The sequence below is a fragment of the Phyllobates terribilis genome, unplaced genomic scaffold (assembly GCF_046119375.1).
Source record: "Phyllobates terribilis strain yellow unplaced genomic scaffold, ASM4611937v1 Scaffold_6__1_contigs__length_29720123, whole genome shotgun sequence".
NCBI classification, from domain to species: domain Eukaryota; kingdom Metazoa; phylum Chordata; class Amphibia; order Anura; family Dendrobatidae; genus Phyllobates; species Phyllobates terribilis.
This window is the reverse complement of record NW_027362766.1, coordinates 9,129,205-9,251,100: the sequence shown is the minus strand read 5'-3', so window position 1 is coordinate 9,251,100 and position 121,896 is coordinate 9,129,205. Positions and strand designations below refer to the sequence as shown.

General features: G+C 53.0%; 1 protein-coding gene across 4 annotated transcripts; it reads right to left on the bottom strand.

Annotated features, from left to right (window-relative positions):
• Positions 1-1,760: 1,760 nt before the first annotated feature.
• CGN (cingulin) lies at positions 1,761-77,490 on the bottom strand. 4 transcript variants are annotated; one of them, XM_073637343.1, is made up of 22 exons: positions 77,405-77,490; positions 19,434-20,560; positions 19,270-19,352; positions 19,123-19,192; positions 18,904-18,999; positions 18,645-18,787; positions 18,088-18,226; positions 17,601-17,813; positions 17,199-17,347; positions 10,710-10,851; positions 10,409-10,621; positions 10,082-10,294; positions 9,774-9,980; positions 9,405-9,662; positions 9,156-9,326; positions 8,920-9,081; positions 7,286-7,375; positions 3,910-3,993; positions 3,409-3,527; positions 3,149-3,257; positions 2,888-3,051; positions 1,761-2,659 (listed from the first exon to the last, which is right to left on the bottom strand). In XM_073637343.1, exons 2-22 carry the CDS (start codon positions 20,547-20,549, stop codon positions 2,530-2,532), a joined length of 4,071 nt encoding a protein of 1,356 aa, XP_073493444.1. In that variant the 5' UTR covers positions 20,550-20,560; positions 77,405-77,490; the 3' UTR covers positions 1,761-2,529. The 4 variants fall into 4 exon arrangements, with proteins under 4 accessions (XP_073493444.1, XP_073493445.1, XP_073493447.1 ...); XM_073637344.1 differs by lacking the exon at positions 77,405-77,490 and adding an exon at positions 27,839-27,964; XM_073637346.1 differs by lacking the exon at positions 77,405-77,490 and adding an exon at positions 25,185-25,326.
• Between the last annotated feature and the right edge of the window lie 44,406 nt (positions 77,491-121,896).

The window sequence follows — 121,896 nt, the reverse complement described above, 5'->3', positions numbered from 1 at the left end:
ATCTCTGGTGATGGATAGGTGGCATTCTCAGTGATGTCACCGCTGATCTCTGGTGATGGATAGGAGGCATTCTCAGTGATGTCACCTCTGATCTCTGGTGATGGATAGGAAGCATTCTCAGTGATGTCACCGCTGATGTCTAGTAAACGTTGTGTTCCCAGTCACGTCTGTTCCAGTCGGTCTTTTCTTTAATATGTGATGCCTGTCGTTTTAGTGATGGAGACTACAGTGTAAAATTGCGGTAAAGAAGCACTAGCAATTCAAAACCGAAACAGAACCACCAAGTGTCTGGGCAACCACAACCCGAGAATTCCCTTACAGAAAGCATGTACTGGTTAGTAACATCTCTCCTTGCATGTCACCAGCCATTTATAAACTTCCAGTTAGATTTGATAGTTTTTATGGCATTTATCATACAGTATAAAGTCTAAATTTACACAACTTCTTTTGTTTCCTGATTTTACACAAATACATTTATAATCATTTGTTTTTGTCACATTATACTATTTTTTAAGGTGATGTAACCCAACAAAAAGCACTTGTGGCCTTCTGGTGCCTTACATCTCCACTCTTGCCATTGCCTTGACAATGATGGAAATGTACATGAAGGGCAATACTGAGCAGTAGCCGCCCCTGTCAGGGTTGATTCATCTGTAGGGAATAAAGAAAAATCTCCATTCATGGCCTGTAAGAGACTGGACTGAAGGACACAACGTTATATATAATATTTTATATACAGTGGTGTGAAAAAGTGTTTGTCCCCGTTCTGATATCTTATTCATTTGCATCTTTGTCACACTTAAATGTTTCAGATACTCAAAACAAATTTAAAAAGACTGGGCAAAAATGTCAGCACGGCAGAGGTCCAAGCCGAAAACCACTGCTGAACAAAAGGCTCGTCTCAGTTTTGCCAGAAAAAAATCTTGATTGCCAAAACCTTTAGGAGAATATTCAGTGGACCGACTAGACAAAAAGTTGAACTTTTTGGAAGGTGTATGTCCCATTACATCTGGCGTAGAAGTAACACAGCATTTCAGAAAAGGATCATCATACCAACAGTAAAACATGGTGGTGGTAGTGTGATGGTCTGGGGCTTTTTTGCTGCTTCAGGACCTGGAAGACTTGCTGTGGTAAATGGAACCATGAATTCATGCGGTCTACCAAAAAATCCTGAATGAGAATGTCCGGTCATTTGTTCGTGACCTCAAGCTGAAGTGCAATGATCCAACACACCAGCAAGTCCACCTCTGAATGGCTTAAGAAAAACAAAATTAAGACTTTAGAGTGGCCTAGTCAAAGTCCTAACCTTAATCCGATTGAGATGCTGTGGCATGACCTTAAAAAGACGGTTCATGCTCGGAAACTCTCCAAGGTGGCTGAATTACAACAATTTTGTGAAGATGAGTGGCCAAAATTCCTCCAGAGAAAGACTCATTGCCAGCTATCACAAACGCTTGATTACAGTTGTTGCTGCTAAGGGACCAACCAGTTATTAGGTTTAGGGGGTAATCACTTTTTCACACAGGGCCCTGTAGGTTTGGATTTCTTTTTCCCTTATTAATAAAGACCTTCCTTTAAAAACTGCATTTTGTTTTTACTTGTGTTATTTTTTTGTCTAATATTTAAAGTTTGTTTTGTGATCTGAAACATTTAAGTGACAAACTTGCAAAAGAATAAGAAATTAGGAAGGGGGCAAAGACTTTTTCACACCACTGTATAATCTCTACAGGCTCTCTGTGAATATCATCTGGCAATCAACGTGTAGAAAATCTGCAGTCCTTTATTTCATGGTGAATTATACACAAAACAACCCTCTGACGTTAAAATCATATCCGAGTATATAAATCATTACTGTGTAGAGAAGGAAGAAGCCGGTCTTCTCAGGAACACCATGCATTCAGAGGGAACAAGACGCCCAAGAGGAGCAAAACATGCAACCCCCCACCTCCGCGCCTGGCGATATACATGTATCTCATTGATATGTCCTTGCTTCATAGATCTATATTCTATGGGAATGTGCTTACCCCATACATTGATTTTTGCCCTCTGCTGTATAACAACATGGAGTCATCCCACACGCTCCAGTACAAAATTACAAACGTGCAACACATGTGGCTCGGATAGGAAAATATAAGTACAGACAGTAGATGAGGCTCCTCTGGTCTCTACTCAATCAATAGCGCAGTGGTATTGAGGCACTCATTGGACATAGCATCTAGCACCTTAAAAGGGTCCCTACTGAGGCACAAATGGTCATATATAGGGCCAAACGCAGCTGGACGGGCTCTACAGCTGTAGAGTGCGGTTAGATAATTAGTTCCATAGACTCAGGGCTCTGGCTGCAGTGGACATACTGCCCGGAAAGGCACACTGGGCTACATTCTCCGCGGCCGTGTACAGCACAATGACAATCTGTCTGAGGTGCAGCATCACACATCAGTAGCGACCAATCTCCTTCTCCAGGAATCCACAAGGCAGCACAGCGGTTGGGGTCCCATTTAGCAGTCGAGCTGGTCTTCTGGCACATGGTTAGCACGAACTGGTCTGGAGGTTACTCTCCGTGAGAAGCGAGGCTATGGAGCTGGGATCATATGATCTATCAAAGTCCCCATCAGAGCTGAGGTCATCGTCATCTGCGGCAGGATGGACTGGCTTACGCCTGTGAAAAGTCACAGAAGTGAACATGAAACCATGATCTCTACCAGCATCTCCAACATCTACAGTTTCCACTGGCCTCGTACGTGGGGCACTAATGACCTTGGATCAGGAGGTTTCCCACTTTTTTTGGAAAATGAAACACTTGTATTTACTCAACTGAAAGACCCCAGAAACTACTTAACTACTTTTATTGAAGTGGCAGAGAAGCTGGGATGTGTATGGCTCTTACCGGGACTCCTTCTCCATGGATTTTAGGCGACTCTGGAGTTGCTCGTTAATCTCATGCTGTTCTTCCAGCTCGCGTTGAGCTTTCTTCTTCAACCCCTCCAGACGCTCTATCTCCTCCTCGGCCTCATCCACCTGTCTCTTCAGAGCCTTCACCCTCAAGTTGAGCTGAGAAGACGAAATAGAAGAAGAGAATACTTACTACTCAGTTGTTGTGAGTGAGATGATAATGTAATGGATTGTTTAGTATGGATATGTATCCTGCCTGGTCCTTCTGGTCATTGACTTGGAGTCTTTCGTCCTCCAGCTGAATATTCAGCTCTTTCAGCTTCCGCTCGAGCTTACGGTTTGAGGACATTAACGTGTTCTTCTCCCTGGGGAAAAGGATCACATTATAAATAGCAGCTAATCTAATGATTTCTACCATAACCTCATGTATCGGGAACTAAAGGGATTGACACTGCTGATGAGCAGGAGATGCTGTCCATTACAGAGCCAAACACCACAACCTGGGGCTGCCAGTACCTCTCCCCCTGCTGCAAATGCTCTTGGACCTCATGCAGTTTAGCCTCCAGCAGCGACACATTGGAGCTGGGTTTCTGCTGCCCCTCCATTTCCGACAGACGGTTCTTCAAATCTTTAATCTGAAAGACAAATGTTGGCAATTATGCATTACTACAACAGCAAAGTCATCTGATCACGTTGGCCATTCCGCAAAATGAACAATAAACGAGTCCGGCAAAATGACATTTCATCAACCTGTACTTTCACATGGTCACTGACTTCTAATATTATAGCAGGGGACACAACACCCTGGCAGCGGAGACTGATCACATGCCACTCGCTGGAATGGAGCACGGGTTGTGAGATTTCTCACTTACAGATCTAATACCACATGGAGATGTAAGAAGACCGTGCTCATAATATACTGACTACAGTCACGATGAACGCAGAACATTTCCTGAGCATTACTGCCATCTACAAGTAGAGTCCAGTGCCAACCTGTCCGGTCTAGGAAGCCCCCACCTGTCTCTCCAGGGAGATCTTATCACACTCCAGGTCCTGGCGTCTGGTCCTCTCCTGCATGAGCTCCGCTCGTAACTGCTCCATCTGTGACACGATGAAGGGGACGAAGGAGGCATCACCAACAACGAGAAAGGAAGAATTGCCAAAAACAGTAAGGCAGAAAATAAGTCGTGGTGCTTACTTTAAATAATTCTTTCGCTACAGCCTACCCCTTGCCCCTCCTGGGTGTCACCCTACTCATCACAGCCTACCCCTTGCAGCCCCCCCACCCCGGGTGTCACCCCACCCTTTGCAGCCTACCCCTTACCCGCCCCCCCCCCCGGGTGTCACCCTACTCTTCCCAGCCTACACCTTGCCCCCCCCCCCCCAGGTGTCACCCTACTCTTCCCAGCCTACACCTTGCCCCCCCCAGGTGTCACCCTACCCTTTGCAGCCTACCCGTTGCCCTCCCCACCCCCCCGGGTGTCACCCTACTCTTGAAGCCCATCTCTTGTCCCCTGTGGGCGTCACCCTACCCCTTGCCCCTTCTGGGTGTCACCCTACTCTTCGCAGCCTGCCCCTTGCCCCCCACATCCCCTGGGTGTCACCCTACTCATCACAGCCTACCCCTTGCCCCCCACATCCCCTGGGTGTAACCCTACTCATCACAGCCTACCCCTTGCCCCTCACATCCCCTGGGTGTCACCCTACCCCTTGCCCCTCCTGGGTGTCACCCTTCCCCTTGCGCCCCCCCCCTTCTGGGTGTCACCCTACTCTTCGCAGCCTACCTTTTGCCCCCCCCCGGGTGTCGCCCTACCCCTTGCCCCTCCTGGGTGTCACCCTACCCCTTGCCTCCCCTTGGGTGTCACCCTACCCCTTGCCCCCCCCTTGGGTGTCACTCTACTCTTCGCAGCCTACCCCTTGCGCCCCCCGGGTGTCGCCCTACTCTTCGCAGCCTACCTTTTGCCCTCCCCCCTGGGTGTCGCCCTACCCCTTGCCCCTCCTGGGTGTCGCCCTACTCTTCGCAGCCTACCTTTTGCCCCCCCCCCCGGGTGTCGCCCTACCCCTTGCCCCTCCTGGGTGTCGCCCTACCCCTTGCCCCTCCTGGGTGTCACCCTACTCTTCGCAGCCTACCATTTGCCCCCCCCCCCCCCTGGGTGTCACCCTACCCCTTGCCCCCCCCCTCCTGGGTGTCACCCTACTCTTCGCAGCCTACCTTTTGCCCCCCCCCGGGTGTCACCCTACCCCTTGCCCCTCTTGGGTGTCGCCCTACCCCTTGCCCCCCCTTGGGTGTCGCGCTACTCTTCGCAGCCTACCCCTTGCGCTCCCCCGGGTGTCACCCTTACACTTGCCCCTCCTGGGTGTCACCCTACCCCTTGCGCCCCCCCGGGTGTCACCCTACCCCTTGCCCCACCTGGGTGTCACCCTACCCCTTGCCCCCCCCCCCCCCTCATGGGTGTCACCCTACTCTTCGCAGCCTACCTTTTGCCCCCCCCCCGGGTGTCGCCCTACCTCTTGCCCCTCCTGGGTGTCGCCCTACCCCTTGCCCCTCCTGGGTGTCACCCTACTCTTCGCAGCCTACCATTTGCCCCCCCCCCCCCCTGGGTGTCACCCTACCCCTTGCCCCCCCCCTCCTGGGTGTCACCCTACTCTTCGCAGCCTGCCTTTTGCCCCCCCCCCCCCCCCGGGTGTCACCCTACCCCTTGCCCCTCCTGGGTGTCACCCTACCCCTTGCCTCCCCTTGGGTGTCACCCTACACCTTGCCCCCCCTTGGGTGTCACTCTACTCCTTGCCCCTCCTGGGTGTCGCCCTACCCCTTGCCCCTCCTGGGTGTCACCCTACCCCTTGCCTCCCCTTGGGTGTCACCCTACCCCTTGCCCCCCCTTGGGTGTCACTCTACTCTTCGCAGCCTACCCCTTGCGCCCCCCGGGTGTCACCCTACCCCTTGCCCCTCCTGGGTGTCGCCCTACCCCTTGCCCCTCCTGGGTGTCACCCTACCCCTTGCCCCCCCCCTCCTGGGTGTCACCCTACTCTTCGCAGCCTGCCTTTTGCCCCCCCCCCCCCCCCGGGTGTCACCCTACCCCTTGCCCCTCCTGGGTGTCACCCTACCCCTTGCGCACCCCCGGGTGTCACCCTACCCCTTGCCCCCCCTTGGGTGTCACTCTACTCTTCGCAGCCTACCCCTTGCGCCCCCCCGGGTGTCACCCTACCCCTTGCCCCTCCTGGGTGTCGCCCTACCCCTTGGGTGTCACTCTACTCTTCGCAGCCTACCCCTTGCGCTCCCCCGGGTGTCACCCTACACCTTGCCCCTCCTGGGTGTCACCCTACCCCTTGCCCCTCCTGGGTGTCACCCTACCCCTTGCGCTCCCCCGGGTGTCACCCTACACCTTGCCCCTCCTGGGTGTCACCCTACCCCTTGCCCCTCCTGGGTGTCACCCTACCCCTTGCGCTCCCCCGGGTGTCACCCTACACCTTGCCCCTCCTGGGTGTCACCCTACCCCTTGCCCCTCCTGGGTGTCACCCTACCCCTTGCGCTCCCCCGGGTGTCACCCTACACCTTGCCCCTCCTGGGTGTCACCCTACCCCTTGCCCCTCCTGGGTGTCACCCTACCCCTTGCCCCTCCTGGGTGTCACCCTACCCCTTGCCCCTCCTGGGTGTCACCCTACCCCTTGCCCCTCCTGGGTGTCACCCTACCCCTTGCCCCCCCTTGGGTGTCGCTCTACTCTTCGCAGCCTACCCCTTGCCCCCCCCCCCGGGTGTCACCCTACCCCTTGCCCCTCCTGGGTGTCGCCCTACCCCTTGCCCCTCCTGGGTGTCACCCTACCCCTTGCCCCTCCTGGGTGTCACCCTACCCCTTGCCCCTCCTGGGTGTCACCCTACCCCTTGCCTCTTCAGGGTAACGTTTTCCTCCGCAGCCCAATTCTTGCCCTCCGTGGGGGACATCTAGCACTGTAAGTGCCCACTTAATTTTCCCCTTCCCCGGGACGTCTCGCAGTACAAGCCTCATATGCACATGGATGAGAGTTACAAATCTACAAATACACCTGGTGATCCTCCGCATCTGGTATCTGACCATCTGGAGAGATCTCACATTACCAGTCAATTCTGGATTAACAGATGTAAAGGTTGTGATGGGTATACGGAGTGGAAATGGCGTTCTGTTATAGTTCTTTCGTCAGTGCACAGGACACAGACCTATTTGTTGGAGGTGAAATGTTGCCATCTTCCTGTATTTGTGATGGAAGAATAAAGGAACTATGTGTGTTTTGGATGCTGTCAGCACCCGTAGTTACTCGGAGGACTGGGAGTCTTCCTGCACATTTGGACACCCGATGACTCCTGGTGGTTTGGCGCGGTATTACATGTCTTTTACGTTTTATACCGCAGCAGCATTACCTGGTCCCGGCTGCGCTTAACCCGATCAGTGAGAAGCTCTACAGAATTCTTCTCCTCATCGAGCTCCACCTCCAGACGCTTCATCTTGTCCTATACAGAAAAACACTATTATATAGAGCTGTCATCACAATCACAAGGCCAGATCTGGGAGCGCTAGTCCCATGTGTACCAGGTACAGGAATACAGGGGTATTGAGGGACTACCGAATGGCCACTGCACTGGCTGGAAATACTATGGCACTACGTGAAATGATTGTACGGGAAGACGACACACAGCATTTAATCTTAATTATCGAAATGTCTATTTTCAATAGGCCAAGAGACATAGGCCATTGTTATATGAGCCTTTAACGTTGACTCTTGAGTTGATGTTTGCTGCAGCTTATTGTCTGCCATCTTTGGGAGGCAGGGTCATTCAACAATCAATGTTTGCTAATATGTTGATTATCCATTGTAGGAGTCCATGTAGCTTGTGGACTTGCAAAACAGAGGCGGACAAACTAACTTGCATTGTTTGATTAAATAGTCAATGTGATTAATCACATCCCACTTTCCCCCTGACCTGTGGATGATAACCTGAACCACAGATGTGGGTACAAAAAAAGGATTTTCTATCCTTCTGCCAGAAGAGACGGGACTTCACAAAACCACAGCCAGGAACACCCTACAGGACAACTGCCAGGAGACCATGGCTCCATCAAGAGGGGCACAGATTTGACATTCTACAAGATGCCAGCCTTCAGGACCACAGCCATAGCTGGAAGAATACAGATTTGCTCCATTGACCATCACTGGAGACATTTGGGAAAGCCAGGATGGGACCCTCCGGTCACCTGGCCACATGGAGACGTTTGGGGTAGTCATTTTGGAACCCTCTGGTCACCTGGCCCCATGGAGACATTTGGGGAAGTCAGCTTGGGACTATCCAGTCACCTGGCCCATGGAGACATTGGAGATAGTCAGTTTAGGACCCTACGGTCACCTGGCCCTATGGAGATGTTTGGGGAAGTCCGTTTGGGACCCTCTGGTCACCTGGCCCCATGAAGACGTTTGGGGAAGCCAGTTTGGGACTCTCCGGTCACCTGGCCACATGCCTCAATGGACTGTCAGCTTTCTAACCTTTCGTTACCTCCTCTCTGTGGGTGCCCACCAAAAGTGGGGCAACACTGGTGGGGGTAGTCAGCCCTTGAAGCCCCAAAGTCGCAGCTGCTCTAATCCCGGTGAGCCTGCGGAAGGGTGAGATGGAATTTGCACCATCTTGTGTATATGCTGGGACTGTTCTATATGTTATTGTTTGCTGGTGGTTCGGTTTTACCCTCACCCTGTGTTATCTGAGTAGTGTTATGCCCACGGGAAAGAAGAAGAAGAGCGGGAGTTCAGTGGGATGAGCCCTGGTCCATGCGGTCTCGGGCCAGCGGATAAGAGCACCCATTGACCCCCGCGTGTCTCCACATACGGTTACCGCTTTGTGACTTATAAGTGGCCAGTTCTTTTGTTAGTCAACTTCACAAAATCTAGCTAATAAAGTTACGTTACAGTTTATACAGGAGGAGAGCCAAACTAAATCTTAATTCTAGGTGCAAGTAAATCCATTCTAATGTCCAGCTAACCATCTTACCCCCTCATACTCCTCACCTCCAGCACTTTCACCTGTCGGGAACGGTCATCTTGGACTTGTTTCTTGGATTCGATGTCCTGCTCTAGGCTCTGGAGCTTCTGACTAACCAGCTCCTTGTCCAGCACTGCACTCTCCTTCTCCGCCTGGCTGTCTTGATGAGCTAGCTTCAGACGCTGCACCTGAGGATACATTATATTATGATCTCCCACCGCTGTGGACCAACATTCACAATTGTAGACTGGCAGCCCACTACCTCTTCCTGCAGTCGGTTGACATTTATCTGTAGTCTCTCTGCTTCCGCCACTTTTTCCTTGGCTTGTTTTTGCGAGTCGCTCATCTCCTTGCGAGCCTTTTCCTTATATTCTTCTAACTGCGCCTGCAAAAGCTCCAGAGAATCCCGGGACTCGTGTGACATACTGTCCAGCTGAGAGAAGAGGCAGCGGTCAGGGAAAAGTCGCTCGTATTTCACACTTACTGCACACGCATCCCATCTGCCCTTTACCTGTCTGGTCAGTTTATCCATAGACTTGTCCAGTAGCCGCTTCTGATCTTCCAGCTCATTCTTGGTCTTCTTCAGCTGGTCCTTCTGCTTTATCTCCTCCTGGTAACACTCCTGCAGCTCCTCATACTCCAACGTCAGGCGCTTCAAGTTCCTCTGAGTCTCGTCCAGCCTGTTCTCCATTTCTCTCCTCGCTGTGGCAAACTCCTGACCCTGGTCTGTGGCTTCTCCGAGAGACTCCTCCATCTTTTTACGCTCAGCCTCAATGAAAAAGAAAATATTTCACTACTATATACAAGCTTGTGGAGTTGGCTTCTACTACTTCTTCCCCTCAGCGAAGCAGGACACAAGGTAAATGAAGGCTACACTCACTTCCATCCTGCCGATTCTATCCTTAAGGCGCGTCTCTGCCCTCTGGAGATCATCACAGAACGTCTTCAGCTCCTTCACCTGAGCTTCCAGTCCTAGGATCTTTCTGCGGAGATCATCATTCTCTTCCCGGGTGTCCTGCAGAGTGGTCTCAATCACTTGGCGCATGTGATCTGTATCGGCTCGATCATCCTCTAGTTTTTTCTTAACCTGAAAATGGAACGTCTACTTTAATAACGTCCTTCAGAATCATGCTCTTCCTTGTCATTCAGTTACATATCAAATCACACAGCATGAACATGGTTGCTCACTTTGAGGAGATCCTCATAGTCTCTCTTGGTTTGTTGCAGGTCCCTATTGAATTTTTCACGCATCTTTTCTGCCTCACGGTCGTGACCAGACACTTCATCTTTTAACGCCCCTTTCAGGGCGGATAGCTCCCGGTCTCGCTGGTACAGAGAGTCCTCCAGCAGCTCCTTCTCCTGCATTAGAGGCTTTACTTGGTCCTGGAATTGCTGCAGCTCCTGTCAGATACAATGGAGACCCACCACCATAAAGCAGGTTCAGTGTTGCAGTCACCAACGCAGAAGTGAGCAGCCATGCTATGACTTACGTCCACCATGTGCACCTCTGCTTACCCTCATGTGTTCATCATACTCCTTCTTGGATTCACGCAGCTCGCGGTTGAACTGTTCGCGCAGTTGTTCTAGGTCTTGATCACGTCCAGAAACTTCGTCCTTCAGCGCCCCTTTTAAGGCAGATAGCTCCCTATCCCGCTGGTGTAGACCCTCGTCCAGCCTTTGCTTCTCCTGCATCAGCTGCTTCACCTGCTCCTGAAATCTCTGCACTTCCTGACAGGGGTAAAGGATGAATGAGAACAAAACCCCATTACAGCCAGTCCCTACCACAATTCCAAGACTGTATGGTGAAAGAACAGACCTTTCTTGTGACCTCTGCTTCCTCCGCATCCACAGAGCCTTTCTTCACTTGGTTCAGCTCTGACTGCACCAGGGAGAAACGATTTTTCATCTCGTTCAGCTCATCTTCAGACTCCTCTTTCTCAAGCTTCAACTGCAAAACCCTGAATCAAAGAAATTCATAAAGACTATAACCAGAGTAGCTAGAACCCAGAGGAAATCACTGCTAACTCTTTCCACCAGTAATCAAAGATGGAGTTATGGAGAAGTCTTTTCTGTAGCTTTGGAGCGGACCTTAAATAAACACTCGGCATCTTCTGTACTGACTCTCGAGAACCACCATTTACCACGTCAGTGGGTCGTTCTGACAAATGGATGTAATAGTACAACTTAGTGAACCATGAATGGTCAACCCATAACTGCTTGGATGCTACAATGGCCTCCATGTCGGCCTGGTGGGTGTAGTAAGACGGCAATGTCAGATAGTGAGGAGGCTCATGACTGCTTAAGTACCTAAATAAGACTTTGCTCATGACAACCTTAGATTCCATCTAACCTGCACGGTAAGAAGTGTGAAAAAAGACAATTATTTTTGGTTTATTTTGCCTATTTATTAAAAAAAAAAAAAAAAGTTGAAAACCTTTATCCACCGCAAAATGGTATCAATGAATCCTTAAACTCATCCTGCAAAAAAAAACAAAAAAACTCACTGCTAATGGAAAAATTAAAAAAGTTCTGGCTGAGTGAAGCAACAAAACCAAAATTTGTAGAAAATAAAAAAAGAATGAGTTTTAGGCCGAAAGTATACAAATTTAAAAAAGGTATCATTGTAATCGTACTGATCCCACAGAATAAAGTTACCACGTGATGACCACTACAAGGTGAACGATGCAGAATTTATATAGTGTGAAAAATGATCTGTACAGAAATAAAAATTCCAGATATTCCAAAATGGAGTTATTGAAAAATACAACTCGCCCTGTAATAAAAAGCCCTCCGAGAGCTACATCTAAGGAAGAAATAAAAAGTTATGGTTTTCAGAACGTGAAGTCGAAAAACACCAAGGTTACTTACCGGTAGCCGGTTTTTCCTGAACCCATGACAGCACACCTTGAGAGAGGGATCCGCCCCACCAAGGACAGGAAACCGTCTGAAATAAAAAGGCGGTACCTCTCCCTTACTTCAGTTGAATTACAGAGCATTGAGGAGAGGACCTCCAGAAAAGGTTAGAGATATACAACCCAAAATGTAAAGTGCTTCACCAGGGTGTGAGAAAACTACGGGTGCTGTCATGGGTTCAGGAAAAACCGGCTACCGGTAAGTAACCTTGGTGTTTTCCCCTCACCCATGACAGCACACCTTGAGAGAATTTGGAGAATATGAGCACCCTAGGGAGGGACCACCGCCTGAAGTACCCTTCTCCCAAAGGTAAGGTCAGAGGAGGATAGATCCAACCGATGGTGCTTGTAGAAGGTGGATGGTGCAGACCAAGTAGCAGCTTTACATATCTGGTCAATCGAGACGTCTGCTCTCTCTGCCCAGGTTGCGACAGCTCTGGTGGAATGAGCTTTAATACCGTCCGGTGCCGGAACACCTGTAGATGTATAAGCCAGACAAATGGCCTCCCTAAGCCACCTAGCAATAGTTCCCTTTGATACCCCGTGACCTTTCCTACTCCCCTGAAAGGCCAGAAACAAGGACTTGTCCTTCCTCCACTGACTAGTCATGTCTATGTACTGTAGTAATGCCCTTCTAACATCTAGATTGTGGAACCTAACCTCCCCGGGGTTTTTAGGGTTACTGCAGAAAGAGGGAAGTACAATCTCCTGATTACAGTGGAATCTGGATACTACTTTTGGAAGGTACGCCGGATCTGTACGCAGGAAGACCCGGTCCTCATGAATTTGGGTGTATGGGGGGGGGGGGGGGGAAATCAACAGAAAGGGCCTGCAGGTCACTCACCCTACGGGCTGACGTTAGGGCCACTAAGAGGATGGTTTTGAGGGTGAGGATCTTTGGAGAGAACCTGCAGGGGTTCAAATGGGTCGCCAGAGTGCATTTAAAACCAAATTCAGGTCCCAGGGAGGAACTCTGAGAGCCCGAACTGGCTTAGCTCTGGAACAGGATTTAATGAATCTAGAGACCCATCTGTTCCCTGCCAGGTTACAATTATAGAGCGCCCCTAGGGCAGACACCTGAACTTTAAGTGTTCCCGTAGCCAACCCCAGGTCACATCCCTTTTGTAAAAACTCTAGGACTTCTCTAACTGGAGGTTTGTCCGACAATGGGGAGTCTATAAAATCCAGAAATTTTCCCCAGACTCTGGAATAAATTTTAGTTGTTATGGGCTTTGTACTACCCAACAGGGTAGAAACTAGGCCTGGTGAAAACCCCCTATTGCTCAGTAACAAACGCTCAAATTCCAAGCCGCCAGATGGAAACCTTTGGCTTGTGCATGGAATATTGGCCCTTGGATGAGAAGGTCCGGCCTGTCCAGGGATCCGAGAACGACATTAGGTGAAGCAGGCTGAACCAGGGTCTTTTCCTCACAACTGCCGGGATCATCACTATCGGTGGAAACACGTAGGCCTTCCCAAACTTCCAGGGTATCTGGAGAGCGTCTACAGCATAGGGATTCTCTGTTGGATTTAGTGAACATAATCTCTCCACCTTCCTGTTTGCCCTGGTGGCGAACAAATCTATGTCCGGTGACCTCCATAGCTGGATAATCTGTTGGAAGACTATCAGGTTTAGAGCCCACTCTCCTTGTTTTAAAGTGTGGCGACTGAGGAAATCTACCCTTGAATTTTTTACCCCCCCGGATGTAAAGAGCACTGAGGGATGGGAGATGCTGTTCTGCTAGATGCAGGATCCTGTTTGCCACTACCATAAGGGAGCGAGATCTTGTTCCTCCCTGGTGATTTATATACGCCACTGTCGTCCGATTGTCGGACCTGATCTGGACATGGCAACCCTGTATGTGGGGAAGGAAGCCCATCAGGGATTTCTCCACTGCCAAAAGCTCCTTTAGGTTTGATGACGCTTCTTTTTCGTGACGTAGCCGGAGCCCCTGAACTGAGAGCTCTGCCAGATGACCCCCCCAGGCGGAGCCACTTGCATCTGTTGTAATTGTGTGGTCGACTGGTCTGGACCACTGTAAGCCTGCGGTCAGATTCTCCCTGTTTGTCCACCAGGAGAGGGAGTTTACTGTCTCCAAAGAAAGAGATAGTCTTTTTCCTAAATGTCCGTTGAAGGATCTCTGATCTGACAGGACCTCCCACTGAAGAAGCCTCATATGACTCTGGGCCCATTTGACTGCCGGGAGACAGGAAGTCATGGAGCCCAGTAGGAACATTGCTTCTCTCAAGGACATCACAGGAGACCTTATGGCCCTTGAGGCCAGGCTGATTATTTTGCAAACCTTGTCTTCCGGGAGGAAACAGGATTGGTGTTGGGAATCTAGGGTCAAGCCCAGAAAGATCTGAGTCCTTGAGGGGGATAGTTTTGAGTTTTGAATATTTATTAACCACCCCAGGTGATGTAAAGCTGTCCTGACCTCTAAAAGTTGAGAGGAATAGTGGTTCTCCGATTTCCCTATTATCAGAAAGTCGTCCAGATAGGGAACAATCACCACGTTCTTGATTCGGAGAAAAGCTGTTACCTCCGCTATAACCTTTGTAAACACTCTCGGTGCTATCGAGAGTCCAAAAGGTAGGGCAGTGAATTGGAAATGTCTCAATTGCCCTTGGATGAGCAGGGCCTTAGGTACTTCCGGTAGTCTGGATGGATTGGGACGTGATAGTAGGCATCTTTTAGGTCGATGACCGCCATGAAACAATTGTGGTGTAGGAGTTTTACTGCAGAGTTCACTGATTCCATCTTGAAAGTCTGGTTGATTATCAGCTGATTTAGACTTCTGAGGTTGATAATGGTCCTTAAGGACCCATTTGTTTTTTTATCACGAACAGGGGGGAATAAAATCCCTGTCCCCATTGTGAATCTGGAACTTCGTGAAGGACCTGCTTGTTGACTAAGTCTAACACTTCCGATTCTAGGGCCATCTGTTCCTCCCTGGACTTTCTCCTGGAGGTGATCATGAAGGTTCGGTGAGGGACCTGACAGAAGCGTATCTTTAGGCCGTTCTTTATGATATCCAACACCCAGGGATTTGAAGTGATGGCTTCCCAAGCTGGGATAAAATGGGAAAGCCTTCCCCCGACCTCTAGCCTCAAGTCATTCGGGAGATTTTTTGGTACTGGAGGATGGTCCTCCAAACATGTAACCAGAGTCCTTTTTAGATCTGGGCTCCCATCTTTTCCTTTCTCCCGGAGGGCGACCCCGGTTAAATCTCTTCCTCCGAAAATAGGACCTTTTTGTTTCCCCCGTGTACCCTGGGAAACCTCTCTTTCTGTCGCCAGCCTTCTCCAAAAGCTTGTCCAGTTTTTGGCCAAACAAAAGTTTACCATCACAAGGAAGAGAACAAAGCTTATGCTTAGATTTGTAGGTCTCCTGGGCGAGCCTTGAGCCACAGGGCTCGTCTGGCAGCATTAGACAAATTTGCAGACCTGGCAGCGAGTTTAACCGAATCAGCTGAGGAGTCGGCCAAAAAAGCAGATGCTGCTTGTCGCAAAGGCAGATTGGAGAGGATTTTATCTCTGGACATCTTTTTATCCTTGAGCTGGTCTCCTAATTGCTGAAGCCACACCATAAGTGACCTAGCGACACAAGTGCCTGCTACTGCTGGCTTCAGGCCCCCTGCTGCTTCCCAGGTGTGATGCAGGAAGGAATCTGCCTTCTTATCCCGAGCATCCTTTAGACTGCCCGAATCTCCCAGGGGTAGGGACGATCTTTTGGATGATCGGGCGACAGACCCGTCAACTTTAGGAATTTTGTCCCAGGACTCAGAGACACTATACTCGAAGGGGTACCTCCTTTTAGTAGAGGATGAGGGCAATACTACTGATTTCTCCGGCTTCCTCCATTCCCGGTCTATAAGGGTCTGAATTTGAGGATTCACTGGAAAGGAGAGTCTCTTTTTTTCCTCCAGGCCTGTGAACATAATATCTTCCAGGGACCTGGCTGCCTTCTCCTCCCTCAACCCCATGGTAGATCTGACGGCTCTGACCAACTTGTCAGTATCCTCAATAGGGAAACAGGGCCTACCACTGTCCGAAGAAGAGGAGGATGCTGAATCACTGAGGCAAAGATCCTCTGACTGGGAGGATAAATCATAGTCAGAGGAGATATCTTTATGGGATCTTTTTTTCCCCTTTAGTAAGTCTTTCAGGGAATCCTGCACCTCTGAACGGATTAGAAGCAAAATCCGTGGTGCTCTCCGCTATCGTTTGGTTAATACAACTAGCACAAAGCTGTTTCTGCCAATCTATGGAAAGGGGGGCCTGGCATAAGGCACAAACCCTGTGCTTCTTTTTGGCGCTACTCTTCTTAGGTTCCTAAGGAATGAAGCACATAATAACTTTCCATTACTATTAAGTGACATTCACGAAGATCACTCACCCCTGAACTCACAAAAGGGTACCGGATTTGGAGGCTGTGGCGGGACATAAGACAAATCCCTTCTGGATGGCCCTGAAGCGTCCGACACCTTACTCCTCCTGCTGCCGTTGCTGGAGTGGCCGTCCGTGTACGAGGTGTCCGACTGCTTCTTCCGCTGGCGTTGATGCGGTGGAGGGGTCAGCTGCTGCTGCTCCTGGCTGTCCTAGTCTGCCATAGTTGCTACACCCGAGCTTGAGTATAAGCAGCGCTTGTCAGGAGAACCCCCCCCACCTTAAATAGGGCACATCCGGACCTCCTCCGGTCCATGTGTCCTCTCCCCTCCTGACACCCACCGGCCGATCTTTGAAAAAAAACGCCCGGCAAGCGTTTACAGGGCGCCACCCCCGACGTCATCGGGCACGCCTCTCCCAGCGTGCACCGCGCCGTGACGTCAGGCGCGTCATACCCGGAAGACGCTGCTCCCGGAATGCGCGACCAGCCAGGAGCCTGCAGCAGGGAGAGGACAGCGCAGGGGTCAGCGGGGAGCCGGAGCCCTCCTCACCGCCTGCGCCCGCTCGGACACGGCTCCAGGGGACCACGGACGGCGCTTCTGGGACCCGGAACCCGGTGCACAGGCAGGTGCCCGCTCTTCCACACCGGAACGGGCCCAGGTACGAGGACACCTTTCTTCAGACAGGTTCCCATCAAGGATAGGAAACCAACTGAAATGAGGGAGAGGTACCGCCCTTTTATTTCAGACGGTTTCCTGTCCTTGGTGGGGCGGATCCCTCCCTCAAGGTGTGCAGTCATGGGTGAGGGGAAAAAAAAGCTAAAAATAAAGAAAAATGATGCTGGATGGACATTTAATGGTAAAAAAAAAAAAAATACACGTTTGTTTTCATGCTTCGTCAACAAGGACCTAAGTTAAAGTTATTTTCTATTGGCATACTGGAAGCCATGGATTACAGACCTTACACCGGGTCTCTCTCCACCCAACCCCTTGGGTCATACTCACTCTTCCTTGGTTTTGCGGAGGTCCTCTTTATTTTTCTGGAACATTTCCTTCCATTGGTTGATTTCCTCGCTGCTTTCCTCCAGTTCTCGCTGTAAGTTCCTAACAACCTGGTTTATTTTCTGCCGTTCAGACTCCAGGCTCAGCTGGTCCTGGGGGGGAGGGGAACAATACAGGTGACTACTCCTCCGGACAAGGGAACGGGCGATCCACACAACACAGTGCAAAAAAATCAAAAAGTAGGGAAAAGGAAGGAAAATGGAGGTAGAGGCAGAGTAAGGGTTAATGTAGAGATGGCAGGGAGCAGGGGGTGAGCAGACACATGGCTGTGGAGTGCGCATAGCCACCTGCAGCAAAACAAGCCATACATAGACTGGAAGGGGTGTCCCTGACACTTGCTGGTACCTGGGACACGTTCTCCATGTTTTTCCTTAGTTTCTGCACGTCACTCTGATACTGCTGCCTGACTCGCTCCAGCTCTTGGTCATGACTGGCCACCTCCTCTTTCAGCGCCCCCTTCAGGGCTGTCAGTTCCCGATCCTTCTGTCTCAGTAGATCATCCTGCTTGTACCGAATCTGCAGAACAGCATCCAACTCTTCCTGCATTTCTTGCAGCTCCTAAAGGGGCGGAGGGAGTTTGGTGCAATCTGACACATGCAGACGGGAATTTGATATCGATGGGCCGACGGCCCAGTCAAGGCCTGGAAAACATGGGGTTGCTCATCTTATCCACTCGGGTGATGGGGACAGTAGTTTTCAGGACGTGACCTAAGTGCTCAGCATATTACTGAAGATGGACAGGCACTGTTTTAACCAGCAATGTAAAACAGGCAGCTCAAGCAAGCCAAGTTCTGCTATAAAAACAGCCAAGATGGAAGGAGACAGACGTTACCTTGAGCAGAGAGTGCTTGTCCCCCGTGGCTCCCTTTAAACGCATTTGGTTCACCTCTTCCTTGGCATCTTGAAGTTTCCCTTCCAAGGATCTCAATTTCGTTTCCACCTGTTCTTTACTCATCCGCACTTCAATCAACCTGTGCACGAGAGCAAATTTATTATACAGCGAAATAAAGAGACAGTAGGGGAGTGCTACACCTAATGCATCAAACCCAAACTACATGCAAATAAGCCGATATGATTAGCTCATGCAATACCCAGCATGGCCTGAAGATCTGCAGTACACTTGTTGAGAGTACAGGTGGCGCCACAGACTGTATATTCAGGGACACATTTGTCCTCCTAACCACAAGCTCAGGTTTCCCCACTACATAAAATATTTACCAGGAAGTTATAAATTGGCTTGTAAAGTGAACTGAACCCAACCCGGAAGCTGTAAATGACTCTTTCCAGCCTTGGCAGGTTTATTGATGACATTACCTGAAAGTCTGAGCTATCTGGCCCCTCTGTCGCTCACTTACATACAGGAGAAGGACTACAGATTTGAGGACTTACTCCTGAGACATGGAGTTCAGTTCGCTCTTTTTCTTTTCTAGAAGTTCCTTTAGCTTCCTACATTCTTCTACAGACTCCTCCAGCTGAATCTCCAGTCTCTGAGTTGAGGCCTTTGGACGAGAAGCTTCCTGCCTCATTCTTTGCTACGAAAAGATAGATAAGAACGTTTAAGATTCGAAGAGGGATTTTCAGACTGTGTGTATTAATCTGGAAGTCTCCAGAGCCAAGACGAGTAGTCATGGCCCATCTCAACGCTCACCTTCATTTCATCGTCCAGCTGCTGCTGAAGTTCAGACACTCTCCTCTCCAAGTCTTTCTGAGACACCAGTGTCCTGGTGTCATCTTCTGGGGATGCCTACAGAGATATCACCAATGTTACCAAAAGTAGTGGCCATCAAACCTACAAAATAAAGCTACTTCTACTAAAAAATCAGCCATAATCCAAAAAGGAAAACCTCCTGGATTCTCACTAACGTACTTGGAAGGACTGAAGCTTTTCCAGGAGGAGACTGGTCTTTTTCCTCAGAAAGGCATCGCTCTCGTTAGACCTAAGTGGTTCAAGAAATGCATTTAGTATAGACACTTGTGAGACAAAGTGTCATGGGGTAAAGATAAAAGAACAGACCCATCACGAAGGATGCTGTAAACCATCTCTCGAGTGGGGTCATCTTGCTGCTGGCCCTTCAGAAGATCTGGCGTGCTCTTCAACTAGTGACAAAAAAGGAAAAAATGTCAGTAACCCGTGGACATCGATAACTATAAAAACATTGGCACAACACGCCGGGATACCTGCAGCTCTGACTGGACGGTTCTCTGCTGAGATTGAGGCAATGGCTCCTCCAGCGTCTGTGCCAACCATTCTTTCGTCAGCCGGGTCTTGTTGACACCCTCCCTTTCTAGGGAAGCTCTATCAAACGCCCGGTTTTCTAGGCGATTACTCTGTTGTACGCTTCTTTCTGTGGTCTGCACTTCTCTGTAGTCTGTGGTCTGCACTTCTCTGTAGTCTGTGGTGTCCTGCTGAGACTTCCGTCCGTCCAAGCTCTGTGATCGCTTCCGCTCATCTTTCATTGCCTGGCTCCTTCTTGCCGTCCGTCCCCTCATCTGGATCTTATTGTCAAATTTATTGATTAGAGAGTCCACAGAGGAAAGCGGCTTTGTGTCTATGTCTTCACTTGGCAGCTTTGGCGATGACGACGTCGGGAGGCCATTCCTCCTATGTAGTGAACTGGAGAAGGAGGTAGGCTGTTGACTAGTTGCCGGCTTATATTTTCCAGTTGTGACCTCCCCAATGCCAGTCTTCTTCAGACTTCCACGGCTGCCTGATGATTGGGAGTATGTAGTGTCGAGGGTGGAGGATCGTTCACTGTAGTGCCCATCATAGCCGTAGGAGTCCTCTTGTTCTGCATCTAGTAAAGAGCCATGCGACTGGGTTCTCCTGAGCTCCTCCCGGCGTGCTGGCTGTAGTGCTCGCGGCTTGCTGCGAGGTCTAGATGTTTGCTCCTCATCGGAGGTACTGCTGTACTGCGAGCCAGTTTGGTAGTATGTCCTACTGCTATAAGGGTTGTCTGGCATTTCTAACTCTGAAGTGATAGATTGGACGGTCCGGCTTGCTTTGGTGCCGAGTCCCTGGTACTCAGGCGTGGAGTTAGGAGAGACATTTCCATAGGCGCTGTTAGTTTTGATTTGAACCCCGTATGAAGATTTAGTTTTGTCTCCACTGTTGAGAACCACAAAAGGCTGTCCATCTATGCCCTGAACCCGGATTGCCACCCCGTACGAGTCTTGCTTGGACCTTATACTCCTTGGCTTCCTGTTCTCTTTCAGATCATCGATAAAACGGATCTGAACACCCTGGCCCACGGGTAAGTGCTGCTCGGCCATTTCGCCATGAACATGTCTTTCCATTCACCAAAGAACTGGAAAAGAAAAAATACAAGACAATGAGAACCTGGGAAAATACTATGAGCCCCTCTGTCCATCACAACATCTCCGTATACATCAGACTGAGGAAAATCAGGACCTTCATTAGCACAATTTTCATTTCTCGGCGGACAAGTGTTACCCGCTGCGTCTGTTCTGCGTGAGAACAAGAACCAGAGAACTCGCACCTCATCGGAAACAATAGAGGAACGTGACATATTGGAAAACGCAGAACTCCTCCAGGTGCAGGACCAAAGGCCGAGGGGGTTCAGCTTCACCCCGAGCATCATGGCTGCTGGATGTGGCAGGAGGAACCGGGTGCGCTGCATTTTTCCCTGATAGGATTTCTATGGCTTGTAACCTGGTGAGTTTTACAGGTGCATTCTCAGGATTCCTACATTGTACACAGCTATCGTCTGCACTGTGGTTCATTGCTCTTCCATCTCGTCTGCCTGGACTTTGCAGAACGGCGCTGACTGTTGTAGTAAACGAGTTCTCACCTCCAATGCCGCTACTTGGAGCATCTTGTCCGTTTTTCATTATTCAGCCCTGCAGAATACACCGCTTATCTAGCTCCCCCTATGGTTGGTGACAGGGTGAAACAACTGCAATGTCATATGACAATAGAGAAGGAGAGTGGTAACGAGTGCTGCATCACTCCAGATTCCTCAGCTCATTACACGACCCAGTTGTTTCCATGAAGCCTGATGAGTGAACGGTTCGCTGCAGCGATTTCCATATAAACGTGCAGCACGGAGGGCTGCGCGGCTGCCGGCAGGAGATAACCTTCTGGGCACTTGTCATGTGGTAATACATGAAGTCATCGTTATCTCCGCAGCTTTTCTCCTGCCATCGCGTAGCCTGGGTTATGAAATAAATGATGACTGCAGCTTAGAACGAGCAGAGCAGGCGGCACAAGGGGGACGCGCCTGCTGAGCCAGGCGGCACAAGGGGGACGCGCCTGCTGAGCCAGGCGGCACAAGGGGGACGCGCCTGCTGAGCCAGGCGGCACAAGGGGGACGCGCCTGCTGAGCCAGGCGGCACAAGGGGGACGCGCCTGCTGAGCCAGGCGGCACAAGGGGGACGCGCCTGCTGAGCCAGGCGGCACAACGGGGACACGCCTGCTGAGCCAGGCGGCACAACGGGGACGCGCCTGCTGAGCCAGGCGGCACAATGGGGACGCGCCTGCTGAGCCAGGCGGCACAATGGGGACGCGCCTGCTGAGCCAGGCGGCACAATGGGGACGCGCCTGCTGAGCCAGGCGGCACCAAACCCTGCACACAGCACGGTGCCACTGTCTAACACGAACATTTGTACGGAGAAACGCTGCAGATCTGTGGCGACAGAATAATGACGTAATACATGTCTGCAGACATACAACAGACAGGGGCGGATATTAGGCACTCGCCGCACCTACATGACCCATTTTTATACTTTTAATTACATCGTTTACCCCTAAGCTTCCTATGCATCTTGTATACAATAACCTCAGAGCCAAAGGATTCTGTATGATCGTCCCGGGCTGAAGGATACATCTTGTGTGAACAAGGCTTTTAGTGCAGGTTTCACCATGGAGTATATGAATACACATTACAGTAGCAGCATTTCCCCAAATCTCATGCACGCTCACAAATAAAATCATTGTAATGGAACAAATATCCCAGAGGAAATTACACAGCAAGTGGGGTTGATAAAGGCAGTGAAAGGCCAACTGCAGGCAAACATAAAAAAACATCCATGTGTCATATGTTTTTAGTCAATGGCTCAAATGGAAGCTGAGATTTTTTTCTTTTTACACAGTCGTCCATCAGCCCATGTGGAAGAACGCCTGCGTTTATCCTTCGCACGGACCCTTCTCAGTGAAATCCTCAGACATTTACAGGTTCACTTTCATCTCTGCTGTAAACTTACACAAACATATTTGCAGAAATCCCTTCTGAAATCTACATTGTATCTCCGTGTCATTTGCAATGCTCTGCAGCTAATCACTGATATATATATATATATATATATATATATATATATATATATATATATATATATATATATATATATATATATATATATATATATATATATATATATATATATATATATATATATATATATATATATATATATATATATATCATTCATCTACGTTGTTTAATCCATGATAAAGTAAGTGTGATGACCTTAAAGTAACAGTTTATGACTTGCCATTCTGTTTTCTTTATGCCGTTTTATTGTCTCCTGTTGTCTTAAGCTAGTTGATTGATTGCTAACGAGTTAAATCTGCGTAGATCTAAGCAGATTAGTCAACGGGCAGCATTTAAGCGGGGGCATTTATGCATAGTTCATCAAAGCGCCATAATTCATCAAAGTGCCTCAGCAGTTAGATATGGCAGTTGGACAGGGCAGGAGACAGGTAAGACATGCAAGACAATTAAACTTGCTTCCAGGTCATCTGTTTTGCAAACAGTATTCACCATTTGTATTTGTGCCATTTATTTTCTGGTTGCTACAATCATCCACATTCACCGTTCTCCCACAAATTCGGCACACTTCATCCATATTAACCCCTCTCTCCTCTCTTCTCCTATGTACAGTTGTCATGCTCTCTTCACAATGTTGTTATACCACACAGATCCATTCATTCCCACCATACAACGCAGGAAACGCTCTCACAAATCACTCAATCATCTGCTCACTCTCTGTATCTTCCTTCTATTAGTCGCAGGTGATATTTCTCCTAATCCAGGACCCTCCAGTAATAATAACACTGACCCTTTCCCTGTTACATTCAGAAACACTGCTAATCTCATTAATATTCCCTGCATATCTTCTGTCTCATTCAACTGTGCCCTTTGGAATGCACACTCCGCATGTAATAAACTCTCTTACATCCATGACTTTTTCCTCTCTAATTCCCTCAACCTTCTGGCTCTCACCGAATCCTGGATCCAACAGTCGGACACCACTGCCGCGGCAGCTCTCCTGTGGTGGCATGCCCCCGCATTCAACTGTATTGGCATCATAGATGCCGATACACTCGATAGTAAAGATGGAGGAGAGAACATCATGTGACGCTCTCTCTCCCATCGTTCCCCCTCTGACGCCATGTCATGATGTCATCGCACTCCACGCTGTGCAGGACAGTGGAGCTACATTACACTCTGTACTGGGGGGGGGGGGGCGCATTACACTCTGTACCGGGGGGGGGGGGCGCATTACACTCTGTACCGGGGGGGGGGGGGCGCATTACACTCTGTACCGGGGGGGAGGGGGGCGCATTACACTCTGTACCGGGGGGGGGGGGGGCGCATTACACTCTGTACCGGGGGGGGGGGGGGGGGGCGCATTACACTCTGTACCGGGGGGGGCGCATTACACTCTGTACCGGGGGGGGGGGGGCGCATTACACTCTGTACCGGGGGGGGGGGGGGGGGCGCATTACACTCTGTACCGGGGGGGGGGGGGGGGCGCATTACACTCTGTACCGGGGGGGGGGGGGGGGGGGGGGCGCATTACACTCTGTACCGGGGGGGGGGGGGGGGCATTACACTCTGTACCGGGGGGGGGGGGGGCGCATTATACACTGTATGGGGGGGGGGGGAGCATTATACATTGTATATGATATGTATGGGGACAGATTGATCTATTCGTGATTGTTCTGTCCCCATCATTTTTCCTGTGACATGCGGCTCGATGGGCCGAGATCTGGTGAGGACTGGACTCGGCCATTGCAGAATATTCCACTTCTTTGCTTTCAGAGGATGTTTTGGGTCGTTCTCCATCAGTCTTGCTGCATATGATTGAATGTGAGCAGACAGTCTCGCCCTGTACACACAGGATTCATCGCGCTGCTTCTGTCTTCAGTCACATCATCAATAACCACCAGTGACCCGGTGATTGGACGCCATGCCTGCCCACATCACACCTCCACCATGTGTTCTCCACACTTTCTTCCCATCTTTCTGGTACAGGTTGATCTTACTTTTGCTTTTCCAGAACTGGGCAATTTGGCAAAGTCTAATCTGGCCTTTTTAAGGCTGATTAATGCTTTGAACCTTGTGGTGATCCCTCTGTATTTGCTCTCATGAAGTCTTCTCATTATGGTAAACTTAGATACTTAAACATAGACTTCCTGGAGAGTGTTCTTGACTTGAGAGGGTGGGGGGGGGGGACTCTTTTTTTGCAGAATGTAACAAACTGTTGATTTGGCCGTGCCTAATATTATTGCCATCTGATTGATGTCTTCTTTTTTCAGCCTAATGATGGTCTGCTTTTCTTCCATTGAGAGCTCCTTTGACCACATGTTGTGGGTTCACAGCAGCAGCTTCCAAATCTACACCTGGAATCAGCTCCAGACCTTTTACCTGCTTAACTGATTATGGATTAACAAGGGAATAGCCCATGCAAGCCCGTTAAAAAGCTTATGAGATAATTGTCCAATTACTTTTGATTCCTTTAAAAATTAAGTAGCAGCATATTAAAGAGCTATAACTCTTAAACCCTATATCCAATTCTTAATCTGGTTCTACAGCTGAAGTACCGATCACATTCAACATTCTCAACACGGTCTCTGGAATGTGATATAAAAGAACTAAAACGCCCCGTAAGGAAGCAGGATGGACTTACACGTGCAATGCTGGGAGAGCGGTCGAGGGATCCTGTGCTCAGATGTCTGGAAGGAGAAGGTGCGCCGCACACACCTCGCTGACACATTCCTAGCACCAAGGCAGTCAATCATTAACCTGCTGTTCTCCACAGAAGTGCAAGCAGGCCTCACACCTCCGCCCAGGTGAAACTGCTCAGCAGGTTACATATCCCTTTCACCAGCCAAAAGCCTGAAATGTCAACAAGAGCGACTTTGCCAAACCACTGAAGACAACACAAGGAGATCAGCACCTGGAGCTTGCACCGCTCCACAATCTTCAAAAGCAGTGCGCAACATCTCAAAAATACAATCATACATTTAAAAACCTGGTCGTCCCACTATATAGTGGCTTGCGAAAGTATCCCCCCCCCCCTTTGTGTTTTGCTACCTCACAACCTAGAATTTCACTTTTTTTTATTTTTTTATTTGAGGGTTTGCATCAGTTCATGTAGAGAACATGCCTACAACAGTGAAGGTTTGGTTTTCTTTTCATTGTGAAGCAAACAACAAACTAGGTCAAAATAACTGAAAACTTCAATGTGCATAGCTATTCATCCCCCGAAAGTCAGTACTTTGTAGAACCTCCTTTTTGGCGCTACAAGTCACTTTGGATACATTTCTAGGAGCTTTACACATCTTGCCAATGAGATTTTTGCCCATTCCTCAAGGCAAAACTTCTCCAGCGCCTTCAAGTTAGATGGTTTCGTCCGGTGAACAGCGATCTTCAAGTCCAATTGCAGATTCTCAATGGAATTAAAGTCTGGGCTGTGACTCGGCCGCTCCATAAAATTTTCATGTTTCCCCTTAAACTACTCGAGTGTTGCTTTAGCAGTATGCTTTGGGTCATTGTCTTGTTGGAAGGTGAACCTCCGTCCCAGTCTCAACTCACTAACAGATTTTGCTCAAGAATATCCTATTTCGCACCATCCATCTTCCCCTCGACTCGTGCCACTTTCCTTGTCCCTGCTGACAAAAACCTGCCACAGCACGATACTGCCACCACCATGTTTCACTGTGGGGATGGTGTTCATGGGGTGATGAGCTGTGTTGGTTTAGTGCCAGATAGTTTACCTTGGTAGCCAAAAAGGTCAATTTTGGTATCATCTGACAACAGCACCTTCCTGCATACATTTGGGGAGTCTCCCACTTCTTTTAGCAAACTCAAAAACGAGCCTTACAATTTGTGTAAGAAAAGGTTTTTTTCTGCCCACTCTTCCATAAAGGCCACCTCTATGGAGTTTGTGGCTTATTGTGGTCGTATGGACAGCTCCTTCAGGGTTACCTTTGATCTCTGTGCTGCCTGATTAATGCCCTCCTTGTCTGGGCTGAGAGTTTTGGTGGGCGGTCCTCTCTTGGCAGGTTTTTTGAGGTACCATGTTCTTTTCATTTGATGATAATGAATTTGATGGGGGATCGTCAGAGATTGTGATTTTTTTTCTTTTTGCATAACCCAACCCAGACTTGTTCTTCTCAACAACATCGTCCCTGACTTGTTTGGTGATCTCCTTGGTCTTCATGGTATTGTTCGGTTAGTGATGCCTCTTGCTTAATGGTGGTGCAGCGTCTGAAGAAAGAATCCGGCACTCATTGAGTTGCAGAAAAATATCAGATTAGCAAAGCAATTCAAAAACAGTGACGTTTCGGTCGAAAGGACCTTCTTCAGACAGATAGCATATGGTACACTGAATGTAACAGTGCTAGGCTGTGAGAAATAGGGACTCCGTGCCCATAAGATTTGCACTTAAAAGGTGTTGCAGCCTTTTCGGAAAAGGTAAAGTGTATATACTGACAGACGTGACGTCCTGTCACTAAGCATGGGACTTAGCCAGATAATTGATTGCACCAGAATTTTTTTTAGGAGTCTTCATCGCAAAAGGGGTGAATACATATGCACATGCCAATTTTTAGTCTTTTGATCTCATAAATTTATGGCTATATTAGCCTCACTTCACTAACTTAGACTATTTAGTGCTGATGTATCACACACAAATCGGATTACAAAGTTATCTAGGCTGCGTACCCACGATCCGTAATAGCAGCGTTTTGGACGCAGCTCACCTGCGCGGTGTACAAAACTCTGCGTTCTACATTAGAAGCACAGTGGATGGATTTATAGAAATCTCCTGACCACTGTGCTTCTGTTTGACGCTGCGTAAACTCACAGGTGACGCTAGTCTCCGCAACAGAAATTTCCCCAAAAGAATGCATTGGATGAACACATGCGGATTTACCTGCAAGATTGGACGCAGCGAAAATGAGCTGCATCCAAATCGCTGCTACAGCCTGATCGTGGGCACAAACCCTTAAACACAAGTTGAAATGTAACAAAATAGGTAAAAAGCCAGGGTGGCGAATACTTTCGCAAGCCACTGTATACCAACAGAGACGGCAGTAGAAACCAGGAAGGGTGCAAGATACAGATTCACTTTATCAGTCATACAACCCTCGGCAAGATCAGTCCAGTACAGTCACCTAGAAACAGCTGTCACCAGAGGAGCGGCCCCAACGTCTCAGCTGTGTAAACCTGCAGCGAGGTGGAGTAGATGATGTCACAACGTGGCACCGAAGCCCCTCCAATATCAGCCAGAGCTTTAGAAATCTCTATCCGGGTGCCCACACTTCCACGCACACTTACCTGGCACACTTCTAGCACATGTGGAAGCTGCAGCTACTCTACCAGCCTGGCGCACAACCCAGCTCTGCAGGTATTATTTACCTGCTCTTATTGACAGAGCCCAGCCGAGCATTTAACCCTCACATAACAGCTCAGACTGCTCCGCTTACTCCAGCACCAGGTAGAGACCACACAACGTGGCAAAGTGCAAGCTCTTGGGCCCCAACGTATATCACTCACTGTAGAGGAAGAACTTCATGGTAAAATCAATGAGCAAAGTGCAGGTAACTTCATTCCAATCACTGATTAACCATACAATTCAAGTCCATCACTCCCTACACCCGACAGGCCTAGGTGCCAATCAATGATTAAACCCGCCGCTGGCCCTGCCAAACAAAGACTCAATGACAGAAAGTGAACGACAAAGCCTGTTGTGGTTTGTAGACGTTGGCAGAAGATGAATAGAGCAAGCAGCCTGGACCGGGTGCTATGGACAGGGGCATCGTGCGTAGGGAGAAATTACATGGAGAACTTCACATACAGTGTGGACTATAGGATCTAAGCACTAGCCATATTTCTAGAAGCCAATGTATAGGAAATTAGAGAACCAAATAATGAATCCAATCTACAGGAGATGCTAACAATGCACCAGATCTACAGGTGGTTACCCAACTACCAAGAAGAGCAAAAAGTGCTCCCGACCACCAGAAGAAGTCAACAATGCACAGGATCTACAGGTGGTTACCCAACTACCAGGAAAAGCAAAAAGTGCTCCCGACCACCAGAAGAAGTCAACAATGCACCGGACCTACAGGTGGTTACCCAGCAACCAAGAAGAGCAAAAAGTGCTCCCGACAACCAGAAGAAGTCAACAATGCACCGGATCTACAGGTGGTTACCCAACTACCAGGAAAAGCAAAAAGTGCTCCCGACCACCAGAAGTCAACAATGCACCAGATCTACAGGTGGTTACCCAACTACCAGAAGAAGTCAACAATGCACCAGATCTACAGGTGGTTACCCAACTACCAAGAAGAGCAAAAAGTGCTCCCGACAACCAGAAGAAGTCAACAATGCACCGGATCTACAGGTGGTTACCCAACTACCAGAAGAAGTCAACAATGCACCGGATCTACAGGTGGTTACCCAACTACCAAGAAGAGCAAAAAGTGCTCCCGACAACCAGAAGAAGTCAACAATGCACCGGATCTACAGGTGGTTACCCAACTACCAGAAGAAGTCAACAATGCACCGGATCTACAGGTGGTTACCCAACTACCAAGAAGAGCAAAAAGTGCTCCCGACAACCAGAAGAAGTCAACAATGCACCAGATCTACAGGTGGTTACCCAACTACCAGAAGAAGTCAACAATGCACCGGATCTACAGGTGGTTACCCAACTACCAGAAGAAGTCAACAATGCACCAGATCTACAGGTGGTTACCCAACTACCAAGAAGAGCAAAAAGTGCTCCCGACAACCAGAAGAAGTCAACAATGCACCGGATCTACAGGTGGTTACCCAACTACCAGAAGAAGTCAACAATGCACCGGATCTACAGGTGGTTACCCAACTACCAAGAAGAGCAAAAAGTGCTCCCGACAACCAGAAGAAGTCAACAATGCACCGGATCTACAGGTGGTTACCCAACTACCAGAAGAAGTCAACAATGCACCGGATCTACAGGTGGTTACCCAACTACCAAGAAGAGCAAAAAGTGCTCCCGACAACCAGAAGAAGTCAACAATGCACCAGATCTACAGGTGGTTACCCAACTACCAGGAAAAGCAAAAAGTGCTCCCGACCACCAGAAGTCAACAATGCACCAGATCTACAGGTGGTTACCCAACTACCAAGAAGAGCAAAAAGTGCTCCCGACAACCAGAAGAAGTCAACAATGCACCAGATCTACAGGTGGTTACCCAACTACCAGAAGAAGTCAACAATGCACCGGATCTACAGGTGGTTACCCAACTACCAGGAAAAGCAAAAAGTGCTCCCGACCACCAGAAGTCAACAATGCACTGGATCTACAGGTGATCACATGACAGGATCCAAACAGAATCTACTGATATCATGACATATCTGACCAGTCAGCCACTTATTGAAGACAGAAAAAGTGTACACAAAGTGTAAGTCACTGGAGTGAGCTGACATACGAACCACAACATTATACATGAGGGTCTTTAAGCTATAGATTGAGAAGAGTTGGTGGGGTCCCTGATATAGTGTATATAGGAGGGGCTCACAGAAATACTTTCACTCCCTATTTGGAGACTGGTCATGAGTCACCATGAATGTTTAATGTGTAAGGAATTTGCGCTCTCTGCTCTTATCCAGACCTTGCTGATAAAAGGACTGGAGTAACACTATCTATACTCCACCCCAAACCCTGCAACATGAGAACAGGGGAAGGAAGGAATACTCCACATTGCTGTACATCAGCACACAATGCATTCCTCCAACACAGGCAGCTCAGGGGTTAAACTAAACTCCCCTCCACCTGCAGAACACAATAGCTCCACCGCTGCCAAGTAGGGCTGGCAATCAGAGGGCAAAGCTGGGCTCCTGGCCTAATATTACCGTCTATTCCTATGAGACATTACTGTTTACACATCAGACTGAAGACATCTTATGTGCGACTCCCAACGTTAACACAGGGAACCCCTGAACATGGTGTCAACTGACAAGGACCCTGGCCCCCCCCAGTACATGGTCACAGACGCTAGGCGTAGGGGCTGGTGGTTCTTACCCAATGAGATATGGTGGTCTCTAACGCTGGCAATGATGGAAATCCAGAATATGGTTGGAATAAGTCCTAACCATACATCTCTGAACACCACTTATCTCTAATGGCCACAAAAGATTGGGCATATCGAAGGCCAGCATCTGCCACTGGTGGAGAGTAGGGACACCCATATTCACACTACAATGTCGACAGAGCTTGACAAAATGGCCAACTTCCATCTTATGGTCATAAGGGCCTTCTTTACCATTGGAGTATTTGGGGGAACTCCTGATCGGCATGACCAAGAACAAAGTGCAGGAAGTACAATAGTTCTCGTAGGAATGACACCCCGCACCCCCTCTTTATATAGGAGCGTGCAGTGGGTGAGGCACCCTGTGATTATATATCCACCCATGACACACGGGAAGACATCCGGTCAGACTGCGGAGTGTACGCCTGCCTTATAAAATACTTCCAATGTGCACAGGCTCTCCTTGTTCTGACTACCTCTCCTGGAAACCTGCAATGGGCGGTTATCTGCTGCTAATCTATCATTACAGGAGGTATAATAAACCAGCAGATGAACAGCAAACAGCCAGGACGGAGCAGAGCTGAGCTTCCGTGCCTATAGCAGCAAAGTGATCGCCCCCCACAGATCATCTGATCACATGGGGTCCCATCAGATGAACCCCTGACTATCCAACCTGGCAATGCTAACAATGGTAACGAGAGAAGATCAATAATATCATGTGCACATATTTATGGGATGAGCGGTAGAACGAGTGCCCACACAAAGTCTTCAAATATTAAGGTGGCTGCCGCTAGTCTCACTGCCGTCAATCACCGCGAATGAGGAAACTGTACGGGAAGAACAATCACAGTATGATCATTCGCTCGTGCAGCTCGCATAGCATCGGTAGCAGCAGGTCCTGCGTAAACGATAGGTCGCACTGCTCGCCGGCATGCTAACACGGGTGATGATCAGGATGAGCGATCCCATAAACTTCTGTTCTGCTGATCGTCGTCTTTACGTGATACCGATAATAGAAACCGTATACTACGATCTTCACTCGTCCCATAAAGTTTGTGACAACCGCACTTAATCCAAGTGCAGATCGACACTTTGTAAACAGGATTCACGCTGCCGAGAACAGAACATTTGACCAATGAAGCATTTGCACGTTCTGCAGCTTTGCCTTGAAACTGTAATCTTGCAGTGTGGACTGACATTTAGCCTTTTTTATTCTTTTATATGGCATTCATTTTATGGGCTCAGGTATTGTTTTATGGTTTTTACAATTTAATTCCTTTTTGTATCCCCTAGTTGGCCACATACAGTGATTTTTTTTCTTACAATTTCCACCCTATAGTAATTCTGACCAACTTCTTATAGTAGTGGCCCCCATCCCGGACCCCATCTTGTAGTAATGGCCATGCTGGTCCCTAACTTGTAGAACATTCAACTGAAAAGAATCACTGACTGTCAGCCCTCAGGACCAGGCCGCAATCATTACGGGGGGGGGGGGGGGGGCTACGGTGCCTGCGGGCCGCATTAAGCTGCCACGTGTTTGGTCTACGGCATGGCTCATCGCAACTAAGTAACCTATTTATATGCAGTGCACAGAAGCCGGTCCTCCCACCATTCACCTCATCAGACTGGACCTGCTGCTCCATACATGGAAGGTGACGGCGCCCTGAGGACCTCATCAGACTGGACCTGCTGCTCCATACATGGAAGGTGACTGCACCCTGATGACCTCATCAGACTGGAACTCCTGCTGCTCCATACATGGAAGGTGACTGCAACCTGAGGACCTCATCAGACTGGACCTCCTGCTGCTCCCTACATGGAAGGTGACTGCACCCTGAGGACCTCATCAGACTGGACCTCCTGCTGCTCCCTACATGGAAGGTGACTGCGTCCTGAGGACCTCATCAGACTGGACCTGCTGCTCCATACATGGAAGGTGACTGCACCCCGAGGACCTCATCAGACTGGACCTGCTGCTCCATACATGGAAGGTGACTGCACCCCGAGGACCTCATCAGACTGGACCTGCTACTCCATACATGGAAAGTGACTGCGCACCGAGGACCTCATCAGACTGGACCTCCTGCTGCTCCATACATGGAAGGTGACTGCGCCCTGAGGACCCCATCAGACTGGACCTGCTGCTCCATACATGGAAGGTGACTGCGCCCTGAGGACCTCATCAGACTGGACCTCCTGCTGCTCCATACATAGAAGATGACTGCAACCTGGGGACCTCATCAGACTGGACCTGCTGCTCCATACATGGAAGGTGACTGCGCCCTGGGGTCCTCAGACTGGACATGCTGCTCCATACATGGAAAGTGACTGCGCCCTGGGGACCTCATCAGACTGGACCTGCTGCTCCATACATGGAAAGTGACTGCGCCCTGGGGACCTCATCAGACTGGACCTGCTGCTCCATACATGGAAGGTGACTGCACCCTGAGGACCTCATCAGACTGGACCTCCTGCTGTTCCATACATGGAAGGTGACTGCACCCTGAGGACCTCATCAGACTGGACCTCCTGCTGCTCCATACATGGAAGGTGACTGCGCCCTGAGGACCTCATCAGACTGGACCTGATGCTCCATACATGGAAGTTGACTGCGCCTTGAGGACCTCATCAGACTGGACCTCCTGCTGCTCCATACATGGAAGGTGACTGCGCCCTGAGGACCTCATCAGACTGGACCTGCTGCTCCATACAGGGAAGGTGACTGCGCCCTGAGGACCTCATCAGACTGGACCTGCTACTCCATACATGGAAGGTGACTGCGCCCTGAGGACCTCATCAGACTGGACCTGCTGCTCCATACATGGAAGGTGACTGCGCCCTGAGGACCTCATCAGACTGGACCTCCTGCTGCTCCATACACGGAAGGTGACTGCGCCCTGAGGACCTCATCAGACTGGACCTTCTGCTGCTCCATACATGGAAGGTGACTGCACCCCGAGGACCTCATCAGACCGGACCTGCTACTCCATACATGGAAGGTGACTGCGCCCTGAGGACCTCATCAGACTGGACCTCCTGCTGCTCCATACACGGAAGGTGACTGCACCCTGAGGACCCCATCAGACTGGACCTCCTGCTCCATACATGGAAGGTGACTGCGCCCCGAGGACCTCATCAGACTGGACCTGCTGCTCCATACATGGAAGGTGACTGCGCCCTGAGGACCTCATCAGACTGGACCTGCTGCTCCATACATGGAAGGTGACTGCACCCTGAGGACCTCATCAGACTGGACCTGCTGCTCCATACATAGAAGGTACTGCGCCCTGAGGACCTCATCAGACTGGACCTCCTGCTGCTCCATACATGGAAGGTGGCTGCACCCTGAGGACCTCATCAGACTGGACCTGCTGCTCCATACATGGAAGGTGACTGCACCCTGAGGAATACTCCCAGGATCATCACCGTCACGGGATGGGCCAGTTTCACTGAACTGCAATTAGTTTCAGTTAGGAGATGCAACAGAGGAAGAGCCTGATCCGTAGCGGCTCTTAACCTCTTGCTCACCAGAATGTACCCAATAGTTTACTGCTCTATGGTATCAACCATTTCATTCTGGAGAGGGTCTGACTGCAGTGCTAATCAATAGGCTGAGTGGCAGGAAGGGTAGCACCATCCCTGACCCCACATCTCCAATGCTCACAACCTCATACATCTGGCGCACAAAAAACTCCCATACAGTTATAGGCTGGATACTGTGAGGATCACAGGCCCTTTAAATGTAGCAGAATCATTCCTTAGTGTGAATGGCATGACGTATGACTGTACTCCGCATACCTGGCTGTCTACACAAGAGTGACACGGTCTCTATGATGTCATCAGCCAGGTATAGGGGGCAGCAGAGAGCTCGGTGCAGTGACACATCCTGCAGAGGGGGGAGGGATGCGCTGACCCTTGTCTTGCTCACTGTAATTCATTCCTGATGCTTGGATCTATAGCGCCAACATACTCTATAGCGTCTTATAGATGGCACAACGCCGTCCTCCAGCCTCTTGTGTCCTGGCCGGCGGAGGCTTCGTGGCGTCTGCACAGGGTCCATTATAAAGCATCATGGTGGGTGTGTTACCTCATTGATGAGAGGCAGTACGAAAACCTGACTAAATCTGCAGCGAGGCACCTGCACGGACAGGTGGGGGCGCTGCAGACACTGCCATATACAGCGTCACATACCGATAACCAACACATAGGCCCTGAACAATGCAATATACATCAGAGGCGCAAGACAGGAAACCTGACTGCTAGGGGGATGGAGGGATATGTCATAATACATGAGGACAGGCGTCACACACAGAGGACGGGGGTCTAACGCCACATAGGACAGGCGTCACACACACACAGAGGACGGGGGTCTAACGCCACATAGGACAGGCGTCACACACACACACAGAGGACGGGGGTCTAACGCCACATAGGACAGGCGTCACACACACACACAGAGGACGGGGGTCTAACGCCACATAGGACAGGCGTCACACACACACAGGACGGGGGTCTAACGCCACATAGGACAGGCGTCACACACACAGAGGACGGGGGTCTAACGCCATATAGGACAGGCGTCACACACACACACACAGAGGACGGGGGTCTAACGCCACATAGGACAGGCGTCACACACACAGAGGACGGGGGTCTAACGCCACATAGGACAGGCGTCACACACACAGAGGACGGGGGTCTAACGCCACATAGGACAGGCGTCGCACACACACACAGAGGACGGGGGTCTAACGCCACATAGGACAGGCGTCGCACACACACACACAGGACGGGGGTCTAACACCACATAGGACAGGCGTCACACACACACACAGGACGGGGGTCTAACGCCACATAGGACAGGCGTCACACACACGCACAGGACGGGGGTCTAACGCCACATAGGACAGGAGTCACACACACGCACAGGACGGGGGTCTAACGCCACATAGGACAGGCGTCACACACACGCACAGGACGGGGGTCTAACGCCACATAGGACAGGCGTCACACACACGCACAGGACGGGGGTCTAACGCCACATAGGACAGGCGTCACACACACACACAGAGGACGGGGGTCTAACGCCACATAGGACAGGCGTCACACACACACACAGAGGACGGGGGTCTAACGCCACATAGGACAGGCGTCACACACACACACAGAGGACGGGGGTCTAACGCCACATAGGACAGGCGTCACACACACACACAGAGGACGGGGGTCTAAGCCACATAGGACAGGCGTCACACACACACACAGAGGACGGGGGTCTAACGCCACATAGGACAGGCGTCACACACACACACAGGACAGGGGTCTAACGCCACATAGGACAGGCGTCTCACACACACACACACACAGGACGGGGGTCTAACGCCACATAGGACAGGCGTCACACACACGCACAGGACGGGGGTCTAACGCCACATAGGACAGGCGTCACACACACGCACAGGACGGGGGTCTAACGCCACATAGGACAGGCGTCACACACACGCACAGGACGGGGGTCTAACGCCACGTAGGACAGGCGTCACACACACAGGACGGGGGTCTAACGCCACGTAGGACAGGCGTCACACACACAGGACGGGGGTCTAACGCCACGTAGGACAGGCGTCACACACACAGGACGGGGGTCTAACGCCACGTAGGACAGGCGTCACACACACAGGACGGGGGTCTAACGCCACGTAGGACAGGCGTCACACACACAGGACGGGGGTCTAACGCCACGTAGGACAGGCGTCACACACACACAGGACGGGGGTCTAACGCCACGTAGGACAGGCGTCACACACACACAGGACGGGGGGTCTAACGCCACGTAGGACAGGCGTCACACACACACAGGACGGGGGGTCTAACGCCACGTAGGACAGGCGTCACACACACACAGGACGGGGGGTCTAACGCCACGTAGGACAGGCGTCACACACACACAGGACGGGGGGTCTAACGCCACGTAGGACAGGCGTCACACACACAGGACGGGGGTCTAACGCCACGTAGGACAGGCGTCACACACACAGGACGGGGGTCTAACGCCACGTAGGACAGGCGTCACACACACAGGACGGGGGTCTAACGCCACGTAGGACAGGCGTCACACACACAGGACGGGGGTCTAACGCCACGTAGGACAGGCGTCACACACACAGGACGGGGGTCTAACGCCACGTAGGACAGGCGTCACACACACAGGACGGGGGTCTAACGCCACGTAGGACAGGCGTCACACACACAGGACGGGGGTCTAACGCCACGTAGGACAGGCGTCACACACACAGGACGGGGGTCTAACGCCACGTAGGACAGGCGTCACACACACAGGACGGGGGTCTAACGCCACGTAGGACAGGCGTCACACACACAGGACGGGGGTCTAACGCCACGTAGGACAGGCGTCACACACACAGGACGGGGGTCTAACGCCACGTAGGACAGGCGTCACACACACAGGACGGGGGTCTAACGCCACGTAGGACAGGCGTCACACACACAGGACGGGGGTCTAACGCCACGTAGGACAGGCGTCACACACACAGGACGGGGGTCTAACGCCACATAGGACAGGCTTCACACACACAGGACGGGGGTCTAACGCCACATAGCACAGGCTTCACACACACAGGACGAGGGTCTAACGCCACATAGGACAGGCGCGTCACACACACACACAGGACGGGGGTCTAACGCCATATAGGACAGGCGTCACACACACACACACAGGACGGGGGTCTAACGCCATATAGGACAGGCGTCACACACACACACAGGACGGGGGTCTAACGCCATATAGGACAGGCGTCACACACACACACAGGACGGGGGTCTAACGCCATATAGGACAGGCGTCACACACACACACACACACACAGGACGGGGGTCTAACGCCATATAGGACAGGCGTCACACACACACACAAGACGGGGGTCTAACGCCATATAGGACAGGCGTCACACACACACAGGACGGGGGTCTAACGCCATATAGGACAGGCGTCACACACACACACAGGACAGGGGTCTAACGCCATATAGGACAGGCGTCACACACACGACGGGGGTCTAACGCCATATAGGAATGGCATCACACACACGACGGGGGTCTAACGCCATATAGGACAGGCATCACACACACAGAACGGGGGTCTAACGCCACATAGGACAAGCGTCACACACACACAGGACGGGGGTCTAACGCCACATAGGACAGGCGTCACACACACAGGACGGGGGTCTAACGCCACATAGGACAGGCGTCACACACACAGGACGGGGGTCTAACGCCATATAGAACAGGCGGCACACACACACAGGACGGGGGTCTAACGCCATATAGGACAGGCGGCACACACACACACAGGACGGGGGTCTAACGACATATAGGACAGGCGTCACACACACAGGACGGGGGTCTAACGCCACATAGGACAAGCGTCACACACACAGGACGGCGGTCTAACGCCACATAGGACAGGCGTCACACACACACACAGGGCGGGGGTCTAACGCCATATAGGACAAGCGTCACACACAGGACGGGGGTCTAACGCCATATAGGACAAGCGTCACACACACACACAGGGCGGGGGTCTAACGCCATATAGGACAGGCGTCACACACACACACACACACACACAGGACGGGGGTCTAACGCCATATAGGACAGGCGTCACACACACACAGGACGGGGGTCTAACGCCATATAGGACAGGCGTCACACACACACACAGGACGGGGGTCTAACGCCATATAGGACAGGCGTCACACACACACAGGAAGGGGGTCTAAAGCCATATAGGACAGGCGTCACACACACACACAGGACGGGGGTCTAACGCCACATAGGACAAGAGTCACACACACACAGGACGGGGGTCTAACGCCACATAGGACAAGCGTCACACACACACAGGACGGGGGTCTAACGCCACATAGGACAGGCGTCACACACACACACACAGGACGGGGGTCTAACGCCACATAGGACAGGCGTCACACACACACACACACAGGACGGGGGTCTAACGCCACATAGGACAGGCGTCACACACACAGGACGGGGGTCTAACGCCACATAGGACAAGCGTCACACACACAGGACAGGCATCACACACACACACACACACACACACACAGGACGGGGGTTTAACGCCACATAGGACAGGCGTCACACACACACACAGGACGGCGGTCTAACGCCACATAGGACAGGCGGCACACACACACAAGAAGGGGGTCTAACGCCATATAGGACAAGCGTCACACACAGGACGGGGGTCTAACGCCATATAGGACAAGCGTCACACACAGGACGGGGGTCTAACGCCATATAGGACAAGCGTCACACACACACACAGGACGGGGGTCTAACGCCATATAGGACAGGCGTCACACACACAGGACGGGGGTGTAACGCCATATAGGACAGGCGTCACACACACACACAGGACGGGGGTCTAACGCCATATAGGACAGGCGTCACACACACACACAGGACGGGGGTCTAAAGCCATATAGGACAGGCGTCACACACACACACACACAGGACGGGGGTCTAACGACACATAGGACAGGCGTCACACACACAGGACGGGGGTCTAACGCCACATAGGACAAGCGTCACACACACACACAGGACGGGGGTTTAACGCCACATAGGACAGGCGTCACACACACACACACACAGGACGGGGGTCTAACGCCACATAGGACAGGCGTCACACACACACACAGGACGGGGGTCTAACGCCATATAGGACAGGCGTCACACAGAGGACGGGGGTCTAACGCCATATACGACAGGCGTCACACAGAGGACGGGGGTCTAACGCCATATACGACAGGCGTCACACAGAGGACGGGGGTCTAACGCCATATACGACAGGCGTCACACAGAGGACGGGGGTCTAACGCCATATACGACAGGCGTCACACAGAGGACGGGGGTCTAACGCCATATACGACAGGCGTCACACAGAGGACGGGGGTCTAACGCCATATACGACAGGCGTCACACAGAGGACGGGGGTCTAACGCCATATACGACAGGCGTCACACAGAGGACGGGGGTCTAACGCCATATACGACAGGCGTCACACAGAGGACGGGGGTCTAACGCCATATACGACAGGCGTCACACACAGGACGGGGGTCTAACGCCATATACGACAGGCGTCACACACAGGACGGGGGTCTAACGCCATATACGACAGGCGTCACACACAGGACAGGGGTCTAACGCCATATACGACAGGCGTCACACACAGGACGGGGGTCTAACGCCATATACGACAGGCGTCACACACAGGACGGGGGTCCAACGCCATATACGACAGGCGTCACACACAGGACGGGGGTCTAACGCCATATACGACAGGCGTCACACACAGGACGGGGGTCTAACGCCATATACGACAGGCGTCACACACAGGACAGGGGTCTAACGCCATATACGACAGGCGTCACACACAGGACGGGGGTCTAACGCCATATACGACAGGCGTCACACACAGGACGGGGGTCTAACGCCATATACGACAGGCGTCACACACAGGACGGGGGTCTAACGCCATATACGACAGGCGTCACACACAGGACGGGGGTCTAACGCCATATACGACAGGCGTCACACACAGGACGGGGGACTAACGCCATATACGACAGGCGTCACACACAGGACGGGGGTCTAACGCCATATACGACAGGCGTCACACACAGGACGGGGGTCTAACGCCATATACGACAGGCGTCACACACACACACAGGACGGGGGTCTAACGCCATATACGACAGGCGTCACACACACACACACACACAGGACGGGGGTCTAACGCCATATACGACAGGCGTCACACACACACACACACAGGACGGGGGTCTAACGCCATATAGGACAGGCGTCACACACACACACACAGGACGGGGGTCTAACGCCATATAGGACAGGCGTCACACAGAGGACGGGGGTCTAACGCCATATAGGACAGGCGTCACACAGAGGACGGGGGTCTAACGCCATATACGACAGGCGTCACAGAGGACGGGGGTCTAACGCCATATACGACAGGCGTCACACAGAGGACGGGGGTCTAACGCCATATACGACAGGCGTCACACAGAGGACGGGGGTCTAACGCCATATACGACAGGCGTCACACAGAGGACGGGGGTCTAACGCCATATACGACAGGCGTCACACACAGGACGGGGGTCTAACGCCATATACGACAGGCGTCACACACAGGACAGGGGTCTAACGCCATATACGACAGGCGTCACACACAGGACGGGGGTCTAACGCCATATACGACAGGCGTCACACACAGGACGGGGGTCTAACGCCATATACGACAGGCGTCACACACAGGACGGGGGTCTAACGCCATATACGACAGGCGTCACACACAGGACGGGGGTCTAACGCCATATACGACAGGCGTCACACACAGGACGGGGGTCTAACGCCATATACGACAGGCGTCACACACAGGACGGGGGTCTAACGCCATATACGACAGGCGTCACACACAGGACGGGGGACTAACGCCATATACGACAGGCGTCACACACAGGACGGGGGTCTAACGCCATATACGACAGGCGTCACACACAGGACGGGGGTCTAACGCCATATACGACAGGCGTCACACACACACACAGGACGGGGGTCTAACGCCATATACGACAGGCGTCACACACACACACACAGGACGGGGGTCTAACGCCATATAGGACAGGCGTCACACACACACACACAGGACGGGGGTCTAACGTCATATAGGACAGGCGTCACACACACACAGGACGGGGGTCTAACGCCATATAGGACAGGCATCACACACACGACGGGGGTCTAACGCCATATAGGACAGGCATCACACACACGACGGGGGTCTAACGCCATATAGGACAGGCATCACACACACAGAACGGGGGTCTAACGCCACATACGACAAGCGTCACACACACACACAGGACGGGGGTCTAACGCCACATAGGACAGGCGTCACACACACAGGACGGGGGTCTAACGCCATATAGGACAGGCGGCACACACACACAGGACGGGGGTCTAACGCCATATAGGACAGGCGGCACACACACACAGGACGGGGGTCTAACGACATATAGGACAGGCGTCACACACACAGGAAGGGGGTCTAACGACATAGGACAGGGGTCTAACGCCATATAGGACAGGCGTCACACACACAGGACGGGGGTCTAACGCCACATAGGACAGGCGGCACACACACACAGGACGGGGGTCTAACGCCACATAGGACAAGCGTCACACACACAGGACGGGGGTCTAACGCCACATAGGACAAGCGTCACACACACAGGACGGGGGTCTAACGCCACATAGGACAAGCGTCACACACACAGGACGGGGGTCTAACGCCATATAGGACAAGCGTCACACACAGGACGGGGGTCTAACGCCATATAGGACAAGCGTCACACACAGGACGGGGGTCTAACGCCATATAGGACAAGCGTCACACACAGGACGGGGGTCTAACGCCATATAGGACAAGCGTCACACACAGGACGGGGGTCTAACGCCATATAGGACAAGCGTCACACACAGGACGGGGGTCTAACGCCATATAGGACAAGCGTCACACACACACACAGGAGGGGGTCTAACGCCATATAGGACAGGCGTCACACACACACACAGGACGGGGGTCTAACGCCATATAGGACAGGCGTCACACACACACACAGGACGGGGGTCTAACGCCATATAGGACAGGCGTCACACACACACACAGGAAGGGGGTCTAAAGCCATATAGGACAGGCGTCACACACACACACACACACACACACAGGACGGGGGTCTAACGACACATTGGACAGGCGTCACACACAGGACGGGAGTCTAACGCCACATAGGACAAGCGTCATACACACACAGGATGGGGGTTTAACGCCACATAGGACAGGCGTCACACACACACACACACAGGACGGGGGTCTAACGCCATATAGGACAGGCGTCACACACACAGGACGGGGGTCTAACGCCATATACGACAGGCGTCACACACAGGACGGGGGTCTAACGCCATATACGACAGGCGTCACACACACACAGAGGACGGGGGTCTAACGCCATATAGGACAGGCGTCACACACACACAGAGGACGGGGGTCTAACGCCACATAGGACAGGCGTCACACACACACAGAGGACGGGGGTCTAACGCCACATAGGACAGGCGTCACACACACACAGAGGACGGGGGTCTAACACCACATAGGACAGGCGTCACACACACACACACACTCACACACACACAGGACGGGGGTCTAACGCCACGTAGGACAGGCGTCACACACACAGGACGGGGGTCTAACGCCACGTAGGACAGGCGTCACACACACAGGACGGGGGTCTAACGCCACGTAGGTGTCACGGGTGTGTTGCCACGAAGATCGTCACGAGTACACAGCCTGACTTCTCGCAGCTGACTTGTTGGTGCTTTGTGTCTCTCGGCAGTGAGGGAGTTAATTCTCTCTCTCTCTGGGCTAGATGAGGTCCAGCCTCGCCCAGCTGCAATCAATACTTCTGTAGTGAGACTCCTTCATATACCTGCTGGTCTGTTTGGGAGGTGTCGGTGAAAGCATTTCATTCAGACTGACAGAGCGGATCGTGGTGTTTGGAGTTGCTGAGATAAGTGTATTTGGAAGTGTTTTTCCCTTTCCTCGCTTTATCATTTATCTCCTTTCCCGTTGGTTTTCCCTCTGTTGTAGTTGAGTAGTTGTTTGTATGCAAGGTGGTTTTGGTTTTTCCCTTGTACTGTCTCGTTCGTCTAAGTATTGTGTTTGGGCATATTAGGTCTTGTTCCCTTTGGTTGTGATCGGGGTCCTTCTCAGGACTAGATTACTGTGGTGCAGGGATCTTCAGGAGATAGGGGTTACGCTGGCGGCCTGGACCTCTGTACCTTTAACAGTACCTCCAGGTTGAGGGATTAGTCAGGGCCCCAGCTTAGGGTCAGCTTAGGCCCCCTACCTCCAGTATACGGAGACAGCGTGACATTTTCACCGACCCAACTTAGTTTTTCTCCAGCTACCATGGATCCAGTAGCCGGTCTAGCTCGGCAATTGCAGAGTTTGTCCATGGAGCTGGCGGACGTTAGGTCCAAGGTTTGGCATCCTCAGGAGCAAGCCGGACCAGAACCTAAAGTAGCTCTCCCTGATAGGTTCACTGGGGGGCGGGACAAGTTTTTTGTTTTCCGGGAGGCATGCAAATTGTACTTTCGGCTGCGGCCTCGGTCATCGGGGAGTGAAGAACAAAGGGTGGGAATTGTCATCTCGCTCCTACAAGGGGACCCACAATCCTGGGCGTTCTCTCTTTCCCCGGGTTCCCCGGCTCTCCAGTCAGTGGATAGGTTTTTCGCTGCTCTGGGACTCGTATATGATGACCCAGATCGGATCTCCCTTGCTGAGTCTAAGTTACGTAGGATCCAGCAGGGAGATCGTCCGGCGGAGGAATTCTGTTCGGAGTTCCGTAGGTGGGCCACGGACACCCAGTGGAATGACCCGGCTCTTAGGAGCCAGTTTTGTCATGGTTTATCCGACAAATTACAGGATGTGTTGGCACAGTATGACTCTCCCGTGTCACTGGAAGCCGCTATGGCCCTTGCTATTCGCGTGGACAGACGGCTTCGGGAGAGGTGCGGGATAATTCTACCCCCTGTGATGACTCCACCTCCTACAAGGTCCCCTCATATGGTGGTTCCCCTGGTCAGTCCAGAGGAGCCTATGCAATTAGGAGGGACATCATTTCGGGGGAGGGGACCGGTGGTGCGCCATAAGGCAGGAAGGTGTTTCTTCTGCGGGAGAAAGGGACATTTTATTGGGGGGTGTCCATCCCGTCCCTTGCAGAGTGAAGAGTCGTCGGAAAACTGTTAATCCCAGGTTGTGTGGTGGACGGCAATCTGGGAGTAGGTATTTCGTCCCTAGGTTCGTCTCAGTTTCTCGTACCGGCGGAGGTGGTGGTGGGTACGAGAACTGAGAGGATATCTGTTCTTCTGGATAGTGGGGCCGGGGCTAATCTGGTTGATGCTCGGTTTGCCCGGGTCCAAGGTATGCGGTTGAGTGAGTTGGCTAAACCCATCCCCATATTCTCGATCGATGCCAGGCCTCTCGGTCAGGGAAGTTTTTTGCAAGCTGTGCATGACGTAAAACTTCAAGTGGGGGCAATACATAAAGAACTGTTGTCTTGCTACGTGTTGGAGGGTCTTCCCACTCCTATTGTGTTGGGCCTTCCTTGGTTAGCTAAGCATAACCCGGTTATTAATTGGCAAACCAGGGAGATAAGCCAATGGAGTAAATTCTGTAATAAAAACTGCATGAACACGGTCATTGGTGCGGTTACTCCTTGGGTCTTACCTCCATTTCTGGCGGACTTTGAGGATGTATTCTCGGAGAAAGGGTGTCAGGAACTACCTCCTCATCGCGTGTATGACTGTTCTGTAAAACTGCTCCCTGAGGCCAAGTTACCTAAAGCTAGGTTGTATAACCTTTCTGGTCCTGAGAGGCAGGCCATGAAGGATTATATCTCAGAAAGTCTGGCTAAGGGGCATATTAGACCTTCATCTTCACCGGTGGCTGCGGGGTTCTTCTTTGTTAAGAAGAAAGATGGAGGCCTACGCCCTTGCCTGGATTTCCGTGAACTTAATCGGATTACGGTCCGAGATCCGTATCCGCTCCCACTTATTCCCGATCTCTTTAATCAGATCGTGGGCGCCAAATGGTTCTCTAAGTTGGATCTCAGGGGGGCGTACAATCTGATTAGGATGAAAGAGGGGGATGAGTGGAAGACGGCGTTTAACACTCCGGAGGGGCATTATGAGAACCTTGTCATGCCATTCGGTCTGACTAATGCCCCGGCGGTGTTTCAACACTTTGTTAATGACATCTTTCGCCGCCTGGTGGGACAGTTTGTTGTCATATATCTGGATGATATCTTAATTTACTCGCCGGATCTGGTGTCTCATCAGGAGCACGTTAGGCAGGTGTTACAGATCTTGCGGGATAATAAACTGTATGCCAAGTGGGAAAAGTGTGTGTTCGCCGTACAGGAACTCCAGTTTTTAGGCTTCCTGGTTTCAGCGTCCGGTTTTCGTATGGACCCTGGGAAAGTGCGGGCAGTTCTTGAGTGGGATCGGCCAGAGAACCTTAAGGCACTACAACGTTTCCTGGGGTTTGCTAATTATTACCGGAAGTTCATTCGTAATTTCTCGTCCATGGTTAAGCCTCTCACAGACATGACTAAAAAGGGGACGGATTTTTCTAGGTGGTCTGACAAGGCTTGTCAAGCATTCTCCTCTTTGAAAAAATGTTTTGCCTCGGCGCCCATACTCATTCAACCTGATGCGTCTCAGCCATTCATTGTAGAGGTAGACGCTTCCGAGGTAGGGGTGGGAGCAGTATTGTCACAGGGTTCGTCCCCTGGTAAGTGGCATCCGTGCGCCTTTTTCTCTAAAAAATTGTCGTCCGCTGAGAGGAATTACGATGTCGGCAATAGGGAACTCTTGGCCATTAAGTTAGCTTTTGAGGAGTGGCGCCATTTTTTGGAGGGGGCAGTTCATCCGGTCACCGTCATCACCGATCACAAGAACCTGCTATATCTGGAGTCCGCGAAACGTCTGAATCCCAGACAAGCTAGGTGGTCATTGTTTTTTACCAGGTTTAATTTTGTCGTTACATATCGTCCTGGGTCAAAAAATGTAAAGGCGGATGCCTTATCTCGTAGTTTCCCGGGGGCCGGGAATACGGACGACCCGATTCCTATCCTTCAGGAGGGGGTGGTGGTTTCGGCAGTATGCTCTGAGCTGGAGGAGGAGGTATTGGAGGCTCAGGGGGACGCCCCTGTTGGACCTCCAGGGAGACTGTTTGTTCCAGATCAGTTGCGACAAAAGGTGATCGAGGCACACCATAACTCTGTTTTTGCAGGACACCCGGGGAGTAAAGCAACTGTGGATCTCCTCTCGCGTCGGTTTTGGTGGCCCAACTTACATAAGGAGGTGGTAACTTTTGTCGCGTCCTGTGGGGTTTGTGCGCGCTCTAAGACCTCACATACCCGTCCGTCTGGGGCCCTCTTACCTTTGAAGATCCCGGAGCGTCCTTGGACTCATCTGTCTATGGACTTTATTACGGACCTCCCTCCGTCTTCGGGTAAAACAGTCATACTCGTTGTAGTGGACAGGTTCAGCAAGATGGCACATTTTATCGCTCTTCCGGCTCTCCCTAATGCTAAAACTCTTGCGCAGGTGTTCATTGGGGAGATTGTGAGGCTTCACGGGGTACCCTCCGAGGTGGTGTCTGATCGGGGGTCTCAGTTTGTGTCTAAGTTCTGGAAGGCGTTTTGTGCACGGCGGGGGATGCAGTTGTCATTCTCTTCGGCTTTTCAACCTCAGACCAATGGTCAGACGGAACGTATGAACCAGAGCTTGGAGACATATCTCCGGTGTTTTGTGTCAGAGAACCAGGAGGACTGGGCTTCTTTCTTACCTCTGGCAGAGTTTGCTCTTAATAATAGGCGGAGCGAGTCCACTGGTAAGTCCCCGTTTTTTGGGGCATATGGTTTTCACCCCCAGTTTTGTACTTTCAGTAGGGGGGGCTCTTCAGGGGTTCCTGAGGAGGAACGATTTTCCTCATCACTCGCTTCAGTATGGAGAGGGGTGCTGAAGAATCTGAATACTATGGGGAACCGATACAAACGTATGGCTGATAGGAGGAGAGTGTCTGGTCCGGACCTAAGTGTGAACGATCGGGTATGGTTGTCTACCAGGAATATTAAACTTAAGGTTCCCTCCTGGAAATTGGGTCCCAGGTTCATTGGGCCGTACAGAATCAGTTCTATTATTAATCCGGTGGCATTCCGTCTTGATCTCCCCCCTACGTTTAAAATTCACAACGTGTTTCACAGATCATTGCTTAAGAGGTATGTGGCGCCGGTGGTACCGTCACCTTTACCTCCCCCTCCAGTGGTTGTCAATGGTAACTTGGAGTTCCAGGTATCGAGGGTCATTGATTCACGCTTTAATCGCCGGTCCCTTCAGTACCTGGTTCATTGGAAGGGGTATGGTCCTGAGGAGAGGATGTGGGTTCCTGCGTCGGATATTAACGCAGACCGATTAGTTCAGGCCTTCCACACGACTCACCCGGATAAACCTAGCCCTGAGGGTCCGGAGGCCCCTCGTAGAAGGGGGGGTACTGTCACGGGTGTGTTGCCACGAAGATCGTCACGAGTACACAGCCTGACTTCTCGCAGCTGACTTGTTGGTGCTTTGTGTCTCTCGGCAGTGAGGGAGTTAATTCTCTCTCTCTCTGGGCTAGATGAGGTCCAGCCTCGCCCAGCTGCAATCAATACTTCTGTAGTGAGACTCCTTCATATACCTGCTGGTCTGTTTGGGAGGTGTCGGTGAAAGCATTTCATTCAGACTGACAGAGCGGATCGTGGTGTTTGGAGTTGCTGAGATAAGTGTATTTGGAAGTGTTTTTCCCTTTCCTCGCTTTATCATTTATCTCCTTTCCCGTTGGTTTTCCCTCTGTTGTAGTTGAGTAGTTGTTTGTATGCAAGGTGGTTTTGGTTTTTCCCTTGTACTGTCTCGTTCGTCTAAGTATTGTGTTTGGGCATATTATGTCTTGTTCCCTTTGGTTGTGATCGGGGTCCTTCTCAGGACTAGATTACTGTGGTGCAGGGATCTTCAGGAGATAGGGGTTACGCTGGCGGCCTGGACCTCTGTACCTTTAACAGTACCTCCAGGTTGAGGGATTAGTCAGGGCCCCAGGTTAGGGTCAGCTTAGGCCCCCTACCTCCAGTATACGGAGACAGCGTGACAGTAGGACAGGCGTCACACACACAGGACGGGGGTCTAACGCCACGTAGGACAGGTGTCACACACACAGGACGGGGGTCTAACGCCACGTAGGACAGGCGTCACACACACAGGACGGGGTCTAACGCCACGTAGGACAGGCGTCACACACACAGGACGGGGGTCTAACGCCACGTAGGACAGGCGTCACACACACAGGACGGGGGTCTAACGCCACGTAGGACAGGCGTCACACACACAGGACGGGGGTCTAACGCCACGTAGGACAGGCGTCACACACACAGGACGGGGGTCTAACGCCACGTAGGACAGGCGTCACACACACAGGTCGGGGGTCTAACGCCACGTAGGACAGGCGTCACACACACAGGACGGGGGTCTAACGCCACGTAGGACAGGCGTCACACACACAGGACGGGGGTCTAACGCCACGTAGGACAGGCGTCACACACACAGGACGGGGGTCTAACGCCACGTAGGACAGGCGTCACACACACAGGACGGGGGTCTAACGCCACGTAGGACAGGCGTCACACACACAGGACGGGGGTCTAACGCCACGTAGGACAGGCGTCACACACACAGGACGGGGGTCTAACGCCACATAGGACAGGCGTCACAAACACAGGACGGGGGTCTAACGCCACATAGGACAAGCGTCACACACACACAGGACGGGGGTCTAACGCCACATAGGACAGGCGTCACACACACAAGACGGGGGTCTAACGCCACATAGGACAGGCTTCACACACACAGGACGGGGGTCTAACGCCACATAGGACAGGCGTCACACACACAGGACGGGGGTCTAACGCCACATAGGACAAGCGTCACACACACAGGACGGGGGTCTAACGCCACATAGGACAGGCGTCACACACACAGGACCGGGGTCTAACGCCACATAGGACAGGCGTCACACACACAGGACCGGGGTCTAACGCCACATAGGACAGGCGTCACACACACAGGACGGGGGTCTAACGCCACATAGGACAGGCGTCACACACACAGGACGGGGGTCTAACGCCACATAGGACAGGCGTCACACACACAGGACGGGGGTCTAACGCCATATAGGACAGGCGTCACACACACACACAGGACGGGGGTCTAACGCCATATAGGACAGGCGTCACACACACACAGGACGGGGGTCTAACGCCATATAGGACAGGCGTCACACACACACACAGGACGGGGGTCTAACGCCATATACGACAGGCGTCACACACACAGGAAGGGGGTCTAACGCCATATAGGACAGGCGTCACACACAGGACGGGGGTCTAACGCCATATAGGACAGGCATCACACACACACGACGGGGGTCTAACGCCATATAGGACAGGCATCACACACACAGAACGGGGGTCTAACGCCACATACGACAAGCGTCACACACACACAGGACGGGGGTCTAACGCCACATAGGACAGGCGTCACACACACAGGACGGGGGTCTAACGCCATATAGGACAGGCGGCACACACACACAGGACGGGGGTCTAACGCCATATAGGACAAGCGGAACACACACACAGGACGGGGGTTTAACGACATAGGACAGGCGTCACACACACAGGAAGGGGGTCTAACGACATATAGGACAGGGGTCTAACGCCACATAGGACAGGCGTCACACACACAGGACGGGGGTCTAACGCCACATAGGACAAGCGTCACACACACAGGACGGGGGTCTAACGCCACATAGGACAAGCGTCACACACTCAGGACGGGGGTTTAACGCCACATAGGACAGGCGTCACACACACACACACACACAAACACACACAAGAAGGGGGTCTAACGCCATATAGGACAAGCGTCACACACAGGACGGGGGTCTAACGCCATATGGGACAGGCGTCACACACACACACAGGACGGGGGTCTAACGCCATATGGGACAGGCGTCACACACACAGAGGACGGGGGTCTAACGCCATATAGGACAGGCGTCACACACACACACAGGACGGGGGTCTAACGCCATATGGGACAGGCGTCACACACACACACAGGACGGGGGTCTAACGCCATATGGGACAGGCGTCACACACACAGGACGGGGGTCTAACACCACGTAGGACAGGCGTCACACACACAGGACGGGGGTCTAACGCCACGTAGGACAGGCGTCACACACACAGGACGGGGGTCTAACGCCACATAGGACAGGCTTCACACACACAGGACGGGGGTCTAACGCCACATAGGACAGGCGTCACACACACAGGACGGGGGTCTAACGCCACATAGGACAGGCGTGTCACACACACACACAGGACGGGGGTCTAACGCCACATAGGACAGGCGTGTCACACACACACACAGGACGGGGGTCTAACGCCATATAGGACAGGCGTCACACACACACACAGGACGGGGGTCTAACGCCATATAGGACAGGCGTCACACACACACACACAGGACGGGGGTCTAACGCCATATAGGACAGGCGTCACACACACACACAGGACGGGGGTCTAACGCCATATAGGACAGGTGTCACACACACACAGGACGGGGGTCTAACGCCATATAGGACAGGCGTCACACACACACACACAGGACGGGGGTCTAACGCCATATAGGACAGGCGTCACACACAGGACGGGGGTCTAACGCCATATAGGACAGGCATCACACACACGACGGGGGTCTAACGCCATATAGGACAGGCGTCACACACAGGACGGGGGTCTAACGCCATATAGGACAGGCATCACACACACGACGGGGGTCTAACGCCATATAGGACAGGCATCACACACACAGAACGGGGGTCTAACGCCACATACGACAAGCGTCACACACACACAGGACGGGGGTCTAACGCCACATAGGACAGGCGTCACACACACAGGACGGGGGTCTAACGCCACATAGGACAGGCGTCACACACACAGGACGGGGGTCTAACGCCATATAGGACAGGCGGCACACACACACACAGGACGGGGGTCTAACGACATATAGGACAGGCATCACACACACAGGAAGGGGGTCTAACGCCACATAGGACAGGCGTCACACACACAGGAAGGGGGTCTAACGCCACATAGGACAAGCGTCACACACACAGGACGGGGGTCTAACGCCACATAGGACAGGCATCACACACACACACACACACACACACAGGACGGGGGTTTAACGCCACATAGGACAGGCGTCAAACACACACAGGACGGGGGTCTAACGCCATATAGGACAGGCATCACACACACGACGGGGGTCTAACGCCATATAGGACAGGCATCACACACACGACGGGGGTCTAACGCCATATAGGACAGGCATCACACACACAGGACGGGGGTCTAACGCCACATAGGACAGGCGTCACACACACAGGACGGGGGTCTAACGCCATATAGGACAGGCGGCACACACACACAGGACGGGGGTCTAACGCCATATAGGACAGGCGGCACACACACACAGGACGGGGGTCTAACGACATATAGGACAGGCGTCACACACACAGGAAGGGGGTCTAACGCCATATAGGACAGGCGTCACACACACAGGACGGGGGTCTAACGCCACATAGGACAGGCGGCACACACACACAGGACGGGGGTCTAACGCCACATAGGACAAGCGTCACACACACAGGACGGGGGTCTAACGCCACATAGGACAAGCGTCACACACACAGGACGGGGGTCTAACGCCACATAGGACAAGCGTCTCACACACAGGACGGGGGTCTAACGCCATATAGGACAAGCGTCACACACAGGACGGGGGTCTAACGCCATATAGGACAAGCGTCACACACAGGACGGGGGTCTAACGCCATATAGGACAAGCGTCACACACACACACAGGAGGGGGTCTAACGCCATATAGGACAGGCGTCACACACACACACAGGAAGGGGGTCTAAAGCCATATAGGACAGGCGTCACACACACACAGGACGGGGGTCTAACGACACATTGGACAGGCGTCACACACAGGACGGGGGTCTAACGCCACATAGGACAAGCGTCACACACACACACAGGACGGGGGTTTAACGCCACATAGGACAGGCGTCACACACACACACAGGACGGGGGTCTAACGCCATATAGGACAGGCGTCACACACACACAGGACGGGGGTCTAACGCCATATACGACAGGCGTCACACACACACAGGACGGGGGTCTAACGCCATATACGACAGGCGTCACACACACACAGGACGGGGGTCTAACGCCATATACGACAGGCGTCACACACACACAGGACGGGGGTCTAACGCCATATACGACAGGCGTCACACACACACAGAGGACGGGGGTCTAACGCCATATAGGACAGGCGTCACACACACACAGAGGACGGGGGTCTAACGCCACATAGGACAGGCGTCACACACACACAGAGGACGGGGGTCTAACACCACATAGGACAGGCGTCACACACACACAGAGGACGGGGGTCTAACGCCACATAGGACAGGCGTCACACACACACACAGAGGACGGGGGTCTAACACCACATAGGACAGGCGTCACACACACACAGAGGACGGGGGGGTCTCACGCCACGTAGGACAGGCGTCACACACACAGGACGGGGGTCTAACGCCACGTAGGACAGGCGTCACACACACAGGACGGGGGTCTAACACCACGTAGGACAGGCGTCACACACACAGGACGGGGGTCTAACGCCACGTAGGACAGGCGTCACACACACAGGACGGGGGTCTAACGCCACGTAGGACAGGCGTCACACACACAGGACGGGGGTCTAACGCCACGTAGGACAGGCGTCACACACACAGGACGGGGGTCTAACGCCACGTAGGACAAGCGTCACACACACAGGACGGGGGTCTAACGCCACATAGGACAAGCGTCTCACACACAGGACGGGGGTCTAACGCCATATAGGACAAGCGTCACACACAGGACGGGGGTCTAACGCCATATAGGACAAGCGTCACACACAGGACGGGGGTCTAACGCCATATAGGACAAGCGTCACACACACACACAGGAGGGGGTCTAACGCCATATAGGACAGGCGTCACACACACACACAGGAAGGGGGTCTAAAGCCATATAGGACAGGCGTCACACACACACACACACAGGACGGGGGTCTAACGACACATTGGACAGGCGTCACACACAGGACGGGGGTCTAACGCCACATAGGACAAGCGTCACACACACACACAGGACGGGGGTTTAACGCCACATAGGACAGGCGTCACACACACACACACACACAGGACGGGGGTCTAACGCCATATAGGACAGGCGTCACACACACACAGGACGGGGGTCTAACGCCATATACGACAGGCGTCACACACACACAGGACGGGGGTCTAACGCCATATACGACAGGCGTCACACACACACAGGACGGGGGTCTAACGCCATATACGACAGGCGTCACACACACACAGGACGGGGGTCTAACGCCATATACGACAGGCGTCACACACACACAGAGGACGGGGGTCTAACGCCATATAGGACAGGCGTCACACACACAGAGGACGGGGGTCTAACGCCACATAGGACAGGCGTCACACACACACAGAGGACGGGGGTCTAACACCACATAGGACAGGCGTCACACACACACAGAGGACGGGGGTCTAACGCCACATAGGACAGGCGTCACACACACACACAGAGGACGGGGGTCTAACACCACATAGGACAGGCGTCACACACACACAGAGGACGGGGGGGTCTCACGCCACGTAGGACAGGCGTCACACACACAGGACGGGGGTCTAACGCCACGTAGGACAGGCGTCACACACACAGGACGGGGGTCTAACGCCACGTAGGACAGGCGTCACACACACAGGACGGGGGTCTAACGCCACGTAGGACAGGCGTCACACACACAGGACGGGGGTCTAACGCCACGTAGGACAGGCGTCACACACACAGGACGGGGGTCTAACGCCACGTAGGACAGGCGTCACACACACAGGACGGGGGTCTAACGCCACGTAGGACAGGCGTCACACACACAGGACGGGGGTCTAACGCCACGTAGGACAGGCGTCACACACACAGGACGGGGGTCTAACGCCACGTAGGACAGGCGTCACACACACAGGACGGGGGTCTAACGCCACGTAGGACAGGCGTCACACACACAGGACGGGGGTCTAACGCCACGTAGGACAGGCGTCACACACACAGGACGGGGGTCTAACGCCACGTAGGACAGGCGTCACACACACAGGACGGGGGTCTAACGCCACGTAGGACAGGCGTCACACACACAGGACGGGGGTCTAACGCCACGTAGGACAGGCGTCACACACACAGGACGGGGGTCTAACGCCACGTAGGACAGGCGTCACACACACAGGACGGGGGTCTAACGCCACGTAGGACAGGCGTCACACACACAGGACGGGGGTCTAACGCCACGTAGGACAGGCGTCACACACACAGGACGGGGGTCTAACGCCACGTAGGACAGGCGTCACACACACAGGACGGGGGTCTAACGCCACGTAGGACAGGCGTCACACACACAGGACGGGGGTCTAACGCCACGTAGGACAGGCGTCACACACACAGGACGGGGGTCTAACGCCACGTAGGACAGGCGTCACACACACAGGACGGGGGTCTAACGCCACATAGGACAGGCTTCACACACACAGGACGGGGGTCTAACGCCACATAGGACAGGCGTCACACACACAGGACGGGGGTCTAACGCCACATAGGACAGGCGTCACACACACAGGACGGGGGTCTAACGCCACATAGGACAGGCGTCACACACACAGGACGGGGGTCTAACGCCACATAGGACAGGCGTCACACACACAGGACGGGGGTCTAACGCCACATAGGACAGGCGTCACACACACAGGACGGGGGTCTAACGCCACATAGGACAGGCGTCACACACACAGGACGGGGGTCTAACGCCACATAGGACAGGCGTCACACACACAGGACGGGGGTCTAACGCCACATAGGACAGGCGTCACACACACAGGACGGGGGTCTAACGCCATATAGGACAGGCGTCACACACACACACAGGACGGGGGTCTAACGCCATATAGGACAGGCGTCACACACACACAGGACGGGGGTCTAACGCCATATAGGACAGGCGTCACACACACACACAGGACGGGGGTCTAACGCCATATACGACAGGCGTCACACACACAGGAAGGGGGTCTAACGCCATATAGGACAGGCGTCACACACAGGACGGGGGTCTAACGCCATATAGGACAGGCATCACACACACACGACGGGGGTCTAACGCCATATAGGACAGGCATCACACACACAGAACGGGGGTCTAACGCCACATACGACAAGCGTCACACACACACAGGACGGGGGTCTAACGCCACATAGGACAGGCGTCACACACACAGGACGGGGGTCTAACGCCATATAGGACAGGCGGCACACACACACAGGACGGGGGTCTAACGCCATATAGGACAAGCGGCACACACACACAGGACGGGGGTTTAACGACATAGGACAGGCGTCACACACACAGGAAGGGGGTCTAACGACATATAGGACAGGGGTCTAACGCCACATAGGACAGGCGTCACACACACAGGACGGGGGTCTAACGCCACATAGGACAAGCGTCACACACACAGGACGGGGGTCTAACGCCACATAGGACAGGCGTCACACACACAGGACGGGGGTCTAACGCCATATAGGACAGGCGGCACACACACACACAGGACGGGGGTCTAACGACATATAGGACAGGCGTCACACACACAGGAAGGGGGTCTAACGCCACATAGGACAGGCGTCACACACACAGGAAGGGGGTCTAACGCCACATAGGACAAGCGTCACACACACAGGACGGGGGTCTAACGCCACATAGGACAGGCATCACACACACACACACACACACACAGGACGGGGGTTTAACGCCACATAGGACAGGCGTCAAACACACACAGGACGGGGGTCTAACGCCATATAGGACAGGCATCACACACACGACGGGGGTCTAACGCCATATAGGACAGGCATCACACACACGACGGGGGTCTAACGCCATATAGGACAGGCATCACACACACAGGACGGGGGTCTAACGCCACATAGGACAGGCGTCACACACACAGGACGGGGGTCTAACGCCATATAGGACAGGCGGCACACACACACAGGACGGGGGTCTAACGCCATATAGGACAGGCGGCACACACACACAGGACGGGGGTCTAACGCCATATAGGACAGGCGTCACACACACAGGAAGGGGGTCTAACGCCATATAGGACAGGCGTCACACACACAGGACGGGGGTCTAACGCCACATAGGACAGGCGGCACACACACAGAGGACGGGGGTCTAACGCCATATAGGACAGGCGTCACACACACAGAGGACGGGGGTCTAACGCCACATAGGACAGGCGTCACACACACACAGAGGACGGGGGTCTAACACCACATAGGACAGGCGTCACACACACACAGAGGACGGGGGTCTAACGCCACATAGGACAGGCGTCACACACACACACAGAGGACGGGGGTCTAACACCACATAGGACAGGCGTCACACACACACAGAGGACGGGGGGGTCTCACGCCACGTAGGACAGGCGTCACACACACAGGACGGGGGTCTAACGCCACGTAGGACAGGCGTCACACACACAGGACGGGGGTCTAACACCACGTAGGACAGGCGTCACACACACAGGACGGGGGTCTAACGCCACGTAGGACAGGCGTCACACACACAGGACGGGGGTCTAACGCCACGTAGGACAGGCGTCACACACACAGGACGGGGGTCTAACGCCACGTAGGACAGGCGTCACACACACAGGACGGGGGTCTAACGCCACGTAGGACAGGCGTCACACACACAGGACGGGGGTCTAACGCCACGTAGGACAGGCGTCACACACACAGGACGGGGGTCTAACGCCACGTAGGACAGGCGTCACACACACAGGACGGGGGTCTAACGCCACGTAGGACAGGCGTCACACACACAGGACGGGGGTCTAACGCCACGTAGGACAGGCGTCACACACACAGGACGGGGGTCTAACGCCACGTAGGACAGGCGTCACACACACAGGACGGGGGTCTAACGCCACGTAGGACAGGCGTCACACACACAGGACGGGGGTCTAACGCCACGTAGGACAGGCGTCACACACACAGGACGGGGGTCTAACGCCACGTAGGACAGGCGTCACACACACAGGACGGGGGTCTAACGCCACGTAGGACAGGCGTCACACACACAGGACGGGGGTCTAACGCCACGTAGGACAGGCGTCACACACACAGGACGGGGGTCTAACGCCACGTAGGACAGGCGTCACACACACAGGACGGGGGTCTAACGCCACGTAGGACAGGCGTCACACACACAGGACGGGGGTCTAACGCCACGTAGGACAGGCTTCACACACACAGGACGGGGGTCTAACGCCACATAGGACAGGCGTCACACACACAGGACGGGGGTCTAACGCCACATAGGACAGGCGTCACACACACAGGACGGGGGTCTAACGCCACATAGGACAGGCGTCACACACACAGGACGGGGGTCTAACGCCACATAGGACAGGCGTCACACACACAGGACGGGGGTCTAACGCCACATAGGACAGGCGTCACACACACAGGACGGGGGTCTAACGCCACATAGGACAGGCGTCACACACACAGGACGGGGGTCTAACGCCACATAGGACAGGCGTCACACACACAGGACGGGGGTCTAACGCCACATAGGACAGGCGTCACACACACAGGACGGGGGTCTAACGCCACATAGGACAGGCGTCACACACACAGGACGGGGGTCTAACGCCACATAGGACAGGCGTCACACACACAGGACGGGGGTCTAACGCCATATAGGACAGGCGTCACACACACACACAGGACGGGGGTCTAACGCCATATAGGACAGGCGTCACACACACACAGGACGGGGGTCTAACGCCATATAGGACAGGCGTCACACACACACACAGGACGGGGGTCTAACGCCATATACGACAGGCGTCACACACACAGGAAGGGGGTCTAACGCCATATAGGACAGGCGTCACACACAGGACGGGGGTCTAACGCCATATAGGACAGGCATCACACACACACGACGGGGGTCTAACGCCATATAGGACAGGCATCACACACACAGAACGGGGGTCTAACGCCACATACGACAAGCGTCACACACACACAGGACGGGGGTCTAACGCCACATAGGACAGGCGTCACACACACAGGACGGGGGTCTAACGCCATATAGGACAGGCGGCACACACACACAGAGGACGGGGGGGTCTCACGCCACGTAGGACAGGCGTCACACACACAGGACGGGGGTCTAACGCCACGTAGGACAGGCGTCACACACACAGGACGGGGGTCTAACACCACGTAGGACAGGCGTCACACACACAGGACGGGGGTCTAACGCCATATAGGACAGGCGTCACACACACACAGGACGGGGGTCTAACGCCATATAGGACAGGCGTCACACACACACACAGGACGGGGGTCTAACGCCATATACGACAGGCGTCACACACACAGGAAGGGGGTCTAACGCCATATAGGACAGGCGTCACACACAGGACGGGGGTCTAACGCCATATAGGACAGGCATCACACACACACGACGGGGGTCTAACGCCATATAGGACAGGCATCACACACACAGAACGGGGGTCTAACGCCACATACGACAAGCGTCACACACACACAGGACGGGGGTCTAACGCCACATAGGACAGGCGTCACACACACAGGACGGGGGTCTAACGCCATATAGGACAGGCGGCACACACACACAGAGGACGGGGGGGTCTCACGCCACGTAGGACAGGCGTCACACACACAGGACGGGGGTCTAACGCCACGTAGGACAGGCGTCACACACACAGGACGGGGGTCTAACACCACGTAGGACAGGCGTCACACACACAGGACGGGGGTCTAACGCCACGTAGGACAGGCGTCACACACACAGGACGGGGGTCTAACGCCACGTAGGACAGGCGTCACACACACAGGACGGGGGTCTAACGCCACGTAGGACAGGCGTCACACACACAGGACGGGGGTCTAACGCCACGTAGGACAGGCGTCACACACACAGGACGGGGGTCTAACGCCACGTAGGACAGGCGTCACACACACAGGACGGGGGTCTAACGCCACGTAGGACAGGCGTCACACACACAGGACGGGGGTCTAACGCCACGTAGGACAGGCGTCACACACACAGGACGGGGGTCTAACGCCACGTAGGACAGGCGTCACACACACAGGACGGGGGTCTAACGCCACGTAGGACAGGCGTCACACACACAGGACGGGGGTCTAACGCCACGTAGGACAGGCGTCACACACACAGGACGGGGGTCTAACGCCACGTAGGACAGGCGTCACACACACAGGACGGGGGTCTAACGCCACGTAGGACAGGCGTCACACACACAGGACGGGGGTCTAACGCCACGTAGGACAGGCGTCACACACACAGGACGGGGGTCTAACGCCACGTAGGACAGGCGTCACACACACAGGACGGGGGTCTAACGCCACGTAGGACAGGCGTCACACACACAGGACGGGGGTCTAACGCCACGTAGGACAGGCGTCACACACACAGGACGGGGGTCTAACGCCACGTAGGACAGGCTTCACACACACAGGACGGGGGTCTAACGCCACATAGGACAGGCGTCACACACACAGGACGGGGGTCTAACGCCACATAGGACAGGCGTCACACACACAGGACGGGGGTCTAACGCCACATAGGACAGGCGTCACACACACAGGACGGTGGTCTAACGCCACATAGGACAGGCGTCACACACACAGGACGGGGGTCTAACGCCACATAGGACAGGCGTCACACACACAGGACGGGGGTCTAACGCCACATAGGACAGGCGTCACACACACAGGACGGGGGTCTAACGCCACATAGGACAGGCGTCACACACACAGGACGGGGGTCTAACGCCACATAGGACAGGCGTCACACACACAGGACGGGGGTCTAACGCCACATAGGACAGGCGTCACACACACAGGACGGGGGTCTAACGCCACATAGGACAGGCGTCACACACACAGGACGGGGGTCTAACGCCATATAGGACAGGCGTCACACACACACACAGGACGGGGGTCTAACGCCATATAGGACAGGCGTCACACACACACAGGACGGGGGTCTAACGCCATATAGGACAGGCGTCACACACACACACAGGACGGGGGTCTAACGCCATATACGACAGGCGTCACACACACAGGAAGGGGGTCTAACGCCATATAGGACAGGCGTCACACACAGGACGGGGGTCTAACGCCATATAGGACAGGCATCACACACACACGACGGGGGTCTAACGCCATATAGGACAGGCATCACACACACAGAACGGGGGTCTAACGCCACATACGACAAGCGTCACACACACACAGGACGGGGGTCTAACGCCACATAGGACAGGCGTCACACACACAGGACGGGGGTCTAACGCCATATAGGACAGGCGGCACACACACACAGGACGGGGGTCTAACGCCATATAGGACAAGCGGCACACACACACAGGACGGGGGTTTAACGACATAGGACAGGCGTCACACACACAGGAAGGGGGTCTAACGACATATAGGACAGGGGTCTAACGCCACATAGGACAGGCGTCACACACACAGGACGGGGGTCTAACGCCACATAGGACAAGCGTCACACACACAGGACGGGGGTCTAACGCCACATAGGACAGGCGTCACACACACAGGACGGGGGTCTAACGCCATATAGGACAGGCGGCACACACACACACAGGACGGGGGTCTAACGACATATAGGACAGGCGTCACACACACAGGAAGGGGGTCTAACGCCACATAGGACAGGCGTCACACACACAGGAAGGGGGTCTAACGCCACATAGGACAAGCGTCACACACACAGGACGGGGGTCTAACGCCACATAGGACAGGCATCACACACACGACGGGGGTCTAACGCCATATAGGACAGGCATCACACACACAGGACGGGGGTCTAACGCCACATAGGACAGGCGTCACACACACAGGACGGGGGTCTAACGCCATATAGGACAGGCGGCACACACACACAGGACGGGGGTCTAACGCCATATAGGACAGGCGGCACACACACACAGGACGGGGGTCTAACGCCATATAGGACAGGCGTCACACACACAGGAAGGGGGTCTAACGCCATATAGGACAGGCGTCACACACACAGGACGGGGGTCTAACGCCACATAGGACAGGCGGCACACACACACAGGACGGGGGTCTAACGCCACATAGGACAAGCGTCACACACACAGGACGGGGGTCTAACGCCACATAGGACAAGCGTCTCACACACAGGACGGGGGTCTAACGCCATATAGGACAAGCGTCACACACAGGACGGGGGTCTAACGCCATATAGGACAAGCGTCACACACAGGACGGGGGTCTAACGCCATATAGGACAAGCGTCACACACACACACAGGAGGGGGTCTAACGCCATATAGGACAGGCGTCACACACACACACAGGAAGGGGGTCTAAAGCCATATAGGACAGGCGTCACACACACACACACACACACACACACACACACAGGACGGGGGTCTAACGACACATTGGACAGGCGTCACACACAGGACGGGGGTCTAACGCCACATAGGACAAGCGTCACACACACACAGGACGGGGGCTTAACGCCATATAGGACAGGCGTCACACACACACAGGACGGGGGTCTAACGCCATATACGACAGGCGTCACACACACACACACACACAGGACGGGGGTCTAACGCCATATAGGACAGGCGTCACACACACACAGGACGGGGGTCTAACGCCATATACGACAGGCGTCACACACACACAGGACGGGGGTCTAACGCCATATACGACAGGCGTCACACACACACAGGACGGGGGTCTAACGCCATATACGACAGGCGTCACACACACACAGGACGGGGGTCTAACGCCATATACGACAGGCGTCACACACACACAGAGGACGGGGGTCTAACGCCACATAGGACAGGCGTCACATACACACAGAGGACGGGGGTCTAACGCCACATAGGACAGGCGTCACACACACACAGAGGACGGGGGTCTAACGCCACATAGGACAGGCGTCACACACACACAGAGGACGGGGGTCTAACGCCACATAGGACAGGCGTCACACACACACACAGAGGACGGGGGTCTAACGCCACATAGGACAGGCGTCACACACACAGGACGGGGGTCTAACGCCACATAGGACAGGCTTCACACACACAGGACGGGGGTCTAACGCCACATAGGACAGGCGTCACACACACAGGACGGGGGTCTAACGCCACATAGGACAGGCGTCACACACACAGGACGGGGGTCTAACGCCACATAGGACAGGCGTCACACACACAGGACGGGGGTCTAACGCCACATAGGACAGGCGTCACACACACAGGACGGGGGTCTAACGCCACATAGGACAGGCGTCACACACACAGGACGGGGGTCTAACGCCACATAGGACAGGCGTCACACACACAGGACGGGGGTCTAACGCCATATAGGACAGGCGTCACACACACACACAGGACGGGGGTCTAACGCCATATAGGACAGGCGTCACACACACACAGGACGGGGGTCTAACGCCATATAGGACAGGCGTCACACACACACACAGGACGGGGGTCTAACGCCATATACGACAGGCGTCACACACACAGGAAGGGGGTCTAACGCCATATAGGACAGGCGTCACACACAGGACGGGGGTCTAACGCCATATAGGACAGGCATCACACACACACGACGGGGGTCTAACGCCATATAGGACAGGCATCACACACACAGAACGGGGGTCTAACGCCACATACGACAAGCGTCACACACACACAGGACGGGGGTCTAACGCCACATAGGACAGGCGTCACACACACAGGACGGGGGTCTAACGCCATATAGGACAGGCGGCACACACACACAGGACGGGGGTCTAACGCCATATAGGACAAGCGGCACACACACACAGGACGGGGGTTTAACGACATAGGACAGGCGTCACACACACAGGAAGGGGGTCTAACGACATATAGGACAGGGGTCTAACGCCACATAGGACAGGCGTCACACACACAGGACGGGGGTCTAACGCCACATAGGACAAGCGTCACACACACAGGACGGGGGTCTAACGCCACATAGGACAAGCGTCACACACTCAGGACGGGGGTTTAACGCCACATAGGACAGGCGTCACACACACAGGACGGCGGTCTAACGCCACATAGGACAGGCGTCACACACACACACACACACAAGAAGGGGGTCTAACGCCATATAGGACAAGCGTCACACACAGGACGGGGGTCTAACGCCATATAGGACAAGCGTCACACACAGGACGGGGGTCTAACGCCATATAGGACAGGCGTCACACACACACACAGGACGGGGGTCTAACGCCATATGGGACAGGCGTCACACACACACACAGGACGGGGGTCTAACGCCATATGGGACAGGCGTCACACACACACACAGGACGGGGGTCTAACGCCATATGGGACAGGCGTCACACACACAGAGGACGGGGGTCTAACGCCATATAGGACAGGCGTCACACACACAGGACGGGGGTCTAACGCCACGTAGGACAGGCGTCACACACACAGGACGGGGGTCTAACGCCACGTAGGACAGGCGTCACACACACAGGACGGGGGTCTAACGCCACGTAGGACAGGCGTCACACACACAGGACGGGGGTCTAACGCCACGTAGGACAGGCGTCACACACACAGGACGGGGGTCTAACGCCACGTAGGACAGGCGTCACACACACAGGACGGGGGTCTAACGCCACATAGGACAGGCTTCACACACACAGGACGGGGGTCTAACGCCACATAGGACAGGCGTCACACACACAGGACGGGGGTCTAACGCCACATAGGACAGGCGTGTCACACACACACACAGGACGGGGGTCTAACGCCATATAGGACAGGCGTCACACACACACACAGGACGGGGGTCTAACGCCATATAGGACAGGCGTCACACACACACACAGGACGGGGGTCTAACGCCATATAGGACAGGCGTCACACACACACACAGGACGGGGGTCTAACGCCATATAGGACAGGCGTCACACACACACACACAGGACGGGGGTCTAACGCCATATAGGACAGGCGTCACACACACACACACAGGACGGGGGTCTAACGCCATATAGGACAGGCGTCACACACAGGACGGGGGTCTAACGCCATATAGGACAGGCATCACACACACGACGGGGGTCTAACGCCATATAGGACAGGCATCACACACAGGACGGGGGTCTAACGCCATATAGGACAGGCATCACACACACGACGGGGGTCTAACGCCATATAGGACAGGCATCACACACACAGAACGGGGGTCTAACGCCACATACGACAAGCGTCACACACACACAGGACGGGGGTCTAACGCCACATAGGACAGGCGTCACACACACAGGACGGGGGTCTAACGCCACCTAGGACAGGCGTCACACACACAGGGGAGGGGTCTAACGCCACCTAGGACAGGCGTCACACACACACAGGACGGGGGTCTAACGCCATATAGGACAGGCGGCACACACACACACAGGACGGGGGTCTAACGCCACATAGGACAGGCGTCACACACACAGGAAGGGGGTCTAACGCCACATAGGACAGGCGTCACACACACAGGAAGGGGGTCTAACGCCACATAGGACAGGCATCACACACACACACACACAGGACGGGGGTTTAACGCCACATAGGACAGGCGTCACACACACAGGACGGCGGTCTAACGCCACATAGGACATGCGTCACACACACACACACACACACACACACACAAGAATGGGGTCTAACGCCATATAGGACAAGCGTCACACACAGGACGGGGGTCTAACGCCATATAGGACAAGCGTCACACACAGGACGGGGGTCTAACGCCATATAGGACAGGCGGCACACACACACACAGGACGGGGGTCTAACGACATATAGGACAGGCGTCACACACACAGGAAGGGGGTCTAACGCCACATAGGACAGGCGTCACACACACAGGAAGGGGGTCTAACGCCACATAGGACAAGCGTCACACACACAGGACGGGGGTCTAACGCCACATAGGACAGGCATCACACACACAGGACGGGGGTTTAACGCCACATAGGACAGGCGTCACACACACAGGACGGCGGTCTAACGCCACATAGGACAGGCGTCACACACACACACACACACACACACACACAAGAATGGGGTCTAACGCCATATAGGACAAGCGTCACACACAGGACGGGGGTCTAACGCCATATAGGACAAGCGTCACACACAGGACGGGGGTCTAACGCCATATAGGACAAGCGTCACACACACAGGACGGGGGTCTAACGCCATATAGGACAGGCGTCACACACACACACACAGGACGGGGGTCTAACGCCATATAGGACAGGCGTCACACACACAGGACGGGGGTCTAACGCCATGTAGGACAGGCGTCACACACACAGGAAGGGGGTCTAAAGCCATATAGGACAGGCGTCACACACACACACACACAGGACGGGGGTCTAACGACACATAGGACAGGCGTCACACACACAGGACGGCGGTCTAACGCCACATAGGACAAGCGTCACACACACACACAGGACGGGGGTCTAACGCCATATAGGACAGGCGTCACACAGAGGACGGGGGTCTAACGCCATATAGGACAGGCGTCACACACAGGACGGGGGTCTAACGCCATATAGGACAGGCGTCACACACAGGACGGGGGTCTAACGCCATATACGACAGGCGTCACACACAGGACGGGGGTCTAACGCCATATACGACAGGCGTCACACACAGGACGGGGGTCTAACGCCATATACGACAGGCGTCACACACAGGACGGGGGTCTAACGCCATATACGACAGGCGTCACACACAGGACGGGGGTCTAACGCCATATACGACAGGCGTCACACACAGGACGGGGGTCTAACGCCATATACGACAGGCGTCACACACACACACAGGACGGGGGTCTAACGCCATATACGACAGGCGTCACACACAGGACGGGGGTCTAACGCCATATACGACAGGCGTCACACACAGGACGGGGGTCTAACGCCATATACGACAGGCGTCACACACACACACAGGACGGGGGTCTAACGCCATATACGACAGGCGTCACACACACACACAGGACGGGGGTCTAACGCCATATACGACAGGCGTCACACACACACACAGGACGGGGGTCTAACGCCATATACGACAGGCGTCACACACACACACAGGACGGGGGTCTAACGCCATATACGACAGGCGTCACACACACACACAGGACGGGGGTCTAACGCCATATACGACAGGCGTCACACACACACACAGGACGGGGGTCTAACGCCATATACGACAGGCGTCACACACACACACAGGACGGGGGTCTAACGCCATATACGACAGGCGTCACACACACACACAGGACGGGGGTCTAACGCCATATACGACAGGCGTCACACACACACACAGGACGGGGGTCTAACGCCATATACGACAGGCGTCACACACACACACAGGACGGGGGTCTAACGCCATATACGACAGGCGTCACACACACACACAGGACGGGGGTCTAACGCCATATACGACAGGCGTCACACACACACACAGGACGGGGGTCTAACGCCATATACGACAGGCGTCACACACACACACAGGACGGGGGTCTAACGCCATATACGACAGGCGTCACACACACACACAGGACGGGGGTCTAACGCCATATACGACAGGCGTCACACACACACACAGGACGGGGGTCTAACGCCATATACGACAGGCGTCACACACACACACAGGACGGGGGTCTAACGCCATATACGACAGGCGTCACACACACACACAGGACGGGGGTCTAACGCCATATACGACAGGCGTCACACACACACACAGGACGGGGGTCTAACGCCATATACGACAGGCGTCACACACACACACAGGACGGGGGTCTAACGCCATATACGACAGGCGTCACACACACACACAGGACGGGGGTCTAACGCCATATACGACAGGCGTCACACACACACACAGGACGGGGGTCTAACGCCATATACGACAGGCGTCACACACACACACAGGACGGGGGTCTAACGCCATATACGACAGGCGTCACACACACACACAGGACGGGGGTCTAACGCCATATACGACAGGCGTCACACACACACACAGGACGGGGGTCTAACGCCATATACGACAGGCGTCACACACACACACAGGACGGGGGTCTAACGCCATATACGACAGGCGTCACACACACACACAGGACGGGGGTCTAACGCCATATACGACAGGCGTCACACACACACACAGGACGGGGGTCTAACGCCATATACGACAGGCGTCACACACACACACAGGACGGGGGTCTAACGCCATATACGACAGGCGTCACACACACACACAGGACGGGGGTCTAACGCCATATACGACAGGCGTCACACACACACACAGGACGGGGGTCTAACGCCATATACGACAGGCGTCACACACACACACAGGACGGGGGTCTAACGCCATATACGACAGGCGTCACACACACACACAGGACGGGGGTCTAACGCCATATACGACAGGCGTCACACACACACACAGGACGGGGGTCTAACGCCATATACGACAGGCGTCACACACACACACACAGGACGGGGGTCTAACGCCATATACGACAGGCGTCACACACACACACACAGGACGGGGGTCTAACGCCATATACGACAGGCGTCACACACACACACAGGACGGGGGTCTAACGCCATATACGACAGGCGTCACACACACACACACACAGGACGGGGGTCTAACGCCACATACGACAGGCGTCACACACACACACACACAGGACGGGGGTCTAACGCCACATACGACAGGCGTCACACACACACACACACAGGACGGGGGTCTAACGCCATATACGACAGGCGTCACACACACACACACAGGACGGGGGTCTAACGCCATATACGACAGGCGTCACACACACACACAGGACGGGGGTCTAACGCCATATACGACAGGCGTCACACACACACACAGGACGGGGGTCTAACGCCATATACGACAGGCGTCACACACACACACAGGACGGGGGTCTAACGCCATATACGACAGGCGTCACACACACACACAGGACGGGGGTCTAACGCCATATACGACAGGCGTCACACACACACACAGGACGGGGGTCTAACGCCATATACGACAGGCGTCACACACACACACAGGACGGGGGTCTAACGCCATATACGACAGGCGTCACACACACACACAGGACGGGGGTCTAACGCCATATACGACAGGCGTCACACACACACACAGGACGGGGGTCTAACGCCATATACGACAGGCGTCACACACACACAGGACGGGGGTCTAACGCCATATACGACAGGCGTCACACACACACACACAGGACGGGGGTCTAACGCCATATAGGACAGGCGTCACACAGAGGACGGGGGTCTAACGCCATATAGGACAGGCGTCACACAGAGGACGGGGGTCTAACGCCATATAGGACAGGCGTCACACACAGGACGGGGGTCTAACGCCATATACGACAGGCGTCACACATAGGACGGCGGTCTAACGCCATATACGACAGGCGTCACACACAGGACGGCGGTCTAACGCCATATACGACAGGCGTCACACACACACACAGGACGGCGGTCTAACGCCATATACGACAGGCGTCACACACACACACAGGACGGGGGTCTAACGCCATATAGGCCAGGCGTCACACACACACACAGGACGGGGGTCTAACGCCATATAGGCCAGGCGTCACACACACACACAGGACGGGGGTCTAACGCCATATAGGCCAGGCGTCACACACACACACAGGACGGGGGTCTAACGCCATATAGGCCAGGCGTCACACACACACAGGACGGGGGTCTAACGCCATATAGGCCAGGCGTCACACACACACAGGACGGGGGTCTAACGCCATATAGGCCAGGCGTCACACACACACAGGACGGGGGTCTAACGCCATATAGGCCAGGCGTCACACACACACAGGACGGGGGTCTAACGCCATATAGGCCAGGCGTCACACACACAGGAAGGGGGTCTAACGCCACATAGGACAGGCGTCACACACACAGGAAGGGGGTCTAACGCCACATAGGACAAGCGTCACACACACAGGACGGGGGTCTAACGCCACATAGGACAGGCGTCACACACACAGGACGGCGGTCTAACGCCACATAGGACATGCGTCACACACACACACACACACAAGAATGGGGTCTAACGCCATATAGGACAAGCGTCACACACAGGACGGGGGTCTATCGCCATATAGGACAAGCGTCACACACAGGACGGGGGTCTAACGCCATATAGGACAAGCGTCACACACACAGGACGGGGGTCTAACGCCATATAGGACAGGCGTCACACACAGGACGGGGGTCTAACGCCATATAGGACAGGCGTCACACACAGGACGGGGGTCTAACGCCATATAGGACAGGCATCACACACACGACGGGGGTCTAACGCCATATAGGACAGGCGTCACACACAGGACGGGGGTCTAACGCCATATAGGACAGGCATCACACACACGACGGGGGTCTAACGCCATATAGGACAGGCATCACACACACAGAACGGGGGTCTAACGCCACATACGACAAGCGTCACACACACACAGGACGGGGGTCTAACGCCACATAGGACAGGCGTCACACACACAGGACGGGGGTCTAACGCCACATAGGACAGGCGTCACACACACACAGGACGGGGGTCTAACGCCATATAGGACAGGCGGCACACACACACACAGGACGGGGGTCTAACGACATATAGGACAGGCGTCACACACACAGGAAGGGGGTCTAACGCCACATAGGACAGGCGTCACACACACAGGAAGGGGGTCTAACGCCACATAGGACAAGCGTCACACACACAGGACGGGGGTCTAACGCCACATAGGACAGGCATCACACACACACACACACACAGGACGGGGGTTTAACGCCACATAGGACAGGCGTCACACACACAGGACGGCGGTCTAACGCCACATAGGACAGGCGTCACACACACACACACACACAAGAATGGGGTCTAACGCCATATAGGACAAGCGTCACACACAGGACGGGGGTCTAACGCCATATAGGACAAGCGTCACACACAGGACGGGGGTCTAACGCCATATAGGACAAGCGTCACACACACAGGACGGGGGTCTAACGCCATATAGGACAGGCGTCACACACACAGGACGGGGGTCTAACGCCATATAGGACAGGCGTCACACACACAGGAAGGGGGTCTAAAGCCATATAGGACAGGCGTCACACACACACACACACACACACACACACACACGACGGGGGTCTAACGACACATAGGACAGGCGTCACACACACAGGACGGCGGTCTAACGCCACATAGGACAAGCGTCACACACACACACACAGGACGGGGGTTTAACGCCACATAGGACAGGCGTCACACACACACACAGGACGGGGGTCTAACGCCATATAGGACAGGCGTCACACAGAGGACGGGGGTCTAACGCCATATAGGACAGGCGTCAAACACACACACACAGAGGACGGGGGTCTAACGCCATATAGGACAGGCGTCACACAGAGGACGGGGGTCTAACGCCATATAGGACAGGCGTCACACACAGGACGGGGGTCTAACGCCATATAGGACAGGCGTCACACACAGGACGGGGGTCTAACGCCATATAGGACAGGCGTCACACACAGGACGGGGGTCTAACGCCATATACGACAGGCGTCACACACACACACAGGACGGGGGTCTAACGCCATATACGACAGGCGTCACACACACACACAGGACGGGGGTCTAACGCCATATACGACAGGCGTCACACACACACACACAGGACGGGGGTCTAACGCCATATACGACAGGCGTCACACACACAGGACGGGGGTCTAACGCCATATACGACAGGCGTCACACACACACACACACAGGACGGGGGTCTAACGCCATATACGACAGGCGTCACACACACACACAGGACGGGGGTCTAACGCCATATACGACAGGCGTCACACACACAGGACGGGGGTCTAACGCCATATAGGACAGGCGTCACACACAGGACGGGGGTCTAACGCCATATAGGACAGGCATCACACACACGACGGGGGTCTAACGCCATATAGGACAGGCATCACACACACAGAACGGGGGTCTAACGCCACATACGACAAGCGTCACACACACACAGGACGGGGGTCTAACGCCACATAGGACAGGCGTCACACACACAGGACAGGCGTCACACACACACAGGACGGGGGTCTAACGCCATATAGGACAGGCGGCACACACACACACAGGACGGGGGTCTAACGACATATAGGACAGGCGTCACACACACAGGAAGGGGGTCTAACGCCACATAGGACAGGCGTCACACACACAGGACGGGGGTCTAACGCCACATAGGACAGGCATCACACACACACACACAGGACGGGGGTTTAACGCCACATAGGACAGGCGTCACACACACAGGACGGCGGTCTAACGCCACATAGGACAGGCATCACACACACACACACACACAGGACGGGGGTTTAACGCCACATAGGACAGGCGTCACACACACAGGACGGCGGTCTAACGCCACATAGGACAAGCGTCACACACAGGACGGGGGTCTAACGCCACATAGGACAAGCGTCACACACAGGACGGGGGTCTAACGCCATATAGGACAAGCGTCACACACACAGGACGGGGGTCTAACGCCATATAGGACAAGCGTCACACACACAGGACGGGGGTCTAACGCCATATAGGACAAGCGTCACACACACAGGACGGGGGTCTAACGCCATATAGGACAGGCGTCACACACACAGGAAGGGGGTCTAAAGCCATATAGGACAGGCGTCACACACACACACACAGGACGGGGGTCTAACGACACATAGGACAGGCGTCACACACACAGGACGGCGGTCTAACGCCACATAGGACAAGCGTCACACACACACACAGGACGGGGGTTTAACGCCACATAGGACAGGCGTCACACACACACACAGGACGGGGGTCTAACGCCATATAGGACAGGCGTCACACAGAGGACGGGGGTCTAACGCCATATAGGACAGGCGTCACACACACAGGACGGGGGTCTAACGCCATATAGGACAGGCGTCAAACACACACACACAGAGGACGGGGGTCTAACGCCATATAGGACAGGCGTCACACAGAGGACGGGGGTCTAACGCCATATAGGACAGGCGTCACACACAGGACGGGGGTCTAACGCCATATAGGACAGGCGTCACACACAGGACGGGGGTCTAACGCCATATAGGACAGGCGTCACACACAGGACGGGGGTCTAACGCCATATACGACAGGCGTCACACACAGGACGGGGGTCTAACGCCATATACGACAGGCGTCACACACACACACAGGACGGGGGTCTAACGCCATATACGACAGGCGTCACACACACACACAGGACGGGGGTCTAACGCCATATACGACAGGCGTCACACACACACACACACACACAGGACGGGGGTCTAACGCCATATACGACAGGCGTCACACACACACACAGGACGGGGGTCTAACGCCATATACGACAGGCGTCACACACACACACAGGACGGGGGTCTAACGCCATATACGACAGGCGTCACACACACACACAGGACGGGGGTCTAACGCCATATACGACAGGCGTCACACACACAGGACGGGGGTCTAACGCCATATACGACAGGCGTCACACACACACACAGGACGGGGGTCTAACGCCATATACGACAGGCGTCACACACACACACAGGACGGGGGTCTAACGCCATATACGACAGGCGTCACACACACACACAGGACGGGGGTCTAACGCCATATACGACAGGCGTCACACACACAGGACGGGGGTCTAACGCCATATAGGACAGGCGTCACACACAGGACGGGGGTCTAACGCCATATAGGACAGGCATCACACACACGACGGGGGTCTAACGCCATATAGGACAGGCATCACACACACAGAACGGGGGTCTAACGCCACATACGACAAGCGTCACACACACACAGGACGGGGGTCTAACGCCACATAGGACAGGCGTCACACACACAGGACGGGGGTCTAACGCCACATAGGACAGGCGTCACACACACACAGGACGGGGGTCTAACGCCATATAGGACAGGCGGCACACACACACACAGGACGGGGGTCTAACGACATATAGGACAGGCGTCACACACACAGGAAGGGGGTCTAACGCCACATAGGACAGGCGTCACACACACAGGAAGGGGGTCTAACGCCACATAGGACAAGCGTCACACACACAGGACGGGGGTCTAACGCCACATAGGACAGGCATCACACACACACACACACACACACACACACACACACACACACACACACACAGGACGGGGGTTTAACGCCACATAGGACAGGCGTCACACACACAGGACGGCGGTCTAACGCCACATAGGACAGGCGTCACACACACACACACACACAAGAATGGGGTCTAACGCCATATAGGACAAGCGTCACACACAGGACGGGGGTCTAACGCCATATAGGACAAGCGTCACACACAGGACGGGGGTCTAACGCCATATAGGACAAGCGTCACACACACAGGACGGGGGTCTAACGCCATGTAGGACAGGCGTCACACACACAGGAAGGGGGTCTAAAGCCATATAGGACAGGCGTCACACACACACACACACACAGGACGGGGGTCTAACGACACATAGGACAGGCGTCACACACACAGGACGGCGGTCTAACGCCACATAGGACAAGCGTCACACACACACACAGGACGGGGGTTTAACGCCACATAGGACAGGCGTCACACACACACACAGGACGGGGGTCTAACGCCATATAGGACAGGCGTCACACAGAGGACGGGGGTCTAACGCCATATAGGACAGGCGTCACACACACAGGACGGGGGTCTAACGCCATATAGGACAGGCGTCAAACACACACACACAGAGGACGGGGGTCTAACGCCATATACGACAGGCGTCACACAGAGGACGGGGGTCTAACGCCATATAGGACAGGCGTCACACACAGGACGGGGGTCTAACGCCATATAGGACAGGCGTCACACACAGGACGGGGGTCTAACGCCATATACGACAGGCGTCACACACAGGACGGGGGTCTAACGCCATATACGACAGGCGTCACACACAGGACGGGGGTCTAACGCCATATACGACAGGCGTCACACACACACACACAGGACGGGGGTCTAACGCCATATACGACAGGCGTCACACACACACACAGGACGGGGGTCTAACGCCATATACGACAGGCGTCACACACACACACACACAGGACGGGGGTCTAACGCCATATACGACAGGCGTCACACACACACACAGGACGGGGGTCTAACGCCATATACGACAGGCGTCACACACACACACAGGACGGGGGTCTAACGCCATATACGACAGGCGTCACACACACACACAGGACGGGGGTCTAACGCCATATACGACAGGCGTCATACACACAGGACGGGGGTCTAACGCCATATACGACAGGCGTCACACACACACACACAGGACGGGGGTCTAACGCCATATACGACAGGCGTCACACACACACACAGGACGGGGGTCTAACGCCATATACGACAGGCGTCACACACACACACAGGACGGGGGTCTAACGCCATATACGACAGGCGTCACACACACACACAGGACGGGGGTCTAACGCCATATACGACAGGCGTCACACACACACACAGGACGGGGGTCTAACGCCATATACGACAGGCGTCACACACACACAGGACGGGGGTCTAACGCCATATACGACAGGCGTCACACACACACAGGACGGGGGTCTAACGCCATATACGACAGGCGTCACACACACACACAGGACGGCGGTCTAACGCCATATACGACAGGCGTCACACACACACACAGGACGGCGGTCTAACGCCATATACGACAGGCGTCACACACACACACAGGACGGCGGTCTAACGCCATATACGACAGGCGTCACACACACACACAGGACGGGGGTCTAACGCCATATAGGCCAGGCGTCACACACACACACAGGACGGGGGTCTAACGCCATATAGGCCAGGCGTCACACACACACACAGGACGGGGGTCTAACGCCATATAGGCCAGGCGTCACACACACACACAGGACGGGGGTCTAACGCCATATAGGCCAGGCGTCACACACACACACAGGACGGGGGTCTAACGCCATATAGGCCAGGCGTCACACACACACACAGGACGGGGGTCTAACGCCATATAGGCCAGGCGTCACACACACACACAGGACGGGGGTCTAACGCCATATAGGCCAGGCGTCACACACACACACAGGACGGGGGTCTAACGCCATATAGGCCAGGCGTCACACACACACACAGGACGGGGGTCTAACGCCATATAGGCCAGGCGTCACACACACACAGGACGGGGGTCTAACGCCATATAGGCCAGGCGTCACACACACACAGGACGGGGGTCTAACGCCATATAGGCCAGGCGTCACACACACACAGGACGGGGGTCTAACGCCATATAGGCCAGGCGTCACACACACACAGGACGGGGGTCTAACGCCATATAGGCCAGGCGTCACACACAGGACGGGGGTCTAACGCCATATAGGCCAGGCGTCACACACAGGACGGGGGTCTAACGCCATATAGGCCAGGCGTCACACACAGGACGGGGGTCTAACGCCATATAGGCCAGGCGTCACACACAGGACGGGGGTCTAACGCCATATAGGCCAGGCGTCACACAGAGGACGGGGGTCTAACGCCATATAGGCCAGGCGTCACACAGAGGACGGGGGTCTAACGCCATATAGGCCAGGCGTCACACAGAGGACGGGGGTCTAACGCCATATAGGCCAGGCGTCACACACACACACAGAGGACGGGGGTCTAACGCCATATAGGCCAGGCGTCACACACACACACACAGAGGACGGGGGTCTAACGCCATATAGGACAGGCGTCACACACACACAGAGGACGGGGGTCTAACGCCATATAGGACAGGCGTCACACACACAGGACGGGGGTCTAACGCCATATAGGACAGGTGTCACACACACACAGGACGGGGGTCTAACGCCATATAGGACAGGCGTCACACACACACAGAGGACGGGGGTCTAACGCCATATAGGACAGGCGTCACACACACACAGAGGACGGGGGTCTAACGCCATATAGGACAGGCGTCACACACACACAGAGGACGGGGGTCTAACGCCATATAGGACAGGCGTCACACACACACAGAGGACGGGGGTCTAACGCCATATAGGACAGGCGTCACACACACACACAGGACGGGGGTCTAACGCCATATAGGACAGGCGTCACACACACACACAGAGGACGGGGGTCTAACGCCATATAGGACAGGCGTCACACACACACAGGACGGGGGTATAATAATAATAATATAATATTACAGAATATTCTGCACATGACAGTCTTTACACGCGCAGCCCCGGTCCCCTCTCTCCGCTCCTCCATCCCCGCAGCCCCGGTCCCCTCTCTCCGCTCCTCCATCCCCGCAGCCCCGGTCCCCTCTGTCCGCTCCTCCATCCCGCAGCCCCGGTCCCCTCTCTCCGCTCCTCCATCCCCGCAGCCCCGGTCCCCTCTGTCCGCTCCTCCATCCCGCAGCCCCGGTCCCCTCTCACCTCCTGCGCTCCTGCTCCGGTCTTCTCCAACCTGCTACTGAGCTTCACCTCCAGCCGCACAGCACCCTCCCTCTAGCCCCGCCCCTCAAAACACCGGTACCAATTACAACCCTCCATCCTCTGTCCTTACTCCCTTCCCTTCTTCCCTTCCTCTCATTGGTGGAAAGCAGAAGAAGGCGGAGGCAGAAGGTGAGCTCATGCACAACCTGAGGCAGAGTGGCTTCAAGTCACGTGATGAGCGCCATGTTTCTGGTTGTCAAGCAACCATCGTTTGCTGCCACCGCACTGAGCTTTGCTCCAGCGGACGCCGCACGCCGAGCTCTGCCCCAGCAGACACCGCACGCCGAGCTCTGCCCCAGCAGACACCGCACGCCGAGCTCTGCCCCAGCAGACACCGCACGCCGAGCTCTGCCCCAGCAGACACCGCACGCCGAGCTCTGCCCCAGCAGACACCGCACGCCGAGCTCTGCCCCAGCGGACGCCGCACGCCGAGCTCTGCTCCAGCGGACACCGCACGCCGAGCTCTGCCCCAGCGGACACCGCACGCCGAGCTCTGCCCCAGCGGACACCGCACGCCGAGCTCTGCCCCAGCGGACACCGCATGCCGAGCTTTGCTCCAGCGGACACCGCACGCCGAGCTCTGCCCCAGCGGACACCGCACGCCGAGCTCTGCCCCAGCGGACACCGCACGCCGAGCTCTGCCCCAGCGGACATCGCACGCCGAGCTCTGCCCCAGCAGACACCGCACGCCGAGCTCTGCCCCAGCAGACACCGCATGCCGAGCTTTGCTCCAGCGGACACCGCACGCCGAGCTCTGCCCCAGCAGACACCGCACGCCGAGCTCTGCCCCAGCGGACACCGCACGCCGAGCTCTGCTCCAGCGGACACCGCACGCCGAGCTCTGCCCCAGCGGACGCCGCACGCCGAGCTCTGCCCCAGCGGACACCGCACGCCGAGCTCTGCCCCAGCGGACACCGCACGCCGAGCTCTGCCCCAGCGGACGCCGCACGCCGAGCTCTGCCCCAGCGGACACCGCACGCCGAGCTCTGCCCCAGCGGACACCGCACGCCGAGCTCTGCTCCAGCGGACACCGCACGCCGAGCTCTGCCCCAGCGGACACCGCACGCCGAGCTCTGCCCCAGCGGACATCGCACGCCGAGCTCTGCCCCAGCGGACACCGCACGCCGAGCTCTGCCCCAGCGGACATCGCACGCCGAGCTCTGCCCCAGCGGACGACGCCGAGCTCTGCCCCAGCGGACACCGCACGCCGAGCTCTGCCCCAGCGGACGCCGCACGCCGAGCTCTGCCCCAGCGGACGACGCCGAGCTCTGCCCCAGCAGACACCGCACGCCGAGCTCTGCCCCAGCGGACACCGCACGCCGAGCTCTGCCCCAGCGGACATCGCACGCCGAGCTCTGCCCCAGCGGACACCGCACGCCGAGCTCTGCCCCAGCGGGCACCGCACGCCGAGCTCTGCTCCAGCGGACACCGCACGCCGAGCTCTGCCCCAGCGGACACCGCACGCCGAGCTCTGCCCCAGCGGACATCGCACGCCGAGCTCTGCCCCAGCGGACATCGCACGCCGAGCTCTGCCCCAGCGGACGCCGCACGCCGAGCTCTGCCCCAGCGGGCACGACACGCAGCACTGCTACTCCCAGTGTATACACCCTTCCGTCGTATACCGGGAACACCCCACAGGACCCTCGGTATAATAGGAACACCCCACAGGACCCTCGTTATAAAGGGTATACTTCGGGTCACCTCTTGCTTGTAACCTGCAGTCTCCTCCACGATCCATTACTGTCGTCTTTCTGTTATACTGAGGACGTGGAAAAAACTGGCACAAAGGAGAATAGGAGCATCTGCCGCCATTACTCTCGGCTCAGTCTGATCGGACAGGTGTTCTCTCATTCATCATGACCCTCATCCTGGGAACCAGTGCAGACGAGGCGACCTGTCCACAGCCGCTATCACTGCGCTATAAAACCAGAAATCCACTGCCATCACCACATGACGGCTGATATCCGATATATATGACGGCTGATATCCGGTATATGACGGCCGATATCCGGTACATGACGGACGATATCCGGTACATGGCGGCCAATATCCGGTACATGGCGGCCGATATCCGGTACATGACGGCCGATATCCGGTACATGACAGCCGATATCCGGTACATGGCGGCCAATATCCGGTACATGACGGCCGATATCCGGTATATGACCCTCATCCTGGGAACCAGTGCCGACGAGGCGACGTGTCCACAGCCGCCATCACTGCGCTATAAAACCAGAAATCCGCTGCCGTCACCACATGATGGCTGATATCCGGTATATGGCGGCCGATATCCGGTATATGACGGCCGATATCCGGTACATGACCGCCGATATCCTTTACATGACGGCCGATATCCGGTATATGACGGCCGATATCCGGTATATGACAGCCGATATCCGGTATATGACGGCCGATATTCGGTATATGACGGCCGATATCCGATACATGACGGCCGATATCCGATACATGACGGCTGATATCCGATATATATGACGGCTGATATCCGGTATATGGCGGCTGATATCCGGTATATGACGGCTGATATCCGGTACATGACAGCTGATATCCGGTATATGGCGGCTGATATCCGGTATATGACGGCTGATATACGGTACATGACGGCTGATATACGGTACATGACGGCTGATATCCGGTACATGACGGCTGATATCCGGTATATGACGGCTGATATCCGGTACATGACGGCTGATATCCGGTACATGACGGCTGATATCCGGTATATGACGGCTGATATCCGGTATATGACGGCTGATATCCGGTATATGACGGCTGATATCCGGTACATGACGGCTGATATCCGGTACATAGCGGCTGATATCCGGTACATGACGGCTGATATCCGGTACATGACGGCTGATGTCCGGTACATGACGGCTGATATCCGGTACATGACGGCTGATATCCGGTACATAGCGGCTGATATCCGGTACATGGCGGCTGATCTCCGGTATATGGCGGCTGATCTCCGGTATATGGCGGCTGATCTCCGGTATATGGCGGCTGATGTCCGGTATATGACGGCCGATGTCCGGTATATGACGGCCGATATCCGGTATATGGCGGCTGATCTCCGGTATATGGCGGCTGATCTCCGGTATATGGCGGCTGATGTCCGGTATATGACGGCTGATATCCGGTATATGGCGGCTGATATCCGGTATATGGCTGCACGGTGCGTGTGGAGCATCAGTCCGCACCGCTCACCTTCATATCGTGCTGCACCTTCCCTGATTGTGTTTGTGGCGTAGAACGCCGGGGCCTGGTAATCCAGACATAAATCGTTATCTGCAGCGCACTATAACATGATGACCGCCATAAAATCATTCCAAGAGTCAAAATCCAGAATTCAGAGCGGGAAATAGGCAGCCAGGCTCACTATATATCTGTCAGGCGCTAGAGCAATGTCCCGTATATATCACTGTGTATCTGGCAGGAGCGAGGTCCTGCCGATGTGTAGAGAGGTCAGGGGTGCAATAATCTGCAGGATATATCAGCACATATCTGTCCGGAGATGATGGCAGCCTGCTCCTGCAGATCTAGGCTGACAGTCCGCTTCATGCCTCATCATCTAGCAAACATGTAAGGATCCCCTATAAACATAACTAGCTGTCAGGAAGGATTAGCACGCCGTCAGGAATCCTGGTGTAATGGCTGCAGTGTCACATCAGCTCCATATAATTATCGTTATTATACAATAGGAAACATATGATGCCATTAAGCATAATAACCTATAACAATACAACAATAGTTCTATAATCCAGCCATTCATCCATACCCGACAAAACGCTTAGATGATCCTCTTGTACAGGAGCAGCTGCAGCATCTGTAGGGGCAGCCGTAGCGTGCACAGAGAACAGCTGCTGCATGTACAGGAGCAGCTGCAGCATCTGTAGGGGCAGCCGCAGCGTGTACAGAGAACAGCCGCTGCATGTACAGGAGCAGCTGCAGCATCTGTAGGGGCAGCCGTAGCGTGTACAGAGAACAGCCGCTGCATGTACAGGAGCAGCTGCAGCATCTGTAGGGGCAGCCGCAGCGTGCACAGAGAACAGCCGCTGCATGTATAGGAGCAGCTGCAGCATCTGTAGGGGCAGGCGTAGCGTGCACAGAGAACAGCTGCTGCATGTACAGGAGCAGCTGCAGCATCTGTAGGGGCAGCCGTAGCGTGCACAGAGAACAGCTGCTGCATGTACAGGAGCAGCTGCAGCATCTGTAGGGGCAGCCGCAGCGTGCACAGAGAACAGCCGCTGCATGTACAGGAGCAGCTGCAGCATCTGTAGGGGCAGCCGCAGCGTGCACAGAGAACAGCCGCTGCATGTACAGGAGCAGCTGCAGCATCTGTAGGGGCAGCCGTAGCGTGCACAGAGAACAGCTGCTGCATGTACAGGAGCAGCTGCAGCATCTGTAGGGGCAGCCGTAGCGTGCACAGAGAACAGCTGCTGCATGTACAGGAGCAGCTGCAGCATCTGTAGGGGCAGCCGTAGCGTGCACAGAGAACAGCCGCTGCATGTACAGGAGCAGCTGCAGCATCTGTAGGGGCAGCCATAGCGTGTACAGAGAACAGCCGCTGCATGTACAGGAGCAGCTGCAGCATCTGTAGGGGCAGCTGCAGCATGCACAGAGAACAGCCGCTGCATGTACAGGAGCAGCTGCAGCATCTGTAGGGGCAGCCGCAGCGTGTACAGAGAACAGCCGCTGCATTAACAGGAGCAGCTGCAGCATCTGTAGGGGCAGCCGCAGCGTGTACAGAGAACAGCCGCTGCATGTACAGGAGCAGCTGCAGCATCTGTAGGGGGAGCCGCAGCATGCACAGAGAACAGCCGCTGCATGTACAGGAGCAGCTGCAGCATCTGTAGGGACAGCCGCAGCGTGTACAGAGAACAGCCGCTGCATGTACAAGAGCAGCTGCAGCATCTGTAGGGGCAGCCGCAGCGTGCACAGAGAACAGCCGCTGCATGTACAGGAGCAGCTGCAGCATCTGTAGGGGCATCCGCAGCGTGTACAGAGAACAGCCGCTGCATGTACAGGAGCAGCTGCAGCATCTGTAGGGGCAGCCGCAGCGTGTACAGAGAACAGCCGCTGCATTAACAGGAGCAGCTGCAGCATCTGTAGGGACAGCCGCAGCGTGTACAGAGAACAGCCGCTGCATGTACAGGAGCAGCTGCAGCATCTGTAGGGGCAGCCGCAGCGTGCACAGAGAACAGCCGCTGCATGTACAGGAGCAGCTGCAGCATCTGTAGGGGCAGCCGCAGCGTGTACAGAGAACAGCCGCTGCATGTACAGGAGCAGCTGCACCGTGTACAGGGAGCAGCCGCAGCGTGTACAGAGAACAGCCGCTGCATGTACAGGAGCAGCTGCAGCATCTGTAGGGGCAGCCGCAGCGTGTACAGAGAACAGCCGCTGCATGTACAGGAGCAGCTGCAGCATCTGTAGGGGCAGCCGCAGCGTGCACAGAGAACAGCCGCTGCATGTACAGGAGCAGCTGCACTGTGTACAGGGAGCAGCTGCAGCATCTGTAGGGGCAGCCGCAGCGTGTACAGAGAACAACCGCTGCATGTACAGGAGCTGCTGCACCGTGTACAGGGAGCAGCCGCAGCATGTACAGAGAACAGCTGCTGCATGTACAGGAGCAGCTGCAGCATCTGTAGGGGCAGCCGCAGCGTGTGCAGAGAACAGCCGCTGCATGTACAGGAGCAGCTGCAGCATCTGTAGGGGCAGCCGCAGCGTGTACAGAGAACAGCTGCTGCATGTACAGGGAGCAGCCGCAGCATGTACAGGAGCAGCTGCTGCATCTGTAGGGGCAGCCGCAGTGTGTACAGAGAACAGGCGCTGCATGTACAGGAGCAGCTGCAGCATGTACAGGAGCAGCTGCAGCATCTGTAGGGACAGCCGCAGCGTGTGCAGAGAACAGCCGCTGCATGTACAGGAGCAGCTGCACCTTGTATAGGGAGCAGCCGCAGCATGCACGGGAGCAGCCGCTGCATGTACAGGAGCAGCTGCCGCATCTGTAGGGGCAGCCGCAGCGTGTACAGAGAACAGCTGCTGCATGTACAGGGAGCAGCCGCAGCCTGTACAGGAGCAGCTGCACCGTGTACAGGGAGCAGCCGCAGCATGCACGGGAGCAGCCGCAGTGTGTATAGGGAGCAGCCGCAGCATGAACAGAGAACAGCCTCTGCGTGTACAGGGAGCAGCCGCAGTGTGTACAGGGAGCAACCGCAGTGTGTACAGGGAGCAGCTTCAGCATGTACAAGAAGCAGCTGCAACGTGATCAGGAGCAGCTTCACTGGGTACATGGAGCAGCCGCAGCATATACAGAATCAGTTGCAGCGTGTACAAGAAGCAGCTGCAGCATGTACATGGAGCAGCCGCAGCATGTACAATATCAGTTGCAGCATGTACAGGAGCTGCCGTATTGTGTACAGAAAGGAGCCGCAACGTGTGCAAGAAACAGCCGCAGCGTGTATTGGAGCAACCACAGCGTGTACATGGAGCAGTCGCAGCGTGTACATGGAGCAGTCGCAGTGTGTACAGGAGCAGCCGCAATATTTGTATACAGGATGAACTGGAAGAGCCATAGTGTTTATAGGAGCAGACACAGCATATGTGTGTGGACACCATAACTAGTCTGACAGTTCTGGATCATCCTCTGTATATCAGGAACACACTGTAAGACCCTCTGTATATCGCGAACACCTCACAAGACTGTCCATATACCGGGAACACCCCACAAGACCCTCCGTATACCGGGAACACCCCACGAGACCCTCCGTATACCGGGAACACCCCACAAGACCCACCGTATACCGGGGACACAACACAAGACCCGCCGTATACCGGGAACACCTCACAAGACCTGCCGTATACCGGGAACACCCCACAAGACCTGCCATATATTGGAAACACCTCACAAGACCCTTTATATACCACAAACACCCCACAAGACCGTCTGTATACCGGGACCACCCCACAAGACCTGCCGTGTATCGGGAACACTCCACAAGAACCTCCGTACACCGGGAACACCTCACAAGATGCTCTGTATACCAGGAACACCCCACAAGAACTGCTGTATACCGGGAACACCTCACAAGACCTGCCGTATACCAGGAACTCCCCACAAGACCTGCCGTATACCGGGAACACCCCACAAGACCCGCCGTATACCGGGAACACCCCACAAGACCCGCCGTATACCGGGAACACCCCACAAGACCCGCCGTATACCGGGAACACCCCACAAGACCCGCCGTATACCGGGAACAAACCACAAGACCTGCCATATACCGGGAACACCTCACAAGACCTGCCGTATACCAGGAACTCCCCACAAGACCTGCCGTATACCGGGAACACCCCACAAGACCCGCCGTATACCGGGAACACCCCACAAGACCCGCCGTATACCGGGAACACCCCACAAGACCCGCCGTATACCGGGAACACCCCACAAGACCCGCCGTATACCGGGAACAAACCACAAGACCTGCCGTATACCGGGAACAAACCACAAGACCTGCCGTATACCGGGAACACCCCACAAGACCTGCCGTATACTGGGAACAAACCACAAGACCTGCCGTATACCGGGAACACCTTACAAGACCTGCCGTATACTGGGAACACCTTACAAGACCTGCTGTATACCGGGAACACCTTACAAGACCTGCTGTATGCCGGGAACAAACCACAAGACCCGCCGTATACCGGGAACAAACCACAAGACCTGCCGTATACCGGGAACACCCCACAAGACCTGCCGTATACCGGGAACAAACCACAAGACCTGCCGTATACCGGGAACAACCCACAAGACCCGCCGTAAACTGGGAACAAACCACAAGACCTGCCGTATACCGGGAACACCTCACAAGACCTGCCGTATACCGGGAACACCTCACAAGACCTGCCGTATACCGAGAACACCTCACAAGACCCTCTGTATGCTGGGAACACCCCACAAGACCCTCTGTGTACCGGGAACACCTCACAAGACTGTTCATATACCAGGAACACCCCACAAGACCATCTGTAGAACACCCCACAAGACCCTCCATATACCAGGAACACCTCACAAGACCCGCTATATACTGGGAACACCCCACAAGACCTGCCATTTACCGGTAACACCCCACAAGACCCTCCGTGTACAGGGACCACCTCACAAAACCCTCTGTATACCGGGAACACCCCATAAGACCCTACGTATACCAGGAAGACCCTACATATATTGTGAACACCACACAAGACCCTATGTATACCAGGAAAACCCCACAAGACCCTCTGTGTACCGGGAACACCTCACAAGACCCTCTGTATACCAGGAACACCCCACAAGACCCTCTTTATACCGGGAACACCCCACAAGACCTGCCGTATACCAGGAACACCTCACAAGACCCTCTATATACTGAGAAAACCTCACAAAACCTGCCATATACCAGGAACACCTCACAAGACCCTCTGTATACTGAGAAAACCTCACAAGACCTGCCGTATACCGAGAACACCTCACAAGACCCTCTGTATACTGAGAAAACCTCACAAAACCTGCCATATACCAGGAACACCTCACAAGACCCTCTGTATACTGAGAAAACCTCACAAGACCTGCCGTATACCGAGAACACCTCACAAAACCTGCCGTATACCAGGAACACCCCACAAGACCCTCTGTATACCACAAACACCTCACAAGACCTGCTGTATACTGGGAACACCCCACAAGACCCGCCATTTACCGGTAACACACCACAAGACCCTCCGTGTACCGGGACCACCTCACAAAACCCTCTATACCGGGAACACCCCACAAGACCTGCCGTGTACCGGGAACACCTCACAAGACCCTCCGTATACTGGGAACACCCCACAAGACCCTCCGTATACCGGGAAGACCCTACATATACCAGGAACACCCCACAAGACCCTCTGTGTACTGGGAGCACCCCACAAGACCCTTCGTATACCAGGAAGACCCTACGTATATCGTGAACACCCCACGAGACCCTACGTATACCAGGAACACCCCACAAGACTCTCTATGTACTGGGAACACTCCACAAGACCCTCTGTGTACTGGGAACACCCCACAAGACCCTCTGTGTACCAGGAACACCCCATAAGACCCTCTGTGTACCGGGAATACCTCACAAGACCCTCTGTATACCGGGAATACCTCACAAGACCTGTTGTGTACTGGGAACACCCCACAAAACCCTCTGTATACCGGGAACACCTCACAAGACCTGCCATATATTGGAAACACCTCACAAGACCCTTTGTATACCACAAACACCCCACAAGACCCTCTGTATACCGGGACCACCCCACAAGACCTGCCGTGTATCGGGAACACTCCACAAGAACCTCCGTACACCGGGAACACCTCACAAGATGCTCTGTATACCAGGAACACCCCACAAGAACTGCTGTATACCGGGAACACCTCACAAGACCTGCCGTATACCAGGAACTCCCCACAAGACCTGCCGTATACCGGGAACACCCCACAAGACCCGCCGTATACCGGGAACACCCCACAAGACCCACCGTATACCGGGAACACCCCACAAGACCCGCCGTATACCGGGAACAAACCACAAGACCTGCCGTATACCGGGAACACCCCACAAGACCTGCCGTATACTGGGAACAAACCACAAGACCTGCCGTATACCGGGAACACCTTACAAGACCTGCCGTATACTGGGAACACCTTACAAGACCTGCCGTATACTGGGAACACCCCACAAGACCTGCCATTTACCGGTAACACCCCCTCCGTGTACAGGGACCACCTCACAAAACCCTCTGTATACCGGGAACACCCCATAAGACCCTACGTATACCGGGAAGACCCTACATATATTGTGAACACCACACAAGACCCTATGTATACCAGGAAAACCCCACAAGACCCTCTGTGTACCGGGAACACCTCCAAGACCCTCTGTGTCCCGGGAACACCTCACAAGACCCTCTGTATACCGGGAACACCCCACAAGACCCTCTTTATACCGGGAACACCCCATAAGACCCTCTTTATACCGGGAACACCCCACAAGACCTGCCGTATACCAGGAACACCTCACAAGACCCTCTGTATACTGAGAAAACCTCACAAAACCTGCCATATACCAGGAACACCTCACAAGACCCTCTGTATACTGAGAAAACCTCACAAGACCTGCCGTATACCGAGAACACCTCATAAAACCTGCCGTATACCAGGAACTCCCCACAAGACCTGCCGTATACCGGGAACACCCCACAAGACCCGCCGTATACCGGGAACACCCCACAAGACCCGCCGTATACCGGGAACACCCCACAAGACCCGCCGTATACCGGGAACAAACCACAAGACCTGCCGTATACCGGGAACAAACCACAAGACCTGCCGTATACCGGGAACACCCCACAAGACCTGCCGTATACTGGGAACAAACCACAAGACCTGCCGTATACCGGGAACACCTTACAAGACCTGCCGTATACTGGGAACACCTTACAAGACCTGCCGTATACCGGGAACACCCCACAAGACCTGCCGTATACTGGGAACACCTTACAAGATCTGCCGTATACCGGGAACACCTTACAAGACCTGCCGTATACCGGGAACACCTTACAAGACCCTCTGTATACTGAGAACACCTTACAAGACCTGCTATATACTGGGAACAAACCACAAGACCCGCCGTATACCGGGAACAAGCCACAAGACCTGCCGTATACCGGGAACACCCCACAAGACCTGCCGTATACCGGGAACAAACCACAAGACCTGCCGTATACCGGGAACACCCCACAAGACCCGCCGTAAACTGGGAACAAACCACAAGACCTGCCATATACCGGGAACACCTTACAAGACCTGCCGTATACTGGGAACACCTTAAAAGACCTGCCGTATACTGCGAACACCTTACAAGACCTGCCGTATACTGGGAACACCCCACAAGACCCGCCGTAAACTGGGAACAAACCACAAGACCTGCCATATACCGGGAACACCTTACAAGACCTGCCGTATACTGGGAACACCTTAAAAGACCTGCCGTATACTGGGAACACCTTACAAGACCTGCCGTATACTGGGAACACCTTAGAAGACCTGCCGTATACTGGGAACACCTTACAAGACCCTCTGTATACCGAGAACACCTTACAAGACCTGCCGTATACCGGGAACACCTTACAAGACCCTCTGTATACCGATAACACCTTACAAGACTTGAAGTAAACTGGGAACACTTTACAAGACCTGCCGTATACTGGGAACACCTTAGAAGACCTGCCGTATACTGGGAACACCTTACAAGACCCTCTGTATACCGAGAGCACCTTACAAGACCTGAAGTATACCGGGAACACCTTAGAAGACCTGCCGTATACTGGGAACACCTTACAAGACTTGAAGTATACTGGGAACACCTTACAAGACCTGCCGTATACCGGGAACACCCCACAAGATCTGCCGTATACCGGGAACACCTTACAAGACCTGCCGTATACCGGGAACACCTTACAAGATCTGCCGTATACTGGGAACACCTTACAAGACCTGCCGTATACCGGGAACACCTTACAAGACCCTCTGTATACTGAGAACACCTTACAAGACCTGCTGTATACCGGGAACAAACCACAAGACCCGCCGTATACCGGGAACAAACCACAAGACCTGCCGTATACCGGGAACACCCCACAAGACCTGCCGTATACCGGGAACAAACCACAAGACCTGCCGTATACCGGGAACACCCCACAAGACCCGCCGTAAACTGGGAACAAACCACAAGACCTGCCATATACCGGGAACACCTTACAAGACCTGCCGTATACTGGGAACACCTTACAAGACCTGCCGTATACTGGGAACACCTTAGAAGACCTGCCATATACTGGGAACACCTTACAAGACCCTCTGTATACCGAGAACACCTTACAAGACCTGCCGTATACCGGGAACACCTTACAAGACCCTCTGTATACCGAGAACGCCTTACAAGACTTGAAGTATACTGGGAACACTTTACAAGACCTGCCGTATACTGGGAACACCTTCCAAGACTTGAACTATACTGGGAACACCTTACAAGACCTGCCGTATACCGGGAACACCTTACAAGACCTGCCGTATACTGGGAACACCTTACAAGATCTGCCGTATACTGGGAACACCTTACAAGACCTGCCGTATACCGGGAACACCTTACAAGACCCTCTGTATACTGAGAACACCTTACAAGACCTGCTGTATACCGGGAACAAACCACAAGACCCGCCGTATACTGGGAACAAACCACAAGACCCGCCGTATACCGGGAACAAACCACAAGACCTGCCGTATACCGGGAACACCCCACAAGACCTGCCGTATACCGGGAACACCCCACAAGACCCACCGTAAACTGGGAACAAACCACAAGACCTGCCATATACAGGGAACACCTTACAAGACCTGCCGTATACCGGGAACACCTTACAAGACCCACCATTTTGCAAGTGACCTAGTTGTCTAGCCATCCCTCTTTAGAAGCTTTCTCATTTTCCCTGCTTCCACCATCTTAAGGACTGAATGATCTCTGCTGGTAATAGACCCCCAGACAAACGCTATTATTAACAAATAATTCATGCCATCACACTTTATGTTACCGCTGTTGTATAACATGTACCAACTTATTCTGCCAATTGGTTGTCATAAAGGAATATTTTTTTGCTTTTAACATAAACTGTTTGTGCCTCAGGAATATGGTCTGATCATACCATATCTCCTGGGCCGGGGAGGAAGCAAGAGAGGATACAGACAGGACGAGCGGGGAGCGCCTGGGCCGGGGAGGAAGCAAGAGAGGATACAGACAGGACGAGCGGGGAACGCCTGGGCAGGGGAGGAAGCAAGAGAGGATACAGACAGGACGAGCGGGGAGCGCCTGGGCAGGGGAGGAAGCAAGAGAGGATACAGACAGGACGAGCGGGGAGCGCCTGGGCAGGGGAGGAAGCAAGAGAGGATACAGACAGGACGAGCGGGGAGCGCCTGGGCAGGGGAAGAAGCAAGAGAGGATACAGACAGGACGGCCGGGGATCGCCTGGGCAGGGGAGGAAGCAAGAGAGGATACAGACAGGACGAGCGGGGAGCGCCTGGGCAGGGGAGGAAGCAAGAGAGGATACAGACAGGACGAGCGGGGAGCGCCTGGACAGGGGAGGAAGCAAGAGAGGATACAGACAGGACGAGCGGGGAGCGCCTGGGCAGGGGAGGAAGCAAGAGAGGATACAGACAGGACGGCCGGGGAGCGCCTGGGCAGGGGAGGAAGCAAGAGAGGATACAGACAGGACGAGCGGGGAGCGCCTGGGCAGGGGAGGAAGCAAGAGAGGATACAGACAGGACGAGCGGGGAGCGCCTGGACAGGGGAGGAAGCAAGAGAGGATACAGACAGGACGAGCGGGGAGCGCCTGGGCAGGGGAGGAAGCAAGAGAGGATACAGACAGGACGGCCGGGGAGCGCCTGGGCAGGGGAGGAAGCAAGAGAGGATACAGACAGGACGGCCGGGGAGCGCCTGGGCAGGGGAGAAAGCAAAAGAGGATACAGACAGGACGGCCGGGGAGCGCCTGGGCAGGGGAGAAAGCAAAAGAGGATATAACAGGACGAGCGGGGAGCGCCTGGGCAGGGGAGGAGGCAAAAGAGGATACAGACAGGACGAGCGGGGAGCACCTGGGCAGGGGAGGAAGCAAAAGAGGATACAGACAGGATGAGCGGGGAGCGCCTGGGCAGGGGAGGAAGCAAAAGAGGATACAGACAGGTCGAGCGGGGAGCGTCTGGGCAGGGGAGGAAGCAAAAGAGGATACAGACAGGACGAGCGGGGAGCGCCTGGGCAGGGGAGGAAGCAAAAGAGGATACAGACAGGACGAGCGGGGAGCGCCTGGGCAGGGGAGGAAGCAAAAGAGGATACAGACAGGACGGCCAGGGAGCGCCGCTGCTGCTTTCTGTAAGGAAAAACATTTCCCTGCCGGTTAATAACTTGCTTTACCACAATCAGCTGCGTTCCCCAGCTGTAATGTCTGTATACTCTTTTGCTTCTTGTGCATTTTGAGGTGTTTTTTTTCACTTTGTCTAATGAAATGTGATTTATCCCCTAATGGTTGAACATTATACTGACTCATTTGCAGCCACCGTTTTGGAAAATCAGAGAAAAATAGCATTTGCATAATAATTTGGAACGCAGTATATATATATATATATATATATATATATATATATACATACAGTACAGACCAAAAGTTTGGACACACCTTCTCATTTAAAGATTTTTCTGTATTTTCATGACTATGAAAATTGTACATTCACACTGAAGGCATCAAAACTATGAATTACCACATGTGGAATTATATACTGAACAAAAAAGTGTGAAACAACTGAAAATATGTCTTATATTCTAGGTTCTTCAAAGTAGCCACCTTTTGCTTTGATGACTGCTTTGCACACTCTTGGCATTCTCTTGATGAGCTTCAAGAGGTAGTCACCGGAAATGGTTTTCACTTCACAGGTGTGCCCTGTCAGGTTTAATAAGTGGGATTTCTTGTCTTATAAATGGGGTTGGGACCATCAGTTGTGTTGTGCAGAAGTCAGGTGGATACACAGCTGATAGTCCTACTGAATAGATTGTTAGAATTTGTATTATGGCAAGAAAAAAAGCAGCTAAGTAAAGAAAAACGCGTGGCCATCATTACTTTAAGAAATGAAGGTCAGTCAGTGCGAAAAATTGGGAAAACTTTGAAAGTGTCTCCAAGTGCAGTTGCAAAAATCATCAAGAGCTACAAAGAAACTGGCTCACATGAGGACCGCCCCAGGAAAGGAAGACCAAGAGTCACCTCTGCTTCTGAGGATAAGTTTATCCGAGTCACCAGCCTCAGAAATCGCAGGTTAACAGCAGCTCAGATTAGAGACCAGGTCAATGCCACACAGAGTTCTAGCAGCAGACACATCTCTACAACAACTGTTAAGAGGAGACTTTGTGCAGCAGGCCTTCATGGTGAAATAGCTGCTAGGAAACCACTGCTAAGGACAGGCAACAAGCAGAAGAGACTTGTTTGGGCTAAAGAACACAAGGAATGGACATTAGACCAGTGGAAATCTGCTTTGGTCTGATGAGTCCAAATTTGAGATCTTTGGTTCCAACCACCGTGTCTTTGTGCGACGCAGAAAAGGTGAACGGATGGACTCTACATGCCTGGTTCCCACCGTGAAGCATGGAGGAGGAGGTGTGATGGTGTGGGGGGGCTTTGCTGGTGACACTGTTGGGGATTTATTCAATATTGAAGGCATACTGAACCAGCATGGCTACCACAGCATCTTGCAGCGGCATGCTATTCCATCCGGTTTGCGTTTAGTTGGACCATCATTTATTTTTCAACAGGACAATGACCCCAAACACCTCCAGGCTGTGTAAGGGCTATTTTACCAAGCAGGAGAGTGATGGGGGGCTACGCCAGATGACCTGGCCTCCACAGTCACCAGACCTGAACCCAATCGAGATGGTTTGGGGTGAGCTGGACCGCAGAGTGAAGGCAAAAGGGCCAACAAGTGCTAAGCATCTCTGGGAACTGCTTCAAGATTGTTGGAAGACCATTTCCGGTGACTACCTCTTGAAGCTCATCAAGAGAATGCCAAGAGTGTGCAAAGCAGTCATCAAAGCAAAAGGTGGCTACTGTGAAGAACCTAGAATATAAGACATATTTTCAGTTGTTTCACACTTTTTTGTTAAGTATATAATTCCACATGTGATAATTCATAGTTTTGATGCCTTCAGTGTGAATGGACAATTTTCATAGTTATGAAAATACAGAAAAATCTTTAAATGAGAAGGTGTGTCCAAACTTTTGGTCTGTACTGTATATATATATATATGACTGGAAGTTGCAGAAAGATCAGTCAGTGATTGAAGGCAATGACCTGGACACTGATGAAACCTGTAAATGCTTCCAGCTCCAAACACATCAATCACAGCTATATCGTGCCTCTTGAGCTTACACTCTAATCCATGTCCTGATAAGAACTGCACTAATAACGGATCACACCGAATAGTGTGACCTCTGACACCCAAGAAAAATTCATAGCCTTCACTGGGTGCTGCAGCACATACAGGTCTCCCTCCACCTGCTGGTCACAAGGAACACTGCACTTATATGATGTCTCCACCTGCTGGTCACAAAGGATACTGCATCAAATAATTCTAAAACACCTGCAGAAAGTTTTGGTGGCAGCAAACACTAAGGTTTCAGTTTGCACAGTAAGGGTATGTGCGCACATGCAGGATTTGGTTGCAGAAATTTCTGCATCTCTTGGCAGCAAGAACGCGTATTTTGACATTATTTTGGTGCGTCTTTTTTATGCGTTTTTTGTACAACAATGAATCCTTTTTGGAGCTAAATAAAGATATTTGAAAACAGAAAGGTGGGAGATCGCTTTAACCCTTGGATTACCGTTGGACCTGGGGTGAGTATATTGGTTAATTTAAATTATTAACCCCTTTAGGAACAAGTCAGTAATAGTACGTAGCTGCGCCCTGGGACTTATGGACCAGCTACGTACTATTACGCATAATGCGATCGCGCCCGCGCACAAGCGGTGCAGGGCGATCGCCGCCGGGTGTCAGCTGATTGTCACAGCTGACACCTGGTGCTATGTGCTATGCACTGCTGCTGGCACATTAACCCCCGCAATGCTGCTATCGAAGTCGATCGCAGCATTGCGGGGGCAAGGGGGGAGATAAGCGTCAATACTTACCTCCTCTCTGGCGTCCAGCGATGACTGCGGCGGCTCCCGGATGTTGTCATGACGACCTGACGCGCACAAGACTAATGACAACTTATTCAATATGATGACCTAATGTCATCAAATTCTGTCGTACCTCTGGGTTCAAAATGTACACTGCACCCCTTGATAAAATCCTTGAGGGGTCAAGGTCCCAGAATGGAGTCAATGCTGGGGGGGTTTCCACTATTTAGGCGCATCAGGGGCTCCCGAAATGCGACATGGCGTCCGCTCTTGATCCCAGACAATTTTGCGATCAAAAAGTAACACAGTGCCCCTTCCCTTCTGAACCCTGACGTGCGCCCAAACAGTGGTTTTTCCCCACATATGGGGTATCGGCGTACTCAGGAGAAATTGCACAACAGTTTTTAGGTTCCATTTTCTCCTCTTACCCTTGTGAAAATAAAAAAATTTGGGGCTAAAAGATAATTTTTGTGGAAAAAGTTAGATTTTTTTATTTTCACGGCTCCATGTTATAAACTTCTGCGAAGCACCTGGGGGTTCAAGGTGCTCACAATGTGACACCCCAGGGGTCTGGTTGCCACAGTAATAGAAATATTATGTCTGAGAGCAAGTGGGAGGTTTCTCTGGTCAGGAGCCCTAAGCATGCAACACGGCCCACCCAGACCTGGGAGGGGAGGAATCTGCCCTTATAAACTGGGTCTGGGGCGGGATTAGACAGAGACAGAGCCTGCAGAACAAGCAGAGCAGTCAGAGCCTGGAGAGGGAAAGTAAGAACCAGGAGCTCTGTAGGAACAGTAGCTGAATACCAGGGGCTGGAGCTGAGCAGATTTCGCCCTGGTTGAAGACACTAATACCGGACACGGAGTCCGAGGCTGTGGGGACATCCAGGTCCAGCAGCAGAATCCAACCGGCAGGGGATTCCATGTCCTCTGGCCTTAGAAACCCGAAGGCACGGTCACAAGCAAGGGACCAGCACCGCCATCGTGAAGCGGAGGCTAACGGAAGGCCCCAAGTCACCGGCCATACGGGTGAGCACCACACGGTATACTCAGGGACGTGGGCTACTTCTACCCGCATAGAGCAAGGTAGCCAGGAAAGAGTGCAGATAGTCGGGGAGGCCTACAACTCCACCTGGCCAGGGGAGATCGTGCTTGCTCACAGACTGACCAGGCCCCTACTGCTAACCAGTACTCCCGGGAGGGTCTGCGTTATTCCATCAGTAAAGACCCTGAACTGCACCACACGTCTCTGTGTTTCATCGCCGCACCAGCACCATCAGTACTGGGACGCTCACACCATCACTCCCATCATCCACACTAGCTGCCCTGAGGCAATACTCCTCCCGTGGGGAGTTATCCCATACTCAGCTGCGCAAACAACATCAGCCTCAGCGGTCTGCAGCGCAGCGGCGGTCCCCACTGACTGCAATCCACGGGTGGCGTAGTCGGACATTTGTTATTACCTAAGACTGCCACTGGTTTGACCGCCCTGGGCACGGACCGGGTCACCGCCACACTGAGACTACAACCCCCCAGCGATCCGGCTCCGGGTATCCCCTGCACAACACAGGCCCAGGGGGCGCCTCAACTTTGGCGTAGTCGGCAGGATTTCGTGCCCGCAACCACCGGGTACTGAGTGCCTGAAAAAAGACTTTTATATTTACCTGTGGTGAAGTTTCCCGCCATCGGACGCCATCTTGGGTCGTTTCCCGCCATCTTCTGCCGTCTTCCCGCCATCCACAGCCGCTTCCCGCCTTCGGACGCCATCTTCAGGACGCCGCGCGGGAAGAAGAGGGGCGTGGACGCCGAAAGCGCGCGAGATCCGAAGCTCCGCCCCACGCACTGACGCTGCGCAAGGTCCTGGAAGGGAGGAAGAGCGACGCTGACGTCATCGGAGCGCGATGCCAGGTCCTCAACCCCGACGATTGACTGTGGAGCCGCGGCCTACGGAAGAAGAGCATCGCAAGGTAGGCCATGGTCCACTAGGGGGGAAGGAGGATGTCGGACACCGCGGGGAGCTCCACCGCCACACCGGCCGCCAGCGCAACCGCTGCTGCGGTCATGCCATTCACCATGCCCTATATCCTGGGGGCAACCTGGCTACCCCAGTACTCAGGGGAGTCACATACCCTGAGTGACTTTAGGGAAAGACTGGATAGCCTCTTCCAGGTGTACCCCCTCACAGAAGAGCACAAAGTAAGCATCTTGGTGGCCCAGTTAATCGGGGCAGCCCAAAGGGAGGTAAAGTCCTGGTCACCTGGGAAGAAGAGAACTGTCAGAGAAATACTAGCCCGGCTGAAAGACACATTTGACACCCGCACCTCAGCCGAGATAAAACTCAGATTTTACGGGTGCAAACAACGGGCACATGAAAGTATAAGGGACTATGCTCTAAACCTACAAGAGGCCCTGAGAGCCATTAAACAGGCAGACCCTGACAGCGTGGGGAATGAAGACAAGCTGTTGACCGAACAATTTATTGAGGGTCTACTGTGCAATGCCCACCGAACCCAGTTGCGGGCAATGGCCTTACAGGACCCTGACCTGGACTTTGCACAGTTCAAGGACAGAGCCATCCGGGTGCTCCGAGAACCGGCACCAGGTGGCACTGGGACCCACAGGCGCCCTGCTATCACTTATCATCAGGACGCGGCGCCCTTGTCTGCGGGCCTGTGGGAGCCGATGCGCAGGCTTTGAACAATGACCCGGCAACAGACCTGCACCATCAGGTCCAAGAGCTGACTAAGAGTGTTGCCGCGCTAACCAGAACTGTGCAGTCTTTACAGGTCTCTTTTCCAGGAAAGATCCAGCTGGCATCCGGACCGGAGGACGTCCCGTGGCGCCGACTGAGGAGGACCCCACCGGCCAGAGGAAGACCCAGCGACGGATACAACGAGGACGGACGACCCATCTGCCACCGCTGCAATCAACCCGGACATATGGCAAGGTACTGTCATTTAAACGGGCACAACCTGGGGTAGAGGGCCAACCCCCAGGCATAAGATCATCAGGCCCATCAAACTGGCGTGACAAATACGTAGGGGGACGTCCGGTCTTGCCTGTGGTACTGGATGGCATTCCTATGAGTGCCCTACTAGACACCGGGTCACAGGTCACCACCATCCCGTACGTGCTCTTCAAGCGGTACTGGAATGACTCGGACATAACCCGCTACCCAGATGACGACCTGAGCATTATAGCCAGCAATGGTCAGCCCATGCCACAGATAGGATTTAAAGAGGTGACCATTAAGGTCGGTAAAGTTGAACTTCCGGCACAAGGACTGATCATTGTGGACATTGACCGTCGCGAGAGTCACCCAAAGATAACCCTAGGAACTAACGTAATTGAAAACTGTCTTGCAGAGGTGATTCTTATTTTGCAGCAGGTTGCCAAGAACGCCAGTTCCGGCCAGCAGCGTGTGCTCCAAAAACAGATCCGGGCACTGATGAAGCGGCAACAAGTGGAACTATCTGGTGGTGAGATTGGTAGCGTGAGAATGTGTGACCCGTTCCCTATTGCCATGCCCCCAGAAAGTGAGATGATGATTTGGTGCCGGGCAGCTATTGGTCTGAGAGGTAGAGACTACCAAGCAATGGTAGAACCCGTCTACTCAGACAGTAGGCCCACTATTTTGACAGCACGGGGGGTGGTCGATGTACGCCATGGGAGGGTGCCCGTCCGCATCATCAATATCGGGGAGAGAGAAGTATACCTGCCCCGGTATGCTACGCTAGCCAAATTGTTCACCATCAACCAGAACTCTGTACAGGCCGTGGAACCCTTGCCTCCATCTCAACCAGAGGAAGGTAACGGCTCTAAGAAACCAATGGAGAACTGGTGTCAGCAACTGCATTTGGGTACTGACTCCACTCCCTCACACCAAAAACAGGGAGTCTATCGGGTGGTTCAAGAGTACGAGAGAGTGTTTAGTAAACACCCGCTAGACTTCGGGCGAGTAAAGGGGGTAGAACATCACATCCCCACGGGAGACCATCCTCCCATAAAGGAGAGATACCGACCCGTACCCCCTGCACACTATCAACACGCCAAGGGGATGCTAAAAGACATGAAGGAGGCTGGGGTAATTAGGGACAGCTGTAGCCCCTGGGCAGCTCCACTAGTCTTAGTGAAAAAGAAAGACAACACCATGAGAATGTGTGTAGACTACAGGAAGGTCAACCGTATCACACACAAAGATGCGTACCCATTACCAAGAATAGAAGAGTCCTTAGCTGCATTAAAATCTGCTAACTTCTTCTCTACTTTGGATCTCACTAGCGGGTACTGGCAGGTTCCTGTAGCAGAGGCGGACCGGGAGAAGACCGCATTCACCACCCCGATGGGACTCAGCGAATTTAACTGTATGCCGTTCGGGCTCTGCAACGCACCAGGAACCTTCCAACGGTTGATGGAATGCTGTCTGGGACACCGGAACTTCGAGACGGTCCTATTATACCTGGACGACGTCATTGTCTATTCCAAAACCTATGAGGACCATCTGGAACACCTGGCAGAAGTGTTTGAAGCCCTGGCAAACTATGGCCTAAAGGTAAAACCCTCAAAGTGTCACCTACTGAAGCCAAAGGTACAGTACCTGGGACACGTGGTGAGTGCTGACGGAGTGACTCCCGACCCTGACAAGATCACCGTAATTAAGGACTGGCCAAGACCCTCCAGCATAAAGGAAGTGCGGCAGTTCCTTGGGCTGGTAGGCTACTACTGAAGATTCATTCCCGGTTTTACCAAGAAGGCAGCTCCTATGCAGGACCTCCTGATAGGCCAGTCCAGGAAGGCCAAAAACCAGAAGCCACCCTTCAAATGGGAAAAGCTGGAAGAGGAGTCCTTCCGCCAGCTGAAGATGGCCCTCACGGGGGATGAAATCCTGGCGTACCCTGATTACAGCCAGCCCTTTATCCTCTACACGGACGCAAGCAACATCGGGTTAGGAGCCGTACTGTCCCAGATCCAGCAGGGGAGAGAACGGGTAATCGCTTACGCCAGCCGAAAGCTACGGCCCACGGAAAGAAACCCTGAGAATTACAGCTCGTTCAAGCTAGAGTTCCTGGCAGTGGTGTGGGCAGTAACCGAACGTTTCAAGCATTACCTTGCCTCTTTCAGGTTCACCGTGTACACGGACAACAACCCGTTGACACACCTGGACACTGCAAGACTGGGTGCCCTGGAGCAGAGATGGATGGCCCGCCTGTCCAATTTTGAGTTCACGATCAAATACCGGGCAGGACGCTCCAATACCAACGCGGACGCCCTGTCCAGAATGCCAAACCTACCGGAAGAAGGGGAAGATCCAGAGGAATTGGAAGAGATCGAACTCCCTGCTTTCCACCGTCATGGGATTACCCAGTATTTCCACCGTGTGAGGGGCCAGCGATCCGCTACGTTCAACCCCTTACCCCACTACAACTGGGCGGAGACGCAAGACAGTGACCCCGCGGTCCGTCTGGTGAAGGAGATGCTGACCCAGGCTGACGCCTGCCTGGACCCAGACGCTCCGGAAGAGACCAAGCAACTGTGGACGGAAAAGAGCAGACTGTTTCTCTACAAGGAGAAGTTGTGCCGCAGAATGGTCAATTCCCGGACACATGAGCTGATCTGGCAGGTGGTGGTCCCGAGACGGGACGCAGCTATGGTGCTGGAGGCCTACCACAATGGGGCAGGGCACTTCGGATGGAAGAAGCTGGAGTTCCTGCTGCGTGAACGGTTCTACTGGATAGGCATGAGAGGAGCCATTGAGAGGTGGTGTCGAGACTGTGGCCCGTGCAATCTAAGAAGAAGGGACCGTGCCAGCCAGAGGACTCCCCTGCAGCCCATCATCACCAGGCAGCCGCTGGAACTGGTCGCCCTGGACCATGTTAAACTGGCTCCAAGCAGAAGCGGGTATGTCTACGCCCTAACCATCGTGGATCACTACTCCCGGTTCCTGGTGGTGGTCCCTGTCAAAGACTTGACGGCACAAACAGCAGCCAGAGCCTTCCAGCTGCACTTCTGCCGCCCACACGGGTACCCGGACCAAGTGCTGACGGACCAAGGACCAGCCTTCGAAGCGGAGGTCTTCCAGGAGTTCTGCAACCTGTATGGCTGCAAGAAGATAAGAACAACGCCCTATCACCCCCAAACCAATGGACTCTGCGAGAAGATGAACCCGGTGGTGATAGATCTGCTAAAAACATTGCCCCTGGAAGAACGCAGTCTGTGGCCTGAGAAACTGCCCGATCTGGTGGACCTGTATAACCACATCCCGGTAGGTTCCACCAACTGTACCCCGGCTTACCTAATGCGAGCAAGACCTGGTAAGCTGCCTGTTGACCTGGATATGGGAGTCCTGATACCCGAGGACACCTCGCCAGAGACAGACTGGGATACAGAACGGCAGCAACAGTACCGGAAAGTACAGGAGAGCGTCGAGCGAAGTCTCTGTCAATCAAGAGAAAGGCAGGAGAGGACTTATAACCAACATGCTCCCGCTGTTCCCCTGGTACCTGGAGAGCAGGTCTTGAAAAGAAAAAGGCGGCTCCATAAGTTGGACGACCAGTGGGAAAAGGACCCGTACACCGTACTGCCCTCAAGCCACAATAATCCAAAGGTGTACGTCATCAGCAAGGATGGAGGAGAGACCACAGCCACTGTCTCCAGAGACCACCTGAAAAAGTGCCCCGAGAAGTTGCAAAGCACGGATGAAGATCAGGAAGACCCTCAACCCGTAGAGGAAAAGGAGGAAATGATCAGCACCGTACTCGGAGACTTTCCCCGGTCCTGGACACAAGTAAACAACGCTATCGTGGTGCCCGTCCTCACCTTTCTCCAGCCAGCCCCTCAAGTGCCTACAGAAGACCAGGTAGAGCTGGAAGAGCAGCCGGCCCAGGAGGCAGAAGAATCCTCACCAGCAGCGCAGGAGAATCAACCCTCTGCTAGTAGTGAGCCTGCCGTGCCCCTAGTGAGCCAAAGAGAGCGCAGACAGCTGCCCAGCTTGCCCATAACACCTCCTACACCCTGTAGTGCAGGACCAGTTAGTGAGCTCCGTAGGTCCACTAGAGTCACTAGAGGTCAGATGCCCGCTCGCTGGAAAATCTAAACTAATGCACTGTGAATTTATCTGTTTAACTGTTTATGATTTTTGTTGTTGCCTGTTATTAATTATGTTTCTCAGTTACCCTGCAGATTTTTATGGACTAACAGGTTATGGACACTGGATAACCGGAACAATTCTTGTAGATAGTTGCACCTTGGTGCCTCTTGCGAAGACGGCCGCGGAAAAGAAAACCTGTCTGGCGTGGCCTACTTGCGGCCCAAAGTAGCTAGCTCCAGCCTTGCAGCCACGCCCAGGGCAAACGCAAGGGGTTTGCTTTGGACAGGTCCCCTACTTCGCTTAAAACTTCACCTTGGGTGATATGGACACCCGGTTGCGGACACGCCGTGACCTTTAAAGAACTAAAGCTTCTTGTAAATATGTTATTATGTTATTGTTATACCCTGCATTTATGTTTCTTTAAAAAAATGTGTTTAGTCCCGGAGTACTAAAATTTACTAGGGGGGAATGTGACACCCCAGGGGTCTGGTTGCCACAGTAATAGAAATATTATGTCTGAGAGCAAGTGGGAGGTTTCTCTGGTCAGGAGCCCTAAGCATGCAACACGGCCCACGCAGACCTGGGAGGGGAGGAATCTGCCCTTATAAACTGGGTCTGGGGCGGGATTAGACAGAGAAAGAGCCTGCAGAACAAGCAGAGCAGTCAGAGCCTGGAGAGGGAAAGTAAGAACCAGGAGCTCTGTAGGAACAGTAGCTGAATACCAGGGGCTGGAGCTGAGCAGAGTTCACCCTGGTTGAAGACACTAATACCGGACACGGAGTCCGAGGCTGTGGGGACATCCAGGTCCAGCAGCAGAATCCAACCGGCAGGGGATTCCATGTCCTCTGGCCTTAGAAACCCGAAGGCACGGTCACAAGCAAGGGACCAGCACCGCCATCGTGAAGCGGAGGCTAACGGAAGGCCCCAAGTCACCGGCCATACGGGTGAGCACCACACGGTATACTCAGGGACGTGGGCTACTTCTACCCGCATAGAGCAAGGTAGCCAGGAAAGAGTGCAGATAGTCAGGGAGGCCTACAACTCCACCTGGCCAGGGGAGATCCTGCTTGCTCACAGACTGACCAGGCCCCTACTGCTAACCAGTACTCCCGGGAGGGTCTGCGTTATTCCATCAGTAAAGACCCTGAACTGCACCACACATCTCTGTGTTTCATCGCCGCACCAGCACCATCAGTACTGGGACGCTCACACCATCACTCCCATCATCCACACTAGCTGCCCTGAGGCAATACTCCTCCCGTGGGGAGTTATCCCATACTCAGCTGCGCAAACAACATCAGCCTCAGCGGTCTGCAGCCAGCGGCGGTCCCCACTGACCGCAATCCACGGGTGGCGTAGTCGGACATTTGTTATTACCTAAGACTGCCACTGGTTTGACCGCCCTGGGCACGGACCGGGTCACCCCCACACTGAGACTACAACCCCCCAGCGATCCGGCTCCGGGTATCCCCTGCACAACACAGGCCCAGGGGGCGCGTCAACTACACATCTAGATAAGTTCCCTGAGGGGTCTAGTATCCAAAATGGTGTCACTTGAGGGGGTTTCCACTGTTTAGGCACATCAGGGGCTCCCCAAACGCAATATGGCGTCCGCTAATTATTCAAGCAAATTTTACATTCAAAAAGTCAAATGGCGCTCCTTCCCTTCCGAACCCTGCCGTGCGCCAAAACAGTGTTTTTTCCCCACGTATGGTGGATCTGCGTGCTCAGAAGAAATTGCACAACAAATTTTGGGGTCCATTTTTTCCTGTTACCCCTGCAAAAATAAAACATTGGGGTGAAAATGGGGTTAAATGTTCATTTTTTTCTTCCCCATTCCAAAAATTCCTGTGAAGCACCTGAAGGGTTAATAAAATTCTTGAATGTGGTTTTGAGCACCTTGAGGGGGGCAGTTTTTAGAATGGTGTCACTTTTGGGTATTTTCTGTCATGAAGACCCCTCAAAGTGACTTCAAATGTGATGTGGTCCCTAAAAAAATAGTTTTGTAAATTTTGTTGGAAAAATGAGAAATCGCTGGTCAACTTTTAACCCTTATAGCTCCCCAATAAAAAAAAATTTGGTTACAAAATTGTGCTGATGTAAAGTAGACATGTGGGAAATGTTATTTATTAACTCTTTTGTGAGACATATCTCTCTGATTTAAGGGCATAAAAATTCAAATTTTGAAAACAGTCTTAGAATTAGCGGGATCCATTGAAGTGTTCCAGAGTTATTACCTCATAAAGTGAGAGTGGTCAGAATTGTAAAAATTGGCCTGGTCATTAACGTGCAAACCACCGTCGGGGTTAAAGGGGTTAAAGAATGTGTCTGTTGTATTTCAAATAAAGTGTTTTACTCTCAGTGTGTCACGGGTGTGTCAGAGGTGACAGACAGTCGCCCTGCAGTTGGTTGCAGATCTCTACGTTTGGCATTACAGACATCTTCTTAGAGGCTGTCTCTAGGACCCAGCGGCTACCTCCCTCTGGCTAATTAACACCCTGCCTGGGTGTATAAATACCTGCTGTGTTTCAGAGGGAGGTGCCGGCGATATTCATTACTGTAGCGTCGGCGTCCCTGCCTCCTGCTAGGCAGGGACGCTGTTCCTCTCACCTCTCCGCTCCGTGCCCGGCGTCTTCCTCCCGCTCTGCTGGCAGCGCGCGCTGCTTCCCGGCCACTGTGCTTAGGGCGTGCGCGCGCGCTCCCCCTCTCTTAAAGGGGCCGCGCGCGCCGTCCTAAGGAGTCCCCGGCCAATGGCCGGAGGACCTCACCATATTTAAGGCACCTCCTCCAAAATGGAGGTGCCCGAGCAATGTTGTTGCATAGCCTATCACTCTGCTTCAGCCCTCAGGTCCCGTAACCAGATACCTGCCAGTTACCTGCCAGAATCCTGCTTGATACCTGCCTGATACTTGTCTTTCTGCTTACATTCCTGCGGTCCGACAGTCTGCCTACCAGCCCTGCCAGTCCGTCTATGGATCTGTTTGCCCGCTCACCTGGGAGCGCTCATCTGCTACCTGCCCGCTAGCCTGCCTGGAGGCTCTGCCGTCACGTGCTGTGACCACCTGCCTGTCCAGAGACTCTTATCCGCTCACCAGGGAGCTTCCGCCTGCTACCTGTCTGCTAGCCTACCTGGAGGCTCTGCTGTCACGTGCTGTGACCACCTGCCTGTCCAGAGACTCTTACCGGCTCACCTGGGAGCATCCGCCTGCTACCTGCCTGCTAGCCTACCTGGAGGCTCTGCCGTCACGTGCTGTGACCACCTGCCTGTCCAGAGACTCTTACCCGCTCACCTGGGAGCATCCACCTGCTATCTGCCTGCTAGCCTACCTGGAGGCTCAGCCGTCACTTGCTGTGACCACCTGCCTGTCCAGAGACTCTTGCTCGCTCACCTGGGAGCGTCCACCTGCTACCTGCCAGCTAGCCTATCTGGAGGCTTAGCCGTCACTTGCTGTGACCACCTGCCTGTCCAGAGACTCTTGCCCGCTCACCTGGGAGCGTCCACCTGCTACCCGCCTGCTAGCCTGTCTGGAGGCTTACCCGTCACTTGCCGTGACCACCCGCCTGTCAAGAGACTGTCCCCGTCACTTGCCGTGACCTCCTGCCCTTCTACCCAGAGACTGTCCCCGTCACTTGCCGTGTCCTCCTGCCCTTCTACCCAGAGACTGTCCCCGTCACTAGCCGTGACTACCTTCCCGCCTACCCTGGGAGCCACCCGCTTCCTTACAAGGACTGCCCCTTTGTATAGTTGCTCAGAGGTTCCACCTCCCAGACCCGTTACAGTTTGCTCGGGCCATGGAACCCGGTGGCACCCAAGCTCCCTCGCTCTCGGACTTATGTCATGAACTTTCCCGTCAGAGGTCCCAACAGGAGTCCATCCTGAGTCACCTGCGTAGTGTTAACTCCCGCCTGGACACATTGTCTACCTCTTCGGGAGCTGCCTCCACACGCACACTTACTACCCCGGCACCACTGCAGCCCATCAACACCATGGCATCTCTTCCCGGTCCCCGCCTCTCCGCTCCTCCTCGTTTTGGCGGAGATACCAGCCAGGCACGGGGCTTCATTAACCAGTGCACTCTGCACTTCGAACTGTTGGCACACCAGTTTTCCACCGACCGAGCCAAAGTAGCCTTCATCATGTCCCATCTCACGGGAGAGGCACTGGCTTGGCTAAATCCTCTATGGGAGAGAGGAGACCCCCTGGTGTCCGACCTGCCAGCCTTTCTCACGGCTTTCCGGAAAGTCTTCGACGAACCAGGACGGAAGACCTCATCCGCATCATCTCTGCTACGCCTTCGTCAAGGAAATCTCACCGTGGGCCAATATGCCATACGGTTCCGTACCCTTGCTTCGGAGCTTGCCTGGGATAACGACTCCCTGGTGTCCGTCTTCTGGGAGGGTCTGTCCGGCCGTATTAAAGATGAACTCGCCGGTCTGGACATTCCTACCACTCTCGACGACTTAATTACACTTGCCACCCGGATTGACATCCGGTTCCAGGAGCACACCAAAGAGGTCACCCGTGAGAGGAGGTTTCCACGTCTAGCCCCTACCTTCCAGAAACCAGTCACTTCTCCCGTTACTCCCCAGGCGCACTCACCCGAGCCTATGCAGGTCGACCAGACCCGTCAAGAGTTACGCCGAGCCGAGGGGAGCTGCTTCTACTGTGGCAGTAAGGAGCACCGGATCCGTTCCTGCCCGGAGAGGTCGGGAAACGCCTGTGTCTAGGATCGCTCAGAGAGGTCGTCCTAGACAGAAATAAACCCTCTCCATCTCTAATGTGGTCGGTCTCTATCATCTGCGGGGAGAACCGTTATTTTGAACTAGCCCAACTTGACTCTGGAGCTGCCGGAAATCTCATTTCTCAGTCCCTGGTAGAGAAATACCGCATTCCCACCAAACCTCTAGCTGTACCCTTATCTGTCGCTGCCGTAGATGGGGGCCTCTTACCACATCCCATCCAACTCATGACTGAATCCATAACCCTGCAAGTGGGAATGCTGCACTCAGAGAGCATCTTCTTTCATGTTCTGCCTGGACTCTCTCACGCCCTCTTGCTAGGCCTACCTTGGCTTCAGAAACATGCACCCGTGCTTGATTGGCAGACCGGAGAAGTCCTTCGCTGGGGACAGGACTGCCATAAGACTTGTTTAGTTCCCGTTCATCCTGCTCGTCCTTCTCCTACCCCAGCCAATCTACCTGCTCTTCCGGTTCCCTATCGGTCTTATGCGGACGTCTTTAATAAAAAGGAGGCAGAGACATTACCCTCTCATAGACCATACGACTGCCCAATTGACCTGATGCCCGGCGCTACTCCTCCCCGTGGGCGTATTTACCCTTTGTCCGCTGCTGAGACCCGGTCCATGTCTGAATATATTGAGGAGAATCTGGCCCGGGGATTTATCCGGAAATCGACCTCCCCGGCGGGAGCAGGCTTCTTCTTCGTCAAAAAGAAGGACGACTCACTCCGTCCCTGTATAGACTATAGAGGCCTTAACCAAATGACGGTGAAGAATAAATAACCCCTTCCGCTCATTCTGGAATTATTTGACCGTCTGAGGGGGGCTAAAATCTTCACCAAGCTGGACCTTCGTGGGGCGTATAACCTGGTCCGTATCCGTCAGGGGGATGAATGGAAGACGGCATTCAACACCCGGGACGGCCACTATGAATACCTGGTAATGCCCTTCGGTCTCTTTAACGCTCCCGCCGTCTTTCAAGAGTTGGTCAATGACATCTTCCGGGACCTTCTCTACTCCTGCGTAGTGGTGTACCTGGACGACATCTTGGTCTTCTCTCCGGATCTTCTCACTCACCGGAGGGATGTTCGTCAGCTCCTGCTCAGACTCAGGCAGAACCACCTCTACGCTAAATATGAGAAGTGCCTCTTTGAGCAGACCTCGCTTCTGTTTTTGGGCTACATAATCTCTCAGACCGGCCTACGAATGGATCCTGAGAAACTATCTGCCATCCAGAAGTGGCCCCGACCAGAGGGGTTGAAGGCTATTCAGCGGTTCCTGGGCTTCGCCAACTACTACCGCCTCTTCATACCGCACTTCTCTTCCCGGACTGCCCCAATCTCTGCGCTCACCAGTAAGGGCACTAATCCCAGAGAATGGCCGCCCGAAGCAGAGGAAGCCTTTCTTTCCTTTAAACAGGCTTTCTCTTCCGCCCCGGTGCTGCATCGTCCGCACGGCAACAAGCAATTCTTCCTGGAAGTTGACGCTTCCTCCTCTGGAGCCGGAGCGGTACTTACCCAAAAGTCGTCCTCCGGAAGAATGGTAACTTGCGGCTTCTTCTCCAAACTCTTCTCCCCTTCTGAGCGCAATTATTCTATAGGAGACCGAGAGTTATTGGCCATTAAGCTGGCACTGGAGGAGTGGCGTTACCTGCTCGAGGGGGCTCTTCACCTGGTAATAATTTACACGGACCACAAGAACTTGGCTTACCTCTAGAGCGCCCAGAGACTTAACCCGCGCCAAGCCCGGTGGTCCTTGTTTTTTGCCCGCTTTGATTTCGTTCTTCATTTTCGCCCGGCAGACAAAAACATCAAAGCTGATGCCTTGTCCCGATCCTTCCTGGTGTCTGATCTAGAGGAGGAGCCTAAGCACATCATTTATCCCGCCAGAGTAATGCAGGTGGCCCCCGTGAATCTAAATCGTCTCCCTCCCGGTAAGACGTTCGTAACAGTACCTGATCGGAAGAAGGTCCTACACTGGGGTCACTCGTCTAAGCTAGCTGGCCACGCCGGTCAGAAAAAGACCCTCCAGCTTATTACCCGGCATTACTGGTGGCCTACCCTGCCCAAGGACGTAATAGACTTTGTTTCAGCCTGTGTGTCCTGCGCCCGCAACAAGGTTCCGAGACACCTGCCAGCCGGTCGCCTCCTTCCTCTTCCAGTACCTGCTGCCCCGTGGCAGCATATAGCTATGGACTTTATAACGGATCTCCCTGTCTCTGCTGGTTGTACGGTCATTTGGGTGGTCGCTGACCGCTTTTCCAAGATGGCTCACTTCATTCCCCTGCCGGGCCTCCCGTCTGCACCCGAGCTGGCTAAAGACTTTATCTGCCACATCTTCCGTCTCCATGGCCTGCCCCTCCACATCGTGTCGGATCGTGGGGTTCAGTTCACCTCACGCTTCTGGAGAGCCACATGTAAGCTGCTTGACGTCACCCTGGACTTCTCCGCTTACCACCCACAGTCCAATGGTCAAGTGGAGCGGATCAATCAAATCCTGACCAGTTACCTCCGACACTTCGTTAATGCTCACCATTCGGACTGGGTGGATCTCCTACCATGGGCCGAGTTCTCTTATAATAATCACGAGAGCGAATCTTCCTCCAAATCCCCGTTTTTTGTAGTCTTCGGTCAGCATCCTTGGATCCCATTTCCCGTCTCCACCTCGGTGGATAATCCGGCTGCGGAATCTCTCGTTAGCGAATTCTCCTCCATTTGGGAGAGTACCCGATCCGCACTCCTTCAGTCGTCCGAGCGGATGAAAAGACACGCTGACAAAAAACGCCTGGATCCGTCCTGGAGATAAAGTCTGGCTCTCGTCCAAGTATGTCCGGCTCAAGATACCTTCCTATAAATTAGGGCCTCGGTTCATCGGCCCACTAGAAGTTATCAAACAAATCAACCCAGTGGCCTATAAATTGAAACTCCCGGCCAACTTGCGGATCCCTAACTCCTTCCATGTATCTCTCCTCAAACCCGTGGTACTTAACTCTTTCTCCAAGTCTACAGGTACGCCTCCTGCTCCGGTTTCCGCTGAAAACGAGTTTGAGGTAGAGAACATTCTTGCCACCAAAAGGGTAAGAGGAAAAACCTTTTTTCTAGTAGATTGGAAGGGGTTTGGTCCTGAAGAGAGAACGTGGGAGCCCGGGGAGAACATCCATGCCCCTCTCATCCTTGATAAATTTCTGTCTGGCCTAAAACAGGGGGGGCCTAAAGGGGGGGGTACTGTAGCGTCGGCGTCCCTGCCTCCTGCTAGGCAGGGACGCTGTTCCCCTCACCTCTCCGCTCCGTGCCCGGCGTCTTCCTCCCGCTCTGCTGGCAGCGCGCGCTGCTTCCCGGCCACTGTGCTTAGGGCGCACGCGCTCCCCCTCTCTTAAAGGGGCCGCGCGCGCCGTCCTAAGGAGTCCCCGGCCAATGGCCGGAGGACCTCACCATATTTAAGGCACCTCCTCCAAAATGGAGGTGCCCAAGCAATGTTGTTACATAGCCTATCACTCTGCTTCAGCCCTCAGGTCCCGTAACCAGATACCTGCCAGTTACCTGCCAGAATCCTGCTTGATACCTGCCTGATACTTGTCTTTCTGCTTACATTCCTGCGGTCCGACAGTCTGCCTACCAGCCCTGCCAGTCTGTCTATGGATCTGTTTGCCCGCTCACCTGGGAGCGCTCATCTACTACCTGCCCGCTAGCCTGCCTGGAGGCTCTGCCGTCACATGCTGTGACCACCTGCCTGTCCAGAGACTCTTACCCGCTCACCTGGGAGCGTCCACCTGCTACCTGCCTGCTAGCCTATCTGGAGGCTTAGCCGTCACTTGCTGTGACCACCTGGCTGTCCAGAGACTCTTGCTCGCTCACCTGGGAGCGTCCACCTGCTACCTGCCTGCTAGCCTATCTGGAGGCTTAGCCGTCACTTGCTGTGACCTCCTGCCTGTCCATAGACTCATGCCCGCTCACCTGGGAGCGTCCACCTGCTACCCGCCTGCTAGCCTGTCTGGAGGCTTAGCCGTCACTTGCCGTGACCACCCGCCTGTCAAGAGACTGTCCCCGTCACTTGCCGTGACCTCCTGCCCTTCTACCCAGAGACTGTCCCCGTCACTTGCCGTGTCCTCCTGCCCTTCTACCCAGAGACTGTCCCTGTCACTAGCCGTGACTACCTTCCCGCCTACCCTGGGAGCCACCCGCTTCCTTACAAGGACTGCCCCTTTGTATAGTTGCTCAGAGGTTCCACCTCCCAGACCCGTTACAATTACTACTTGTAAAAGCTTTAGCAAGAGCAGTACTTCGTCCCCTCTGGAGCTTGAGGACGTGTGTGCATTTGTCTGGAGTTCGTCTAAAGCTAAGCAATTTCCCCCTGTTTGTCCACCCTTGTTGTCTATAATGTTTAGTGGAGATCGACTAGTGCTCATCTCCTCTCTTCCCTAGCCTTAGCCATAAGCTAGGGAAAGACAGGGCGAGGTATTCGTGCAGCGATTGGTGAAGAGCCAATACAGGGACTTTAGGGGAGACAGGGTGATACTAAACCAGCCTAGGAGGTCTCCACTTCCCCCCTTTCCCTAGAGTCTGGGCTCCCTTTCCCTCTTCCCTTTGTGTTGCACTAAGTCTTTCCCACACATTGCCTGACATTGTGTGTGTTTATTTAACTCTTTACTTACAGGTTGAATGTGTCTGGTTGACACCTCTTCATCACTAAACAAAGGGCTTGGTGTCATGTCATTTCTGGGGCAGCTGCGAGCTGCTATTTTTAGCCTTGGAAGAGGCCATTAGGCCAACATGTTCCCTGGCTATTAATAATAGCTCACAGCTGTTTGGTTAGCCACTACGTCCCCACGAACAGCAACTGGAAGCACTTTGGATGCAGCGTATATTCGCTTAGTCCAAAACACTGTGATCTAATGCCGCACTTGTTTTGTCAGTACATGCAGATCCACCTAATGTAATGACATTTCAGTCGTTCAAAATCTACAGATCCGCTACAGAAATTGACATGCTGCGCGTGAGTTTGGATATGTGCCCATGATTAGTAAATGCTGCAAGTTTGAAGCTGCATATTTATCCAGCGTCAAACCCGCAGCGGCCAGATGTTACAGCATAGTGGATGGTATTTCTAGAAATTCCATGTCCACTATGCGTGCATCTGAGGCTGCGGGTCTCCCGCGGACACTGACATGCGGCGCGTCTTTCAGGACCTCAGCATGTGAAATTCAGTTGCGGAGTTGCTAGTCTCCGCAACAGAAATTTGACCACTAGAATGTTTTGAATGCGGTAAATCCGCATGGTTCAGTGAACACATGCGGATTTACCTGCGTTCAAAAATATGCTGCATCCAAAGCACTGCTACATCCGGATCGTGGGCACATAGACTAAAATTGAAGAAAAATGGTGTGGGCTCCCGCATCATTTTCATAACTAGCAGAGGGAAAGCTAACCACTGGGGGCTGATATCAGTAGCTGGGGAAGGGGCCATTAGCCAAAAATGTTCCCTAACTATTAATACCAGCCCACAGCTGTTTGCTTCGCCTTTACTGGCTAGATTACAGGAGGACCCCAGAAAAAAATTGACATAGGGTCCCCCGATAAAATCTAACCAGCAAAGGCGAGGCAGACAGCTGTGAGCAGATATTAATAGCCAGGGAAGGGGCCATGGATCCTGCCCCCCTTCTGAGGCTAATAATTTCAGCGTCAGTGGCCCCAGAACTGGTGCATCCATAAGATATCTATATTACTAACCCCGTAGTAAAGTTTTTGAAATAAAGACACGGCCAGAATAAAGTATTTTATTTTAAATAAAATTCCACATGGTTTTAATCATTTATTTAAAAATAAAAAACACTGTATACTCACCTAAACCCCATTCTGCTGAAGCCATTGTCACCTGTAAAAAAAACAAAAATAAAAAACAACCATATCCCTCACCTGTCTGCCATGATGACATAATCCAGTGTTCCACGAAGATCTGGGTCACTTCTATACCAGTCACACCAGCAATCACTGGTGTGACTGTTGTAGAGGACAGCACTGTATACACTGACAGAAGTGTAATCACTGCTGTCAGTGTATAGCGCTGTGCTGCCGGGACGGAGGTCGCTGGAGTTCAATCAGCTGATAAACTCCAGTGACCTCACTTACTGAATTCCAGTGAATGATTGCAGTAGCTCAGTGATGTCTACAGTGAATGATTGCAGTGGCTCAGTGATGTCGCCAGTGAATAATTGCAGTAGCTCAGTGATGTCTACAGTGAATGATTGCAGTAGCTCAGTGATGTCTACAGTGAATGATGACAGTATCTCAGTGATGCCTACAGTGAATGATAACAGTATCTTAGTGATGCCTACAGTGAATGATGACAGCATCTCAGTGATGCCCCCAGCGAATGATAGCAGTTGCTCAGTAATGCCTCCAGTGAATGATGGTAGTAGCTCAGTGATGTCTAAAGTAAATTATGGCAATAGCTCAGTGATACCTCCAGTGAAGGATGGTGGGGGCTCTGTGATGAGTACAGTAAATGATGGCAGTAGCTCAGGGATGCCTACAGTGAATGATGACAGTATCTTAGTGATGCCTACAGTGAATGATGACAGCATCTCAGTGATGCCCCCAGCGAATGATAGCAATTGCTCAGTAATGCCTCCAGTGAATGATGGTAGTAGCTCAGTGATGTCTAAAGTAAATTATGGCAATAGCTCAGTGATACCTCCAGTGAAGGATGGTGGGGGCTCTGTGATGAGTACAGTAAATGATTGCAGTAGCTCAGTGATGCCTCCAGTGAATGATTGCAGTGGCTCAGTGATGTCTACAGTGAATGATTGTAGTGGCTCAGTGATGTCGCCAGTGAATGATTGCAGTAGCTCAGTGATGTCTACAGTGAATGATTGCAGTAGCTCAGTGATGCCTCCAGTGAATGATTACAGTAGCTCAGTGATGTCTACAGTGAATGATTGCAGTAGCTCAGTGATGTCTACAGTGAATGATTGCAGTAGCTCAGTGATGCCTCCAGTGAATGATTGCAGTAGCTCAGTGATGTCTACAGTGAATGATTGCAGTAGCTCAGTGATGCCTCCAGTGAATGATTGCAGTAGCTCAGTGATGTCTACAGTGAATGATTGCAGTAGCTCAGTGATGCCTCCAGTGAATGATTGCAGTGGCTCAGTGATGTCTACAGTGAATGATTGCAGTAGCTCAGTGATGCCTCCAGTGAATGATTGCAGTAGCTCAGTGATGCCTACAGTAAATGATTGCAGTAGCTCAGTGATGCCTCCAGTGAATGATTGCAGTAGCTCAGTGATGTCTACAGTGAATGATTGCAGTTGCTCAGTGATGCCTCCAGTGAATGATTGCAGTAGCTCAGTGATGTCTACAGTGAATGATTGCAGTAGCTCAGTGATGCCTCCAGTGAATGATTGCAGTAGCTCAGTGATGTCTACAGTGAATGATTGCAGTAGCTCAGTGATGTCTATAGTGAATGATTGCAGTAGCTCAGTGATGTATACAGTGAATGATTGCAGTAGCTCAGTGATGTCTACAGTGAATGATTGCAGTGGCTCAGTGATACCTACAGTGAATAATTGCAGTAGCTCAGTGATGTCTACAGTGAATGATGACAGTAGCTCAGTGATGTCTACAGTGAATGATGACAGTAGCTCAGTGATGTCTACAGTGAATGATTGCAGTAGCTCAGTGATGTCTACAGTGAATGATTGCAGTAGCTCAGAGATGCCTCCAGTGAATGATTGCAGTAGCTCAGTGATGTCTACAGTGAATGATTGCAGTGGCTCAGTGATGTCTACAGTGAATGATTGCAGTAGCTCAGTGAAGTCTACAGTGAATGATGACAGTAGCTCAGTGATGTCTACAGTGAATGATTGCAGTTGCTCAGTGATGTCTACAGTGAATGATTGCAGTAGCTCAGTGAAGTCTACAGTGAATGATGACAGTAGCTCAGTGATGTCTACAGTGAATGATTGCAGTAGCTCAGTGATGTCTACAGTGAATGATTGCAGTAGCTCAGTGTTGTCTACAGTGAATGATTGCAGTAGCTCAGTGATACCTACAGTGAATGATTGCAGTAGCTCAGTGATACCTACAGTGAATGATTGCAGTAGCTCAGTGATGTCTACAGTGAATGATTGCAGTTGCTCAGTGATGTCTACAGTGAATGATTGCAGTAGCTCAGTGAAGTCTACAGTGAATGATGACAGTAGCTCAGTGATGTCTACAGTGAATGATTGCAGTAGCTCAGTGATGTCTACAGTGAATGATTGCAGTAGCTCAGTGATGTCTACAGTGAATGATTGCAGTAGCTCAGGGATGCCTCCAGTGAATGATTGCAGTAGCTCAGTGATGTCTACAGTGAATGATTGCAGTAGATCAGTGATACCTACAGTGAATGATTGCAGTAACTCAGTGATGTCTACAGTGAATGATTGCAGTAGCTCAGTGATGTCTACAGTGAATGATTGCAGTAGCTCAGTGATGTCTACAGTGAATGATTGCAGTAACTCAGTGATGTCTACAGTGAATGATTGCAGTAGCTCAGTGATGTCTACAGTGAATGATTGCAGTAGCTCAGTGATGTCTACAGTGAATGATTGCAGTAGCTCAGTGATGTCTACAGTGACTGATGGCAGTAGCTCAGTGATGTCTACAGTGAATGATGACAGTAGCTCAGTGATGTCTACAGTGAATGATTGCAGTAGCTCAGTGATGCCTACAATGAATGATTGCAGTAGCTCAGTGATGTCTACAGTGAATGATTGCAGTAGCTCAGGGATGCCTCCAGTGAATGATTGCAGTAGCTCAGTGATGTCTACAGTGAATGATTGCAGTAGCTCAGTGATGTCTACAGTGAATGATTGCAGTAGCTCAGTGATGTCTATAGTGAATGATTGCAGTTGCTCAGTGATACCTACAGTGAATGATTGCAGTAGCTCAGTGATGTCTACAGTGAATGATTGCAGTAGCTCAGTGATGTCTACAGTGAATGATTGCAGTTGCTCAGTGATGTCTACAGTGAATGATTGCAGTAGCTCAGTGATGTCTACAGTGAATGATTGCAGTAGCTCAGTGATGTCTACAGTGAATGATGACAGTAGCTCAGTGATGTCTACAGTGAATGATTGCAGTAGCTCAGTGATGTCTACAGTGAATGATTGCAGTAGCTCAGGGATGCCTCCAGTGAATGATTGCAGTAGCTCAGTGATGTCTACAGTGAATGATTGCAGTTGCTCAGTGATACCTACAGTGAATGATTGCAGTAGCTCAGTGATGTCTACAGTGAATGATTGCAGTAGCTCAGTGATGTCTACAGTGAATGATGACAGTATCTCAGTGATGTCTACAGTGAAAAATTGCAGTAGCTCAGTGATGTCTACAGTGAATGATGACAGTAGCTCAGTGATGCCTACAGTGAATGATTGCAGTAGCTCAGTGATGTCTACAGTGAATGATTGCAGTAGCTCAGTGATGCCTACAGTGAATGATTGCAGTAGCTCAGTGATGTCTACAGTGAATGATTGCAGTAGCTCAGTGATGTCTACAGTGAAAAATTGCAGTAGCTCAGTGATGTCTACAGTGAATGATGACAGTAGCTCAGTGATGCCTACAGTGAATGATTGCAGTAGCTCAGTGATGTCTATAGTGAATGATTGCAGTAGCTCAGTGATGCCTACAGTGAATGATTGCAGTAGCTCAGTGATGTCTACAGTGAATGATGACAGTATCTCAGTGATGTCTACAGTGAAAAATTGCAGTAGCTCAGTGATGTCTACAGTGAATGATGACAGTAGCTCAGTGATGCCTACAGTGAATGATGACAGTAGCTCAGTGATGTCTACAGTGAATGATTGCAGTAGCTCAGTGATGTCTACAGTGAATGATTGCAGTAGCTCAGGGATGCCTCCAGTGAATGATTGCAGTAGCTCAGTGATGTCTACAGTGAATGATTGCAGTAGCTCAGTGATGTCTACAGTGAATGATGGCAGTAGCTCAGTGATGTCTACAGTGAATGATGGCAGTAGCTCAGTGATGTCTACAGTGAATGATTGCAGTAGCTCAGTGATGTCTACAGTGAATGATTGCAGTAGCTCAGTGATGTCTACAGTGAATGATTGCAGTAGCTCAGTGATGTCTACAGTGAATGATGACAGTATCTCAGTGATGCCTCCAGTGAATGATTGCAGTAGCTCAGTGATGACTCCAGTGAATAATTGCAGTAGCTCAGTGATGTCTCTATACGCCTCCTGACCAAGGCGGAAGGAGAAACGCGCGTCGAGGCGCTTCCTTGGATGTTCCACCCGCTATAGAACATGCCAGCATGTCTTCAGGTATAGCTTGTCACATACATTGTATTTTACGTTTAGTTTATTCATCTGGCATCTGTATATGACTGCATATTATTTATATGCACAACCTTGCCTAGTGCTTACCCACTTACAAGTGTGTACATGCTCTTTGCTGTTCGTGCTACTATCATAGGGATCAGAGTTGGAGCTCCAATGTGCTCTCATGGTTTCTATACGTTTAACCGCTTTTGAACAATTTTAGCAATCTACTCTGTCTCACCTTTTATGGATACTCTGTTTATATATATCTTTAATAAAATGTGTTGCATATAGAATGAAACTGTTCCCGCAGTTCTTTTTTTGATTGGAGTCCTTTTGATGCTGTTGTATTTAACCTTAATAACTACTCATAACCTCTAGAGATTATTTGCATATTATTACTTCTCTGGTTCCTTGTAGATTGAATATATATTCTATGACTCTGATCCCCCTTTTGCTTTTTTTCGGTTTTAGTGAATGATTGCAGTAGCTCAGTGATGTCTGCAGTGAATGATTGCAGTAGCTCAGTGATGTCTGCAGTGAATGATTGCAGTGGCTCAGTGATGTCTACAGTGAATGATGGCAGTAGCTCAGTGATGTCTACAGTGAATGATTGCAGTAGCTCAGTGATGTCTACAGTGAATGATGGCAGTAGCTCAGTGATGTCTACAGTGAATGATGGCAGTAGCTCAGTGATGTCTACAGTGAATGATTGCAGTAGCTCAGTGATGTCTACAGTGAATGATTGCAGTAGCTCAGTGATGTCTACAGTGAATGATGGCAGTAGCTCAGTGATGTCTACAGTGAATGATGGCAGTAGCTCAGTGATGCCTCCAGTGAATGATGACAGTAGCTCAGTGTTGTCTACAGTGAATGATGACAGTAGCTCAGTGATGTCTACAGTGAATGATTGCAGTAGCTCAGTGATGCCTCCAGTGAATGATTGCAGTAGCTCAGTGATGTCTACAGTGAATGATGACAGTAGCTCAGTGATGTCTACAGTGAATGATGACAGTAGCTCAGTGATGCCTACAGTGAATGATTGCAGTAGCTCAGTGATACCTACAGTGAATGATTGCAGTAGCTCAGTGATGTCTACAGTGAATGATTGCAGTAGCTCAGTGATGTCTACAGTGAATGATGACAGTATCTCAGTGATGTCTACAGTGAATGATTGCAGTAGCTCAGTGATGTCTACAGTGAATGATGACAGTATCTCAGTGATGTCTACAGTGAATGATTGCAGTAGCTCAGTGATGTCTACAGTGAATGATTGCAGTAGCTCAGTGATGCCTCCAGTGAATGATTGCAGTAGCTCAGTGATGTCTACAGTGAATGATTGCAGTAGCTCAGTGATGTCTACAGTGAATGATTGCAGTAGCTCAGTGATGCCTCCAGTGAATGATTGCAGTAGCTCAGTGATGTCTACAGTGAATGATTGCAGTAGCTCAGTGATGTCTACAGTGAATGATTGCAGTAGCTCAGTGATGTCTACAGTGAATGATGACAGTAGCTCAGTGATGTCTACAGTGAATGATGACAGTAGCTCAGTGATGTCTACAGTGAATAATTGCAGTAGCTCAGTGATGTCTACAGTGAATGATGACAGTATCTCAGTGATGTCTACAGTGAACGATTGCAGTAGCTCAGTGATGTCTACACTGAATGATGACAGTATCTCAGTGATGTCTACAGTGAATGATTGCAGTAGCTCAGTGATGCCTCCAGTGAATGATTGCAGTAGCTCAGTGATGTCTACAGTGAATGATTGCAGTAGCTCAGTGATGTCTACAGTGAATGATTGCAGTAGCTCAGTGATGTCTACAGTGAATGATGACAGTAGCTCAGTGATGTCTACAGTGAATGATTGCAGTAGCTCAGTGATGTCTACAGTGAATGATGACAGTAGCTCAGTGATGTCTACAGTGAATGATTGCAGTATCTCAGTGATGTCTACAGTGAATGATTGCAGTAGCTCAGTGATGCCTCCAGTGAATGATTGCAGTAGCTCAGTGATGTCTGCAGTGAATGATTGCAGTAGCTCAGTGATGCCTACAGTGAATGATGGCAGTAGCTCAGTGATGCCTACAGTGAATGATTGCAGTGGCTCAGTGATGTCTACAGTGAATGATTGCAGTAGCTCAGTGATGTCTACAGTGAATGATTGCAGTAGCTCAGTGATGTCTACAGTGAATGATTGCAGTAGCTCAGTGATACCAACAGTGAATGATTTCAGTAGCTCAGTGATGCCTACAGTGAATGATTGCAGTGGCTCAGTGATGTCTACAGTGAATGATTGCAGTAGCTCAGTGATGTCTACAGTGAATGATTGCAGTAGCTCAGTGATGTCTACAGTGAATGATGACAGTAGCTCAGTGATGTCTACAGTGAATGATTGCAGTAGCTCAGTGATGTCTACAGTGAATGATTGCTGTAGCTCAGTGATGTCTACAGTGAATGATTGCAGTAGCTCAGTGATGTCTACAGTGAATGATTGCAGTAGCTCAGTGATGTCTACAGTGAATGATTGCAGTAGCTCAGTGATGTCTACAGTGAATGATTGCAGTAACTCAGTGATGTCTACAGTGAATGATTGCAGTAGCTCAGTGATGTCTGCAGTGAATGATTGCAGTAACTCAGTGATGTCTACAGTGAATGATTGCAGTGGCTCAGTGATGTCTACAGTGAATGATTGCAGTAGCTCAGTGATGTCTACAGTGAATGATTGCAGTAGCTCAGTGATGTCTACAGTGAATGATTGCAGTAACTCAGTGATGTCTACAGTGAATGATGACAGTAGCTCAGTGATGCCTACAGTGAATGATTGCAGTAGCTCAGTGATGTCTACAGTGAATAATTGCAGTAGCTCAGTGATGTCTACAGTGAATGATTGCAGTAGCTCAGTGATGTCTACAGTGAATGATTGCAGTAGCTCAGTGATGTCTACAGTGAATAATTGCAGTAGCTCAGTGATGTCTACAGTGAATGATTGCAGTAGCTCAGTGATGTCTACAGTGAATGATTGCAGTAGCTCAGTGATGTCTGCAGTGAATGATTGAAGTAACTCAGTGATGTCTACAGTGAATGATTGCAGTAGCTCAGTGATGTCTACAGTGAATGATTGCAGTGGCTCAGTGATGTCTACAGTGAATGATTGCAGTAGCTCAGTGATGTCTACAGTGAATGATTGCAGTAGCTCAGTGATGTCTACAGTGAATGATTGCAGTAGCTCAGTGATGTCTACAGTGAATGATTGCAGTAGCTCAGTGATGTATACAGTGAATGATTGCAGTAGCTCAGTGATGTCTGCAGTGAATGATTGTAGTGGCTCAGTGATGTCTACAGTGAATGATTGCTGTAGCTCAGTGATGTCTGCAGTGAATGATTGCAGTAGCTCAGTGATGTCTACAGTGAATGATTGCAGTGGCTCAGTGATGTCTACAGTGAATGATTGCAGTAGCTCAGTGATGTCTACAGTGAATGATGACAGTATCTCAGTGATGTCTACAGTGAACGATTGCAGTAGCTCAGTGATGTCTACAGTGAATGATGACAGTAGCTCAGTGATGTCTACAGTGAATGATGACAGTAGCTCAGTGATGTCTACAGTGAATGATTGCAGTAGCTCAGTGATGCCTCCAGTGAATGATTGCAGTAGCTCAGTGATGTCTACAGTGAATGATGACAGTAGCTCAGTGATGTCTACAGTGAATGATGACAGTAGCTCAGTGATGCCTACAGTGAATGATTGCAGTAGCTCAGTGATACCTACAGTGAATGATTGCAGTAGCTCAGTGATGTCTACAGTGAATGATTGCAGTAGCTCAGTGATGTCTACAGTGAATGATGACAGTATCTCAGTGATGTCTACAGTGAATGATTGCAGTAGCTCAGTGATGTCTACAGTGAATGATGACAGTATCTCAGTGATGTCTACAGTGAATGATTGCAGTAGCTCAGTGATGTCTACAGTGAATGATTGCAGTAGCTCAGTGATGCCTCCAGTGAATGATTGCAGTAGCTCAGTGATGTCTACAGTGAATGATTGCAGTAGCTCAGTGATGCCTCCAGTGAATGATTGCAGTAGCTCAGTGATGTCTACAGTGAATGATGACAGTAGCTCAGTGATGCCTACAGTGAATGATTGCAGTAGCTCAGTGATGTCTGCAGTGAATGATTGCAGTGGCTCAGTGATGTCTACAGTGAATGATTGCAGTAGCTCAGTGATGTCTACAGTGAATGATTGCAGTAGCTCAGTGATGTCTACAGTGAATGATGACAGTAGCTCAGTGATGTCTACAGTGAATGATGACAGTAGCTCAGTGATGTCTACAGTGAATAATTGCAGTAGCTCAGTGATGTCTACAGTGAATGATGACAGTATCTCAGTGATGTCTACAGTGAACGATTGCAGTAGCTCAGTGATGTCTACACTGAATGATGACAGTATCTCAGTGATGTCTACAGTGAATGATTGCAGTAGCTCAGTGATGCCTCCAGTGAATGATTGCAGTAGCTCAGTGATGTCTACAGTGAATGATTGCAGTAGCTCAGTGATGTCTACAGTGAATGATGACAGTAGCTCAGTGATGTCTACAGTGAATGATTGCAGTAGCTCAGTGATGTCTACAGTGAATGATGACAGTAGCTCAGTGATGTCTACAGTGAATGATTGCAGTATCTCAGTGATGTCTACAGTGAATGATTGCAGTAGCTCAGTGATGCCTCCAGTGAATGATTGCAGTAGCTCAGTGATGTCTGCAGTGAATGATTGCAGTAGCTCAGTGATGCCTACAGTGAATGATGGCAGTAGCTCAGTGATGCCTACAGTGAATGATTGCAGTGGCTCAGTGATGTCTACAGTGAATGATTGCAGTAGCTCAGTGATGTCTACAGTGAATGATTGCAGTAGCTCAGTGATGTCTACAGTGAATGATTGCAGTAGCTCAGTGATACCAACAGTGAATGATTTCAGTAGCTCAGTGATGCCTACAGTGAATGATTGCAGTGGCTCAGTGATGTCTACAGTGAATGATTGCAGTAGCTCAGTGATGTCTACAGTGAATGATTGCAGTAGCTCAGTGATGTCTACAGTGAATGATGACAGTAGCTCAGTGATGTCTACAGTGAATGATTGCAGTAGCTCAGTGATGTCTACAGTGAATGATTGCTGTAGCTCAGTGATGTCTACAGTGAATGATTGCAGTAGCTCAGTGATGTCTACAGTGAATGATTGCAGTAGCTCAGTGATGTCTACAGTGAATGATTGCAGTAGCTCAGTGATGTCTACAGTGAATGATTGCAGTAACTCAGTGATGTCTACAGTGAATGATTGCAGTAGCTCAGTGATGTCTGCAGTGAATGATTGCAGTAACTCAGTGATGTCTACAGTGAATGATTGCAGTGGCTCAGTGATGTCTACAGTGAATGATTGCAGTAGCTCAGTGATGTCTACAGTGAATGATTGCAGTGGCTCAGTGATGTCTACAGTGAATGA

Bases quoted from the DNA above. Each gene is read 5' to 3' on its own strand.
- CGN (XM_073637343.1), bottom strand. From the start codon at position 20,549: ATGGAAAGACATGTTCATGGCGAAATGGCCGAGCAGCACTTACCCGTG. The intron at 17,814-18,087 runs GTAACGTCTGTC...CCGCCCCTTTAG, and splicing joins ACAAGCACTCTCTGCTCAAG to GAGCTGCAAGAAATGCAGGA. The intron at 10,852-17,198 runs GTGAGTATGACC...TCTTTGATTCAG, and splicing joins CTCCGCAAAACCAAGGAAGA to GGTTTTGCAGTTGAAGCTTG.